Source organism: Camelus ferus, chromosome 6 (genome assembly GCF_009834535.1).
Source record: "Camelus ferus isolate YT-003-E chromosome 6, BCGSAC_Cfer_1.0, whole genome shotgun sequence".
NCBI lineage: Eukaryota > Metazoa > Chordata > Mammalia > Artiodactyla > Camelidae > Camelus > Camelus ferus.
The window spans coordinates 9,118,993-9,242,462 of NC_045701.1; the positions used below are offsets into that span (position 1 = coordinate 9,118,993).

Consider the following 123,470-nt stretch of genomic DNA (forward strand, 5'->3'; position numbering starts at 1 on the left):
GTATGTTATATTTTTGTTTTTATTTACCTTGAGATTATTTTTGAATTTCTTTTATGATTGTTTAAAATTGTGTTGTTTACTTTTAACATGTTTGTGAACTTTACAGTTTTCCTTTTTTTATTGATTACTAGTTTCATTCTATTATCATCAGAAAAGGTAATTTGGTATGATTTCAATCTTCTTAATTTGTTAAGATGTGTTTTGGGACCTAACGTGATCCATCCTGGAGAATGTTCCATGCACACTTGAAAAATGTGTGTTCTGCTGCTATTATGCGAAATTATGTGTATGTTTATTAGATCCATTTAGTCTATAGTACTGTTTAGGTAGGCCCACTTACTTATTTTTGCTTTTGTTTCTTGTACTTTTGGTGTCATATCCAAAAAAACATTGCCACGACTAACATTAAACTTTTTCACTTGTTTTCTTCTAGTAGTCTATGGTTTCAGGGTCTTATGTTTATTACGAGTTTAAGCAATCAAAGTGAGTTACTGAGAAACCAAACAGCAGCTTCAAAGAAGTTGGGGTTAAGAGAATTGATAGGTCACTTCAGAGATGAGCAGAGGCAGTAGTAAGACTTTTCTCTGGCTGGAGATTTAGAACCCTGTGGTTTAGGTAGCGCATTTTTAGAATGTGTAAGGCCTGATTTGAAACACAAATTTGTAGAGTTCAGAAAAATGTGCCTTAGGCTGTGTCTTTCTGACGCTTGAAGGTTTTTACGTTTAGCTTCTGACCATTGGCGCCGACGCCGATATAATTACCGCTTGTTGGGACTTGGCTTTTGTTTACTTGGTAGATGTCGTGCACCCTGAGAGGAAGAAAAATAAGAAACCAAAACCTCCGTTCCCTGTGAAGTTAAGAAGTAGCAAGGGGCGCCCTTTAACAACCTTCACTCTCGCATTTTAGCGCAAAGGACCGCTCTCGGCAGATGTAAAAGCGAGCCTTGCACAGTCGGCAGAGTTGCGCTCCGGTCCGTGGGAGGGGCCCCAGGAAACCCCGCCCCTCAAGCCCAATCCCAGCTCTCCGCCAGCGGACAGGAAGCGGCGGCCGGCCTAGCAGACCGGGAACAGGCCCCCGTGCGCATGCGCGCGCCCCTGGGGCGCCTGGGGGAGGGGGAGGGGCGGGAGGAAGGGGTGCGGTTCTGCCTGCCCGTTGGGTGCCCGGGGGTCACGTGGCGAGGAAGGAGGCGGAGGTCCCGGGCTCGGGGGAGGGAGGTAGAGAAGAGGGAAGGAGCGAGGGAAGGAAAGCGGGCAAGGGAGGAAGGAAACGAACGAGGGGGAGGGAGGTCCCTGTTTTGGAGGTGCTGGGAGCTTTGCCGGCCCCTGAAGTGGGGCGAGAGGGAGGTGCTTAGCCGTTTCTCCTGCCGGGGGAGGTCCCGGCTTCCCGTGGAGGCTCCGGACCAAGCCCCTTCAGCTTCTCCCTCCGGATCGATGTGCTGCTGTTAACCCGTGAAGAGGCGGCGGCAGCGGAAGATGGTGTTGCTGAGAGTGTTAATTCTCCTCTCTTGGGCGGCGGGGCTGGGAGGTGAGGCACGACCCCGAGCACCGGGGGCGCCGTGACCACGGCGGACCGCGCGGCGGCAGCGGCGGCCGGGCCGAGTGGAGCCCAGTCGCGCCGCGCGACAAGCGCATCAGTCAGCCCGGCCGGCCGGCGGCGCCACTCGGGCGCTCCGCGCTCCGCGCTCCCTATTGTCCCCCGCGCCCCGACCGCGTTCCCTTCCGTGGCGGGCAGAGGAGGCTCCGAGCCTCCGGCGAGGCCTTCCCCGCCCTCTGCCCGGCCCTCGAGGGAGGCGGGGAGCGTCCGCCGGAGAAGCACAGTCGGGAGGTCTGGGTCTCCAGGCGAGAGCCGTGGAGCCCAGGCCGGTGGCACCGTCCCTCCAGCCGGCTCGCTGGGCGCCAAGGCAGGCAGTTGCCGTGGGGCCCGCGGTGTTTGCCAGCCTGGTCCCGCGCTAACCCTTTTCACCCTTCCGCCCCTAGCTCCTGCCCGTTTGCAAATTCCGGAGTCCGCTGTGCCGCGGAGAACCGCCGCGCAGGCTCGTGGGAAGTTGGGATGTGTGCAGCCAGGCAGGGCTGTATTGTTCTTTACCGCCCGCGACGATCCATACCGACCCGGTTCTGCAGAAGGGCCGCTGGTAGAGGGGTAATAGTGGTGTCCTGCTTATCTGAGCCAGGCAGCTTCTGCTCTCCATAGTGCCCTGCCTCTGCCCGGTTGTTTGGAGAGAGGGAGCAAGAGGGTGTGTTTATGTTCAGTGAAAACATTCTGTTGCCCAGGGGAAAGGGTTTGGTGGGGAGAAAGATAAGCCGGTTCTAAATGTTGTTTGTTCTGTAGGCTGCGTTATTTTGGGTCTTTTAGAGGTATGGTCCCGGGGTGACCCAACTTGAAGAGTTTTCTTAAACTCAGGTGCTGAGTAGACATTTAGTGTAGTTAGTGGATTGTGAATACAGTGGCAACCCTCCACCCCCCAAATTGGAGTTAAAGTTTGCTAAAAGCATATAATTTCTTGATTACTCGGGTTTTGAAGATGATTTTTATTTCCAGTGTATTCCAGGACCAGCTGCATCATTTGGTTGTTTTGTAAAGTGCTTTATCTTAGGTTAACTTTTTGACTTACCCGTAGTATGCTTAAAGACCTCAAAGTGTGTTTAAAAGCTTTGGATTAAATTTTTTCCTGAATGCTTTGGATGCTTATAGACTAATTTGATAATTTAGAAAGTATCTGACTATTTCATGTCATGGATTGTTTCTTTTCTTTTTTGTCCCTTTGACTTATGACTGCACAACCACGCTTATTTTTGTCCTGTGTTCTATTTAGTCTGGATGATACTTCGTAGGTAGACTTCTACTTTCGACTTTGTAGTGTTCATTTGCTAGAGAAACATTTCAAGTTAGGAGCTTCTAGTAGACGTTTAGTTTAAACTGTTGTATGCTACAGACCCTCTATAAGGTGCTTTTCTTTAACATTTGTATTTATGTTTTAAATATGGCTTCTGACAAATCACTTTTCTGTCCGTTTTCACTTTTTGTTAGACACTGATTTCTATGAGATAGTAAAAAGTAAGACAAACCATGTGAGGCAGTTTAAACTACTGAGAGTAGTAGTATATATAATATCTTTTGTTTTTCAAGCGTGAAACAGTAAGAATAGAAACTAGTGTAGCCTTATGGTTGAAGAAAAAGTAAGTTTACTTTTTATTTTTGTGGCCTAAGATAATCTTTGTGGGCTAAGACCCTTGTTAAACAAAAATTTTCTAAATTCAGAGCTCTGGAGTCATCTACAAAGTATAATTTTGTATTGAACATTGGTTAAAAGGCTACTTACTTTTTGATGTTTGTTTTAAGCAGAACTTTTTCAAAAAGACTAAGAACTCTTTCATTTTAAAATTAGTGGTCAAGATTGTAGCTTTTGGGTACGTGGAGATACTTGTAATCTTATCTAATATATAATACTTTTATCTACGAATCAGCTATTTATGATCTGGTTTGTAAGAAGTTTATACGAGAATGATATGTAGAATAGAATACATTCATATTCTCATATGAGAGAATGAATATGTTTGTGTAGATTAGGAGACACTGTAGTGGATTTTTAGGTACTTAATCCTTTTTCAGTTGTTTCCCCCATCCAATTTGTCAGTCACTATATTGCATTAGTTTTTCTTGCACTTAATGTGAGGGTTGGGAAGCTGGAAAAGAGAAGTAGTGTGTTTGGAGTCATAAAACTTAAACTTTCCTAATGCTCTCCATTTCTAACACATGTTCCAGCCTATATTGTATTTGTAGGACGATACCATAACTTTTCTACAGTTCAGTAAGTGTCTATATAGACATGTACTCAAATATATGTAAGTGCTTTTCCTTGTTATTTGTAACCATATTAGAAATGTACTGAAACTATTGTGATTAGGTATAGCCCAATGAATTTTTATGTATGTGTGAGTATTACTTTAAAAAAAAATATGTTGAGTTATTGTCTTTTCTTTTCTTCCTTAAAACAAAACTAATTGGTGTGTTTTGAGAGGTCAAAAGATGTTTTAACTGTAGCAGTAAATTCAGTTCCATAATGTTCAGTTTAATGAAATCATACTTTAAATGAACTTTAGATTATGACATGTTTTTTATGCTGAAAAATCTGGTATAAATGCTTTGTTCCATGCATTACATAGAAATAAGTTTTCTGGAAGTTTGGCTAAAAGTTTTAAAAATATCAAAGTTTAAGCTATTTCACTTATACCAGCAAGTCTGTGAAATTAATGAGACAGACTTTTTGTCTTTAGCTTTAAGGGACTCTGACTCTTCAGCTTTTTAACTTGAGATTGGTAATCCAGTTAGCTGTATCATTTTAAGAAGGCCCATTTCAAGCCATCCCCTACATTAACAGTATCTTCCTTGTGTATGTACAGGACCTCTGAGTAGCAGAGGTTGAGGGAAATGGGCATGACAAGCATCTCTCAGTTTTCTGATCTTTTTATAACTTGTTTAAGGTCTTTCAGGGTGTTTATTATCTGTTATCTTTTAAGTTATACCTACAGACTTGCAGGGTGGAGAAGTCAGTATAAGGGACATTTCTATAATGTCGGCTCTGTGTCTGATACTATGTTAAAAGTTTCACTTTTCAACATTTATGAGAGAGTGGTGATATTTTGCATTTGAAGAAACAGGCTTGAAGAAATAATTTTTCTATCATCATCCACCTGCTAAGTGGTGAACTAGACATTCAGACCCAAACCAGTTTGATCTCAAAGGCTGAGCTTTTTATTCATTGCCCCCTCATACCTTTTTGAAAGCAGTTTTCATGTATTAGCCTAAAGGTGGCCTCTGGACTGAACCACCTTAGAGATGTGTTTTGTTTGATTTGCAGTGTCTTTGAATTTCAACTAGTAATCAGCATTAAAAAACTGGGAACTTTCTCGATGAGGTTTATGGATTTCTGGATTTTTAGGGATGACTTGAAAATCCAGTCACTGGTAGGCTATATTCCCATCGTTTGAAGCAGAGTGGAAGAGCAGTAGCTGCCCTTTGTAGATCGGGCATGTGCAGTCAGCACTGTTCCCCTCACCCTGACTGGTGATAATGCTTGGCCTGCTGCACTAATTTTTTGTTACCTGCCTCAGTCCTTGTAGGTATATGTTATTTGCGTCTCTGCCTCAGGTTCACCTTGCATGGATGACTCCAACCTTTAAAAAAAAAAGTTTTTTGGACTGTGATCACTTATCCAACTTCTAATATATTGTTTGTAATTCTTAATTTTTTCAAAAGTCCTAAAAATTTGTTAATAAAAACTGTGGCATATATAATACTTTTTATCCAGCATTAGGTTATTAGGTATTTTAAAAATCATTGTTTTTATAATAGTAACAATTTGAAAGTCCTAAAGAATGATGATTATATTTTTTTCGCATCTCTTCATCTCAGTCAGCAAATAGAAAACTACTTCTTTTTTAACTGGGATGAGACTCACACACAAAAAGTTGATTGAAGATCGTATAAATAACTTTTTTTCTTTTAAGAATGGGTTATAGAGATATCACTTCACACTAGTCAGAATGACCATCATTAAAAAGTCCACAAACGATAAACGCTGGAGAGGGTGTGGAGAACAGGGAACCCTCCTACCCTGTTGGTGGGAATGTAGTTTGGTGTAGCCGTTATGAGCAAACAGTATGGAGATTCCTTAAAAAACTAAAAATGTACTTAGCATATGATCCAGCAGTCCCACTCCTGGGCAGATATCCAGAGGGAACTATCCCAATGTTCACAGCAGCACTATTTTCAATAACCAAGACATGGAAACAACCTAAATGTCCATCAACAGATGACTGGATAAAGAAGTTGTAGTATATTTATACAATGGAATACTACTCAGCCATAAAAAGAATAAAGTAATGCCATTTGCAGCAACATGGATGGGCCTAGAGATTGTCATTCTAAGTGAAGTAAGCCAGAAAGAGAAAAATACCATGTGATATCATTTACTTGTTGAATCTAAAAAAAAAAAAAGACAGAAGTGAACTTAATTACAAAACAGAGACAGACACACAGACATAGAAAACAAACTTGTGGTTACTAGGTGGGAAGGAATAAACTGGAGTTCCAGATTTGAAGATACTGAATACTTAACATAGACTAGATAAACAACAAGTCTACCGTACAGCACAGGGAACTATATTCAATATCTTGTGGTAGCCTATAATGGAAAAGAATATAAAAAGGAATGTATGTATGTATATGTATGACTGAGGTATTAATGCTGTACACTAGAAATAGACTCAATATTGTAAACTGACTATACTTCAATTTAAAAAGAGTGGATTATAAATATAAACTCTGCTTTTGAAATTAAGACAATGAAATGGAATAATAAATTCAACAATAAGCATTTTTCTAACATTGTTGGTAGACGACAGGTTTGGCAAAGAGAAGATTGCTGTGTGACAAGTCTCTGGGACCAGACTGTAAAATTTTGGCTGTTTTTGATGGAAGTTTTTCTAAGATGTGTTACATATTTACTGTGTCCCTAAAATGGACAGGGTTTAATATTTTCTTAAATGGTTGAGGTTTAGTATAAAAACAACTCATTGTTTGGGGCTCTCTTGTAGTTTCTGTTTTTAATTTTTCCAGAAACAATTGAAATGGACATTCTGAATTTACTCTAGATGATCGTGTTTCTTATTCTTGTATCTAGTTTTAATAGTATTTCCAACTTTTTGGTTAAATTTCCTGGTTTTCTTGCAGACCTTGAGGATATCACCTTCTCTTTAGTTGTTTCTAATATATTTTCTGTGGGGAAAGTAATCGTACTTGACATTTGCATGTAAAGTGGAATAAATAAGTTCTGAATCTTCTGTGGAGTAAAATATGTGAGCTTTAGTAAGTTTTTTGTCGTTGTTGTTTTGTTTTGTAATGTTTGTTTTGGCTTTGTAGAGTTTAGTGTTGAGATTGCCCTGTTACTTTCGGAACAATTGGGATGATGCAGTTGGGATGATGTATTAGTTAAAGTGAGGCTAAGTAGAATGGAGAGAAGAAACTGATGAGTAACCAGAAAGACACAGCAAATAAAATGCACATTCCTTAGGCTTCAGGTGGATCACTTCTGAAATTTGAATCATGAGTACTCTTGTTCTAAACTAATATACTAGGTTATTGATTTTAAACATACCCTAAAATGTCCGATTATAATATTCTCTCCAGAAATGTAAATTATCAGTGAAGAAAAAATACTTTCTGTATTTAAAGGTAAGAAGTAGATGACAAAGGCTCCTGATACTGTGTTTTATTGTTAGTTTGTAGTAAGTAGCTGTTGTATATTACATTACAGTTTTGGTGACTTGATGATTCATATGAAGTTAAATTTATTGTCCGTCTTTGAATTGTATTACATTCTAATGGTCAGGAAGATTTTGCCAAAGTTGGAGGTATATTTTTAGGGTGGCCTAGCTTCAAATGAAGTCTGTATGGAGTATCAAAAATGGAGTTTGTGTAGAGAGATTTGGGGGCAGGGCAAGGGCAGTCTATAACTGCTGTAACTGCTAACACAAAGTTTGAATGAGAGGCCTACGTGGCCACTAGTTGCAGGAAACAAGTCGCAGATATGAAAGGTTGTGAGCAGATAAAAACACATGGTACCTTCAAATCTGAGCTCCAAATCACAGGGCATACACTCCAGATTGTAGGACTTGATTTGTATTTTGTCTGTTTCACATGGGCAACTCTATGTGACATGCTTGGGTGAAGAGCCCCAGGTTTGTTTGTTTGTTTGTTTGTTTTTTAAAGAAGGAATTGATTTATTTAATGATTATTACTGATTCTTCAAGCAACTCTGAAGTCTACTTGTTCTGAATAAAAATCCAGCATTGTTAGTCCTAACTTAGTTTAGCTATCAATTTTTGTACTAGGGAAAGGAAGCAATGCTAAGGATGAATGGAAAATATGGAGCAGTCCTACCAGTTAGATTCCTATGAGGGTAGTAACATTGCTGTCTAGTAGTGTGAAGGCCTCAGCTTAGTGCTAGCGGGGACAGTCCTGTCCTAGCTGGGCTGCGGGAAACAGCAGTACTGAGAACAGTTCTCAGGGAATGGAGATTCCTTTTGATACTGGGAGAATTCATCCTGAAGCTTCTACAATTCCAGCTAAACAATGTGAGAACATGTACAGTGAGAGCATTGCTGTTTAGTCACCAGAGTTTATTGTATGTCTGTGACTCTAGGAGTCATGATGCCACAGCCTGGAGTGGGAAGAGAAGTAAAAAACACAGTTTGTCAGAGTAGACAGAAATGCCAAGATATAAAAATAGAGTTCTAAATATGTATTGTAGTTGCAGTTGAAATGAGAATTTATTAAGCTGGAAGGACATCAGCCAGTTGGGGAGAGCTTTTTGAGGTAGAAGGGAATGGCATACAGTCTAGTAAGGTGCGTGTAGGTTTACTTGCCTGGAATGGAGAATCCAAGGCAGGAAATAAGGAGAGATGCTAACAGGACGATGATAACTGACACTCTGATTATTCACATAATAGGCCATGATAACCATGAGGTAGAGTATTTGGAATTTTGGTTGGTTGAGCAGTTGGGATATGATACAGTAGGAAATGAATTAGCTGCTTGATGAACTGGGTGATTGAGTCCTGGACTAGGGTAGTGATTGTAAAAATAAATAAGGGTAGAACAAGACATTACGTGGAAGAAAAACTGGTGAAACTTGGCAAATGTTTAATGTGAAAGTATCAAAATTTCTTGAGGGCTCACTCTCTGGGTTGAATTTGGACCTTAGAGGCTGTTGTATTGGAAAGAGTTTGATTTTATAGAACTTTGAGGACCTCAGTCTTTGAAGTTGAAAATGTCTAAAATTCTGAATCTAGATAGGAGGTTATAGGTTAGCATGTGTGTCAAAGTCAGATTTTATCCTCCTTGCAAGCTAGAACTTTTGTTTGGGGTTGGTTAAAGCTTTGCACAGTCCTTCAGTAATCTGTGGCTAGTCATTTGGGAAGCTTTGCTCCAGATAGTTGGGATGTAGAAGTTTGGTGAATTTGGAGCAGAGGGAAGAAATTAGATGTAAAGATACATTATCAACTATATTTTTCCTTTACAAGTATATATTTACTCTCTTTAAGTTGGAATTAGAATCTTCAGTTCAAGAATATGCTTTATACCATTGATTCATATGTGAATTGTAAAATTCCTATTTCAGAGACTAGTTGGGGGAAACTGTGATCTCTGCATTTGAGGCAAATGTACATGTATGATTTGTGGAGCAGAATTACCTTTCCATTTATCTCTTCTTGCATCGATGATGGCAAAGGATTCACACATACACATCTTTGAACTTTGAACTTTGGATTTAGTTTTCAAAAGAATACAGATAGAATCTTATAATTAGGAATTGAGTGGGATAGTAATATACTACTTCTTTTTCTAAGAAGTAGGCTAAGTTTGTAAAAATGCTGAAGAGACTGTAAAGTGCTTTGCAAATACTGTTAAAATTATATTGTTTCCAGACCTAGTTTCTTTTGGAATCTGTTAGTTACAAAATATGGATAAATAAACATATTTTTAGAAGTTGAAACACTGGAACATCATAACCAAACATCATCTAATAGAATTTAAAAATTCTTAATTCCTTCTCAAATACAGTTTTATCACTTTTTAATATTCATCATTCAGTCTTTTAGAATGCCTGTTGTTATGAGTTTACATCATAGTACTTATGCAGTTTTGTATCATTTAAAAAATTAACCTGTATTAAAAATTTATATGCAAAGCAGACCCTGAAGTATCTGTAAGTAGCCTGGAGATAGTTTTGGTTGTCACAGCTGGAGGGATGCTTACTAGCATCTGGTGGGTAGAGGCCAGAGATGCTGTTAAACATCTTACAATGCTTAGGACAGCCCCACAGCAACAAAGAACTGTCTGCCCAAAATTGTGTCGTGTTGAGGTTGAGAATCCCCGCCCTAGCAGAGATTTGTCTGTTGTAGTTGTCTTCTTTGTCTTTTTTGTTGTTGTTGTTATTTCCCACAGCTTGCTGTCTTAATTGATTACTCAAGTTGCATAAGCTTCCCATATTCTTATCCTGTTGAAGCCTTCCTCTTCCAGTGCTTTATGCACTGCAGTTATAAAAAATTTAATTTCCACGGCTGCCCGTTCTTCTCTTCATCTTTGAGTTTGTGTTTGGGAAGAATATCCGATTCTGTTAATTTATAAAAGCGATTGAATGATGGCCCATGAGGATATCTCAAAACCAGACCAAACCAGTTGCTTATTAACCCAGGAGAGTCCTGGATTAGAAGGAATTTAGTTTCTGTGGGGAAAGATACTTTAAGGCACTTAACCAGCAACTTACTCTGCAAGTCTGTCTTCAGAATTAGTTCTACTCAGCTTCAACTTTTCACAATTTATTTTCTTCAAAATTTTCATTCAGAAGTCCTCAGACTTCATATCTTTCTCATAACTCCATCCCTCTCTCCCCTTATTGTCATCTGTAACACCTTTGGCAGAATTGTTTTATTTACACATCTGGATTTCCTGGAGAGAGGCAGAGGCAGATGGTTTGAGGTGTAATATGGGAGAAGGGTTTAGGATATACTGCAGGATGTGGGATAGATAAATATCAACATTGGGGTAGTGACTAGAGCCATTTTGTGTGTGTGTGTGTGTGTGTGTGTGTGTGTGTGTGTTAGATGGGTTGAAAGTTACAGTCCTTTATGTGGGTCACTCCTGTCTGTACTTGTGTCTGTACTTTCTTCAAATGGTGTAAAGGTGTTTCACATCAGCATGGAAGTCTAAACTATGGACATATTTCCACTTTTGGATTTTTAAGTTATATTTTGTAAGTGGTTGAAATTTAATATATTCAGTATTAAATTGATGTTTTATGTCTTTTGTGATTGATTTAGTTTATAATTTATAGTTTATTATTTCACTTTGAGCCAGCTAGCTTTATTATTTTTAAATATTTTTTAAGCAACTTTTTTTTTAAACTTTGTTTTTAATTTTATTTTTTATTGGGGAGGTAATTAGGTTTACTCATTTATTTATTTTTAGAAGAGGTACTGGGGATTGAACCCAGGACCTCATGCATGCTAAGCATGTGCTCTACCACTTGAGCTATACCCTCCCTGCTATTACTTTTAATTCTTAGAGACTAGCTTGTCTGAAAAAGTGGGTGTGTTGGAATATGCATATAATTGTAGACACCCTCCTATCTAGAACTTTCTTTTGTAGCTCTTAGGTGTAGATATTTGTAGAAAATAATTTGACTAGTTTCTAGTGAAGAAATAGATAATGTAGCTAGGTTTGAAGTCACATTGTAGAAGTTGCTTTTCCAAGACTGCAGTAAAGGCACTTAAGTATATTGCTGAAATGTAAGACAAGATTGTTCATCGAAATCTACCTTTGTCATACAAGAGAACAGCTTTGCTCGTGGTATTTAGTGCTTTAAGATCAGAGTGAATACTTAAATGTAAGAAGCATTGGTCAACACAGTATGATGCCTAAGACATGGTTGATGACTCAAGTTCCTTAGGAAGGAAATACACATTTATGTTGGGGAAAATGCTCTTGCTATCTGATTTTAAAATTATACAAGTGAAAAGGCTGTACGAAACACCTTGATTACAAGTAATTTTTCTGAGAAATGGGGAATGTGCCAGCCTTAGCTTATTCTTACACATTCTCTCATTTATTGTAATTGAGTTTTTCTGTCAATAGGGAGATCTGTAATGTCAAAAGATTTTTGCAGATTTTCTTCCTCTATTCATAAGATTGTATGATCAACTTTCATATGAATAGGAAAAAAAATTAAATTTGTTTCTTATACAATATTGCTATCCCACAAAAAGATGATACTGACCCACCATCAGTAAGATGTACTCATTGTCTTTTCTCCTCTGATGTTAATGAAATTTTCATTCTATGTTTTTTGCCCTGTTATATTTAATTTAGATTGGAACAGAAGATTGTAGACTTTAGATTTAGGAGTTAGGAAGGAAGCTTTTGTTTGCAAGCATTCTTGGGAAGTAAGATGCTATCTACCCATGGCATATAGAAAATAACCATAATGGCTAGCATTTAGGGCATACTCATTATATTCCAGGTTTCCAGATTGATTAACCTGGGTTAGGGCATTTGGTGTAATAACTCCAATTTCACAATATCTCTGTAGGGTTCTGTTACTCTCATTTTATAAATGAGGGAATAGGATCAGGGAGGGTAACGTATTCAAGGTCAGAAAAGTCCTTTAGCTATTAATTGGGGGAGCCATGATTTGAATGTATTCAGTCTGGTTCTAGAATTCATGCTCTTAAAAACTTAACTGCCTCTAAGAAACATATGCTTTAAAAAGTATAATGAGGTTGTTAGATTCTGCCTCTGTACGAAGCTTGGATCCTTTTACAATCAGAGCATAATTTAGGCTCTTTGTACTTACAGTATTTGACCCATTTGACTTTTGGTCAGTCAAGTTCTTTGCAAGGATTTTTGTTTTGTTTTTGTTTTTGGTGTTAGGAAGTACTTACAACTAAGAGAGGAGGAGCAGCTTACAGAAACATTTTATGCACAATGCCATTTCAGTTTTGTCTTAGATAAATTTATACATTCATTTTTTTAAAAGCTGAGGACGGGTAATAAATCTCTGGATGGTGAGATATAGGTTATATCTTTTACAAAAGTATTTATTAGAAAAGTAATCGCTTATGTAATTGTGTAATCAAGTAATCACAAAAGACATCGGGGAAAAAAACCCCATTTTTTAATGGCAGATTACCTTTAGTAAATACCAGTATCCTGGTGTCTTTGGAAAAAGTTACAGGAAATAAAATGCTTTCCTCAAATTATAAAATAGAAGAGACTTCCTCCTGAGCTCTCCAGTGGCAAGGAGACCAAGTTCTATTTTTTTCTGTTTAGAGTCTGCTGGCCATTTTTCTATTATTCTTGTATGTACGTATGTAGGTGATTTTTTGGTGTTGCTTTACTTTTCCCCCCAGTTTTTCTTTTTAACTGTGAAAATAACTTACCTGTTTTCTCCGTCTTATAGGTACTATCTAATTATTTTTCTACAGTTTTACACATAGGCATTTGCTTGATATACTATGTTTGTTTTTTCCTAATTTTTTATCTTGAAAACTTTTATATTTTCTAAAAGGTTGGTAGTGTATATAGTCCAGTGAATATCTGTATACTTTTCACCTAAGTTTACTAATGGTTATTGTTTGCCACACTTGTTTTATCTCTCTTAATATATATTCTTTTTTTGTTCTGAGCTCCTAAAGTAAGTTCATACCCTTAAATACTTCAGTTTGCATCTTACTAGGTTAAGGACATTGTCCTTACATAACCAAGAAGATTATTTTTTCTTTTTAAGTGTGGGGATGTTCAAATTTCCCACGGAGCTTGTAGGTACTAGGCACCGTGTGAATTTATTTTGTGCTTTGTAAAGGTCAGATTCCTGGCAACTACAACTAAGGACTGGAAAGTAAAACGCTGTTGGTATGCTTTTCATGTATAGATAAAGTAATAGTAAAGAAAGAGACATTGACAGGGCAACCACACTGCAGGATGGAGCATTTTATATAAGAACTATGGCATAATAACATAATAGCCTAGAGGTTATCACATCATTATGACCTCTTAGGATAAAGATGTTAATAAGGATGAGCCTGGCTGAAGAAGATGCTAAAGTAGAGGAAAAGAAAAACAAACAAACAAGTAAAACCCAGTACTGTTTCAAGTGGAAAGATATTTGGTAAACTTCAGTTATCTAGAATTTTCCTCAGTGGAACCTGTCATTTTCCTTTGATGTCAGATTACTACCATCTTACTGTACTCTAGGTTAAATGTATTTTGTTTTCATCATTGTCAGGAAACAGATCTGTTTTCTCCATTGTTAAGGTCTTTACATGATGAGAACATCTTCAGTGAGTATTTATATTCCTTATTAGAAGGGAGAAAAGGAATTAAAGGTTGCCATCCTTTGAGTCCTTCCTGGTATCTTCCCTGTGATTCATTTTGCCCTGCTTGGATAATATATCAGAGTGATAAAAGAAGTTCCAGGTCTGTATTCAGGGACTACAATACAATATTTGTTTTTTTTTCGTTGTTCATTATTTTATTTTATTTACTCTCGATTCGTAGGCTTTTTTTTAAAATGCCCTGTTAATTAAAAATATTACTTAGGTTGAATGGGTTAGAATTTTCTCTATAAAAACTTCATTGCTTTTTTTCAACTACTATGTGTTCCTATTAAAAAAATATTTTTAAAAACTTAGCAGTTGTCATTCCCTGCAAAAATTAGACTAAAAGGAAATATAGAGTGTCTTCATGATTATCTGATTATGTCCAATAAAAGTTGTAAACTTTACTATGCTATTAACATGAAACTTTATAAAAAGCCCATTTTCATTTTGGGGTAGATTTAGAATCACAGAAGGAAGTTTTGTACTCTTGGTTAGGTTACTTACCCTCTCTGTGCCTCATCTTAAGATTAATTGTACTTGTCATATATGGTTGTTTTGAGGGTTAAGTGAGATAATATATTCATTGATTAATTAAGCCATAATTTAGTGCATTCTTACCTGTTAGATACTGTACACTATTTTAAGCACATTAATTCATTTAATCCATATAACAACATTATTAGGTACAGATACTGCTATTTCACTTATTTTACAGACAGGGAAAATAAGGCAGAAAGAGGTAGGTAACTTGTCCAAGATCACTCAGCTAGTAAGTGGCAGAGCTGGGATTCTAACCCATGAAGTTTAGTTCTACTTATAAATAAAAGCTAATGCTTGCTAAACTGTTGAAATATGAAGTAAGATGTTGACCATGTACTTCCGTGGTTATTGAAGAACTTAGTTGCAACACCAGCATGACAGTTACAACGCTGTCCAGAAAGTCATGCAAATTGGTGCTGAAAGTTGCATGGGTAATTGCAGAGACCAATATCTAAAATGTGCTCATAGCATCAGTGGAAGATTTTTAAAAACCTTATCTAGTGAATAGATCTATAATAAATTTATTTTTAACAAATTGCACTTTGCAAATGCTAGACCTATTAGAAATTCTGATACTTCTTGGATGAGTATCATAGGATCACATTTCCTGATGATTGATGCATGGCTCTCTTATCAGCAATGTATAGCTGCTTTTTTTTCTTTATAAATATAAATGAAAATGGATATTTCCATGGAACATTGAGTGGATTCCTTAATTCTTATGGCAAACATTTATTGAGCACTTATTTTCTTTCTTACTCTGTTCTAGGTAATGAGGGTACATCATTGAACAAATCGAAGTCCGTGTTCTTATGGAACTTATGTTCAAGTGGTGGAGGGATATGTCAATAAATAATAGTGTGAAGAAAGATAAAGCAGGGTTGGAATGAGTATGATAGGGACATAGGCTTTCAGCTAGCATGATCAAAGAAAGCTTTTGAAGAAATTGAGTAGGTATCTGAATGAAGTGTGGCAGCCAGCCCTTCTTTGAGGGAGGATGTTCCAGGCAGAGGGACAGGTGTTGAGGCTCATGTGGCTGCAGAGTAAGGGAAGAGTGACAGAAGATAAGGTGAGACAGATATGGGAGTGGAGTGAGAGAACGCAGCCCCTTATAAGGATCGTGGTCAGCCTTGTAAGCCATGGTTAGGATTTTGAGCAGTTAGGAAACCTTTAGAAGGTTTTGAGCAGAAGACTGACATGATATGACTTTACTTGAACGTTATTACTCTGGCTGCTGTATGAAAAATAAGACTGTAGTGGGGCAAGAGTGGAGGCCAGTAATTTGTTATGATTTTTGACTGTCTAGAACTTTTTGAACCTTGCTTTGTTTGACACATTTTCAGCCTTAAGAATTTCATCTCCCTAATTTAGACTCCTCAGCCTTTCATTTGCAACTAGGACACAGACATGTAAACTAGTCTTCTTAAGTAGGCTCCTCTAATCAGAAGCATCACTGGAGATCTGGATTCTGGATGAGCAGACATGTATGCTTGCTGAAGTTTTGCCAATAGTGTACATCTTTCAGACAGTTATGACAGATTTTCCCCTAGTTGTTTAAAGCTTGTATTTGTGTACTCCTGCTTCTGGAAATACCTGGATAGTCTTGAGGAAGATAAAGGTGGGGAGGGTTCCAATATTATTGTCAAGTGATAGAATAATACTTCAAGTAAAAGAATATTGTATGGGAAGTATGGGAATTGAATGAGATCACAATGGAGAATGCTTTAGTGTTTATGGAAAAATCTGTAGATTCTGGGTCAGGTTTCCTTTGTAGGATTTGCATGTTGATTTGTAAGAAGCACAAAATCTTGTATTCATACTTGTGTCTGGTGTTGCTTTGCTTGATTCATGATTTCTCTTGGTTCATGCTTATTATTATAGAAGCAATGATATTGTTAGTATTAGGGCATATGTTTTCATAGGATGATGGAACCTGGAAGAGTCTAGCAAGTAACAGGGATCAGGAATAGGGTAGCTGATTAGGAATTGGAGTAGACAAGTAGGCAGCTTGGAACTAGGGAATCAGGAGATCTGTAACAAAGGGGAGATAAGATACAAATATGAGTAGATCAGAGGTCAGGGTCTGTTCAGATATGGTTGAGGAGATGGATGAATATTTAACTGCATCATTGAGATTTGGTGTTAGAGCTGCATTCTGTCCCTACTTTTTTGAGCTTTTGACTGGTTGCTAAGGTATAGGAACAAATCTCAGTTGAGTAGGTCCAGACTCTGCATGTGGGAACAGGCAATTTTGTGGTGTCTGACTGAGCTAAGTAGTGCAAAAGTTGGAGGTTGGCATGGGCTCCTACAGAGTAAACTGTGCCAATTTCAATCACTAGCTGTGGAAATCAAGGGTATACATACATACATGCATATATATATATTTGTGTGTGTGTGTGTAAGAAGTACAGTCTTCTGTGCTATTTCATTACATGTTTTTCCACATCTTAGAGGTAGATGTCAGTTTAGGTTTTAAACTGGTTTAAAAGATCCCTGTTATATGCTATATTTAGATAATTTTTTTTCTTTTCAGTTTTTTTTGTAGTCATATCAAAAATGTGAATCAGTAACTTGCCTTGTTTATGATGAGGGTAATAGAATTATTGTAGAAAGTCATGAAGATTGAAACCAAAATTATCTCCTTGGCACTGTCACCTAATTGCTGTGTGACCTTGGACTTGTTTATAGATCTCAATTCTATTTTCTTTATTTTATTTTTTGAGTGTTTTTTTTTTTAATGGGGGTACTGGGGATTGAACCCAGGACCCCATGCATGTTGAGCACACACTCTACAATTGAGCTATACCCCAACCCAGTTTTCTTTAAAATGGGCTAGTAGTTCTTACTTTATAGGTCAGTTGAATGGATTACATGAAAAGCTGTAGCAAGTGCTCAATAAATTTTAGTTATCATTCCATCCAGTAATTTTTTAGTAATTGTTTATATCCAATAACATTTTTTAGTTAAATACTTAAACAAGAAGTTTATCCAGTCAGGCTATTTTTTGCACCTAGTGAGCTATCTGTACATTTAAAGAATTGAATGCATTTTTAAAATAAAGGAGGCATATATAGTTTTGGGTTTTTAATTTTTTCCATTTATAGATGTGAAATGTGAAGCTTTTTTTTTTTTTAAAACACGTTTGTTTTCAACACATTCTTTTAGCCAGATTTTCATGTGAATTTTAAAATACTAGATTTCTAAAGTAGGAATGGGAAAAAAAAACCTAAGTGTAATATTATGAGTAAATTGTATGATGAAAAGTAAAGATGTTTTTATTAAAGTCAGGAACAAAGCAAAAATGCTCTCTCTCACTGTTATTCAGCATGGCTTGATAGCCCTAGTTTAAGTAAATTTACTAAAATTGATAAAATTATAAATAAATGAGTAAAAGATTTAAGTATGAAAAGCAGAATCAAAGTGCCAGCAAAAAAAAAAAAAAAAAATACACACACACACACACATACACATTCTTAGAATTTTTCATGCAAAAATCAAGGGGTTCGTGAATCCCTTATAGAGATGGATCTCAGGTTAGAACTCCTGTTAACAGTGGGAAAAAAAAGTTGGTTATAACCAGTCAACACTAATGAAATTGAGTGCTTGTGTAAACTTTCTGTAGGTTTGTTATCTATTTTGCAATGCTCTGCCTTTTCAACTCTGCCATTGTAGTATGAAAATAGTGATAGAAAATACATAAATGAATGAACGTACCGCTCTGTTGAAAAAACAGATTACCAACTTCAAGTTGGCCTTTGGATTGTAGTTTGCCTACCCCTGTTTTATATTATTTAGGAACTTTTTCTAATCAGTACATTACTTGTGACATCAAGTAAGGTATATCTTGCTTAAATGGTAGCACTGGTGGTAAGTAGCCTTATTAATATACTTAATGTCAAATGCTTAGATTAAAGCAAACATGTAGAAGAAGAAGGATACAGCTGCTGGTGGAAATTAGGGAATTTCTGTATGCAGAACAGTTGCAGAGTTTCTCAAACTTGAATATGTATGCAAATCATGTTGGGAATCAGGTACAGCTGAATAGAGCCTGAGTCATTTTGGGATCAGTAGATGTGGGGAGAGCCCAAGATTCTGTACTGCTAACAATTCTTCAGGAAATACCCATGTGGCTAGTTCCTGAAATGCAGTTTGAATAGCAGGATACCGTGCGTGAGGAAAAGGCAAAATGTTGTACACAGAAAAAAATTTAGTTGGTTAAGGACTGAAACATCCACAAACACAAATTTCCAGTCTCAGTGGTAATAATTAATGAATAAATTTGTTACTTGAACATGCGATGAATAGTAGGCACCCAGATTTTCTTTTAGCTTTTTAGCTTAAATGTTAAGTTGTACCTTCAGTATTGCTAAGAAGTTCTTCAGAATGGTCTAGTTGCTACTTTGTCAGCTGATATTTTACCTTGACGTTTGGTTCCCCCAATGTTCTTTTGGTGCTTGTGATTAGTGGTTGTCATTTAATCTTTTATTTCCCCAATAATTTCCCCATTTAATCTTTTATTTCCCCAGTAGTTATTTATTTATTCCCCAGTAGTTATTTATGAATAATGAGCCATTATAGGATGCTTAATAGTTTCTTGGAGGTGAATATAATGTTGATTTTATTTATTTTCCTGAAGGAGGGTAAGTTGAAATATTTTGAATTGTTTTTGTTTTTGATTCTGGACTGTATTTTTGGAAAAAGTTTATAATTTGGGGAAAAGTAAGAGAAAGGACCAAACACCTATATGCCTATCACCTTGTTTCAACATTTTTCTTTAAAATTTTTAGAAAATAGCTTTATTGAGGTATAACTTCTATACAATAAAATTCAACAATTTTGAGAGATGTATATAGTTGTCTAACCACTACCGTAGTAAAAATAGTATAGGACATTTACATCAGCCTATAAAGTTCCTTGTGCTCTTTGCAGCTAATTCAGACTACTTTCTGATTTCCATTTTCATTAATTTTTTGACCCATGGGCTCCTTAGAAGTGTGTTAAGTTCCTTAAGTTCCTAATGTTTGGGGATTTTTCCAAGTTTCTGCTGCTGATTTAGTTGCACTGTAGGAGGAAAACATGCTTTTATTATTTCAGCCTTTCAAATTTTATAGAAACATGCTTAAAGATCTAGAATTGAGGTCTGTCTTGGTGCATACTGCATGTGCCCATGAAAAGAATATGTATTCTTTTGTTGGGTGGAATATTTTGTAAATGTTAATCGGGTCAAGTTGTTTGATAGTGTTCAATCCTTATTTTTTTTTTTCTTGCTCAGTGAAGACTGTTATGATTTCCAACTATAATTACAGATTTGTCTACTTGCATTTCTGTCAGCTTTTTCTTCATGCACTTTGAAGCTCTGTTATGTGATATGCATTTAGGACTGTTACATCCTTTGGGTGCATTATGAAATGTCTGTCTTTATCCCTCAGATTTTTTTGGGGGGGGTTGTTTGTTTTAAATTTACTTTGATAAAACTGCAGCCACTCCAGGCTATTTTTGGATCAGTGTTTGGATGGTATAACTTTTCCCACCTTTTTTACTTTAACTCATCTTTTTGTATGTGTTTAAAGTGTCTTTTAGACAGCATGTATTTACATTTTCTTTTTTGAAAAATAAGAAAATTACTTTCTGTCTTTTAATTGTTATGTTTAGATTATTTACTTTAAATGTAATTATTTATATGACTGAGTTTAAAACTGCCATCCTACTATTTGTTTTCTGTTAGTTCCTCTGTTCATAGTCTTTTTTTATTCCTCATTTCCTACATTCTTTGAGATTAATTTGCTTTAAAAAGTGATTTCATTTTATCTCTGCTATTGGCTTATGTAATATACCTGTTTATTATATGTTTTTAGATGTTGTGCCTGGGTGTACAGGATACATTTGTGACTTATCAATGTATACTTTCAAATAAAATACCACTTGACTTATAGTATACTTCTGTTTCTCTCCTCCATCATGCTCTGTTGTCGTACATTTTAATTGTATGTGTGTCATAAATGCCACCCTACATAGTGCTTTTTAAGTACAGTCACGTAACTCTGAAAGAGATTTAAAAAATGAGAAAAGAAATTTTAAAATTTTCTCATATATTCTTCATTTCTGGCACTGTTCTTTGTGCCAACACAGATTTCCAGCTGGTATATTCCTTCTGCCTGAAAAACTTTAACATTTCTGCAGTGCAGGGCTACTGGTGATGAATTGTCAGCTTTGATGTCTGCAAAAGGGTTCGTTTTACTTTTTTTTCTTTCATCTTCATTTGTGAAAGATATTTTTGCTGGGTATAGAATCTTAGGTTGAGATTTTTTTTCTTGTACTTTAAGCATGTTGCTGAATTATCTTCTGACTTTTGTAGAGTTAGCTGTCATTTATACCCTTGTTCTCTGTATGTAATGTCTTTTTCTCTAGCTCCATTGGTCCTAACCCACCCACAGCTGATTTTAAGGTTTTTTTGTCCCTAGATTTCAGCCATTTGCCCATGATTTGCCTCTAAGTGGTTTTCTTTTATATTTATGATGCTTAGAATTTGTTGAGTTTCTTGGCTCTATAGACTTAGAATTGTATCTTTCACTTTTTCCCATCATGTTTGTTTTCTTGTATGTTTTTATAATGTTCTTATAATGTGTTTATAATAATTTTTAACTTGTTTGTATACTAATTCCATCATCTCTATTATTTATGTTTCAAATGTCTGATTTTTTTTCCCTCTGGTAATTGGAGAAAAAATATTTTCCTGATTCTTTACATGCATAGAAATTTTTTTTATTGAGTTATAGTCATTTTACAATGTTGTGTCAATTTCCAGTGTAGAGCACAATTTTTTAGTTATACGTGAACATACATATATTCATTGTCACATTTTTTCTCACTGTGAACTACCATAAGATCTTGTATATATTTCCCTGTGTTATACAGTATAATCTTGTTTATCTATTCTGCATATGCCTGTCAGTATCTACAAATTTCAAACTCCTAGTTTGTCCCTTCCCACCCCCTAGTAATTTTTGATTGGATGGATCATCATTGATTTTTACTATTTTTGTGTGTTTGATTTTGTGTCTCCTTTAAACACTCAGATTTGATTTTTTTTTTTTTTTTGGTGTAAAATTAAACTACTTGGAATTAGTTGAATCCCTTGGAAGATGGCCTTTAAACTTTGTTATGGTAGATCCAGAACAACCTTTAGTTTATGGCTAATTTTACCCCATGAATAAGGTGATGGTTTTCTGAAGACTTTACCCAGTGCTCCATGTATTACAGGTGTGTCTTCTCTGGATGGTGGGAATATGAACATTTCCGAGTTCTGTATAAGCTTTGAAGATTCCTCTGCTTACTTTCTTTGTGGTTTATTTTTCTGGCCTGGGACAGTTGATTCTCTCACATGATCAGATTTTTACTCAGCCAAACATGTAAGGGGATCCCTCCTCAGGTCTCTGAGCTTCCTTTCTGTGTAGCTTCCTCTTCTTTGGTACCCTGACCCACAAATTCTAAATGCCTGCCCTCTCTGAACTCAGATATCTGGCTCCTCAATTGAGTGAGACCAGCAGCCTCTGTTTGGGTTCCTTCACCCTGCACATTGACCTAGAAACTCCTTTTAGGTAGTAAGTTGGGCCAGTTGTATGTCTTAACCTCATTTGTTTATCCTACCATGTATTTTTTCTAGTTTTCTAATTATTTATGGTGGTAGGTTAAAGTTAGTCCCTTTTCCTCCATTATAGTCAGAAGTGGAAATTGATAGTAATTTGTGTCCCTTTCATTTTTGACCTGTCATGAATCACTTCAATGAAAATTATGCATGTCACTTTACTGCTAAATACTTCAAAATACATATCCAAAAATTCAGATTCTTTTCCTACTATATAACCATGATGTTGCTATATTGAAGAAAATTAACAGTTTGTCCAGGATTGTTTCCAAGTGTTTTTTGCTTCCTTCTCAGTTGGGTTATCTTGTCTTTTGCTTTGTTGTTGTTGTTGTTGTTGTTGTTTTGCTGTCATATGTTTGGACAATGTCATGTTCATGGTTGTGTGGCTCTTCTCTGTCCTGTTGTTTTTCTGTGATGTAATGTGGGTAACTTCTTTTTTCCTTGTCTCTGAGACCAGTGTGTTTTTTTCCCTTCAAGTCACAGTTTGAGGGGCTGATTATTTTATGTTTTACCTACTTTTCTGGAGTCATGGGATCATGATCATATACAGCCTTTTTGAGAATTCCAGAGTTCTGTTCTCTAGAGGTATTTTTTTTTAAGTGAATTTTATGAGTTCTGAAGGTTAGGGCCAGCATCAGGAGTCCAGTGTGGTATGCTTTTCCACTTTCTCATTAGAATATTCTGTTTATTTCCTTGGCTCCTTGTTTCAAAGATTATGCTACTAAGTTATACCCAGTGTTGTATTAGTACACTGGCTGTCTTGAAAACAAGAAAAAAGTTGTTCTGATTTGTAGCCTTTTCTAATTTCAGTAGTGTAACTACTCCATCCATGGTTGATTTCAAGCTGCCAACATAATGCCATTGAGCATAGCATTGGGAAGAGAATTGGCACTCATGAGCCTAATCAGCCAGCTCTAGGACACAATGGTTATATCTCTACTTACTTGGTTTCAGTTCTTGGGGATTTTTTTTTTTTTTAATGTGGGAGGGTGGACTGCTTTTTGTAGTAGTTGTTGTTTTCCCCCATGGTTCTCCCTTTGTTTCATTAAGTATTGGAGGGAGAAATTATAATACAGTTTCATTCAATACATAATCTTCAATAATTTTTTATATTACCGAGATTGTATTGTAAATACTGATATTTAGGCATAGTTAATACAGAAGCTTTAAGTCTTACGTAGAAGATGATAATGAAGTGGACTTGTTAACTCTATGTCCTTGGGTAGCATTTTTAACTTTCTCAGTTAAGCACCGTAAGTCATGTTTTATCTCAATTATAAAGATTCGGAAAATCATTACTCAGGTCCTTTGCAAATGAAAGTAAACATTATGTTGCTTTATAAAATTCCTCTGTGTATGGGACAGAGGAAAGATGACTTTGTTTAATAACTCTCCCAGAATTGTTCCTGCCATGCAAATAATTGAGCTTTAATCACATGTACTTCAGCAGAACAGTCATAGCTATTGTTTTAAGTTATCCGAACTGGCAAAATACTTTATCTGCTCTGTGACTTAAAAAGTTCACTTTCTGGTGCTGAAGAAGGAGTGGAAGCAGTAACTTTGCAAAGTTAACTTTGTGCTGTGACTGCTTAGTCCACTTAAGAGAGATACAATTCAGTAGTCCTACTTTGGTTTTCAAAATGAAAGAAACTACCCTGAAGTTCTCACACTGCATCTTCCTTATTCTTGATTTTTTTCTTGATTTTTCTTTTGTAGGGGATGTTTTTTTTTTTAAAAATCCAGCTATAAATTTAGAGATATTTTTAAGGAAAGAAAAATACATTAGCATGATTCAATTATTTAGTCTTGATTGAAAGTTTCATACCACTAGGCTTTATTTTCTCTTCTACCCTGGCTTCACTATATTTTCTTTGCTAATTGTAAAGAAAGCTATGCATTCTAGTTTAGGACTTCATTTCTGTCACCTCTCTTTAGAACAGTGCATTTGAAAGCATGGTGAAGTGACTCAGTTGTAGTTTAAATTGAATGGTTTTTGCATGCCAGCCTTTGTGCTAAGCAGTTTATTTTCATTTAAGGTATTCATTGTTGTTTCTATTTTACAGATTAAAAAACCCCTGAGATTTTCAAAAAGTTAAATAATTATCCAGCTCATGTAGTCATAGCTAAGAAATGTCAGAATTCAAACCCAGTTCTGTCTTTATTCCTGAATGTATGGCCTCAATGTGTACATATAGGTCTCAGAGAAGTGTGGGAGAAGGAGGAAAAGGAGGAGGAGGAAAGGGAAGAGATGGTGATGACTATGAATAATTCATTGAGCCTTTACTGTATGGTAGGCACTTAGTTAATTGCCACACATGACTTATATCATTTAATCCTAACAGCCTTAAGAGAGAGGTATTCTCCTATTTTAAGGGTGGGAAACTGAAGCTGAGTTTTCCACTTAATCAGGGAAACAACCCAGTAAATGAAGGTAATGGGATTCAAACCCAGATAATTTTTTTCATTCCAGTAAAAAAAATGCTAATTGTGGAATTTACTATCTTAATCATTTCTTATGTACAATTCAGTAGTGTTAGTAAATATATTTACCTTGCTGTGTAATCTCCAGAACTTAAATCCAGATGATTTAAGAGTTTGTATCCTTAACCATATAGTGACTAGCCACTGACTGCATACATAAAAAATTTAGTGATGAAACACTTAGGGTTTATGCAATATATTAGGCAAATTTATGAATTAAAATAAAAAATTAAATTAAAAATTGAAATTTGGTGTTTGTTTTATAAAAAAGGGCAGTTTTCTGTAGGAAGAAATTATACCTGATTTGTTAAGGAATCACTGTTTCTGACTTCTGCTCATGATGAAGATGGAGAAACCAGGGACCAGATTTATCTTTCTGCCTGAAAAAGAGCAAGAAAACTAGGGGAAAAACCAGAGAAACAATGGGTTTTAAGACACTGGTCGCTAGATAGTGAGGGACATTGATCCCTGAAAGAGGAGAAACAAATGAGTCAAGACCTATGATGGTTCGAGCTTTTGCCTGTAAGAAATTTCCATCTCCAGTGCTATGAGAGGGAACCTCGGTGGAGGGCAGCAGAATTGATGAGATGGAATGGTACCAAAGCAGCTAGAGTTTGCAGACAGAATATCAGAATTAAGAGCACTGCATAGAGAGAGAATGCCTGAGATCTGCAGAGGGTTTCCCCTGGAGCGTTGGGCAGAGTACTAGTCAGTGTGCTCATGTGAGGAAACTATGAGAGACCAGGGAAAGAAACAGTGCCCCATGTCCACTTAGTGCAGGAAATAGTGCCTATTCTCACTGGCCAGACCGAAAAACTCATGATTTGTGGAGCACTGGATAGAGTACTCAGATCTTGACCTCAGTGGTGGAGAATAATTAGCCCTACCCTGAGCATGGCTCCAGACTTAGGTAACAAATTATAAATGCAAGACCCAAAAGGATCAAACCATTTCTAACTACCTTTACTTTGTCCTATAACAAAGCCTAAGAATATTTATAGGAATACAGAAAATGTCCAGCACCCAGCAAGGTGAAGTTTACAGTATCTGCCCTCCATTCCCTGAAAGATTATTCAGAAAAGATTATATCCTGCAGTGAAGCAGGAAAACAATCCATAAAGAGAAAAATAAGCAGTCAATTGGAACCAGCCCATAACTGACCTGGGTATTAGAATTAGCAGACAAGAACATTAAAAGACTTATTATACCTATATTTCATATGTTTTAAAAGTTAAGTAGAGACATAAAGGATATAAAGCAGACAAATCTAACTTCTAGAGATAAAAACTACAGTGTTTTCAATGGGAAGCACACTGGATGGCATTAACAACAGGATTAGATGTTACAGAATATTATTGAACTAGAAGACATAGCAATAGAAACTACTGAAAATGAAACTAGGAGAAAAGAAGTTTTAAAAAATATGAGAACACCATGAGTGGGCTTTGGAAAGGTTTGCATGACCCAGTATACTTGGAATGCTTGGGTAGGGGTGGAGCGGGGAGAATGAAAAAAAAAATTGAAGAATTAATAGTTGAAAATTATGAACCCACAGTTCCAAGAAGTTTACTGAAACTTAAGATCAATAAATATAAAGGAACTAAAGTACTTTGTAATCAAATTGCTCAAAACCAGCATTAAAGAGGAAAATCTTAAAAGCACTAGGGAGGGAAAAGACATTATATTCAGAGGAATAATGGTAAGGATGACAGATTTCCTGTCAGAAGGAATTCAGATGAAAAGGTAGTGGAGCAATATTTTAAACATTTTTTTTTTTTTTAAAAAGCAAGCCTGTCAGCCTGGAATTCTATGCCCAGTGAAAATATCTTTCAAAAATGAAGATGAAATAAAGACTCTGAGACATAAAACAGCTGGAAGAGCTCTTCACCAGCAGAGGAAATGTTAGCGGATTTTATCCAGGTAGAAGGGAAAAGATACCAGATAGAAATATGGATCCACACAAAGGAATGAAGAACCCTGGAAATGAGAAATATATTTTTTCCTGTTATTTAAATCTATTTAGAAGATAACTGTTTGTTTAAATCAAAACAATAACAATGTATTGTGGAGTTTATAAGATTTAAGTAAATAAAGTATATGGTGACTATAGTCTAAAGACCAGGAAGAGAGAAATGAAAGTACAGTAATGTCAGGTTCTTATACCTGAAGTGTTACAATGTCACCTGAAGGTAGTCTAAGTTAAAGATGTATCCTGTAAGCCCTAAAGCAACCACTAAAATAACCAAAGGGTTTTGCTAATAAGCCAGTGAAGAGATAAAACAGAATTTAAAAATAGTCTCAAAGAAGGAGAAGGGAGCAAATAATAGATGAAACTAATAGAAATCAATAGCAACATGATGGATTTAAGCCTAACCTTATTAGTAACTACTTTAAATGTTTATTAAACACCCCAATTAAAGGGCAGAGATGATCAGATTGGATAAAAAAAAAAAAAAGACCCAACGTTATGCTACCTACAGTGAACTCACTTTAAGTATATAGGCACAGATAAGTTTAAAGTGAAAAGATGGAAAAAGAGATACCATGCTAGTCAAAAAAAAAAATAAAAAGATGGACTGGCTATATTAAAGTCAAACAAAGTAGATTTTAGAACATAGAATATTACAAAGAGTAAAGAAGATCATTTGATAATGATAAAAGGTAAATTAATCCAAAGGCATAATAATCATTAACATTTATGTAATAATAGAACTTCAAAAATCAATTAAGGAAAGGATTGCAAGGAGAAATAGAAAAAGTCACAATCTTAGAGATTTTAATACCCCATTCTCAATTATTGAACAGGTAGATAGAAAATCATTAAGGATAGGAAGCTTAAACAACACTGTCAACCAACTTGAGCTGGTTGACGTTTATAAAACACTATGCTCAGTAAGAGCAGACAGTGACATTTCTATAACACGTGTCCATTATCAGCAGAATACACATTCTTTTCAAGTGTGCATGAAACATTTGCAAAGAGAGACCATATTCTTGATCATAAAATGTCTCAAATATATGTAAAAGGATTGATGTCATACAAAGTGTGTTCTCTGGCTACCGTGGAATTAAATTAGAAGTCAATAAAAGAAAAATAACTGAAAAATGCTCCATTTAGAGTTTAAATAATGGAGTTCTAAATAGCACATGAATCATAGAAGAAATTAAAAGGGAAATTAGAAAGTATGTTGAACAAATGAAAATGATAACATAACAGAATTGGTAGGATGCTGCTAAAGCAGTATTAAGGGGACATTTATAGCACTAAGCACATGGATTAGAAAAGATGTCTTAAATCAATGGCCTTTGCTGAAGAAAGAAGGGCAATTAAAGTCACAATAAGCAGTAAGAAAGATCAAAGTGAAAATGGAAAGATAGAAAATAGAAAAATAATGAAGGAAAATCAAGGAAATAAAAGTTGGTTCTTTGAGAAGATCGGTAAAATCCATAAATCTCTAGCTGTCCTGATCAGGAATGCAAGAGAGATGATGTAGATTACCAGTATCAGTAATGTGGAAGGTAACATCATTGCAGATTCAGAAGATATAAAAAACATAATAAAGTATTATGAACAACTTTATCTCCATAACTTCAGCAACTTATGTGAAATGGACAAAATCTTACCACAGCTCACTCCAGAAGTAGATAACTAGAATAGCTGTCATATATGAAATTGGAATTGTTATTAATAACCTTTCAAAAAGAAAACCCCAGGCCAAGATGGCTTCACTGGTGAATTTTATCAAACATTTAAGGACGAAATATCAGTTCTATATAAATTCATCCAGAAAATTGAAGAAGAGTTAATAATTTTCCAACTTTTTTTTACATTGATACCAAAACTTGACAAAGTACAAGAAAACTACAGACCAGTGTTTCTCATGAACATCAATAGAAATTCTAAATAAAAGTATAGCAGATTGACTCCAACTGTATTGTAAAAGATGATGTATGATGACAGATTTATTTCAGTAGGGCAGGGTTGGTTTAACATTAGAAAATAAGTCAATTTAATTTGCCTTATTGATAAATTAAAAACAAAAAATTATATAATCTTCTTAAGAGATACAGAAGGAGTGGGTGACAAAAGTCAACATCTGTTCCTGATAGTTTTTATCAGCAGATTATTAATACAAGAGAACTTCCTTAATCTGATAAAGTACATCCTAGACAAACCCATGGCTAACCTCAAAACTTTTGTGTGTGGTTAAAATTCCCATTACAATAAGCTTTTTAAAACTGTGAAAATGAAATACTAGGATTAGTGAAGCTGTTGTTTCTTACATCTTTTTAGGTATTTGAATAATCATGGAATATTAGAACTCAAATGGGCCTTCAATATGATACTAATTCTGTTTACTTTTTATAGGTCAGTATGGAAATCCTTTAAATAAATTCATTAGACATTATGAAGGATTATCTTATGATGTGGATTCATTACACCAAAAACACCAGCGTGCCAAAAGAGCAGTCTCACATGAGGACCAGTTTTTACGTCTAGATTTCCACGCTCATGGAAGGTGAGTAAATTTGTTGCTGTGTCTGAAGTTCCCATATATTCACTCTAAGTTTAGAGAAGCAATTTATACCCTTAATTTTCCTTCTCTAATGGAAAGGTCCCCATTTGGAAATTCAGCCTACACTGGAATTTGATGTCCACTTTAAGCATTTTTTTCTTTTCATATGGATTGTCCTTTTTATATTGTTAAGGAAACAGTCACATTTAAATGTTTTAAGTTTATGAATCAGATCCTCTATTGTATTATTAGAGAATATGTCTTTAAAGAAGAGTCTGTGTTTGTAGTTTCCCTATTTCTTAATGTGTTTTAAGGTCTGTATATTTCTTTTCTGGTGCCAGCAGTGAAGGTAGCTAGTTGTATGCCATTGAATAAGTCATTTAATTTCTCATTAACTCAGTTTTATTACCTCTAAAATGACAACTTGTAGATAGATTACTTACTATACTGCTCAATTCTCAGAATTCTTAAGGAATAAAGAATAGGGAGGCAAGGGAGAGAGGTAAAAATCATATTTATTTAGTGTTGTGATGTTCTAGGTACGTAGATGATTTATGTGCATTTTCTTATTAATCTTCTCAACACCCAAACAAGGTAAATTATCTTTTTATATTTGAGGAAACTGAGACTCAGAGAAGTTAAATAACTTCTTCCAAGTTACATAGCACAGATTATTTGACCCACACCTGGCTGACTCAAAACCGCATAGTTTTTCCTTTGTTAGGGGTACTTAGATACAAAATCTTTGAGAATTCTTTGTCAGACTCTCTGTGTTGCCTGCTGTAATTAATAAATTATTCCTTTTGTACTTTTTCTGTTGCTGTAACCCTGATTTATTATTCAACTCTTAATGGGTTTCCCAGCTTCCACTCCATTTATCATTAAAGCTCACCTTCGTACTACTACATGATGACTCTTCCTTAAATGCTTCCTTTTACATGTCAGCTTACTGCTTTAAGTCTTAAATTAATGATTGTTAGCCATTTCTTAACTTGGCTTTCAAGATTCTTTGTAAGGCAATTCAAGTCTATTATTCTAAACTTACTGTACTCCATTTCCCAATATTAAGTGTCTCTTTCACTCAGAATGGTCTTCTGATTGCTGAATATACCATGTACAGTTTGTTCTGTGTATCATTTAACTTAAATACATTCCGATCATCTTTTAATACACAATTCAAGTTCTACTTTTTGAAACTTTTCTTACACCTTCCCCTGAACCTTTAACTTACTTATATGTACTGTTGGCATTTGATTTGATCTCTTTTTCTTTTCATGTGTGTATTTCTTGTTTATTTTTCTATAACTGTGTTGTTTGTTCCTCACAGGCTGGCTGCTAATATTTAGTGTGTCTGCTCTTTGCCCTTGTAGTACTGATGCTCAGGAAAGATTTTAATGGATGAAAAACAACAGATAATTAGATATGCTTTGAAACTTGAAGTGTTTTGCACATGGAAATACATGCATTACTTAAGTGAAATTAATTTCCGTATTACAAAGTAATGATCATTGTAGAAAAACTGCTTTCAAGTTATAAAATCTACTTTGATTTGAAGGGGGAAAAACATTCATTTCAGGGTCTGTTTGCTCTTCTAGATAAAAATTTTAGTGACAGCAATTGATGTAAATTTTTTTATTACCCTTAACTTCAGATATTTTTGAATTATCCATTCTTTATTGGTACCATGAAATAATAAGCAATCATTAAGCCTTCCTAAGTTTTTAGTGACTATCTCAAAATGAATTTAATGCTATGTTGCAAATATAGGGACTGCCAAAAGAAAAAGATTCTACCTGCCTTTGTTTGGATACCACATTTCTTTTATATCATTAGATTTTTACTAGCTCCATCACCTAATTCATACTAAACATGTGGCAAAAGCAAATCCCTAGCCCCTCTTGTTTTTCTGTATGTGTGAGAGTGAGAGAGCGTGTTATGAGTTCTCACTGTTATTTAGTCATTGTAATAGGAGCAGCAAGATAGACGTAAGTCATTGTATAAGAAGAAAATGTGATATGGTGCTTTAGAGATAAAATGCTATAAATATTCAAAGGAAGGAGAACTTACTTCTGGCTAAGGCTCTCAGCAAAGGACCTGGAGTCAGAAAATCTCATGCTGTATATAAGTGGTTATCTTAGGTACTTTTAATAGAAATCTGTTTAATTAACTATATACATATATCACATTTGTCAGAGTAGATCTGAATTCAGGTGTTTTATTTTATTGTCTCAATTACTATACTTATATATTTAAACTGTCTCAGAATTTGTGCCCTAAAACATGGTCATTTCACTACCTTCTAACATACCTCAGTTAAAAACATTATGATCTGATAGTTTTAGTTCTCCCTTTCCTTGAAACAGGCTTGCAAAATGACCTCGGTAAGTATGATTATAGATTTCCCGCTTAATCTGTCCTCCTCCCCTGTCATATACAAAATGTTAGTTTTGGGTACTAGCACAGACTCTATGGGGTATGACTCTGTGTGTGTGTGTGTGTGTGTGTGTGTGTGTGTATGTGTATGTATTAAAGTTATTCTTTGTCTTGTGTGTGTGTGTGTGTGTGTGTGTGTCAGTATTAAAGTTATTCTTTGCCCTGTATGCCTAAGCACATAAAACTTCTTTTAACCTGGATTCCAAGTTTGCAAATAAGAGCGTATCACATCCCAAGTTTACACATGTTAATTTTAAACGAAGAAATGTCAAGATTCTTTAAGCCTAATGTCCATTTTTGAGAATTCCGTGAAAAACTGTCACTCTTTTTTCTCTTCCAGTCTTGAGATGTAATTATATAGCACTATATAAGTTTGAAGTGTACAGCATAATAATTTGATGCATATACATCATAAAATTATGTTTTTTTCTTATGTGTATTTAAACCCTTTCCTTTTTATTTTGTTTTTCATGATGTACTTTGGGTAGTCATCTTTGTTTTCTGGTCTTCTCACCACTTTGCTGACTTTACTTCCTCTGAAACATTTACATTTGTGTGGGAAGCTACTTAGTAAAGAAGCTCATGATTTTATAGGAAGTGTATGTATTCAAACAGCCATAACTGGTTAGAGAAAGGAATACAGTGATAGTTTGGAGACTGAATGAATAACTTGACATGAGTTATCAAGAGATTTCTTTTGAGCTTCAGGTTCCTCATTAGTAAGACCTTGAGCTTTGGATGAGATAATAATGTCTAAGGCTTCCTCCTACTTTAAAATTCTGCAAAATATGTTAGTAACACCCAAGTAACTAAATTTTAAAAAATCAAAACACTACCTAGTCAGTGGTAAACTATTTTTTTCTGCTTTTGTGTTTGATTATTTAGGTACATAATCAGTAAATCAAAAATTGTTTCTATCTACTAGTGTGATTTGTATGTAGTACAGAAGATACCAGAATTTTATCTTAAGTATAATGTTTTGGAGAACTTAAAAGTTCCTTTTTTTTTTATTTTTACAAGATAATTCTTCCTATAGCCTTAATTGTACATTTACAAACTGTTCAAAGTAAATGGTCAGATATTTGATTGGAAGTTTTCTGTGCAGTTTGAGACTGAAGTTCTCCCTACTTCTGAAACATGAGGATGTCAAGAATGTGTACCCAAAAAAACTGTGAAAGGGATAAATATTCTCTTTGGATCCTGGCTGGGGTTGAATGAATTAGTCTGGAAATGTCTTATACTTTATCTTTGGCATATCATGAGTAGGGTAGCAGAAACCCAGGATACTTTTAACTCTGTATAACTTTTTCGGATTGACCTTTTTTTTTTCAACTTTTTTTTATTGAGTTATAGTCATTTTACAATGTTGTGTCAAATTCCAGTGTAGAGCACAATTTTTGAGTTATACACAAACATACATATATTCATTGTCACATTTTTTTTCGCTGTGAGCTGCCACAAGATCCTGTATATATTTCCCTGTGCTACACAGTACAGTCTTGTTTATTTATTCTACATTTTGAAATCCCAGTCTGTCCCTTCCTACCCCTGCCCCCTTGACAACCACAAGTTTGTATTCTATGTCTATGAGTCTGTTTCTGTTTTGTATTTATGTTTTGTTTTGTTTTTAGATTCCACATATGAGCGATCTCATATGGTATTTTTCTTTCTCTTTCTGGCTTACTTCACTTAGAATGACATTCTCCAGGAACATCCAAGTTGCTGCAAATGGTGTTATGTTGTCGGTTTTTATGGCTGAATAGTATTCCATTGTATAAATATACCACATCTTCTTTATCCAGTCATCTGTTGATGGACATTTAGGCTATTTCCATGTCTTGGCTATTATAAATAGTGCTGCTATGAGTATTGGGGTGCAGGTGTCATTTTGAAGTAGGATACTTTCTGGATATATGCCCAGGTGGATTGACATATATTTTTGATACTTGTATATAGGAATAAAACCAAGTTATTAACTTGTGTGCATCTTTGAGACCTTAAATTATAATCACTTTGAACTAGTTAGGTTCCAGAGCAGTTTGTTTTGGGAGAATAATGCTGAACCAACAAATCAAACGTAAACATGAAGTCTAGCATATCAAGAATCTCAGATGTGATACATTCTGTCACATCTGAGACAAATCTGGGACAAGTGGTTGTGTCGCAGTATTCATTGTCATTGTCTTTTAAAGAAATTATAGACCACAAATTCAGTTAAATGGAATTTTTATCCCTGAATTGAATGAAAAAATGTATCATGCATTTCCTTTTGTTTAAGTTTATTTGAGCTACAAGAGATGTTTCGTAAGTCTACTTGTTTATTTTGACCCTTTAATCGTTTTATATATTTATTAAGCATCCAATGTATTTCCGGTACTTTTGGTAGTCAGTAGGAATGGAATAGCTGAACAAGAGAGGTCTTTGCTATCGTGGAGTTTATGGACTCATGAGAAACAGGTATTTGATTAGGAAAGCCAGGTGTGATAAGTGTTAACAAAGGAATGTTTAAAAGATTGCTATGGGAGCATAGGGGGATGCCATCTTATCTGAAGGTCAGGGAAGGCCACTCTCAGAAAATGGCTTTTAAATGGATCCTGGACGGATGACTAAAGAAGAAGATAGGCAAAGAAGGGGAGGAAATGTGTTCTAGACAGAGGAAACAGCATGTGCAAAGATACTGAGATGAGAAGTGGCATGTTCTTGGAAGTGAAGGAATTTCAGTATGAGTGGTGCTTAAGATGGGAGGGAGAATGGTTTCAAGTTAGGTTATAGATGTAAGCAGGAGCCAGATCTTTGAGAGTTTATGTAAGTCGTGGTGATATTTTTTTACTTAGCCATGGACGATTTTTAATGGTAAGTAACTTACTGAGGTTTAAAAAGTCTAGTCTGTGAATGAAGAGTAGTTTGGAAGGGAGTAAGGTAAAATGCATTGAGACTAGTTAGGAAGGAGAGTGAATAGATGTAAGAGCTAATTTGAAGGTAGAATTTATTGGTCCTGGTTAATATGTAGTGAGGTATAAAGAGGAGTCATTTTAAGTTGTAGGTGGAGGAGGGGGTACAAAGGCTGCTGAGTGAAAAGTAGAAAACCTGAGAGCGTGATACTAGATGCCAAGGGAGAAAGTGTTTCAAGGAGAGAAGTGGTCAATTTGCTGCTTTTTTGTTTTTGTCATGCTCAGCATTACCAGTGTTCTAGTCCATGTTACTTCTCCTTCCTTGAGTTTCTCTTGTTTTGTTTGATCTTGGTGATCTAATTACACAGAGTAATCCAGATGTACATACATCACAGTCTGGTTTAAGGGTAAAGAAATAACATTTTTGTTTGAATTTCTAATGATTCATGGTAATAACCAATATATCTTTGGACATTTTGGTTACAAGAGCATAGTGGGCCAATATCTTTGTGGAACCATCCCTGCTAATTCTGTGGTGATTAATTGCAAGGACCCAGTTATCTTTTGAGTATAGCTTGGCTAATTTTTTCCTAAATATATGAAGTACAAACACATTTAATTTGTCCATTGTAAGAATCTTCTGACTAAATACATGACTCCAATTTTTATGTTTCAGTTTCAGCAGTGGCTTACTTGCACTTGTCAAACTGAGTGAGCCTTTCACATTCTTTATCTTGAGAGACTTCAAGGGTCATTTTGTCCAACTTAATGTTGGGTGACATTTTGGAGAAATGGTCATTCGACTTCACCTATATGTATTTAAAATCTCCAAATAGAAGATTTTACCTGTGTTTTCTGTGAGTGTTAAATAATCTGTTTTATTGAAACCTTTGCTGTCTTATGCTGTTTTCTCTCTTCTTGTTTTTAACAAACTACATGATAATAGGATGATGGTGTTACTTTCTTCCTAACTTCTTGTCACTTCATCAACCAGTTATTCATAATTTATCAGCATTAACTCTAGAGTAGAAGTTCTCATCATTGTGTTCTTTTTCTTTTAGAAGATGATATTATCAGCAAGACAAATAAAAAAGCTATCAAACACTTTGCTGTAGCAAACAGCAATACCTCTGCTTCATCAGAAATTTAAATGGGAGGAAGACTCGGGATAAGAAGTGATCCTCAGTCCTCTCTCTATGTGGAAAAGTAACAGGGGCAGGAAAATGTGGATGCAAGTGGAATCCTTGAGGAGCACAGGGAAAAGATGATACATTTTATCTTTTAAAAGGAGAGATTTGAGATGATGAGTTTATGGCAGAAGGGCAAGTCCCCTTCCTTCCCCTCACTCCCCAAAAAGGGAACAAGGAATGTTGTAGTTTGAAGGAATATATTCATGGAGATATTTTGGAGGGCATTTGTCACATAGAGACTTGCTGCTCCGACAAGTCTTCATTAATTCAGTGAAGGTTTTGGAGTCTCTTGTGTGCTAGGTTCTATTCTCTTACCTCATCTCTTGTTCTCTCCCTTCTTTATACCGCTGTAGCCCCAGTGGTTTTTCTCCAACACACGCTTGCCTTTGCACTTGTAGTTCCTCTGCCTGAAACCCTTCTGCATCTCTGCTCCATAACAACACAGCTCTTGCTCCTCCACTTCATTCAAGTCCCTGCTTAAATGTCGTCTGTCAGAGAAACCTTTTCTACCACTCTTTTGTGAAATAGCATCTTCTTTCCCTCTCCCACTCTGGCCATTTATCCTGCTTTGTTTTTCATCATAGCACTTATCACTACGAGACCAACTTCCTTCTTTCCCCCCTTTTCTTTCCCTTTCTCTCTGCGCACTAACCGTGTAGGAGCTAGAATGTGGATTGTGGATTGCGTTGTGCATGCCTACGTCCCCAGGCTTAGCGCTGTGCTGGCCCTACTAAGTGCTCAGTAAGTGTTTATGGAGTGAAGGAATAGCATACAGTTACGTTCATGGTTTGGATCACTTTCTTTGGATGTACACTGCCAATTTTATCTTTGAACTCTTTTTTTTTTTCAGCTTTCCTTTTATGGACACATTCTTCTTTTTAACAATACCATTGATTATGCTTCTTAAGTCAGTCTTTTATTTTTGATTTTAGGGAGATGTCCTGTATTTTGCCATCCTGGAGCTCCCTTACTGTATCCTAAGCAGGGGACTGTAGCGTGGTGTGTTGGAAAGGTCATTGGTTGGCTAACTGAGGACTTTGGGTTCAGATTTGAGCTCTGGTTTTATTTGTGTGATCTTGGTCTTCAGCCTTCTCTGGTGTGTGAAATAAGTAAATTTAGGTGATCTTTATGATTTTATACTTTTGATTTACATTAAATATCTGAGTAATTGAAGTCTCACTCAACTCTTAAATATTACTGTTTCAGTGTTTTATATACCGTAATTTTGCTTGCTAATTGTTTAGTTACATAGTTGTATAAGGTGAGAAGGTATTTACGGAAACTTTTTTTCTCTCCAATAGGTAAATTTACTTATTCTGTAATCATGTGTAAGACATGTAGGCATGTGTTCTGTAATCGTGGGCTATGGCAGATTCTTCTCCTGGCTCTCCTCTGTGTGGCAAAGGCGCACTGATGATCTGCTCCTCCTCTTATAAATTTTCTTATTTTGGCTTGAGTTTTAGTTTCACCTTTGTCTTCCTTGGGAACTTGTGAGGAATCTTGTTTATGTATTTTTGCTAATTTGAGAATATCTACCTCAGAGCCATCAGTAAAGCCTGAAACTATGTTTTGCAAACAGTAGAGCCCCCAAAATTTCTGTGGGAGGATGCCTCAGGTGCTGCCCAGCAGGGTGCATGAGGGCTAACTCTGCCCTTTCCTATTCTACCTACCTGTTCTATTTTATCTTTTTTTTTGGATAGTGGCTTCTTTAAGATAATTTTAAAGACGACTTTTTTGTTTCAAAAAGTATACTGGTGGAAGTAAACTAGATATTTGACTCATAGTAATATTTGATAGTAATATTGGCAGCTTGTCTTATAAAAATAATTTGGATGGAGAATCTCTCAAGCATCTTTATTAAAAAGAAGGTGCATGTTAAGAGGAAAGAATACCTAGAGATGTCAGGGATGGCCTTTTAAGTCCAGTTTTATTTCTAGGAATCACTATCCTGGCCTACCATAGACTGGTTCCGTTTAGACACGATAGACCTCATTGGGACGCTGGATTACACTGACATACTTGGCAGCAAGGTTTTTGCTCTCAGGCTTCTTCCCTGTGTTAATGAGGTATTTCATTAGTTGGGGCTTTTTGTCCTAATAAGTCAGTTCAAGATACATACCCTTATCTATTGCTGTTTTCTTCTGAGAATCAGAGCCATGCTGTCTTTAGCCCAAATAGCAATAATATGGGGAAAGGCTCTATATTCTTGTCCTTCTAACTGTTCAAATCTGTAGAATGGTACCTCGTTAGCGTAAAAGGTATATGGCCTTCCAGAAACATATGGAATCATATCTTACCATAATGTATTTTGTTGTTCTGTAGCAGAGGTGGTTCTAGTACCTCTATTATTTGTTTAATTTAGATGTAGAGTGCTTTTCTAAAGCCTGAGAGGGAAAACCAGCTATTATTACCACATAGTACACAATTGCATTTTCATAGCACTGAGGCTGGAGATTTGGAATCTGTTTTGTGTATTTTTTCAGATTATTGTTATTTGTTAACTGATTTTGCCCTTCTATAATTTCACTCTGTTCTTTATAACTTTACTGTTTGCTGCTGATGAAAGCCAAAAAAAAAAAAATTGTAATAGAATTACTATAATCAGGATGAGAGGCAAAATACTACTGATCTATAGGAACAACATAATGGTTAAATCTAACGCTAGGAAAACATTCCCAGTGCAAATCATGTTCTTTATACAGAGCGTTTTCCTCCTCAAAGGAAATCTAAATTTATCTTTGATGATGGTGTACTATATAATAATAATAATAATAATAATAATAATAATAATAATAATAATAATAATAATAATAATAATAAAAGGAGAACTAAACTTACTGGAAGAAATATAGTAGAAGGGGACAGAGTTTAGCCTTAGTCTTAAAAGTGGCTCAAGCATTAACAACAAGAATTTCTTACAGTGGTGGTATAAAGTAGACTTTTCAGTGAAAGTCAAATAAGGTTATATTTCCATTTCTATGTCTTATTTGCATTTATTCAGATTTTAAAAGGTGACTTGGCCAGCTGATAATATTATATTCAGACTGCTACAACACTCAGCATATATTATTAGCTTGACTGCTTCCATCACGTGCATGAGATCCATTAGTGGCATAGTGGAAAGCAAGATGCAGCAGCCAAATACTAGAGCTTTAGTCCTAATTCTAGACCTGTTACCTAAGTCATACCCTTCAATAAAAATATTCATCACGCCTCCTTTGCAATGTTACTGTGAGGGTGAGATGCAGTAATATGTGTAAAAGTGCTCTGAAACGATAAACCTATATACAGTTAAGAAAAATGGTATAATCTCATCTCATTATCATCACAGTACCACTAGCTCAACCAATTCTCTAGGAGCTTTTACTCCACTAGGAAGGGTATCTCTGGCCACACAATTAGAAGTTTTTTTTTTTTAATTTTTAAACATTTTTGTATTGAGTTATAGTCATTTTACAATGTTGTGTCAAATTCCAGTGTAGAGCACAGTTATTCAATTACACATGAACATACATGTATTTCATTGTCACATTTTTTTCACTGTGAGCTACCACAAGATCTTGTATATATTTCCCTGTGCTATACAGTATAATCTTGTTTATCTATTCTACATTTTGAAATCCCAGTCTGTCCCTTCCCACCCCCTACCCCTTGGCAACCACAAGTTTGTATTCTATGTCTATGAGTCTGTTTCTGTTTTGTATTTATGTGTTTTTTTTTTTTTTTTGATTCCACATATGAGCGATCTCATATGGTATTTTTCTTTCTCTTTCTGGCTTACTTCACTTAGAATGACATTCTCCAGGAGCATCCATGTTGCTGCAAATGGCGTTATGTTGTCAGTTTTTATGGCTGAATAGTATTCCATCACACAATTTTATTTTTTACCCTTGCTTTGGGAATACGATGATATTTTTAAATTTATTTTTATTATGGTAAAATAACATATAACTTACCATTTTAACCATTGTTAAGTTTAAATGTACAATTGAGTGACATTAGATATATTCACAGTGTTGTGCAACTGTTTCCACTATTCATTTCCAGAGCTTTTTATATCAAACAGAAACTATGTACTCATTAAAAAGTAACTCCCCATTCTGCCCTCCTACCAGCCCTTGGTGACCTCTGTTCTGCCTTCTATCTCTAGGAATTTGCCTATTGTCTGTACCTCATAAGTGGAGTCCTATGATAGGTAGCCTTTTGATCTGGCTTTTTTCACTTAGCTTCGTGTTTTCAAGGTTCATCCATGTTATAGTGTGTATCAGAATTTCATTCCTTTTTAAGGCTGAATAATCCATTTTATGTGTATACCACTCATATATACATTTTAAAATCCATATGTTGATAGGCATTAGGATTATTTCTACCTTTTGGGCTATTAGGGTAATGTTGCTTTAAAAATGTGTACAAGTATCTGAGTCCATGATTTCCATTTCTTTGAGTATATACCTACAAATAGAATTGGCGCATCATATGGTAATTCTATGTTTAACTTTTTGAGGAACCATCAAACTGTTATCCCAGAATACAGTGATTTTTTTAAATTGAAGTATAGTTGATTTACAATGTTGTGCTAGTTTCAGGTGTACAGCATAGTGATTGAGTTTTATATGTGTGTGTGTATATGTGTATTTTTTTTCATATTTTTTCATTGTAGGTAATTACAAGATATTGAATATAGTTCCCCGTGCTATATAGTAGGACCTTGTTGTTTATCTATTTTATATATAGTAGTTTGTATCTGCTAATCCCAAACTCCTAATTTATCCCTCCCCCACCCCCTTTCCCCTTTGGTAATCATAAGTTTGTTTTCTATGTCTGCTGGTCTATTTCAGTTTTGTCAGTAAGTTCATTTGTATCATTTTTTAGATTCCATGTATAAGTGATACATATTTGTTTTTCTCCTTCTGACCTATTTCTCTTAGTATGATAATCTCTAGGTCCATTCATGTTGTGGCAAATGGCATTATTTCTTTTTTTAATGACTGAGTAGTATTCCAGTGTGTGTGTGTGTGTGTGTGTGTGTGTGTGTGTGTTACATCATCTTTATCCAGTCATCTGTTGATGGACGTTTAGGTTGCTTTCATGTCTTGGCTATTGTAAATAATGTTGCTGTGAACATAGGGGTGCATGTGTCTTTTCAAATTAGATATATGCCCAGGAGTGGGATTGCTGGATCACATGATGACTCTAGTTTTAGGTTTTTAAGAAATCTCCATATTATTTTCCATAGTGGTTGCACCAAATTACATCCCATCAACAGTGTAGGAGGGTTCCCTTTTCTTCACATTCTCTAGCGTTTATTGTTTGTGGACTTTTGAATGATGGCTATTCTGACTTGTGTGAGGTGATACCTCATTGTAGTTTTGATTTGTACTTCTCTGATAAATAGTGATATTAAGCATCTTTTCATGTACTTTTTGGCCATCTGTATGTCTTCTTTGCAGAAATGCCTGTTTAGGTCTTCTGCCCATTTTTGATTGGGTGGTTTTTTGTTGTTGTTGTTGTTGTTGTTATTGAGTTATAAGAGTTGTTTGTATATTTTGGAAATTAAGCCCTTGTCAGTTGCATCATTTGCAAATATTTTCTCCCAATCCATAGGTTGTCTTTTAGGTTTGTTGATTGTTTCCTTTGTTGTGCAAAAGGCTTTAAGTTTAGCTAGGTCCCATTTGTTTATTTTGCTTTTTATTTCTTTTGCCTTGGGAGACTGACCTAGGAAAACATTGCTATAATTTATGTCAAAGAAGGTTTTGCCTATGTTCTCTTCTAAGAGGTTTATGGTGTTCTGTCTTATGTTTAAGTCTTTGATCCATTTTGAGTTTATTTATGTATATGGTGTGAGGGAGTGTTCTAACTTCATTGATTTACATGGGGCTATCTGGTTTTCCCAACGACACTTGCTGAAGAGACGGTCTTTTCTCCATTGTATATTCTTGCCTCTTTTGTCAAAGATTAGTTGACTGCAGGTGTGTGGATTATTTTGGGGCTGTCTATTCTGTTCCATTGATCCCTACATCTGTTTTTGTGCCAATACCACAAAACTGTTCTGATTACTGTAGCTTTTTAGTATTGTCTGAAGTCTGGGAGGGTTATGCCTCCAGTTTTGTTCTTTTTCCTCAGTGTTGCTTTGGCAATTCTGGGTCTTTTATGGTTCCCTATAAATTTTAGGATTATTTGTCCTCATTCCAGAATACAGTGATTTTTATAAGGCAGTGTTCACTGTAGTTTTTCTGGCCTGTGGGCCAAAATTTTAAACAATTAAAGAATCAGGTTATGTTTTCATATTGTTTTTTATTCAAGGCTTGTTGAGAAGCTGGGAAGGTAGAAGGTGTTTCTTAACTAATTATTATTATTATTTTATAATGTGTTATCTGACAGGAATATTACAAAGAATTTATAATTCATATAAACATTGTAATATTTATATAATTACATTTAATAAATAAATATTATAACTATATAAATGTTAAAATAACATAAAGATACGAACTATCAAACAGATGGTATGGACTTAAAATTAGGGAACTGGAATCTAATGTCTTAGTTAATGGAATAAATTATGTCCATTTTCTGAGTATTCATTTGTAGTTTATCTGTTTCATAGATTGTGACAGACTTTAATTCAGTCTGTCTTCTTCTTCCATTTATCTGCCTTCCAGGCTCACTGTTGTTCCATTCCCTCTTTGTTGATAAGTGTTTTAGATGCAAATTAGTTTTGATATTAATAAGAGTAGTGCATTTTGAGGATATGCTCTAAATTTGATTTTTTGTTTTATTATCTATACAGCTTCTTGACTTTGTACATGGATAATTGAAAACTGATTTTATATATGGTTTCAATCCAATTTAAATCAATACTGAAAGTAATATTTTGTATATATGAGGTGGTTTACCTGTTAAGTCAGTATCAGGGTTGGAAGGAGCCTGCTCAAGTGTTGTTAAATTCTTTCTGTTGTAACATCCCTCTAGGGTTGCTATCTGCTTGCATATAAAACTAACTTTTCTGGTTGGGGATATAGCATAGATTGTTCTTATATTGAACTTAACTGTCTTTCTGAAGCTCTTACTCCCCATGCCTCCATGTTTTTTTGCCACATAGAGTACTAATGCCCTTGCTTATAGTGGTTTTATGGTACAACAGTTTTGCTGAAAAATAAATCCTGAGTGATACATACTCAGTCCTTGGACATTTTTACTGTTTAGTCTGTTTAACAAAGATATTCTTTTAGAGGTAGTATTTATTATAGTAACTTATAAGTATATATAATGATAAATTAATGATTTTTCAAAATAATTGTGATCTCTTAAAAATAATTTATGTATTTATACTTACACATGTGATCAAGAATTTCCTGTCTATTGGTAAAAACAATTTTGTGAGAAGACAGGATGTGCAACAAGAATTCAGGCAGCATTCCTGTTTGTTTAGGATAGTCTGTCATTAACTTTGTCTTTGGAGTTCCCATCTGGAAGATGTGTTTGGCTTTGTTGATTACTTGCTGCAGTAGATTGGAACCTTGAGACTCTAAGGATGCCTTTTCTAGCCTATGGTCCTTGTCACAGCACCTGGGAAGCCCTAGGAGTTTTTTGATGAGAGTTTTAAGCAAGTAGAAAATGAGTGCTGCCTCAGAATAAAAGGTTACCAAGATTGATAGGAAATTAAGGAAAAAAGGATAAAATAGACAATGTTCAAAAAGGCTTATACTTTCTGAAGCTAATGAGTATACCCTGTTGTCTCCTATTCACTTGAAAATGAGTTGATTTTTTTCTTTAGGAACAACTTTATTGAATTATAATTTGCAATAAGTAAAATATAGTTACTTCAAGTGTATAGTTTGAGTTCAGTTTTGACAGATGTATATACTTGTATACCTACCATTCCAGTCAAGGTGTAGAACGTTTTCCATCATAGCAAACAAACATTTCTTCCTTCTCTTTTGCTCTTTGTCTTTCTTCTCTCCAAGCAATCACTGATCTGCTTTCTGTCACTACAGATAGATTTTGCTTATTCTGCAATTACATACGTATGAAATTATACTATGTGGATTCTTTTGTGTCTCATAAAAGTACCTATTTGTAGTAGTTTGATAAGTTTATTAGTGAATAGTTTGCCATTGTTTGAATAAGCCACAGCCCTCTTCTGTCTTTACTTGCTGGTAGACATTTAGGGTATTTGCAGTTTTGGCTGTTAATGAGTAAAGCTGCTTTGGACATTTGTGTCCAGTTCGTGTGGACATGTGTTTTATGTTTTCATTTCTCTTGGAGTAGAATTGTGTGCCATAGAGTTTTTATATGTTTAACTTTATAAAAAACTGCCAATTTTCCAAAGTGACTGCACAGTTTTGTACTTACACCAGCAGTGTGTGAGAGTTCCAATGATTCCGTATCCTACTAACATTGGAGGTTGGCCAGTTGAAGACTTTGGTTCAGATTTATTGAGCAGAAATTGTGCTATATGCAGACTTTTATGGCAATTAGAAAAGAGACTTGATACAGTGTTTAGTAATGATAGCCAATTTATTGGTCTTTCCCTTTCCTTTCTAAAGGACAGTTAGAATGAGTGTGATTTCATTAATATCACGGTCCTTTGAGTTTGGATCTCCAAATTTAACTGAGAAAGGTCTAAAAATAATTAGAAGAATTAGATGCCACAGGGAAAAATTAAGGAATTGAAAAGTTGTGTGTATGTGTGTGCACCTGTCTCTATGTGTGTCTGTCCGTGTGTCTGTATGTGTGTAAGAGAAGCATGCATACTTGCTTCTCTGAGAAGAGATGTTAAGTATCTGAATAGATTCCAGTTTCCTATATATTATCTCATTTGGGTTGTGAAAAGTAGGGGAAATGGCGGAGCTGTGAAATTACTAAGGAGGGAAGACAGGTAGTGGTGAGTAACAGCAACTGGATCAAGAAGCTTGTTTTTATCTCCAAACAACTTAGTTGCTGTTGGAATGATCTTGTTATGTAGGAATCAGCCTGTAAGCATTTATTTTTTAGTATCTCTTTGGTGGTTACTATTTAATTGTATGTAATTAAAAGTTGTATCACAGCTGTTAGGTTGAATTTTAGAGCAGAATTTTTATAAGAAAATCTTGGTCAGTATATTTCCCAAATAGACAAATTACGTAAACAATTCACATTTTGCATATTTTTTTATTTAAAAAATAATTGTTTAAATTTGGATCCTTTTAATTTCATTTTTTCCCCTCTCCCACTCTTTTTGTAGACATTTCAACCTACGAATGAAGAGGGACACTTCCCTTTTCAGTGATGAATTTAAGGTGGAAACATCAAATAATGTACTTGATTATGATACCTCTCATATTTACACTGGACATATTTATGGTAAGTTGGACCTTAAAAGAACTCTTTTCTCTAACTTTTTTTCCTACACAAGGAAATATATATATTTTGAAGTGTAGGCAAATATTTCAGAAAGATGGGACAAATCCTGAGGAGAAACAAGTATATCATGAAGAGTGAGGGTCTTTGAAGAATGAAGTAATTCTTGGGTCTTCCTTTACATATCTGTTTAATATGGAACTGTGCAGTGTCTGGGCTTCTGAAAGGTGTGCAGTTTTGACTCTCATTCCCTCCAAGCTGTTAGATTTTTAAAAATTTTTTAATGATTTATATAATTTTCTAATCTTTCAAGCAAGATGACTTAACTGTACTTTATAAGGAAAGAAGAAAACTCTAAAAGAAAATTGTAAAGATTATCCTGACTGCCAAAGATACTGTGTAAAAGTCATTCATAGGAAAATCGTCCCAGGGCCTTCCTGCCTCAGAATCTATTTGCTTTTTGTTCACAATTCTAACACGTTTCTCTTACTTCAACAGATAAAAAGGTATCAGGGCAGTCAAGAGGCACACCTAACCCAGTAGAAAGTTACATTTGACAGCTTAGGTAGTGTGGAAAGAACAGAACAATTCGTGGAACTCATAAAAAAGCTAAAAAATCGAAGTGTTCTGGAGATATTATGGGCAAAATATCATTGTGTTATAACTCTGCATTGATAAATATTCCAGATGATCCTGATTAATTAAGACAAAGTTAACTGAAAGTTAAATTTTATTTCTACATATTACAGATATTTCTTCTCAGAATCCTAACATGAAAAATTAAGTGCTTCAGGAAATGTTATTTTTTAATTATGCTCGATAAATTAGGCATTTCTATACTTAAAATTACTTGTTTGCAGAGTAAGCCTCGTTAATAAATTAAAAGTTTGTTTGTGTTCTTATAATTCTGTAATGGAAAAGGAAAGTGTTTTTCCATAGGTCTAGATTTCTAATGTCAGACTATAGTTTTCTATTATTTTCTTACTCATTTATCTTGCTGGGAAGTAATTTAATAGCCTCTGCCCCTCCTGCTCCTCTCTTTTTTTTGCTCGATGGTAGTCAAGAAGAGTACAAGACTCAGTGAATTTGCAGATAAAAATTATACCATTTAAAATACAAATGTCTTGGGCTCTTTGCTTCAGCCTATGACTAATTTAAAGTCAACTAATACTAATTTATAAATTAGAAATTACAGAAAACCTGAGTTTTGTTTTAATGAGAAGATTTTAAAAGATAAATTAAACTTTTAAAGCCCCTTCTACTTCCCACCTCTTCATATCATTTGATATTAGGTGCTCAGATTTTCTTTGCGACTATATTAAAAACCAATCTACCTTTTTCCTTGTTATTTTCTTTCCTTAAAGAAATATAATTGATAGGACAATATTATGACTCTTTTCCCAGTATCTTAAAAAGGATTGTTCAAATTGCTTCTGAAATATTTGTACTCTTACTTAAAAATGTGTTTATAAAATCTAGAGGTGGTAAAGAAGCCAAAAGTCTCCTGCAGAATATATTAAGTGGGGAAAGGCACTTTCTTATGGCAGTTAGAGCAAAAATTCAAAAAATACTTCAGTGTCTTTATTTTGGAAGTGTGTATTTTATCAGTGGATCTCCTTACTTTTTTCCAAGTTTAAGTTAATTTAATAGTCGTTTATTGAATGACTACTGCATACATGCCAGGCAGTGTATTAGGTGCTAGGAACGTGATTGTCAACAAAACAGATGTTTCATTTTTCATTGTTGTTACTAGTAATTGCATATATTTTAAGTAAGTACTAGTTGTTGTTCACATCTCAAATTAAAGTTGATATATTTCATGTGAAAATTAATTTCCCCAGTAAATTTGTGTTTAGGTTTTTTTCAGAGTATAAGCATGGTTTTTTTAAAGGAGAATGAATTTAACATTCATGTGAAAGTTAAACTTTTAAGAGTTTGTTGCTTTTCCTAATAGGTGAAGAAGGAAGTTTTAGCCATGGGTCTGTTACTGATGGAAGATTTGAAGGATTCATCCAGACTCGTGGTGGCACATTTTATGTTGAGCCAGCAGAGAGATATATTAAAGACCGAACTCTGCCATTTCACTCTGTCATTTATCATGAAGATGATATTAGTAAGTACTTAAGTTTTATGATGTAGCCCTTTGCAAAAAGGCATATAAATAGATAAAACTATGTGGAGACAAATGAAACCTGAGCTATTTTCTTTCCTAAGCTGTTAATCAGGCTAGAAAACAGTTTCACAAGCAAAATCTCAATTGAGTGAATAATAGATCTGTATAATGAGCCAATATCACTGTCACTCTATGCCAGTACTACTTTGTTAATAGGATGTAATCAATTCTACTTGAACTATGAGACAACCAATTCTGATGGAATGGGAAATTCTACATTCTGATATCATCCGATTATTTAATGTTGTAATGTCTTTGTGTGTGTGGCCTACTGAGGTATCATCTTCTTATGTAAATTTCAGTGTAGATATTTGCATAGTATTTATGGAATATTTTAGGTAATTTTGTAATTTCTAAACCCTTTGAGTATTTCTTTTCGGAATCTTGAAATGACTTGACTTCAGCTTGACAATACTCCAGATTTATCATTATAGATTTTGTTCTTTATATGATGGTATTTTTGGGAGAATTCTTTTCCTGTGTTTTAAGAGTGAAAAAAGCTATTTAGATTTCACCTTTTAATTCTACCATTTCTATTTACCCATAGTCATCTAAACATGAGACTGCTTTAGTGAAATGACCCAGAAATACGTATGTCTAATTTATATGCCTCTCAAATACTCATGTTTTAATTTGACTGTAAGAAGACTAATCTCTCAGTTTTTGCCTATTTTCCTTATTTGACAGCTTCCAGGCTTCATTTTCCTTTCTATAGTTAGAAATTTGTTGTCAGTGATTTCATTCTCAGTCCTAGTAATGTACTGGAAAGTCGTAACTTTTGACTTTTTGCTCCATCAGTTCTGACAGTTTCTGTAAGTAAGTCTGTCCAACTGCTTGTCATCTCTGATGCTGTTACTATAGAAAAATAGCATAATTTTTCTAGGTAGGATTTGTTTATGATTTTAGCCACTTGCTAAATCATAAATTCATTAATGCTCCTTGCCCACATTTCCACTCACACATCTTTGCTTCCTTCTCCAGTTTCCTCTCCTGGTGTTTCAGACTCTCTTCAAGCTGAGTCCTCCTTCACAAGTTAGAGTATGAATTCCTGTGTCTTCCTTTCTTTCTGCCAACAGAGTTATCATCTACTTGATTTGTATGTTACTTTGTAATTCTCTTAGTAATTTAATTTAATCTTTTTGCAGGCTTACCTCTCCCCTATCAGGGTGTGTAAGTTCTCCAACTGTAGTTTCTGTTTCTTTTGCTCCTTTAACATTCCAGATACCACTTATCTCTGGAACGGTTTCTTCATTGATACCTAGTAAAGTCTTGAAACATTTTCCTTATAATGTTTTCTCAAAATCAAATAAGACCTCTGGGAAAGGAAGAACAGAAAGGGAGTGATTGACAGATTTTCGACTCATGTTTTCCTTCCCATCAAATTGTAATCAGGCATTTTCTTTTGCTTTATGCTTCCCATTAGTATCCTCTACGTGTTCTGCCTTTTATGATTTCTATTATTGTGTCTTCTCTCTCTTGTTTCATTTCTTCTCTCATCTCCTAGTATGGAGTTTAAGCATATTCTGCTCTTCTTTTCGTACTTTATTTCTTCCTTGTCATGATTGCATTTTCCCACTTTACATCTTATGGTAACTTTCAAATATCTCTCTTTATTTCAACCTTTCTTTTTCCCCGAAGTTGATGAGTTTGCTTGGAGGATGAATGACATTGGCTGCAACTTGGTTTTCTGTTCCTCTTGGCATTTAACTTTACCATTGATTTTAGCTCTTAACTTTCCTTGTCTAAGTATGTGTTCATGGTAAGGAGACCTTTTCATGTTCTATTTATTATGTGCCAGTTGTGGTATTAGAGCTTAAAAATAGTAATGTTCAGAGTGATTTTTATTTGTAACTTTCTACAGTTAAATGGAAATATAATGATATGAGGATGAGAAGGAAGGAATTACCTTAAACAGAGGTTTTAATGCCTATAATTACCAGACAATAACTAGACAACTACTTATGAAAAACGATCTGAAAATCGTCAGGTTAACCGTGGTTTATGAAGATAACCACGTGTTAACCTTTTATTTCTGAGTAGTTGCTATATTCTAGATTCTAGACCAAGAGTTGGCATATTTTTTCTGTAAAGGGCCAGGTAATGAATATTTTGGTTTTGTGGGCCATATTAACTACTACAACTAAATTTGGCCATTATATTGCAAAAACAGCCTTGGAAAATGGATGAATGAATGAGTATGGCTATGTTCCAGTAACACTTTAGTTATTGTCACTTCAGTTTCATATAAAATTTCATATAATATTTACATGACACAAAATATTATTTTAATTTTTTTCAACCATTTGAAAATATAGAAACCATCTTTAGCTTTCATACCTAACAAAAGGACTCATTTATCTGCAGGCTGTTGTTTGCCTACCCTGCTTCTAGAGAGTGGATAGATAAGTTTACGTTTTTGAAAAAAATTGAAATATAATTGATATACAGTATTATATTAGCTTCAGGTGTGTAATGTTAATTTAATGTTAAATACATTATGAAATCATTATCACCACTAAGTCTAGTAACACCTGTCACCATTTAAAGTTATTACTGTATTTATTATGGACTATATTCCTTATGCTTTGTATTACCTCCTCATGACTTACTTATTTTACAGCTGGAAATTTGTCCCTCTTAATCTTAAACTTTCATCCAATCCCTTACTCCCTTCCCTCTGGCAACCACCAGTTTGTTCTCTGTATCTGAGTCTGTTTCTGTTTTGTTTGTTCATTAGTTTTGTTTTTTGAGATTTTACATGTAAGTGAAATCACATGCTGTTTTTCTAGGTTAAATTTACTTTTAATTGGCCCTTTAACCTCTCCGTATGTAATACTTGAGGTTCTAATAGCAGTAGTAGTAGTGGTGGTGGTGGTGGTGGTGAAAGTAATTATTGCTATTTAATGTATACCTGGCACTATATAAAGTTCTTTGCTTGCATTATTTTGCTTAATCTTCATAGTAACCCTTTGAGGTATATAGGTGCAAATGTCATCCCCACTTTGTAGATGAGGAAACTAGCAGAAGACTTAACATCATTTGATTGTGGATCTCATGTACTTAACCTTGTGCTTTTCTGCTTCATACCTGGAAGAAAGCTGTAAATTCTCACTGTCATTATTCCAAGAATTTCTGGTTCTTTTCTGGAATTTGTAAGCCTACCTAAAATCACACATTTGCATCTATTGCTTTTTGAGTCAAATTTTTCCTTAACATATTATCAATGGATGTTTTATTTCACAACTAATTAAAAGGAGAGGATGTTCCCTTAATATATATTATTATTTTCATATAATTTGCTTAAATGCCAGTAATTTATTTTTACAATTGAAATACTGCTTGATTGTTTATATCAATTGTGTATATACTTGAGTGAATTTGGTGTCCGTATATGTGTTATTTTCAGCAGAAGCAAATGACAGGGGAGGCACACCAGCTCGGCTAGCAGTTCTGATAAGAATCTGGCTGCCTTCTTACTAATACGTTTTTGCAGCTCTAGGTGTGAATATATGAAACCACCGTGGAAAGTGATACTACTATTCTGGAGGACCTTAGGGAGTGGCTTCTGAGACTGTACCAGAACACAGAGACAGTTTTAAATATTTAATAACTATATGCTTTGATACCCAGTTAGATGTGAAGGTGATAACTACATGTAGTTATTAGCTTAAAATTCACACTTGTTCAATTCTGTACTTAGGTGGTAAAAAGCACCGTCTCCTAGGACAGAGAAGTGTGAACAGTTATGACAGGGTAAGAATGCTATTTAGTCCTCTGCCCCTTAGTCCAGTTTATTTTAAAGAAACTGGGAAAAAAAAATTGTCCCATAAATTATACTGTTAATCTTACTAATGTGAACAGCTTTTAGGAATGACTGTATGATTGCTTGGAATTGTTAGTTGTAAATAGTGTACTGTTGTACCGTTTTGTGTCCTGCCTTTGAGAGGCACAGTTCTAAGTAGTTTTTCCATGCTGTACTTATAAGGAAATACTTCATCTCTGAATTAAAAGATATTTTAAGTAAATCTATGAAACTGCAGAGTATGAGTGTTTAGGTTTATTTTTTCACCTCATATTTATTTTCCTTTGTGTGGTGTAGGAAGGCCCCAAGAGCTTGACCTTGCCCGTGTCTCCCAGTAGTAGGACACTCCTGCCTCCAGCCTGTGCGCTAGCTGTAACCATACTTAACCACTTTTTTCTCATGCTTCAGGGGGAAGACTCCTTACTTCTTGTTGTAAAAATTGAGACTATTAAACTTTACTTAACTATTTCAAGGTGAAGCCCTCATTTATGTGGAGGCCTCTTCATTTGTGAAACTTCAGGATATTGCTTTTAATAAACCTTGAAAGAATCAATTAGTTTGATACTGTGTTTTTGAAGTTGTGGACATAATGTGTTTTGTTACAGTCACTAAGACTTCTCACTCTTTTTGTGTCACTATTAGTGGGAAGGAGGGACAAAGGACAGAAGGAAAAGAGGGAAGGAAGAATTGAATTGAAAAGTGTTAACAATGACTAGCATTGTTCAAATCCGATTGATAATATTCTTCCAGAAGTAACAGGAAGTTCTGAGGACGGTCTCAAAAAGTTTCTGGCCATGCTTAAGATACAGTCTGGAGCTTGGAAATATGCTTATGCATATCAAGTTGCGATATACTGTGGTGGACACTTGGAAAGATTGAGGAATGGAGTGTTCTGATTTATAATTCAATAGCAGGATTATCTACCTGATTTAACACTGTGACTGGAAGTGCCCATGACTTTAGAATTCCCACAGTATCCACAAGTTTATTGGTTAATCTCTTTACTATATATTTTAATTCACATGCTTTACTAAGTATTGATGTTAAATACTTAATTTTCTTAAATGTAGTGACAATATTTGAAAAAAATATGAAAACTTAGAGGCATTGTTAATTGTTTTTGCTTTTTCTCCCTTGATCAGTCTCTAGGGAAATATAAATTAATTTCTCCAAACAATTCACAGGCACAAAGGAAGAAGAGTTGAGAAGTCCATGAGAAATGGTAGATATTTAAAAAATAATATTTAATTAGAAATGTTAAATATTGGAAACATTTAAAAAAAAAAACAGGTAAAAAGAGACAGTGAGGGGTTTAAGTGTTTTGCAGAATTTGCAGAAAATGTGCCCAGCCCTTTCATACTTTGTCAGAATTTATTTTATTTTATTCACGTAAATAAGACTCGAGTTGAGAACATTTAATTAATTAATTTATTCTGTATATGTATATATTTTTTATTGAAGTACAGTCCACAGTGTTGTGTCAGTTTTGAGAACAATTTAGATCAAGACCTTTTTGATTTGTCACCATATATATAAATTTGCATATATATTTATTTTAAAACATAAATAGAAAATATTTTACCTGCATAAATGATCATTTCAGAAACATAAGATTATTTGAAAATTACAAAACTCTTATATTGTAGAACAGCTTTAAAACTCATCCTAGGAAATAAAATTATATTTGAAAATTTTATTTTTTTTTCTGAAAATTATCACCTCATGATTTTGTTTTGCAGTGTTTGAAGTTTGTTTTTCCAAAGAATTGAAGGAATTCAACTTATTGTACAAACTGAACATTGCATTTAAAGATGCAGTTTTGAATATAGTTCTCAATAAACTGTCAAGTCAAATGTTTGAGAATTTGGAAAAAAGTTTGTAGACATTTGATTTGGTAGTAAGGAATTAATTTGAAAGTTTTAAATTAAGACTTCATAATCATGTGCATTTTAAAAATACAGGTTTTTCCTTTTGGGGGCATTGTTTCTTCATTATGCCTTATCAACAAACTGTTATGGGAAATAGAGCTGTCTGGAGTGGACTAGAAGATTGATGAGTATTGAATTTAATAGAATTCTGTAACTTTACTACTCTTGTAAAAGGCAGTAAAGTTATTTCAAAATCCTAAGTTTAAAAGATGATGGAAACTGAAGCCTAAAGGGTCTTAAACAACTTAAGCTGACCAGATATAGTCATGACAAGGATCCATGTCTCCTGGCTTCTACTCCAGTACTTTATTAGTTAGAAAGTTAGGAGAGACTAGTTTAAAGGTGGTTAAAGTCAATGGATGTAGTAACAGTAAAGACAGTTATTGTAAGGATTAAAAAAAAAAACAAAAAACACCCACTAGGAGAAAGCTAAGGCTTTGTCTTTGGTATCATTATTGATTTGCAGAAGTGTAGCTGTGTTTGCTACTGAAAAATAGAGTAAATTTACATTTTAGGTTCAACTTTTATGAGTGATGAGTTGTAGAAAAACTAGTAGAAATGCCATTTAAGAGTATATGTATGTGTATGTTCTAGGGATAAATGGAGCTAATAAGACTCTGGTTTTTCACATCTCTTATAGTACAATTCAGTGCATGGTGTTTATGCCAGTGACCATGTGAGTGTGCCTGAGGACACTGGTCCGGGACTTGGACCCCCCAAAAGAGCTCTTTCTAAAGAAGCATTGTGATATCTGATTTATTATAAAAATGTTAAATTCTGCTCATGGTTTATAAATTTGGAGATTAAGAGATTAAATAATCTCTATAAGCAACCTTGTTATATTTATATTCAAACATTAGACTAGGAAGTCATTGATGTGGATTTTATTGGTTTCAGCAACTATAGGAAGGAAAAAATTTCCCTCTGTCCTTTTTTGGTTCTTCTAGCTAGTCTAAGAGTTAAATTGACATGAGATAGATGGAGCAAATCAGATTTAACTATGTATGTGTGGGGTCTTCATCAGAAGAATAAGACCTCAGAACAAGTTAGGCAATTGAGGTTTATATGGCATTTGAGAAGAGACGGGGCTGGGGTTTGGTATTTCAAAGGGGAGGAAAAAATGTATGGGAAAATGGAAAAGAAAATTTTCGATAAACAAATGTTTGCTATGCCATGCAGACACAGTGGGACCCAGAGAGGATTTTGGTCTCTAGTCGCTGCCTAGTTCCTCCTACCACACCTAGCCTGTATTCTTTGTAGGTATCCCTAGTGATAGTGCTCCTCGTAGACCAGGCCCTTTATTTAAATTCTTCTAGGCAGTTAAAGGAGAGGTAAAAAGAAAGATAACCTGAGGCTTCTGTTTCTTAAAAATAATCAGCCTAAAGTAATCTTCATGCCAAAGAGACAAATTTTCAGGTGGCAGATTTTGCTTGCCTACAGAATCATAGGTCACCTTTAGGTACCTTGTAGATAAACTGCTTAAAACTGTTTCAGAGTTTAATTCATTCACTCAAGTTAGTGGCAGACATGGTGGGGAGAAAGTACAAGAGGTAATGTGTCAGAACTGAGGCATGGCATGTGTATGAGAAAGTATTTCTCAGGGAAGTCAGAATGATGTATTAGAATAGCTTTGTGACCTTATGCAAGTAACTTACTCTTTCTGGGTCTCATTTTCTTCATGTTATAAAATAAGGCATTAATTAGATCATTAATAGTCCTTATTTCTTCTAAAATTTGATGTTTCCAAACTACTTTTCCTCTAAAGCTGGAAGTATTTTTGGTTTTGTTGATTATCAAATGACTCTTTAAAGTATACATTTTTGCATGTTAAGTAGAAGGCGAAGTGTGTCTACCACCATTAGAATTTTGGTGAATAGCCTTTTAGAGCTTACTTACTTAACCATTTTAAATCTCATTTGCAGTGTATCTTAAATTTGTTTCTATGCCAATACAGACAGCCCTGCCTTTTTCTTTTTAATAGATGTATAATATTTCAATGTTTCATTGATGAATGTATTATTTATGTGCTCATGAACATGGGCATTTAGATTGTTTGCCCTTTTGTATTGTTAAAAAAAAAAGTAGTGTACATTACCCCCCTAACATTTGTATGATTATTTGCTTAGATTAATTCCTGGAAGTAGTATTGTCAGGTATTTAACTTTTGATACATATTTCCAGATGACTCTGAAGGTTATATGAATCTATACTCTTCTATCTAGAAATTTAACATTTATTAAATAATGGGTTAATACATAGTCTGTAGGCATATTTCTCTAATTACTCCCCTAAAATGAAGTCGTAAAAAAAAGTACAGGATTCAGTCAAGGTTTACACATTATATTTTGTTGACACATCTCTCTAGTTGGTATTACTTTTTAAAATAGCTTTATTGAGGAAGAATTGACATACAGTTGACATTGTCGTACGTTAAGTATATAGTTTGGTAATTTTTAACAGATGTCTACATCTGTGAAACCGTCACTGTAGTTAAGATAGTGTATGTGTTGTTGACGTCCAGAAGTTTTCCTACTCAGTGTAATCCTTATTTTCTCCCCAGCCCTTCTTTTCCCAAGCACTACCTAATCTGCAGGTTAGTTTGCATTTTCTAGAGTTTTATGTAAGTGCAATTATATATATTAAATATACATATTAAAACTGGCTTTTTAAACTTAGCTCTAGAGATGGAGTATTTTGGAAATTTGAGACAAGCCTGTAGAAACAAGAGAGTGGAAGAAATGCTCCAGTTATACATAGATTCTCTCTCCCCCAAACCACACTTATCCTCCAAGATACAATTCAGATATAATCTCCTAGAAGCCTTTTCTGTCACCTTAGTTCTGAATATCCTCTACTGCTGATTATGTGTTAGCGAGTCCTCCTTATGTTTTGAACCCAGTGTTTCCACGTTCTTGGTCATTTGATGACCTTTAAGAAGAGGCATGGAAGGAAAATAGCTGTTGGCTGAATGAGTAAATTAAATTCAACCAGTATTTAATAAACTGTGGATGACTGCAGGGAGACGTAAATCTTGGCAAATAAATACTTAAATGGAATATTTGTTTACATGTCTGACACTCCAGCTAGACTGTAAGCTCTTTGATGGTGTATATTCTTGTGTCATTTATAGCTGCATCGCTTGTGTTTGGGAAATAATAGTTTTCCCCTCCCATTACTAGTTTTATGAATATATTAATACAATTAAGAGTAATAGGAAATTTATGTGTATACAGGCCCTAATTTTGAATGTGTTCTATTTTATAGTCAATCTGTAAAGTAGTTAGGGTCTTAGAACACACTTTTCCTGTAGGAACAGTTTTAAATGGTAGACAGTGCCTAGTTAACTGCAGGCAGAATGTTAAAAGGTTACTGGAGTCAACAATTTGGTTAATGGTCTTTGGTTAATGGATGACCTTTGAAAAGAGGTGTGGAAATCAGCTGCTGACTGAAAAATTAAATTTAACAAGTGTTTATTGATTTGTGGGTGAAGGATTTGTACAGGGAGGATTTTTAAACCTTCAGGGGAATTCTCAGTCAATAATTGAGAATCAAAGTGTTATAAATGTGAAATGTCATCAAAGCAATGGCACACACTGCTGGGGGAGCCATTGAGGTATGTAGGAAGACGTCCCAGGAGAGGTGGCATTTGATTTGAACCTTGAAGATAGGGATAGATTTTTGACTGCTACAGATAAGAATCTGTGATGACTGGGAAAGGTAACTATTACTCTGTCTGCAACGATATTTCTTTTTATCTGTCACAGCTCAGGAACTTCAGGAAAGAAAAGATACTGGCATCTTCTTTGGCCTGGCATCACCTGTTTTCTGTGTATAGGTGTACAGTCCCAAATTGGATAAAGGGAAATAACAGTCACTTTAAATCAATGTGATACAAGTTTTCATGACAAGTTTCAGTTTTAAATTTTACAGATTTAATGATAAATTAGTTAATATTATTTGAATGCCTAATCTGTGCAAGACACTTTCAGATACATTGGATACAGTGATGAACAGGGCAAAGGTTCTGTCCTAATGCACTTTAGAGTCCAGTGATGTTATTTATAATTGATCAGAATAATAGAGCAACATCTCTGCTATTGACCTGACGCTCATGTGATCCCTTTGGCCTCCAACACTAACCCTTCTTAAAAATCCATGGATGGGGAGGAAGATGCCTCACTAGCTCCGTATTTCTGCCTCCTGGGAGATTTTTGTTGTGAGTGTGTGTGGGAAAGGGGACCATCTTTAGCTTTTCCTCCCCAGGGACCTTCCCCTTCTTCTGCTCTTCTCAGCCTCCTCAGAGACTGAACGTGGGGGATGGGGAATGGGGTACTAGGGAGAAAGGGACCTCTGTCCACTGGAATTAGGAGGAGGAAGGACATTTGGAGGCTCCCAGACCCATTCTTCCATTCCTCCAAACTCATCCCCTCCTCCCCACAAAAGCCTACTCTTCTTTTTGCTATGTCTCAGTGAATCCTTGTTGATTTTTGGCAACTTTGGGAATAAATTGCATTTTCATGGGCAAGGACCCCACCATCTACTCTCCAGATATTAACAAAGCAACATTTTGTACATTACCTTTTGAGGGAGTCACTCTTTTCAAAATTCAATTAATGTAATTAAAAGTTGGGTTATTTGATTCAAATTTAGTGATTCATAGCATGTCATTGGAGGGATTGTATCAAGTTTTGGTGTTTAGAGAGTCATCTATAGCAAAGGCTTTGGTCTCTGCAGTCAAATTCCTAACCCGGCGGTCATGTGGAGGGAGGGTGCCTTGCTGGGAGTAGTGAGATGGCAAAGTCTACTCTAGTTAGTGAGTAGTGAGAAGTGGGTGTTTTATGCATGGCTCTGTTGCACAAAGGTCTGCGCAAAGGTCTGTAAATATTCCCCCTTCCTGGAGTGGCTGATTTAGAGTTAACTAGAGCTATTTCCTGTTTGGGGTAGTATCACAATATATGTATTATTTATATTTGTGCCTCATACAACAAAACAGAAGCAAGAGGTTGGCATGCAGAGGAGCTGGAAGAAAGGCCATAGATTTAAAGCTGATCTTTGTTTTAAATAGGCTGAATATTCTACACCAATGACTCATTCTTTGTGAAAGAATATGCTGTTTGGCCTTTTCAGGGGAACTACAGTGCATCCTATGATTTAGCATCTCAATGAGGGCTTATTCATTAGTTGAACAAAAGCTTTTTCTAGAAATGGGGATTATATTGTCAGTAATTTTAGAGGGAAAATGTCATTGTCCATTTTCATAGTTAATGTGATGACTGGGAAAAACAGGCTCTTTTTGAAGTTTTGAAAGTATGTGGGAAACATTTTATACTTGATTCCTTTTTTTCTTTTGGGAGAGATTTGTGCTGACAGATTTGAAGCATAAATAAATACTGTTTGTTGTTTTGGAAATATTTTTTTCTTAACCCTAAATATCAATCTTTCAAAAAGAATGTATGATACATAAATTTATGATATATAAAATAAACTACAAATAAACTAAACGCTCTAGCTCCTTTATTCTAGTTCTTGATGTTTCTAATGTTTAAATTATACTGTGCTAAATAAGTAATAGTTTTATTACTTTTCATTCCCCTATACATTTGTAAACAATAAGAGAGTTTTAGTATTTTGACAAAAAGTTGTGAAGGTCATGGAATAGTTGTAATTTTCCCCCTTGATTATTCAGGTCACTTGGCATAGTTTGAGCTTGCATGGTCAGTTTTAGTGCTTGTACTAATGTGGCAATGCAAGGACTGCCTGTAGTTAAATAGTGAAATAGGACTGAGAAGGGACTCCGGAAATGCAGTATCATTGCCAGATGGCATAAAGGAACTGCTTGAGGTTACAGATTATGATTTTTGAGTGAGAATATAGTCACCAGTTTCTCCTCCAGCTGCATTCAGCTGGAGGGGTACAGGTAGAGGGTTGAACTTAAACAGGTTTTGGTTAGAGTTGGGTGGGGATGGCAAGGGACTTTAAGGCAAATGCAGTGGAGTAATTATAATAAAAATTAACTACGGGGTTTAAGCTGAATAAGGAGAAAGAGAATGTCCAGTAGTGAACTGGATGGTAGCATTGGTGGATTGAAGGGGTTTTGTGATGTTTTGTTGGAGTCTAAAGAGAGTGCTCTGAAAAGATGAGTGGTGGAAAGAGAGTAAGATGTGGAAGTTGAGATTTATCAGTAATGACAGGTTCAAGAGTGTGAGCATGTGAGTGAGACTGTTGAGGGTAGGAGAAGACCAGTGGAGAAAAGGTAGTATGACTGTATTGGAAGGATCATCAACGCTAGTGTCAGAGTAACTAAGAATTACGATGGGGTGGTGTCAGAGAGCATGACAGGGAGTTAGGAGCAAAACATAAGGTAATAGAGGGAAGTAGTGACTTGGAGGTAGCAAATACCTATAGTAGGTTGGAGTAGTTGAGGGTATAGTCTCCTGGCTGTGAAAGCCGGGCCCTAATGAGAATAGTCCTGATGGTCCCCAGGCAAAACATGGTAAACAGCTGTGAGTGTTTAGTGAAGTGAGGGGCAGGGGAATGTCTTCCCAAGAACAGGGAGAACTCTGGGCCCTTGATTCCTGCTGGTGTCCTCCTGATGGAGGCGAGAAATGCTGCAGAATGAATGATTCTCTTGACCCCTGCCAGATGATGGACCAGAAGAGGTGATTTTGTGAAACGTAAGTACTCTGTTGATTCCAACCAAATGCTGCCCATTGTGGGTGGGATAGTGGCAGGGCAATCTTACTATCGAATCCAGGCCACCTTTTTACCCTGGGGAGTGATAGCCTGCTAGATGGTTGTTCTTTTCATTATTATCTGCTGGCTTCCTTTCAGCTACTGCTGATATTAGCCAAATGGCAGTATGGTATTACGTTGGTACTTGCTGGGCTTCTGACTGTGTGGAGGAGTGGTAGGAAAGAAATTCACTCGAATATCAGCTATCTCTACAGTGTCACAAATACATATATGTATGTATATACGTGTATGTTTATGTATATAAATCAACTTTACATATTTTATCAAATAGATGAGGTACCCATTAGATAGTAGTTGTTTGATTACCTTAATCTTAATGTTCAAATGCCCAGCATCGGTGCCAATGTATCAATGACAGAGAGTGCCAATGTGCTTAGTATTATTAATATCTGGAAAGTATATTTTATTGGAATACTATATAATAGGGAATGCTGATTATCTATAAATCAGATATGTATATTCTTCATTGGTTTCCCTTACCATTATGTTAAAGAAAATGATGCTACAGTTAAGATAGTGATTATTTTCTGTTCCTAAATTTTGTAAGATGTTTAGTTAAATGCTCTGTACATGTAGTTGTTCAGTGTTTGGAAGCTATAAAATTGTCTCTTCCAGAAATACTTTGTAGCAGCTCTTTTGTGCCTGTGTAGGAGCAGATTCAAAATGTATTTTATCATATGCCTTGAATGAAGGGTAAACCTAGTTTCTATAATGATTATATTATGATAATTGGTATATCTCACATTTGAATAAATTCAGGCATATCAACTGACTTCACCATATCTTGAAGTATATTAATTGAACTGAATTATATATGAAAACAAAAATGTTGTTTTGACATATGGTGGACTGACAAGCTAGATTGTTAATGGACCTCACAGCTTTTTGCTCTAAAACTGAAAATCTTGCATTCAGTAAATTCTCTTGAAAAGCTGTTTGAAAAATGATAATAGCACTTATTTCTCTAAGCATGCAAAATATTTAATCTGGGTGTTGCAGAGCCTCCCGGCTTCTATCTTTAGTTAAAAGATGGAATTACTACTATTGTGTGAATATCAGTCTTCAACTTAACTATATGACTGATTTTTTTTGGCAAAAGTTGTGTCTTGGAATGAGTGAAAACTAGTTAAAAAGGAAAGTGTTTAGAAAACAACAATGAAAACTAACACTGTTAAACAGTTTCTGAAATGCTGGGCCAGAATTATTTTGGCCTGTCTAGGACAGGAAAAACTTGCCAAATGCCAGTGGAGATCAGATATATAATGAGTTCTATTCTACTTAACAAAAAAAGTTTTTGCCATGTCTTAAAGGTAGTGCTATCTATAGTACTAAAAGCCCCCAAAAGAAGTGACAAAAGGCACTGAAAGCTCATTTCTCAGTATGTCAGGGTTTAATGTGAGTATCCTAATCAGGCAGCTTTTCTTTATGAAATGAGTCAGGAATCTCGGCTGCTTTACTTTGTGCCCATATTACTCTGCCATTCCCAACTTGCCTCCTACTAGCCATTCAGAAGGGGGAAAGAACATGAGAGGATCCTGGCTAGTACACTTAACTACTGCTCCCATTCCTTCAGCTAGAACTCGGTTATTTGTCACACCTAGCTTGGAAGGGAGGCTGAGAAATTTAGTCTCGCTTTGTACATAATGTACATGATGAGGAACCACAGTTTGGTCAATGACTGCCAAACTGTGCCAAGAGTAAAATGGTTTTTTCAAATAAAATATTTGAACATTTAAAAACTTTTTATTGGTTCAGTGATTGATAGGTGATATAAAGGGTTTTCAGAAGGTTGGGTATTTTGCTAAACACATTATTCCCTAATCCCTCCTGCCCCATACACTTAAAAAAAAAATTGGGGGTGTGTGTGGGGGAGGGTGTAGCTCAGTGGTAGACTGCGAGTCTAGCATGCACGAGATTCAATCCCTGGTACCTCCACCAAAAGTAATAAACAAATAGATAAACCTAAATACCTTCCCTAGATACAAACCAAACCAAACCAAAACAGATTCTTTAAAAATTTGGTGATGGTGAAATGTGAGGGATGGAGAGACTAGCTATGGTAGATGTTCAGGGAGAGTTCACCTGAAAACCAGGATGTAATGATTTAATCAATGGCTGCTTCTTTCGAAAGTATCAGTTAAATAGATTTTTATTTGGGAGTGGGGTCATCGATGTACACGCACCAGTGTCTGTGTTCATATCTGTGCCAGAGAGAGCAGTTTGAGTAATGAAGTTATTATGATGGTTTTAAGAAACTTCATGATAATTTTGAGCTATAGTTTTTAAAAAGCTCGTGTGTGTGTGTGTGTGTGTGTGTGTGTGTGTGTTGTGAGATATCTAATTCAGCTCTTTATAAAATTTCATAAAATATTGCAGATATGTTTATTTCATTGAATTTAAAATAACCTAAGGTAAATGGCAAAGTAGATTCTGATTAACTTAAGCATTGACTTAATAAACAAATCTAAATCAAGGCACCACAAATTGACCCATAAAGGAAGAATAAGAACAGAACGTACTAATTGAATCATAAGTTAGTTGCTTATCACTTTGGAACAGAAATTGAAATAAGCTTTTGAAAATGTATACAGTAGTCTCTTTCATTTTTCTGTGGTAAAATATTTTGTGTATCAGTACTCTATAAGCATTTTTTAACTTATTTGCTCCTGGGTCAGCAGACCCATTGCTCCTGGTTCACATTGTTATCTTGTAAGAAATAGATAAGTCCGTGATTTAAAAGAAAGTTAGCGGGGAAGGTATAGCTCGGTGGTAGAGTGCATGCCTAGCATGCACAAAGTCCTGGGTTCAATTCCCAGTACCTCTGTTCAAAAAACAAAACAAAACAAATAAACCTAAAATTACCCTTCCCCCCCATTAAAATTTTTTTTTTAAAGGAAAGTTAGTGAATGAATCAGGCCACATTTTTACTTGTTGGAGACTGGACTATCCCAGTATTGGGGTAAAATAACACCAAATGGTGGATGTATAAATAATGTCAAACTATGGACTTGGCTTCATATAACAATTAAAGCAAGTAGCAAAATTCCAAGGGATCTAAAGTCTATTAACTGAATAAGGAACTTAAGTGTGTGTGTACACTTGTCTATAAATGTGTCTGTCCTTTTTTTCTTTGCTTATTGAAATGAGTTTTCTTGGCATGGAGAAACTTCTTCAGCTGGTGGTTCAGACAAGCTAGATTCCATTAAGAATCTGGACAAGGGTCACTGGGACATTTCCATGTTAAAATTATAGTAGCAGAGGAATGCATTGTGATAATACTGCAAATCTACTAAAAGGTGAGATTGAATATCTTGGCATATTACACTGGAAAACTTTCCAGCCTTTGCGGTAGATTCTTATTAGATATATGTTGGATGGGATTGTATTTTCACTTTCCCAAAACCAACCTTTGAAACATTCAAATAATAAATATTAGATTTTTTTCTCATTCAACACTTCAGTTGTGTTAGTTTTCCACTTTGAAATCATTTGAACTTGTTCCACCAATACTGCAACTGTTTAGTCCTAGTTTTATTTAGAACATTTCAAACTTAAAAAAAGTTAAAAGAATTATGCAATGAACACATATATCCTTCTCCCAGGTTTGCCATTTAAAAAAAAAAACATTTTGCACTGCACGCCCCACTACCTACCACCCCGCATTGCCATACACTTTTTTTTGGGAAATCATTTGAAAGCAGATTGCAGACATCGAGAAACTTCACTGCTAAGTACTTCAGCACTCAGTCTCCTGAGAATATGTACGTTTCCTAAATAGCTAAAATTGTGTTTCACCCCTAAACCTTAGCATTAATTCAGTAATATTATTTACTATACAGTGTATGATAAAATTTCTCCAGTTATCTTAAAATACTTTTTTTTGCCTTTGTTTATTATGTCGCTTTTAGTGTCTTAATTACTGAGCCCCTTTACACATCCCCCTCCCCAGTTCTTAACTTTTCTGTTTTTTAATAACAGAAAATTGTCATTTTTTTTCACGTGTCTAGGTCAGTGACTAATAGAATGTCCTACATTCTCAGTGTGTCTCGTTGTTTATTCATGATTAGATTCAGTTGCCATATTTTGCCAACAATACTGCGTAGGTGAAGCTGCATTTCTTACTGCATCACAAGAGGCACATAACATTGTTCTATTCTGGTAATGCTTAGTTTTATCACTGGGTAAATGAATAATAATTCCTGTTTCTCTTTGATGTGAAGGTGCCTTTCCCCTTATAATTAATAACTGATCTGTAGGGTGATACCTTCAAAGACTTTAAATATCCTACATATCAGACGTCTTTCCCCCAACAGGTGTGGCAACCATTGATGATCCTTTCCTAAATCAGTTTTTACGTGTAGGGTGGTAAAATGGTAAATTTTTAAGTCTGTCGTTTCTTTCACACTTACTAATTGAGATTTTATAGCTGTTAAGGTCTTGACCTCTGATAAAAATGAATTTAAAGTTTAAATCGGAGCCGTTATATGTAGCTGTTGTATGTATGTTATATGTATATGTGTCGGTTGTCCATAATTCCTACCCTCTACCTGCCAGTTTAGATTTGTATTGTAGTATTTAACTAGTATTTCAGTGAAAAATAGGTCACTAGTGTCCGCTTTAGATTCTAGATTTACTTAAACAGTGTTTCTAACTGTAATTCTGTGTATTATATCTGTATGCTACTTAAGGATGTTTCAGTGCTTCCCCTCTCACCTAAGTCTTGGTATTTTATTTTGACAGTTCTCTTAATTATGATTACTAGATTGAATTATAAAATTTATTCATAAACTAAGGAGAACCTTAATAAGGGGGAAGTATGTGAACTTTGGGAGAGTGGAATAGACTTTTAAATAACTACACTAAATTGGACAGCTCTTTGAAAATAGAACCAATTCAGTTAAGACTAAAGTAATCACTGTTTAATTATAAAAGGAAAACAAATGATAATAAAATAGTTATTGCTTTGTAAAGCATTCACTTGAATTATACATTGAAGAAATCTAAACTCATGTCTGCTTTTACTGTGCAATGGAGCATGTTTCTAGTTTACTTTTCCTTAAGGCCAGTTGGTATTCATTGAAGGAATTCAAGCCAAATATAATATTATATCAGCCCTAACGGTAGTTCAGATTAAGATGACTTTGTACATTTGCAGAATAAGAAATTTAATGTGTTTGGAGGGAAGGTTAAAAAATAATGAAGTATTATGGTAGCTCACATAGAAAAAGATGTGACAATGAATATAAATATGTTCATATATGACTGAAAAATTGTGTTCTACACTGGAGTTTGACACAACATTGTAAAATGATTATAAATCAATAAAAATTTTTTAAAAAATGAAGTAACTTGCAGTATTAAGATGCTCTAAATATCGAGAGTGAGTAAGGTTGGGAAAGTTAAACCTAGAATAAAGAGTGGTTATTGTTCTCTTTTAGAATCACAAATCATTTGTATGACAAAAATCTAGAGGCCAATGATGTTTTATTGAAGGAGAACTTTAGAACCTGCCAGCTTTTAAAATGAGAATGACTAGCACAATACCTTTCCCAGTGGTTCTCAATAGCTTTTGTGGCTTTCATTAATTATGACAGTTAAATTTTCATTTATAAGATAATTGGTAATATCTAAACATGTGACAGTAATGACATTTCTTCTTTGTGTTTTAGGCTATCCCCATAAATATGGTCCCCAGGGGGGCTGTGCAGATCATTCAGTATTTGAAAGGATGAAGAAGTACCAGATGACTGGTGCAGAAGTAACACAGGTAAGGATTTTAATACCAGCTTTTGTTTAAGAGATAAAAATGAGCTTGGGCATATGTTCCTACATTAAAAATGTATGGTCTAGGATATATAAAAGACTTACACTGCTGTGGGGGAAACATTTATATATTTTAATGCTCAGAGACGCCAGGTAACTTTATATTAAAAACTTGATACTGAGATTTCAGTACAGATCTGCATGACTCAAAAACAAATTACATGTCCAAAATATACTCCTACATGTTTTATAATAAAGTTAAAAAAAATCCAGCCTGAACATGTATTTTGTATAAATGTGTTTGTATTCATATGAAAATTAAAGTGACCTACTTCCTCTGGTTTGCCAGGGACTTCTCCACTTTAGCATTGATTTGTGTGTCTCTGAGCAAACCAAGATGGTTCCCCTAAAAAATGACAGTACTTCTGGTATTTTAATTGTAAGTTTTTCTGCCATTGACTATTGATCTTTAATTCTTTTTTTTGACCTCTTTTATTTTCGTCATAGTTGGTAGGTTTATAATTACTAAAAACACAAATTTAAAATGAAAAAATTATTTTTTTTATAATAAAACATTTACCATGTATTTTGGACATCCTTTCTAAAAGTAGTTTCTTGAGTCACAAATGTGATTTGTCTGTTTCTTGATCTGCAAAATGACATAAATTTCAAAAGGATCTTTCAAATATAAGTGAGATTTTATTCCTGCATTTGTTGAACAATTTTCTATTGATATGTTAGAAGATCTTGATAGGTTCTGGGAATATGTGGAAATTAAGATGAAGGCTGCCCTCAAAACATTTATAATTTAATTGGAGACACAGAAAAATTAAAGGTAGTAAGAAATAGAAAGAATTAAGCAAAGAGTAGTATTCTACACAGAAGAAGACTAGTTAACCTAGCCTTGGAAATATTTGAGGACAATAATCAAAAACTAAAAGAATAAGCAGAAGTTAAGTTGACTATGAAGAGGTAGAAAGATAGGAGGAGCAGTATATACAGAGGTCAGAAAGATAGCAAGACCAGTAAAGAATTCTTAGCTCCAGGGTGGAGTGCAAGGCTAGAGACTGGGAGACTAATTAGAAGTTGTTGCAGTTATTCAGTTGAGAAGTGATAATGGCTCATATAAGGGAGCAATGTGGATATAGAAGATGCAACTACAGATCGCTAGATATAATAGAGTTTACAGTGGCTAGATATAACGTTAATACACAAAAGTAGGTTGCGTTTTTTTATATCAACAGTAGAACACCAGAAATAAAATGTAAAGGAGGCTATCATTAATAATAGTATCAAGAATATCATGTATTGAAGAATAAATGAGCAAAGAATTATAGGACTTAAAAGGAAAATTATAGAACTATGTAAGAAATGTTACAATTGTTTTTATTATGGAGAGATATACTATATTAGTGGAACATACTACCTAATATAAAAATATTACTTTTCCTTATATTGATTTATAGATTCAGTGCAATTCCATGCATATTACAGTGCAGTTGTTCATAGCGCTTGATGGGTCTAAAATATCATAAAGAAAAGTAAAGGCCAAAAAGAAATAAGGCCCATCTGAAGGTGGTCAGTAGGAACGAGGAATCTACCCTAGAAGATACTAAGACTTATTGTAGTAATTGTGGGTGTGATAGTATCGTGAGAATGAACAAATTGACCAAAGGAATAGAACTGAGTCCTCGTGAAACTTTGTTATGTGATAGAGGTGAAATTTCAAATCAGTGAGGAAAAGTAGAGAGATCATTGAATAACTGGAGTCAGAAAAAATGTTTTATCCATTGGGGAAAAGATGGAGTTGGCTCTTCATCTCCCATTATATTTAAAACCAAACAAAATTCTAGATACAGTATTACACATCTAAAACCAATACTTTGAAACTCTTCGTAGGACAAGTGGAGATTTCCCCTTCCAGTTCTGATGGAGTAACTGGTATCCAAGTAGCCATCCTGCAAAACAAAGCAAACAAACAACAAACAAACAAAACAACTAGAAAACTAGGGGGAACAAAGAGAGAGGGAGAGAGGGGAACAATTGTTCTCAAATACTGGCCAATAGGCAGTGCAGGAGTGAGATCTGTGAGAGAGGAGAATTAAATATCTCCGCGATTCCCTTGACTTTTTGACTGGTGGCAAACTTTCTGGAATGGCACAATGAAGAGCATCTCAAGAAGAGTAAGAAGTACACTGCACACTTGCAGAATTGAAGAGACAGGTTAAAGTTCAGGAAGGCGGAGGTATCTGGATTTATGGACAGAGTATCTGAGAGGAGAGAGCTATACTGAAAAAAAGCTCCAGATACCTGCATGGGGGTCACCTTGAGTCTTAGCCGGATTCTAAGCTGTGCTTGCATAGGGTGATATTCTGTGAGAAGACTATTGGAGAACAAAAAACTGCTGAGGAATCTGTGAACTGAAGAAGTATCAGAAATTATACCTGGTAGAGATTTCAAGCCATACTAGGAGCAGGCTAACCTCATGCTAAACTAAAGGCTACTCCAGACCTGCCCTAACTAAGTGGAAAAACCAAGCTCCAGAAAAATCAAGGTGATTTTCATGTAAATTAACTGCCTGTCAGAACATAGCTCAATAATACTTGTTAAAGGAGGACACTGAATGCAGATACTCAGCAATGTAACATTTACACTGTTTAGCATTCAAAAATCATTGCTAGATGACAAGAAGTTCAAGAAGTTGAAAAATGTGATCCACAGGCAGCACAAAAAGCTACCCAGATAGAAACAGACTAGACATGATAGCATTAGCACACAAGGAAGTTAAAACAACCATTATTATGTCCAAAGAATTACAAAAAGCTATGAAAACAAAGAAGAACAGAAATTATGATAAAAGAACCAAATATAATCCCCCAGTGGTGATTTATATAGTAATTAATTGACAAACAGATTCTAAATGTTACACAGAAATGTAAAGGACCTAGAATAGCCAAAACAGTTTTCCAAAAGGAGCAAAGCGAGAGGATTTATACCAGTTGGTTTTAAGACTTACTATAAAGCCATGGTAATCAAGATGGTGTCCCCTAAATTCAGGATAGACATATAGATTGTGGAACGGAATAGAGAGTGTGGTCAGCTGATTTTCGTAGAAGTCCCAAGGTAATTTAGAGGAGGAAAGAAGGGGTGAGAAGGGATAAATTGGGAGTTCGAAATTTGCCCCTCTCGGGGAGTGATGGAATTGTTAGCTATCTTGATTGTGGTGGTGGTTTCATTGGACTATACATCTATCAGAATTTATCAAGTTGTACATCTGAAATATATGTAGTTTAAGGAATCATACCACAATAAAGGTGTTAAAATATAAAGGAGGAAAGAGTGGTCTCACAAACAGTACTGCAACAATCGGGTATCAATATTTCTAAAAAATGAACCTGGGGAGGAGGGTGTAAGCTCAGCAAAGAGCGCGTGCCTAGCATGCACAAGGTCCAGGGTTCAATCCCCAGTACCTCCATCAAAAATAAATAAATAAAACTAAATTACCTCCCCCTCCAAAAAATAAAAAATTAAAATTAAAGAAAATGAACCTGAACCGACAGTGTTTTACCTTATACAAAATTAACTCAAAATGGTTAGTAAATCTACATGCTTAAAGCTGAAGCTACTTGATAAAAGCATAGGGGATATTTTTGTGACTTTGGAATAGGCAACAATTTCTTACAGCACAAAAATACTTAACCTGTCAAAAAAATTTTATAAACTCGACTTTGTCAAAATTAAAAACTTCTTAAAAGACACAGTTAAGAAAATGTAAAAAAAAAAAAAAGCCACAAACTGTGAGAATGTCAACAACACACACATCTGACAAAAGGCTTCTCTAGAATATGCAAAGAACTCATATGACTCTAAATTTTTTTTAAAAATGCACAATCCCTAATTAAAAAATGGGCAAAAGGATTTGAAAAGACATTTGACAAAAGATGTTAAAAAAATATTTTGTATTTTGAGATAGAGAAACACTTTGAGTAAGGCATGAAATCTTTGACTATTAAAAAATTAATTTTTCACTGTATGAAAATTAAGAGTAAAAGATACCTTAAAGTGAAGACACTTACAGGTTTTAGACAGTATTCACAGTACATAAAATTGACAATTTTTCAAGAAATAAATAGTCCTCTATTCAGAACAACTAATAAAAATCAACCTTACCTCAGAATATAAATATTAAAAAAATATATGTCTATGTTTATATTTGTGTCTGCATTTGTGTATTTGTTTGGAGGCATTAGACAGAAAAGATGGCTGTGAAGAAATACTAGGCCAAATCTTAGGGAAAAAAGAGGACACTGACATTTGGGGCTACCTTTTCTCTAGTTGTATCTTCTAGTTCCTAAGGAGGTAGCTAAGAGATTGAAAAACTGAATAGATGTCTCCAGATTATTGAGGCTAAAGATTAAAATACTATATAGGGCCTTCTAAGTAGGGCTTTAGGTTGGGATCTTGAATGAAGTGTTGCTCCCTAGAAGTAGGGGTAAATCAGAAGCGGTTCTTCCTCCCCTTTACCAAGATTAAAGTTTCACATCACATCTTCTTAATCTCTGATTGGATTAAGATAATCCAGGATTACTAGTGCATCAAACCTCATTGCTTGCCAGAAGTAAAAATAAATCTTCTCAAGAAAGATATCATAATCTGAAGCCTCAAATTATATCTATGGTTTTCTGTATACATTATCTGGCACTGAGTTCCAAATTATCAGGATATGAACAAATAAGACAGTATGATGGAAGAATGAGAGGGAAAAAATTATTTACTAAAATCAGCCATTCAAGAATAAATGACACAGTATACACCCTCAAAGAGCTTACGGTCTAGCTAGAGTGTCAGACATGTGAACAACCTAAAAGTATTTGAATAATGAAATGATTAGATACAGATACAGACTTTATGATGTGTTCAAGTAGATAAAGATGAAATAAGAAATTTCAGCAGAAAATTGAAAATGAACATAAGAACCTAATGGAAATTCTAGAATTGAAGAATAAAACAACAGGAATTAAGAATTTGATGGATTTAGATCTGGATGATATGTCATAAGAAAATAGAGTAAATGGCTTAGAAAGAAAAGGATAGAAAATACAGAAAAGAGCTTAAGAGATAGAGGTGATATGTTAAGGAGGTCTAAAATACGTGTAATTGATATCTCAGAAGGAAGAAAATGAGAGTGAAATAGGGACAGATAGTGGCTGAGAATTTTCCAGATACGACAGATGATAGCAAACAACATATTCATTAAGCCCTGTAATTATCACAGGAAAAATCTTTTACAAAGAAATTAATACTTTAGCACAATATTAGAAAAGTATAAACACCAAGAGATAGACTCTTAAAAGCAACCAATAAAAAAGTCCAGTCATCTTCATAGAAGCAACAGTAAAAATGACAGCTCATTTCTCATTGGAAACAGTTGAAACCGGAAGACAATGGAATGTGCTGAAACAGTAACTGCCATCCTAGGATGATGTACTGAGTGAAAATAGATAAAAGTAAAATGAAGACAGTAACTAAGAGAACAGTCAAACATGGAGTTCAAGGGAGAAGGAAATTATAAAATGTGAGTGTAAATTTGGAATTGTGGCTTAAAATTTAATTTAATTTGAATTCTCTATTACTGTGTCATCAGATTTCACTTAAAATGGTCCTTATAGATGTCAGCAGATGTTTAAGTGCTTGGGTTCAATAGCAGAATTAATTCTTTAAACAAATACTTATTGAGTGTCTACTGTTTGCCTGCCAAATATGTTAGCTGATAGCAGTATAGAGAGAAGCAAACACAGAGATAGTTTCTTCTTTCTAAAACTCGTATTCTAGAGGTTAAAGTAATGGTGGTGGGCTGGAGACAGAAAATAAACCGATAACCACATGATAAGCTGTGAAGTTGTACTATGTAAGGGACATGGGTGCATGGGTCTGTGAGGTGGTAAAATGGATGAATTGACCTTTGCTGAGTATGAAGAAAGAAATTAACTAGATCAGGAGAGGCAGCATCACCATGTGCAAAAGACTGTGGCAGGAGAGAGACTGTGTTTTGGAGGATTGGAAAGGAGGCCTGTGTAGCTGTGGCACAGAGAGTTAGAGCTGGGTAAGTCAGTGGGGTCTCTCTGTGAAGTAGCATGGAATGGAACAAAGCTGGACAGGCAAGTAGAGTCTGCGGTGCTGATTGGGTGCATTTAAAAGGTTTAGGGCTTTTTCCTTAGAGCAGCAGGAAGTGTTTGAAATGCGTTATGCAGATGGATAATATTTTGGATTTTGGCATTTTGAGAAGATTGTGGTATGAAGATTAGGTTGAAGGCCACTAGTGGATATAGATAGATAGACTCCATCCCTCTTATTGCAGTACTCTAGGTAATAAGTGATGGTGGCTTGGGCTAATGCAGTAGAGCCGGAGGTGATGGGCAGATGCCCTAAGTATTTAGGAGCTAAATTTGACAGGGCTGGGTGAAATTAGAGGTGGTGTTAGGTATTAGAGGTGAGGCAGCGTAAGATAGGTAAACTACCGTAAGACTTGCTTTATATTTACATGATTACACATTAAAAGATATTTTTTAAATCAACTAAAGTCCATAGTTTATTCAGGTTATTAAAGGGTATGTTTTGAAAGTGTTTCAGAGTGAAAGAATTGCTTGAATAAATAAATCATCTACACAGTAGAATGTTACCAGACTGAAAGTGATATTTATGAAGAAATTTTAACAGCATGAAGAAGTACCTATGGTCTCACATAATAAAGCAGAAAATGAAATTGCTTATAATGTGTCATCTTAACTATATAAAATTATAATAAGTGAAGCATGCTAATGATCAGAAATGACTTTCTTTGACATATAGACACCTCATGAAGATCATACTGTTAATGGCCCAGAACTCCTGAGGAAAAAACGTACGACTTCAGCTGAAAAAAATACTTGTCAGCTTTATATTCAGACTGATCATCTATTCTTTAAATATTACGGAACACGAGAAGCTGTGATTGCCCAGGTATTTATAATTTTGCTACTGTTTTGTTTCACATACTGTCATATTATTTCTTTATAGCTATATTTTCCTCTAAAAATTAAAGTTACTGTATATCACATTTTGGAAAAATAAGGAGATGTATTTCCAATTGTGATATGATAAAATATGTAACATAAGAACACAGATTACTGAAAGACTAGTTAGGATATTTTAGTGTCATTCAAGAGAGAAATGTAAGAAAATGATCTCATGGAGATGATGATATTGGAGCTTAGCTTTGAAAAGAGGGTCATATTTTCATTTGTGGTCTTAAAGGAGGGAAAGTTAGAGGAATCCTTCCAATAAGAATATTTAATTTCTGTTCTGTATTTTCATTGTGTTTAGCACTTTCTGAGTTACGTTATTATCTGCACTTATGTCTTTTCAACCCTTATTAAAATATAAATTTTCTTGAGATACTCTTCAAAGTAGCCTTTGTTGATGGTATCCATTGAGGGTTTGATGAATGCGTTTTGAGTCCAAGGATTTGAGACTGGGAGGATGGAGGCACCAGTAGTATAAGTGGTGAACTAATTTTGACAGTAGTGATGAACTTATTTTTAGACATGTTCAGAAGCCCATGTGCATGGGAGAGGTTAGCCTTGAGCTTTCTGCATGTAATTTAAGGATATGAAAGAGATAGTTAAGGAGAGAGAATGAAAGGGAGAGAATGAAATCAGAAGGAAAAGAACTGGGAGATACAGTCCTTCTGTTGAGTAGGATGAGGAGGAGAAGCTATGAGGTAAAATATAATAGTTGAAAAGGTAGGAGGTTAAATAAGATCAGCCAAGGAACAAGCAAAGTTTCAAGACAAAATGCATAGCTAATAGTGTCGTATCACAGAGATATCAAAGAAAATGACCACAGTGTATTAACTAGATGGTAGGGATCCTTTCACAGTGTATATGTATATTGAATCATCATGGTGTACATTTTAAATATCTTACATTTTGTTTGTCATTTATGCCTCAACAATGCCAAAAAAGAGAATGATTATAAAAGTTAGTTGATTTTCAGTTATTAGAAGATTACTGATGGGCTTTAAGCACACTCTCAATAAAGTTGTGATGGTGGAAACATTGCAGACCATAAGGAATGTGCTGGCAGGAGCAGTTAGGGTTTTAAGAGATGTGAAAAACTGAAAAGAAAAAAAAAAAATGGTGGCTTAGAAATAATATGAAATGTTTGAGTGAAAGGGGAATTCTTGAGAAGTTGGTAAAAAGAAGAAAATGACCCAGTAGAGAAGCAGTATAAGATGTAAGAAAAATAAAAATTGATGGGAAACAACATTCCTTAAGGTCCAGCAAGGGTTAGGATCAGGAATATGGAAAAATTACACTTTAAGGAAGAGTTACCATTTGAGGAAGACAGCAATGGATTAAAAATAGAAAAATTTGAAAGTTAAGAGAGGGAAGTCAAGATAAACTTTCAGTAAAGTAAGACATAAGATCATCTGTGGAGAAATGTTTGAACGGCCCCCGTTGGGGTTTAGTAGACACAGTGAGAATTGGATAAGGATTGGTAGGCAAAGCTGAGGTTAGATGGAGTGAATTTATGATGGACCCTATCTGCACTGTTATGGTGTTCTTTATCAATGTTTGCCAACCTGGCTACTTTTGAAATTATTATTGTTAATGATTCTATTTGAATATCTTATGTTTATACAATTTCTTTGAAAATAGTTTTGAAAGTATATATACATATTTTCACGTAAGTGGTAGCAAGAGTGCTTTTTGTAACTGAAGATAGGAAGGTTGCTATAGAATGGTTTAGAAACCAGAGAGTTTAGCTGGGAGTCAGCTAGGTAAACAGGGGTTCTTTTTGTGTTCTGTCACCCTGTTTATCTCTTTGTACAATTTAGCAAAATCTGAATGTATGTTATTTATATTTGTATTACTTTTTTCTCTTCTTCCCCCTCTAGAATAAATCTCTAAATTTATAGGGATCTTCTCAATTTTGTTCACCACTATGCCCCCAGCACCTAAAACAGTGCCTAGTATACAGTAAGTGGTGAACAAAACTTAGAGAATGTGCACTAGTGCAGTAATGGAAAGACTAAATTCAGAATGACCGAGTGTCCTGATACTGTCAGGGAAGTATTCCCAGAAGATATTTGAGCTGAGTCTAAGGGATGAATACCATAGGCATAAGGAGCAGCATGTGAAAGGCATGGAGGTATGACGTTTTGGGATGGATCGAGGAAACAAAGTTTTATATAGCTGAGGCAAGAGTACATGTTTGTTTTGACCAGAGAAAAGTGGAGAAGTCACAGAATTTCCCTCTCAGCTGCAGTTCATTGATATTTTTCAGCCTTTCGTACAGTATATGATATAGACACTTTAAAATTTGAATTTGGTGGAATATGAATAATTCTTGATTTGGGAAATGGAAATTCACATCTTTTTTACATTTCAACATTGCCTCTAAAAAATTCTTCTTTTTTTTTTTTTCTAAATCAATAGATATCCAGTCATGTTAAAGCGATTGATACAATTTACCAGACCACAGACTTCTCCGGAATCCGTAACATCAGTTTCATGGTGAAACGTATAAGAGTAAGGAATTTCAATAGATAAGAATATTGAAAAAGAGAAACAATAACGACAATGTTTACAAAAAGAAAAATGCTTGCTTTTTACTTCATCTTTGTGCATTAAATAGTTCAAATTAAATTGTATTTACTCATACAGTAGATCTTTACTCTTTGATTTTACACACACACACACAGGGGACACTTGGGTTTATGATTTAAGAATGAAGTCTATAGGGCTTTACTCTGGACTGCAAAAGAAGTATGATAGAAAGTACTGTTTTCTATCTATCTGATTAACATACCAGTTAGAAAGCCTTCTCAATAACGACAGATAGAGTACTTGACATTTTTTCCCTTGGTGTTATTCCCCAGTTTCTTCAGATTTGGCTTGCAGTGTATTTCAGAGTGTGTCTCATTTGATGTTCCAGTGGAGGGAAGGATAGATACAGTCGTTAAATAAAATTGGAAGCTGGAAAAACATTTAATACTATTTCTTCTTCTTGAAATTTAATAGTACACACTGATGTATTCCAAATTTTGAGAAATCCTTTGAGAAAGAAACTCATACTTTTCTAAACTAATTTAATCTTTTTTTTGTATTAACGTCAACTGAGACTTCAAAGAACTGCAGAACACACTTTGAGAAATGCTGGTCCAGAGTCACTGATTTTTAGTTTTAATGTTATTAATTTTTAATAAGTAAATACTTAACTTAACAAAATTGAGCTGTTTCAAAAATTTTCTAAATATGTAGTCTTTCAACGCACTTTAAATGTTTTTAAGAAATTATGAATTAGATAACCTGAGTTTTAAAAATCATCATTTTGCAAAAGTACTTGCCACAGGGTTTCTTTGTATTTATGCTTCTTACATGGTTGGCTAGGTTATAACTTTAGTACATTCATGCAGTATGTTTAATAAAATAGCTGAAAGTGGTCCTTACTTCTAAAAGTGGCATGATTAAATATTACATTGGATTGTTTTAAGGTGAAAGACAGTTTGTAGGTATACAATATAAGAACTATTTGTGATCAATTGCTTTCATGTATTTTGAGAGCAATATAAACTTTTAAATGAGCAAGCGACCATGATAAGTGGTGTAAGTACTGCTGTTTAGTAGACAGAGTAATAAAATGCAGAGTACGAAAAGTAGAGAACATCTGAAAAAATTTTAGTGAAGCACGTTTTTTTTGAGTAAAATAATGTGCTTTATGAAGAAATGCATGTATATAAAAGGGTAATGTGGCATTTGGTTGTTTTCAAGCCTTTAACTAAGATTAAAATTTTATATCTCATCAGTTGAAGTTTGTGACTCATTAAATAATTTGAAATTTATATTATATAAGCAAATATTTAAGTATTGGTCATCTCATTTTTAATATAGATAACTAAAATTTCGATGCAATTTTTATTTGTAGCCAATATTACAGAAGCATCAGAGAGTCTTATTTATATGTTTAGTGGGAAAAAGCCATATGTCACATGTCTGTAAGCGTGGGCTACTTGAAATATATAGTGTTCTTGTTTCTGGATTCTTTCTGTGTTAGATGAGCATAACTGATTGCTGTGGGCTAATTGTTAATGAATGAACCAGATGTTCTCAAATCTGTTCTTAGACAGTTGCCCTCAGTGGTGTTTCTGTCATCCTGTGTCTAATTTAAGCTCCTTGGTTTTACTGAGGGATGTGGATCCTAAAAAGACCGATAGCTTCATTTTTATGAACTGTAATAGCCTCCCCTTAATACTCATATTTTCAGTAGACTGAGATTTGCCTTCTAAACAATGTTTACTTTCAATATATTCCTTTTTATTCTTTATCCACAGTCCTGTATATAATTCTTTGACTTACTTAGGGAAAGCCAAATTGTTCTAGGACTTCAGGGCATATGGCAGGGCTTTCTGAAAGGAAGCAGAGACTAATAAATGAAAGCTATTGTTTAGTAGAAGTTTGGTATCAGAACTGATTATTCTTCAGATTGTGAAGGAGAAGCCTGCAGCAGGAGTATAGTAGCTAAGTGTCAGAGGAAACATTCTGGAGGAACTCAGCTTGAAATAGTAAGAGAAACAAATTAGCAAAGAAAAAAAATTCTTATCCATGTTCAGGGAAAAACATTGAACTTGAAGTTAGTTTGGCTTGCTTGACTGAGGACTTTCCAGGCAAGGAGAACCAAGAATATGATTTGTCTGCTGAATTGACAGTCTTAGGTTCAGTATCTATTTTATGTTCTAATAATTAGCTGAAATAGAGGGTTTTATGTCTTTTTACTTGTCACCATATGTAGAAGATGAGCATTAAAAGAGACTGATCAGATGATTACATTTGGGAAAGTATACTTCCTTATCAGAAATTTTGAAAGCAGAACTTGTTTTTCCATCCTAATTAGTCAGTGTTCAGGAATCTGGTGAATACTTGCTCAGAAATTGAATGTATTCAATTTTATTTTTTCATTGTTTTTCTTTTCCCTGTTTTTTTTATTTATTTTTCTTTTACTGAACGGATTCAATTTTAATTTCCTGACCCTGCCTTTCTTTTTCCCTTCTTTCTTTTTGGCTTCTGTGATTAGCTCAGGGATGGAGGCAGTGGGAATCACTGTAGAAGCCGTAATTCAGGCCTGATTCCCTTGGTACCCAAGCATATTGTGCAGGCAGATGCTACTTACACTAAGACTCTGCTAACATTAATTGCTTGTTAAAAACCATTGTTTTGGGTTTTAGATCAACACAACTGCTGATGAAAAGGACCCTACAAATCCCTTCCGTTTTCCAAATATTGGTGTGGAGAAGTTTCTGGAACTGAATTCTGAGCAGAATCATGATGACTACTGTTTGGCCTATGTCTTCACAGACCGAGATTTTGATGATGGTGTCCTTGGTCTGGCTTGGGTTGGAGCACCTTCAGGTAGTTTATTTAACTATGTTTTTTGTCTTACTACTTGAAACGAAAAGCAATTCTCAGGGCTGATTGAATTTTATAAAGTATAGGAGAAAGTGACGCTTATATAATATCTTAATTTAACCAGTTTGAGGTAGGCACGATTCATAAGCATATTGTAAATGGAAAAATAGATTAAGCAGCTTTTTGTTTGGGAATGAGTAAATGAGTACTAACAGGGAGATATCCTGACATTTGGTGTGTTCAGAGGCTGAAATAAAAAATTTTATGGGAAAAAGTGGTACTTATTTCTGAAACCAAAAAGCAAAGTATCAATTCTTTTCACAAAAGTTAGTATCATTAATTCATTAGTTAATTAATTATTTTGAGGGTTGGGGGGATGGGGAGAGGTTCTTAGAGTCAAAAGGGGAAACTTGCTTCTATTCTACAGTGAGATGGAGAGAGACCCTGATCAGGAATAGCAGGTAGAAAGAAAAGCAAAGACTGCCTTTATTATTTTATTTCTAGCCTTTATTTTAACAAAAAAGAAGTATTGCCTGGAAGGAGATATGAACAGGAGGTCCCAGTAACCCTATCTCCATTTGCCTTACCGCATGGCCCCACACTCTGCTGGGGGCTCTGCCTTAGCCATGAGCTACTGCCATTGAGAAAGCTGGAACAGGATAGTTCCCTTCCCATTGCAGTGAGGTGGGGGTCTGTGATTTATATTATAATAAATTCAGTAGCCTAGTTTAGAGAAATACAAGTTTATTAACTGAGAGATGAGTAGAAAGAATCCCAGACTCCTGGAATATAAATTTTGCCATACAGAGTTTGATCAGTAATCTGTCGTCTTCTGAGCTATATATAGCAATTTCTCCTCCTTCTGACCCACCATTTCTATCTTTTTAAAAGAATTAACTTCTGCTTTATCCCACGTAAGACCTGGATAGGATAGAATAGGAATAGGTATTCCTAGTCTTAGTTTATTCTTTGATTTGTTATGCATATTTTAACTACTTAGGACTGTATTTCTGCTTTTATATTTCTTACTCTCTGGGTTTTTTTTTTTTATTTTTAAGCCAGCAATGAATATCCTCTTTACAATTTCCAGAGCTTTTGTTCTTCTGCTCCACTTTAAAGTGTACTCAATTTTGTGATGTCATTAAAGTAAAATTTTATGTCACAGACTGCATATATCATACTGCAATATGTTTGGATATTTGTCCTTTATGATAATCTTTGCTGGTTTTGTGTTACCTGCATTGTCAGCAGATTGTGCAACTCACTCTTTCCTATGATAATTTGCATGTTTTATAACTTTTATATTCTGAAATTTCTTTTCCCCTCCTTGGTTAGTTGGATAATTTTATCACAGTGTTTATAATCCCTTCTCTTTATGCATCAGTAAGTACTGTAAAGACAGAAATTCATTTGATTTTTCTTTGTATAGAACCATTACTGTAGTGGTTCTTTAAGTGTGCTCCGTGGACTAGCAGCATCAGCATTGCCTGGGAACTTGTTAGAAATGTGAATTCATGGGCCCCATTCAGGTGTACTGAATCAGAAACTCTAGGTGTGGAGCCCATCAACCTTTGTTTGAAGAAACCCTCCACTCGATTCTGATGCAAACCAAAGTTTGAAAACCACCATATTGATATTTTTTGCTCTCAAAAGGTCTATTGGGCAAATGATTGGATGATTTTAAACTAAAAAGTCTGCTATTTTTCATTTTCACCTCCAGACTGTTATTCATTAAGAATGTAATGCTCCTGAAGAAGCTTGGTCAAAATTTCCTAAATCTTTAGGTATTTATCCATCAATGCAGCCACTTTTTTTTTTTAAAGTAGACTATATTTTTAGAAAAGTTTTAGATCTATAGAAAAACTGAGCAGATAGCAGAGCTGTCTCCCCCACTTTCCTATATTATTAACAGCTTACAGTAGTATGGTACCTTTGTTACAGTTAATGAACCAATATTGGTACATTATTGTTAACCAAAGTCAGTCCATAGTTCATTCAGATTTCTTTAGTTTTTACCTAAGGTCCTTTTTCTATTCCAGGTTCTCATCCAGGATACTGCAATACGATACATTTGGTTCTTGTGTCTTTAGCCTCTCCTTGTCTGATAGTTTATCAGGCATTTCTGGTTTTTCATAACCTTGATGATTTTGAGGAGTATTGGTCAGGTGTACTGTAGGATGCCCCTCTGTTTCAGCCTGTTGGGTGTTTTTCTTATGATTCGACTGGGGTTGTGGGGTTTGGAGACAGTTAGTTATTTTGTCTAGTTGTTTATAATAGCTGGACCACTTATTTTATGAAATGCTGCTTATTTTACTGAAACAGCAGTAGGCAGCATTCTGGATTGAAAATGATGAGACACATTACCTGTATTTTTGTTATTGGGTTCTGACGCCTTCTTCCTTTACTCTATGTTAACTCCTCAACTCCAGCTCTCAGAAGCCTTTTTCCAAGAGCTTCTGGGGAGGGGCTAGGAGGGGACAGAAGAATGGGGGCATGAGTTGGAAACAGAAGGAATTTTGTTCTTTGACATTCTGCTCATCTCTTATCCATCTTAATGTTATTACTTAACCCAATGAACATATTCTCAGTTTGGCCAGGTCAGTGACCAAGTCTAGCTCTCGAATTCATCTCCAGAGGTACTCCTGAACTATTCAGTATTCCTTTGACCATTTGTGAAAAACTTTTTTTTTTTTTTGAGACATTTATTTTGGTAGAAGTTGTCTCTTCTGTTTTTCTTGGTTTAGAAATTTTAGTTTGGTTTTACGTATTAGAATTTGACTGCATGCAGAACTCAGCATGAGGTTCTCAGGATAACCAGCAGCCTATTGAATTCTTAACCTGTTGTTTGAAAGTCTATAATTAAAAGGCCAGGAGAATTACACCATTAGAATATTACATTAGTAGACTACAGAGCACTTAATGTTGGCATTTTGTGCAGGTCTGGATTGTCCCTTACAGAATATTTAACATCTCTGGTACTACCCGTTATGTGTGAGTACGATTCCCTAGACATGAAAGACAGGGAAATGCCGTGAGACATTTCCTAATAACCTGTCTGGGAGTGGTATTAATGTCTGGTTCAGTACTACTGCTCAGATTAATACTGTATGGTCAACATGCTACTATTAAGTTTTAGATGTTTAGGCCTGCTCCTGTCAAAACTACATTTATGGACTCTGGTATTATATTACCCTTGTAGGTTTTATAATTTTTTTCTTTTGGTGGTGGGGGATCTGTTTTAAGTTTAGTACTGATACTCTGTGACTAGCTCTCAGACTGTCCTGTAGCTAGAAAAATGTCGTTATATTCCTTTGTTGGTTATTGAGTTATCATCCATCAGTAATTGTTTTTGACTCAAATTCTGTCCTCATTTTTATACATTTTTGTGTTTTTAAGTGTTTACTATGTGTGTAAACTCTTCGGTTTACACGGTTAACCAATTACTGAACGTGATTTATGGCTTAGCTATAGGTATTTATATTATCAATTGAGTTTCTAGCATGTCAAAAGTAGTTGCAGTATTTAAAAATTAAGTCATAACTTATAAAATTAGATTTAGTATTTTATTTCTCCCTGTATGATTTAGTTATTCCAATGTATGTGATTAGTCTATAACAAACAATAAACTTTCCTGTATAAGCAGTAGTCATTAAAAATCAAAAGCAATTGTTTAAGACATTAAACAAGGTATGAATTACAAAGACTATATTTCGGAAGAGTACACTCAAATTTATGTATTATTTTCCCCTAAACTAGCTAGATCTTAAAAATACAGAAAAGTATATTATCAGAGTTTTTAATATATGCCATTTACTTTTTTTTAACTGATAAAGATTTGCAGTGTGGAGTCTTCTATGCTTAATTCAACTTTGACAGTACTGCATTGGACCACTTTGCATATGACACATCTTCAATAAGGCAGGATATTAATTTACTATTTATGTAAAATTATAATAGGAAGACTGTAATTATTATATCCAGAGTGCTTATTCATATCTTTTCTAGTTTCTAGAAATAGTGATATAGTCCTTGGGACTCATCTCCAAAAGTAGAGGTAGTTTAAGAAAATATATTAAATATTCATAAATCATTTGCTGTTTTCTTTCTAGTCAGTTTTCTGTGTAGAAAAGGTAGTAAGTTTTAAATGTCATAAAGCTTCTCAATCCTTTGCTGGTTAAAATCTGCATATGGCTTAGTCTTTCGATTATCTTTTCTGTGACGCACATTCTCATTTCAGCTTCCTGTGTTGTGTCATAACAGTAATTCAAATTTATGATTTATTGCCATATACTTTCTAATATTAAAAGGAACAAGGCAGCAATTGTAGTGTCATGCCATTCTTTCAGATCTGTTTTGAATTGCTTTCTATTATATGCTTTATCAGATTATAAATGTGACGTTTTTTAAAGTAGATTAATAACGTGGTTGTAACTTTGTATTACAGTGTGTGTAGAAAGCTGATTTGAAATAATTTGATCAGTTATCAGAATATCCTAACCCATTTGATTATGTTTTAATTAAAAATCAAATAAAGAAACCTTTTAAGTGTGAATGTAAACCAAAGAACTTCTCACTGGAAGTCTTTAACAGAGTTATTTTAAAGACTATGGTCGTCTCAGTGCAGAGCACATAAAGACATGGATTGGCCAGCTAGTTTCTGATTTGCTGTTTTTTTTTTTTCTAATTTCTTAAATTAACTGCCTTTAGATGTGAAAGCACTTTCATTTCAGTATTAAGCTCTCAGATTTGAAAACTATTAATAGGTGAATTACAAAATGATTTGATATGTATCATATAAGTAAAAATGCAGGTTTTCCTTTAGAATTTAGAAGTATTCTCAAGACACATTGAAAAACCGTAGTTCAATTTTTTGAACTTACTTTGAAAAAAAATTCAAACCTGCCAAAAAATTGCAAGAATAGTGCCGTTTACTCCTGGTGGATTCATCAGTTAACATTTTGCCTCATTTCCTCTCTCTCCCTTCCTACCTAGTCTCCTTCCTTACCTCCATTTTTTTTTTTATCCATTTGACATAATTCTTTTCTTTTTTTAGCTTTATTGAGATATAATTGACAAATAAAATCATAAGATACGGAAGTGTACAGCATGATAATTTGATATTCTTATGCATTGTGAAAGGATTCCCCCACCAGGTTAAGTAATACATCTATCACCTTACACATTTCCCTTATTCCCTTTTTTTGTGAGAATGTTTAAGTTTTATTCTCTTAGCAAATTTCATTTATGTAATACAGTGTTATCAACTAATCATCATGTGTTACACATTAGATCCTCAGACTTTATTCATCTTAAAACTGAAAGCTCGTACCTCTGTCAGCCTTTCTCTATCTCCCCCTCCCACCAGGCCCTGCAAACCACTAATTCTTTTCTTCATTAAAAATATATCATGTGTTGCCTCTCAGGATAGTGAATCACATACTCCTGTGTTTCACTGCTGTTATTTGTAGAGGTGACTTTCTCAGAATCTCCTTGAGAATATTTTGCTCAGCTTTCATTTAACTTAAATATAAGTTTCATTTTGAAAGATGAAAAGATACAGACTTTGAACCTAGTGTAAATACTGAAATATTTAAATTTAACAGAAACTATAAGTATTTCTTTTGCTGAATTAATGGGAGCAAAAATTGGAGGATATTTTGATTATGAGGTTGAACATTTTATAAGGGCTTTGTACTCAATCCTGGGAGTTTGTGTTCCATTAAACTTTTATTTGAAATGACTTCCTAATCTTGGACCAAAGAAACTTTTTAGTATTTGATATATGCGTGTACCAATTTTATTTTGGATTCAAAATACATAGGAAATGTTTCAAGTTAATATAGCATATATTCGAAAATTATTTTGGGGGGGAAATAGATGCTAATTTTAGCCACCTTTGTTCTGAATTAGGAAGCTCTGGAGGAATATGTGAAAAAAGTAAGCTCTATTCAGATGGTAAGAAGAAGTCCTTAAACACTGGAATTATTACTGTTCAGAACTATGGGTCTCATGTACCCCCCAAAGTCTCTCACATTACATTTGCTCATGAAGTTGGACATAACTTTGGATCTCCGGTAAGTGTTGCCTAATTTGTTAGATTTTTAAAAAGTTACTAATCTAATTTTATACGGTGTAGTTTTTGTTGTTGTTGCTTACAGTGAGAACAAGTACACATGAATGTTAAGTTCTTAAGTTAGAACACAGTAATGTACTTGGCCACAGTACTGGAAGAGAGAAAGATAGAATACTTGTGATTAAAGTAAGAAAATAAGCACAACAGTGCCAGGATTCTATGAAGGCAAGGAATTTTGTCATTCATTCTCTTCCATGTCTCCTGCCCCTAGAACAGTGCCTGATACATGATTCATTCATATATTTATTGAACGAGAATCACTTTCCATTATGTAAAGTACATTTTGAATGTTAGCAAATTGTGCAGTGGTTTTTTTGCTTGGTTTCTGTAAAAGCATTATTGGGGCTTACTAGATTTGTCTTTGTCTACTATGGAATGAAACTTTTAAAAAAGTCTTTCAGTATTATAGGCAAAACATTCTCTGACATAAATCTTAGCAATGTTCTCCTAGGGCAGTCTACCCAGGCAATAGAAATACGAGTGAAAATAAACAACAGGACCCAATTAAACATATAAACTTTTACACAGCAAATGAAACCACCACTCAGAATGGCCATCATTCAAAAGTCCACAAACAATAAATGCTGAAGAAAGTGTAGCGACAAGGGAACCCTTCTACACTGTTGGTGGGAACTTAGTTTGGTGCAGCTATTTTGGAAAACAGTATGGAGATTCCTTAAAAAACTAAAAATAGACTTACCATATGATCCCAGAATCTCACTCCTGGGCATATATCCAGAAGGAACTCTAATTCAAAAAGATACATGCATTCCAATGTTCACAGCAGCACTATACACAATAGCCAAGATATGGAAGCAGCCTAAATGTCCATTGACAGACGACTGGATAAAGAAGTTGGGATATATTTATACAATGGAGTACTACTCAGCCATAAAAAAGAATAAAACAATGCCATTTGTAGCAACATGGATGGACCTGGAGAATGTTACTCCAAGTGAAGTAAGCCAGAAAGAGAAAGAAAAATACCATATGATTATCACTCATATATGGAATCTAAGAAAAGAAAAAAGAAGACACTAATGAACTCATCTACAAAACAGAAACAGACTTGAAGACATAGTAAACAATCTCATGATTACTGGGGAAGGATGGGAAGGGATAAATTTAGGAGTTCGAGATTTGCAAATGTTAACTTCTATGTATAAAAACACATACCAAACAAATTTCTTCTGTATAGCATAGGGAACTATATTCAATATCTTGTCATAACCTTTAATGAAAAAGAATATGAAAATGAATATATATGTGTGTGTGTGTGTGTGTGTGTGTGTATGTGTATGTGTGTATATATATATGACTGGGATATTATGCTGTATACCAGAAATTGACACATTGTAACTGACTATACTTCAATTAAAAAAATTACAAAGAAGACTGAAAAAAATAATAAAATCTTTTGCCGTTTATATAAAAAAAAACTTTCAGTATGAAAAATTTATTATATACACAGAAGCAGAGAAAACTATTACAACAAACTCTGATGCTCATCATCCGGGACTGGGATCAGCAAACTTTTCCTGTAAAGGGCCTACTAGTAAACATTCTACGTTTTGTTGGGGATAACAATTGGTCCCTGTTGTGTATTTTTCTTTGTTGTTTGTTTTACAATCTTTTAAACTTGGAAAAATCATTCTTAGCTTAGGCCATGTAAAAATAAGGTGCAGGCTACGATTTGCCAACCTCTGATCCATAGTCAGCGATCACCAAGATTTTGTTACGTCCCCTTTCTGCTTTTCTTTCTTATTCTTTGTAAGATATTAGAAACAAATGCATTCATCCTTACATATTTCAGTATGCATCTCTTAAAAAATTAGACATTTCTTCCATAACCACCACATGGTTATGATACCTGACAAAATTAGCAATTGTTTGATATCATTTATTTTATTTTTTATCTATCTATCTATCTATCTATCTATCTATCTATCTATCTATCTATCTATCTATCTATTTATTTATAATGGATTGAACCCAGGACCTTGTGCATGCTAAGTATGTGTTCTACCACTGAGCTAGACCCACTATGCCCTGTACACCCTGTTTGGTATCATTTAATACCCAGTCCATTGTATTGATTTTCAAGGGACCTAAAGTTAATACACAGAGAAGTACAAAATACTGAAAGATATTCTGTCTTTATGATTTTGGTAGGGCTCATTAAAATAAGTTCGGGAAATTTGTATTTCAAAACTGTATATAAATTTATTTTACTTGTACCTTATCACATCATGTAAAAATGGAAATTTTTATGACTTTAGAAAAAATTGTATACTTATAGCTTAAAATTCTGAAACGCACTTACCTAATTTCCCCTCCACTTTGTAAAATGTAAGTAAGGTACTCTCTAAGTTGGAAGTCTTTTTTCTAAGCCCCAGTCAAAAATTGATAGATTATTATCAGTACTCTTGGATAAAGTATTTAAAATGTGCTTAATCTCCCTACTTTTTGACTGCTTTTGTGATCTGTTCTTAAAAGAGTAATTGAAATTTTAGAGATGGAATTTTTGGAGAACTGTTGTTCATGGTTAATTTGCATTTTCAAGGGCAGTTAAATGTCCCCTCTACTCTCCCGGTCCCCCTGATCCAGTCCTTACCAGGGGAAATTTAGGACCCTTCTAACTATTCTTCTTTCCTTTAGTCTAGGGCCTCTCAAATTTTAATGTGCTTACAAATTCCTGAGGATCTTAAAATACAGATTCCATTTCGGTGGCCCTTAGTCTAGGGTCCAAGATTCTGCATTTCTGAGACTTTCAGGTGATACTGGAGCTGCTGGTCTGTGGACCACACTTGGAGTAGAATATCTAGTCTATTCTTTTTTCACCTCCCATCTAATCTATCCTCTACCAGGTTGCCAGAGAGGTGATTTTAATACATTAAAGTTATATTACTTTTTGCTTATTGTTTAATGGATAAATTGGTTCACATTTTTTGCCTACCTTGCTATCTTTTCCTATCATACTACTTTTAATGATTCTCCCATGCTCGCTTACTCCCCATTCTTTTGTGTATGTTGTTCATGCTACTGTACATAAAGACAGTAGGTGCTTAGTAAATATTTATTAAGTAATATAATAGTGAGATCAGCCAGACCATGAATTCCTGAGCCTGTCTCCTTTGACATCTTTACTAAAATCTGTCTTTATCCCTTATGTTTATTTATCCTATCCCAAATGTTTATTGCAGACTTCTGTTAACTACTTTATAAGCTTTTTCTGGGAAGTTGTAATAAATGAGACAAGTTCCTCCCTCTCAGTATGAAGGTTTTAATATTTGTTTACTCTTACCAGATTAATCTTTGTCTAGATAAAGTTCTAATCGTTCTGTGCATGTCACATATTTCTGCAGCCTTACTTCCAATACCTGCTGGTATTGCTGATACAGTTTCTTTATCCTAGCATTTAGGGTTTTCCATAATTTGAGTTTAAGTGTATTTCCAGTGTTATCTCCCCTTCCCTGTCAAATTAAATAATTTATAGTCCTTTAAAACTTTACTTCTGTTGGGAAGCCAATTCCTTCCCATACCTGCCTATTGAAATCTTAATCCATGTTGTTACATAACATAAATTAATATGGTCCTTTTGTCAGACAGTTTGGCAATTTATATCAAGACCTTTAAATGTTTGACTTTTTAACTCAGTGTACTCTACCTCTGGGAATCCAACTAAAAGAAATAATTGGAGTAAATTTTTAAAAAATCAAAATAAAAAAGTATCCCTTGCAGTTAGACCTTCACTGATTTTTCCTTCCCTTCTAAGACCGTGGTCCCTAAAAGAGCAAGTTATCTTCCGCCTGACAGTCTAAAACAATTGTAAAATCTGTTCTAAAGTAGGACCTTCATTGTTCTTCCGATGAGAAAATTACATTTAATCAGATGACCTAAAAACCTTTTTTTACTTCCTGTTTATGTAACTCTATATTCTGTTTGACAGCATGATTCTGGAACAGAGTGCACTCCAGGAGAATCTAAGAATTTAGGACAAAAAGAAAATGGCAATTACATCATGTATGCAAGAGCGACATCTGGGGACAAACTTAACAACAATAAATTCTCACTCTGTAGTATTAGAAATATAAGCCAGGTTCTTGAGAAGAAGAGAAACAACTGTTTTGTTGGTATGTATATTTTCCCTACATTTAGTATGAATATTTTTAAACATTCAGAAAACTTGAGTTGTATAGTTAATACCTTTGTACCTGCCACCTATATTTTACAGTTGTTAATACCTTAATGGATTTGCTTTATGACATATGAATCAGTCTGTCCATCCTTCAGTCCATTTTTTTCTTTTGAGGTGGGGGTTGCAATTTAAAGTGGATTGTGGATATCAGTATACTCCTAAACACTTTACGCTACATAAGTAGAGTTCAAGATTATTTATTGTTCTTTTTAAAAATTTTTTCATAAGTGAAATGTACAAATCTTAAGTTCACCATTTGATGAGATTTGACAAATGCATTTACTTTTGTAACCCAAGCACATATCAAGATACATAACAGTTCTATCATCCCAGAAGGTTCTTTGATTTCCCTTCCCCATCAATCTCTGCCCCACCCCACCCCAGGCAACCACTATTCTATTAAACCATAGATAAATTTTGCTTGTTTTATTTCATATAAATGGAATCATTCAGTTTGTACCCTTATTTGGAAGGCTGCTTTCACTCCGCATAATATTTTGAGATTCATTATTAGTATTTGTACCATTTTATTGCTGAGTAGAAGTACATTATCATGAATACATCATAGTTTGCTCATCCACTCTCCCATTGGTAAACACCTGGGCTTTTCAGGTTTGGGCCAATATGAACAAAGTTGCTATGAACTTTTTATTTGTGGCAAAATATATATAACATAAAATATATATTTAAACTAATTTCAAGTGTACAATTCAGTGGTATTAAGTACATTCACAATGTGTGCAACTATCACTGCTTTCCATTTTCAGACTTTTTAAATCACTCCAAAAAGAAATTCCGTAACCATTAAGCAGTAACTCCTATTCCCCTCTCTCCCCAGCCCCTGGTAACCTCTAATCTGTCTTGTGTCTCTGTGAATTTGGCTCTTCTAGGTACCTCATATAAATGGGATAATACAATATTTGTCCCTTTGTTTCTGGTTCACTTCACTTAGCATAATATTTTTAAGATTCATACACGTAGTAGCATGTATCCAAATGCCATTCTTTAGAAATAATGTTCCAGTATATGGATATACCACATTTTGTTGATCTATTCATCTGTTTTGCCTCTCTTGTGGCATTTAATATGTTCTGAATATTCTATTTCATACTATATTATTTTTAGGGGGGTCCTTATCCTGTTTCACAAGATTATAAATTACTTGAGGGCAAACACTCAGGCCTGCTCACCTTGCACATAAACAACACTCTCAAAGATGAGTTAAACATTAACGATAGCAAAGGATAAAGAATTGAGGAAGACTTCCAGATAAGCATGGCCTTTTGATTTTTTTAGCTGCATTTTTTTTTTGAGGTATAATTGACAATACTATGGCCTTTTGTTTTTAATTGAAATTTATATAGAGATAATTTAGATTCACATAAGTTACAAGAAATGATAGAGATTGCATGTACCCTTCACCCAGTTCCCCCCAATGGTAACATCTTGCAGAACTGTATAGTACAATATTACAAGGAGAATTTTGACATTGATACAATCCACAGATCTTATTCACATTTCACTTTTCTGTGTGTGTTTAGTTCTTTGCAATTTTATCACGTGTAGGTTTATATACCAATAACTACAGTCATGATAAAGAACAGTTCCATCACCACAAGAAACTCTCCATGTTGCCTTTTCATAATCACATCCACTTCACTCCTGCTGTTCCCTCACCTGCCCAACTAAATTGTTCTCCGTTTCTAAAATGTTGTCACTTCAAAAATGTTATATATATATATATATATATATATATATATATATATATATATATATATGGAATTGTACAAGCTGTAACCTTTGGGAGTGGCTTTTTTCACGCAGCATGATTCCTTCAAAATTAATCCAAATTGTTGCCTGTGTCGCTAGTTTGTTCCTGTTTATTGCAGGTGTTATGTATGTTCCACAGTTTGTTTAACCATTCATTTATTAAAGGGTATCTGGGCTGTTTTCAATTTTTGGTTGTTAGGAATAAAGCAGCTATAGACAGGGTTTTCATGGGAATATAAGTTTTCGTTTTTCTGGGGTAAATTCCCCCAAATCCAACAGGCCCATCATTTGGTAATTGTTTTTATTTATATGAGACTACTGACCTGTTTTCCAGACTGGCTCTACTGTTTTACATTCCTACCAGCAGTGTATGAGTGATCTAATTTCTCTGTCTCCTTGTTAGCTTTTGGTTTTTTAATTATTTTTATTTTATCCATTGTGATAGGGTATCTCATTATAGTTTTAATTTGTATTTTTCTGATGACTAATAATATTGAATATCTTTTCATGTGCTTATTTGCCATTTGTATATCTTTTTTGGTGAGACATCCATGTTTCTTGGCCATTGAGGTTTTGGGTTGTTTTTTTTTTTCTGTTGGGTTTTGAAAGTTCTTTATAGTCTAGATGCTAGTCATTTGTCAGATATTGGACTGCATATATTCTCTTTCTGTCTGTAGCTTATCTTTTCACTCTCTTCACAGAGCAAAAGTTAAATTTTGATGAGGTTCAAATGATCAGTTTTTACTTTTATTGATTGCCTTTTTCTTTTAAAGCCTTTTTCTTTTAAAGGGGCAGATTAAATTACATTGATGTTACCATTTTTATTGTTTTTATCAGTGGTAGTTTTTCTAAATCTTCTTAATGTAGAAGTGTTACATAGATTTTTCACTTGTAAACTGGGTTTTTACAATAAACTTTCTGAAAATGACTTTTAAAATGAGCATATTGCTTTGTAGGTATTATGGGAATACCTCTGTGTTTAAATTGTTAGCAAATAGCTGATTTCAAGTAATATTTCTATATGAGATGAAAATGAACATGTAGTAAATATTGCATGAAAGATTTTCTGACTTTTATCATTTTTCCCTTTCTCCTAAATTACATGTCACATGAATTATAAAATGATTATTACTAGACTTGAGAAAGCCCATCATTATTTACTTAGTGTATATGTGCATGTGCATGTTTCTAGTTTTAGAGAACAAAGGAGATGGTTTGGAACAAAAGAGGGATGAAGCTTCAGTTACCACTAAAATCTGCTTTAATATTTGATAAGATTGAACTTTATTAATATAAAGCTAGCTGTTCTAGAATATTTTTCATTCAGGTGTGCCTGGTTTGGGCTTCCTGCTTTGAGATAGGTTCTCTTCTGCTTACTCAGTTCTCAGTTTGAAGCCTGTGCTACAGCTGTTTTGCACATTGATTTGGTGTAGCAGAAAGAAAAGATACACCAGATTTTAGATCTAGAGGGCCTGGGTTTGTGTTTTGCTCATACTAGGTAGGGCATATGGTTTCCAGCAAGTCGCAAAATCTCTGAAAGTTAGTTTTCTTTTCTATAAAATGAAGACATCTGATTCTTATCATTGCCCTGCAGATGCTAGCATTTGTGATTTTATGTTCTTACTAAGAGCATAAAATTCCTGTTCCAATTTTAAACTTCACTGACAAAATCAAAGAACTCAAAAAAAAAAGAGCCTAAAAATCTTTATGAAATTATTCACTATGCTTATTAGTCCAGACAGTCTAACCTTAATGAGCTAAGATTTGACCTGATATTGTTAGACTGCAGAAATACAAAACGTATGAATAATACATGGTTCTTCCCTTAAGGAGCTTGGTCTAGCTGAGGAGCAAAACTAAAATATATTAAAAAAAAATTACTTATTGACTGGGATACAGTCAGCCAAATAGAATGTGGGAAATTCCGTAGGACGAAATGACCCAATTTCTTTAGCAAATAAGTAGTGTAAAAATTAAAAGAGAGGAGGGAATCTGTTATATATTAAAAGAATTTAAGATACATGTCAGCAAAAAGCAACCATGGGAAGAGAGGTTGGGGGAAGCTTGTGCGGAACTTGGTTCAAATAAACCAATTGTAAGGAAAGCAATGAGGAAAATTGAAAATGGATTGGCTATTAGATACTATTTTGCATATTATTAATTTTTTGAATGTAGTAATGGTATTATGGTTATATTTAAAAAGAACTCCTTATCTCTTAGATTCATCCTGAAATATTTGTAAGAACACATGAATATAGTAGATGAAGTTGTTTACAGCACATTGTTGATAATTGTTAAAGCTAAGTGATTGGTACTTGGGAGCTCACTGTACTTACTCTTTTATTACTTCTATATATATTTGGAATTTTCTAACAGAAGAGGTTTAATTTTTTTCTGCCTGCTGAAGCACTAACTTACTTTGTATTTATGTACTATAAATAGTGCAGTCATTGTTCAATAAAGCGCAGTGTGGCATGGCCTAAATAGAATGCTGCCACCTCTAGAAGGGATCTTAGCAAGGACCATCAGGTCAAATTTCCTCACTGTACAGATTAAGAAACTAAGGCCCCCCCAAAAAGGAAAGTGACTTTCCTAAGGCCACATTGCTTGTTAGTGACCGAGCCACTGTTAGATCTCCAGTTTCCAGATTCCAAGTTTGTTCTGCTTTTCTTAGATTCTTCAAAGTTTTCCTTTCTCCTTTTGTTTGAAGCACTAAAGAGTTTATGAATTTTAAATAAAATTAATGTTGCGTACAGTGCTTACTTTGTCTTGTTTATTTTCTTCAGAATCTGGCCAACCCATTTGTGGAAATGGAATGGTAGAGCAAGGTGAGGAATGTGATTGTGGCTACAGTGACCAGTGTAAAGATGAGTGCTGCTATGATGCAAACCAACCTGAGGGGAAGAAATGCAAGCTGAGACCTGGAAAGCAGTGCAGGTACCTTGCTAATCCCAGCGATGTTACTGTTCTTTCCATCTGAAGGCAGTTATGACAAACTTAAAACTGAGATTAAGAGATGCATATGGTTTTGGAACTTTGTGTTTGTTTGTTGTTGTTATTTTTCTGGAGGAGCATGATTTAGTGCACTGATATTGGCAGATTGAAGTACTTGTAATTGTGCATTGGGTATTAAAAAAGGACATGCAAAGGACACTGAATAAAATACATGTTATTTAATTCCTAACTTAAAAAAATGTGACTTTAGTTCATATTTTTAGAACCTTAAGTTTAAATATTTAGGTAAGGTGGATTCTATACACTCTTGTAACTTAGTGTCATATAATTATTTCACTTGTCAAATTATTTTGGTAGTGATAGATAAAAGCACTAGAATATTGTTTGTCCAGTACTTTTAAAATACGTGTTCTGTGTATCCGAGTTTGATTTTAGCATATAAATATGAGAAATTGATAAATTGACCAATGTATGGTGTATCTATGAAAAACAGTGATAACTTGCCTCATATTTAATCCATTTTCCATTATAGCCTTTTACTAAAGGCAAATAGAATAAGAATACTGAGTATAGTATGCCTTTATTATTAAAACAAGATACTTAATCACTTTCTGCACTTATTAGGACGTTGAAATTTAGTAGCCTCTTATTCCAGTATTTGAAGTTGTATAATTGTAGCATACTTACCATTTAAAAGATGAGATTTATGATATAAAAATTAGGACTGTATCTATATATATAGGAAATATCCCAGCAGTTTTCCTTAATCACCTAAATGTTTTTCTAGTCCAAGTCAAGGTCCCTGTTGTACAGCACAGTGTGCATTCAAGTCAAAAACTGAGAAGTGTCGGGATGATTCAGACTGTGCAAAAGAAGGAATGTGTAATGGCAATACAGCTCTCTGCCCAGCGTCTGATCCTAAACCAAACTTTACGGACTGTAATAGACATACACAAGTGTGCATTAATGGGGTAAGCATTTAATTTCATATGTTTTTAAATTAGTTTTATGAAACCTGCTTTTTCAGAATCATAATTGTTGACACTTAAAACTACATGGTAAAAGTAATTAATCTTGGTTCCTGTTTCAGTGATATCCCTGTCTGTTTCCTCACAAAGCCGTGAATGCACCTCATGGCTGAAGTGCCTGGTGGCATTCCGTTAGTTGTTGACTTGTCTTTCATCTTTCTACTGCTTGTGTTTGGTGTTCTCTGGAGAAATACAGTTCTATAACTAGGCATGTGACTTCATACTGCTTTTAAGTTTTATAAGTTAATATTTAACAGCCTAAATAGAAGAACATTCCCTCTGAATGTGAAGTCTTTAAGACTTTCTTGGCTAAATAATCACTTTCTTCTACATGAGGAAAATTTCATTTTTCGCTTCTTAGAAAGAAGCCATAATAACCAGCATACATAAAGTTGATGCTCATCTAATCTCTTCCTCCATTTTTGTTTTGTTTAGATTTTTAAGTTACCATTTCTTTGAAGACTTACTATCTTATTTGCGCTTACTTTTTCAGGTGTATTTATATGGTCCATTTCTGATACTAATCTATGCTTTTTTCCCCCAACATGTGTTTCTACTTAATTATTTTAGCGTTGGAGGCTTATATCTGTCTATTACTGTGAACAAGAGGTGGGATGTATACGGATTAAGTAATTTGTCCTTTGTTTTTCTCCCAGCAATGTGCAGGTTCTATCTGTGAGAAATACGGCTTGGAGGAGTGCACCTGTGCCAGTTCTGATGGCAAGGATGATAAGGAGCTATGCCATGTCTGCTGCATGAAGAAGAGTAAGACTTTTAAAACACAAGAGTATAAAATCTGTTTCAAAAACCTTATTTTCTCTTAAAGTTTAAGTGTTAATCTTTGGTAAACAGTTGGGACAGATCATTTCCAGCAAAACTGTTCCTCTTGAGAAATTTTTAAATGTAGCATTGTATTGTGTTTCTAGTATTATGGTCCCTACAGTGTTTTTAAAATGATAAACTAGACAAAAACCTGCCAGTGTTGTGGCAATAATTAATATAAACCCTGTTAAAAGGTGTTAAAGCCATTGTAGGCACTACATCAGGAGTTGCTGTTGTTTGTTTATATTGTAATGTTCAAGGTGAATTACCAGTGGTGTTACCCAGCCTAACTAATCGAAGTCTATATAAACATCACGGTGATGATTTTAGGCATAACCCCCAACGCCCTTTTCTTCCCAACTACCCCGATGAGAAATCTGGTCTTCAGCTTATGTTTGGCACTTCTTTTCCAGTGGAGCCATCAACTTGTGCCAGTACAGGGTCTGTGCAGTGGAACATGTACTTCCTTGGTCGAACCATCACCCTGCAACCTGGATCCCCATGCAACGATTTTAGAGGCTACTGTGATGTTTTCATGCGGTGCAGATTAGTAGATGCCGATGGTCCTCTAGCTAGGCTTAAAAAAGCAATTTTCAGTCCAGAGCTCTATGAAAACATTGCTGAATGGATTGTGGTAAGTGTAATTTTTATTTATAAAGAAACTTGATCTTAAAATGATTTGATCATCATTTTACTTGGTCAGAGGTCACCAATGTTGTGAGGAAGTCACTTCTTTCCTGTTTATACTGAAAGTAGTTAACCCTTGAACAATGTGAGTTTGAACTGCATGGGTCCACTGATACACAGATATTTTTCAGTAGTAAATTCTAGTGTAGTACACAGTCCGTGGTTGTTCAGATCTGCAGATGCAGAGGAACTGTGGATATCGAGGGCCAACTATGAGTTATATGTGGATTAACTGCCCCCCATGTTGTTCAAGGGTAAAGTGTGTTTTATCTGAAGAATGATTTTTAAAGTCAAATATCCCTGGGTATTGTTTTCTTCTGAAGTGATCAGGATCTCCACATGTGTGTCATTCATAAATTTGGTTGGTAGGTGATGGAAGTCATTCCATTTCACTCTGCTCCCTGGTAATGTCCTGGATGGGTTACTTCCTCCTTTGGTCCATATGATTAGAGCATTGCCAGGAGACTTTTTCCTGAGGTTGTTTTGGAAAGCCTTGCTTGCTTTTTATATTTCCCCCTTGTCTCAGTATGACGGATACCCTGCTGTGGGTTCTACTTTGCCGAACAGAAGAGGTAAAAGAGAAATGGATGATTTTCTGAAGGTTTTTTCTGATGTTTCAGTATAATTTCTGGGTCTTCATCTTGTCCGTGATAGGAAACGTTGAACAGGGTGATATCAGATACAGAGTCTTTTGCAGATTTATTAATGATTATGGATGTTCATCGAACATAAATCTATTGAACTATATAACTTTTCAGCCCACATTTTCCCCAGTTGTACAGATGTTGAATTACCTGAAATTTTTGAAGAAGATTGCTGAGAGTTAATTGTCTTAAGTCATTTAAATATTTATAAGTATTTAAATATTTATTTAATATAAAATTTAAATCATGAAAAATATCAGTAGGAAATGTGCAAGTGATGTGTTTGAGAAGGTGCTGTACGTGAACTGAGTAAGTTTGCTTTGGAAATTGACTTAGAACTCAGCTCCTCCTCCTCCCCTGCTCCCAAATTATTTTTCACATATTTTGTATGTGTTCAGGACTGAGGATACCTTGAAAGCACACACAAAAATAGTCATCTGTGTGGGTTGGCAGCCCTTTTTGGTACTGTTGTAGTAAAAATTTACCGTAAAACTTCTGGAATTATCTCTAGCATTAAAACGGTGTTTATTACACATAAAGAAGAATAATACTTTGTATATTAAAATGTGATTTTTAGATATGTAATGACTGTGTAGTGGGAGAATTATTGAAGTTGGATTTAGGAGACCTAGGTTTTAAACCAAATAATTGGACAAAAATGTGGTACGTTACTCATTTTTGTACTCCTATGCTTGGTGTATGATGTATTATAAAAAAAATACCTGTTAAGCTAAAGGTGCCTCTGGCACTATGGTAAAGTAGAAGGAATACAGGCTTGGAATCACATAAGGATTCAGATCATCCTTCTGACATTGACAGTTCTCTGACTTCAAGCAGTTTATGTTTTTCGGTCCCTTTACTTCCCTGTTTCAGCTCAGATCCAGTTCTTATTTTCTTTTTTCTGGTTATCTCTAATAAGAAGAAGTTGAAAACTGATATACTTATCTAGTGTGAAAGACAGTGTGTTCAAAGAAAAAAAGTCTGATAGTGGGGATCTCAGACTTATGTTCTGCTGAATGTATGTTGTGCCAGATAGCTTAAGTTTTCTATCTAGTAAATCGTACCATCTAAAAATTATATTTTTTCACTTTCCTTCTTTATCTCTAATTTTGACTCATTTTATTTAGAGTTTCAAAAGCTTATTTATTCCTATCTTCAAAATATTTAATAGAAATGATCTTTTTTAAAGTATTTTTAAACTATTTTTTGTATTTTAGATTTGAGGATTTAATGAAATGCTTCTTAACAGTGAATTTGAGCAATATGAAGTCTTTTTGTATGCTCTGAAACGTTTAGGTTTGTGCAAGTTTGCCTTAAGTGAGTGTAGAATGGTGTAGAATGCTGTTACTTTATATCAGTGTTGACATTCATGTGCCACTCTTCCTAATAGCATGGTCTCTAATGCCTGAACACTACCGCTAGTCTGTGGCTGCATTTGTGGGTATTAACCAGGTCAAAGAGTAAGATAACCAGCATCTAATTCCTTATAAATCATTTGTCTCATTTGTGTTACTTGCAAGGTTTGCTTGCATAGCAGAGTTAATTTTGTTACATTATATTTGTTACATTAAATTTGTTATGTTACGTTTGTCCTAGTTAGTAATGTAGGTTATTAGTATGCTCTGATGTGGGAAGCTCTGAAAGGGACAAGAGGTTAGTTTCACTGACTTCCCTTTCCAGTGGTACCCGGTAGCTTTTTTGTCTCCTTTTGGTAGTGCACTATGGCATCTTTTTTCCTCATGGAGCGTAGAGTGGGGAAACCTCAACAGTTTAATACTTCAGGGCCTGAGTTACTGACTGCTTCTGATACTGTGAAAGTGACATGATAAAAAGATTTTTCCTTTTTTTTTTTTTCCCTGGGGAAAAGTTGTTTTTGACAATAATGTTTGATGTAGGCTGAGTGCCTCCTTTGTGTCTGGCCAGGAGATAATGATAGACATCCTTTGCATTTATCAAGGAGTCACCTAGTTCTTGAAAAGTTTGAAAGCGTTCACCAGTAAATCTGTTTAGACTATCATTTTCTGTCACCTTTTCTTTAAATGAGTGTCAGGACATTAGTAATTCTTTTTCATTTTTCATAGTTATTGATGTGTTCACATTTTCTGCATCTTTTATTTAGGTTTGACATAGAAAACCGTCTTTGACCTTGATTTTTTTCAAATTTATCATTGTATTTCCCCCACACTTTAAAATAATTGCCTGTTTATTGCTTTTTTTCTTTTTTGTTCAGATTTAGCAGGAGTTTATATGAAATTCAAATTCTGTTACCCATAATAATTTATGAAACATGACCACACCCATTCAGTTACATATTGTCTGTGTCTGCTTTTACCCTTTGAGCAGGTGCAACAGAGACTGTATGGCCCCACAAAGCCTGAAATATTTGTCTGGCTTTTGAAAGGAAATGTTTGCCAGCCCCTAATCCAGAGCAGTGGACCCCAGAGTGTGGTTCCCTGACCAGCAGCATCAGCATCACCTGGGAACTTGATAAAAATGCAAATTATCAGACCCCATCTAGACCCACTGAGTCAGTAGGTGACGGTGCATGTTAAAGTTTGGGAACCGTTTTTGTAGTCTCTGCAATGTACTGGCTCCTTCTCAAAAGACTTGTAACAGAAATTTTCTACTTTGTCATCCTGCTATGTTGAAAACGGAAGGTGGTTGTGGATCTCTAGGGTCCTTTGTTGCCTCATAGAAGAGGCCACATAGCTATCACTAATGAGCCTTTAACAAGGATGCAGTATTGTCACAGGGCTTGGCATATGGTAAGGAGTCAGTGTGCATTTGCTAGATGAATGGAAGCAGATTTCTTACATGTCATAATTTATAAAAATCATACATATTACCCTAACTTTGAAGTTGTAATGTTTTCAGGTTTCTCTCAATGGTATTTTATTCTGTTTGCCCAGGCTGAGTTTAAAGGAACAAGATTAGTAGCCAGTTGCTTGCTGCTTGGCAGATTGGTATGAGGGGTGGCATGTGGGGTGCTGAAGGACAGAACATTTAGTCAAAGTCCGGACAGTGGTATCTTCTGAAGGATAGGAGGAGGCTTTCTGCCCTTGCAGGATGGCATAATCGGTATCACGACAAGGAACTGTGGGCCTCACGTGGTCTTGTGACCCATAAGAAGCCTAGAGTGTGTTTGCTCAGAGAGTTGCTAATACTGGAACATTCACTGAAAGGATTATATGGTTGACTTTTTTCTGGAGATCTTAAAAACAGTAAAGATTACCTTACGTCTGAAGAGACTTGAGTGAATTTCTTGCCCCTTCCCCCAACAGTTTTTTGGTTGATACCTGGTTTATTGTTTCATTATCCAGTAGATCCTTTTTGTTTATTTAGATTATTAAATTAAAAAGAAAACTATTATAATAGTACATACTAAATTAGACTGGTAGATTTTGACCTTTTAGTTTGTTATTTTTGCTCCTTTTTTCTCCTTTATGTTCTTTTGGCCTTATAAGTGGATATATTGAACATCATCTGTCTCTTCTTTATGTAGAATTATTTCCTCAGACTTGATTCAGTGCTTGTTAGCTTCTAGGCTTTTTCTTGAACTTTTGGATGTCTTCTCTTTGTTTCTTAAGTTTCACTTAACACCCTTGTACCTATGAAAGACAAGAGCTTGGTGCATAATTTACACTCATTAAATGTTTGTTGAATGAATGACAGCTCTCGCTTTCTTCAGAGTCTAACCAATGGACAAATTGTGATCTTTTGAGATGAAACACATATTTTTTATTTATTAGCCTGGTTGGTAATCTTTTACCGGATTTTATAGTATGTGTAAAAGAGAAAACATGTGATTTAGCATTAACCACTCTCTGATAATTCTCTTTTAAAGGGAGCATTAGAAAAATCCTTTGTACCAAAGGTGGTACACTCTCAAATGTACTATTGTTTTATTTAGTTTTTTCTTGCTGTCCTCGGTCCGCTGTGATATTCTTCTGAAAAACTACTATCATTGTCATTAAAATATCTCAAACTTTGGGCTTTTGAGATATGTAGTTACCTGGAAAATTCTGGAGGAAAGCCAGGAACTCTGCTAAAAGGGACTGGAAATTCTCAAGGTGCTGGGTGCCACATTTTGGTAAATGTCTGTTGATCTAAACTGGGACTTGATCCTTCTGACCTTTGTTTTCTACAAGTTTATAACCATTATTAAATCCAGGCTTCCTCTCTCCAGTCTGTGTCTTCTATGCTAGACTAGTTGCATCTCTATTTAAGACTGAATAGGTACTGAAAAACCAGTATTAGAAGAGGTATCAGAACTACTGTGTTTTATGTTCTCTGTTGTAAGAGCCTTTTTGCGCTATTTGTATGTGTGGGCAGTCTAGACATAATAAATAAACTGGTAGAAGTGTTTTGAAAAGTCAGTATTTGAAGTAACAACTCACAAATAATAACTAACCCAGCAGGTTCTTTTCTGTAGGGTAGGTACTGAGTTTGTAGAATATAACTTCAAAAAGCTTGCATCCAGTTTGGGATGGAGTGGAGAAGCGCACAGAAACCTATTTTCAGTTCTGCATGGTGATTTCACAGAAAATAGGTGGACCTGTTTGGGGAAGGCCTCATTAAGGAGGCGATGCCAAAGTCAGTTCTTAAGTACTAATAGAAGTAGAGAGTACAGGTGGGTGTTTTATAAAGAGGGAGCACCTGAAAAAATCACTGAAGTATGAATTACTTTAAATAAAAATTTTTGTTCTTTTTCCCTTTTGAAAGGGTGATTATCTTTTTTTTTTAATTGACAAAGTAAACCTTCATTTTACTCTGGAGCCCAGTCTTCTCAAGATGAGCTTCTTGAATATTCTTTAGAAACTGTATTTTTATAAAAAAAATAATACTTTCTAAAAAGTAGTGGAATCATATATACACTGTGCTGCAGCCCGTTGTGTGCTCAGGTTTTGTTTTTTTTCCTCCCACTTAGTGATTTATCTTGGAGATCTTTGGTGGAAAGCTTTTGAAGAAGGGTTATACATAGAAGAGTGACATAGTTTCATATTTTAAGTACCTGTTAAACTGATGGCTGTGTGGATGATTTTGAGCAGGGAAGACTGGAAGGAAGGGTGTCAGAATACAATGACATCAGGGACAGAAGTGCATCTCCTGTAACTGAACTAGCCCATCTGCCTGAAGGTAATAGGAGGACCCTTCTCCCTTTGTGCTGATGGATCGGATCACCTTAGAAGTGACACCGCCTCTCCAGAGGGTATTTGGAAATATACAGTAGCTGTCAGAGTAACTGAGGGGCTCTGCTGGCGTTTGATGGATGCGGGCTGTGTATGCCAAACTTCCTGCATTGCTCACATGGTCCTGTGCCACAGTGCCAGCATGTCCTCACTGAGTAAGAAGTCCTCATCTGCACCCTAGTCACGGGCACGCTTGTTTAAAGTGCAGTTGCCTGGGCCCTCCACCAGAACAACTGAATTGGAATTTCTGGGATTGGGCCTGAGAATGTCTGTTTTAATAAGCATACCAGATCATTCTTAGATGTACTCAGAGACGGGAACCATTCCTTTGCCATGTGAGGGCTGATTATTTGAGCAGCTCTTCCTAGTCACAGGACTCTCTCTCCACAACCAGCCAGATGTTTACAGCTTCCCCCTAAACTCTCAGTAGGATAAAGAGGTAGAACTAAAGAGCTAGTGTTGAGTGGTATCCATTTAGGTACAGTTTCCCAAACTGATATGCTGTATGTGGGTATAAAATGGGGGTTGACAGACTATGGCTTGTGGCTCAGATCCGTTCTGCTCCCTGTTTTTGTAAGTTATATTTACTGGAACACAGCCACACTTTATTGTGTATTATCTTTGACTGCTTTTGTACTGCAGCGGCAGGAATGAGTAGTTATGACAGGGACCGTATGGTCCACAAAACCTAAAGTATTTACTGTTTTGGTTCTTCATAGAAGAAGTTTGCTGATCTTTGGTGGAGACCAGTAGCTCTTAGTCTTGGATGCATAATGGAATCATCTGGGTAGCTTGAACCAAGTTGTGGATGTCAGGATCTCACTTCTGCTCAGTTGCGGTCTGGGATTTAGTCCAGGTGTCTGAGTTGTAAAAGCTTACCAGGTGATTCTAATGTGCAGCCAAGGTTGAGAACCGCTGGTATAGGGCAGGAAGAGTGCTTGTAGCAGTACAAGCTGGTGATATTGGTCCTTAATGTATTTTACTATGTCAGAGTGTTAGAGATCCAGACAGGAAAGGTAGAGGAAGGCCAGACTTCATTAAATGTCACATTTAAAAGGCCTCTGGATGCTTAGACTAGGACCAAAGCTGTGCATATAGTTCTGCATGTGACGGTAGGCAGAAATGAAAGGAGAAATCAACTGACGCTCTAGTTGACAGACTGAGGGCAGGACTTACACCCTGCCTTTTGATGAATAGTGGGGCCAATATCTGAGGATGAATAAAACAGAAGAAACAATAGGAGCTTGTGGAAAATTTATATAACAAGGGAATATTATTCTAAAAACTCACAGGGAGGGGCAGTGCTCTGAATATTATTTTCTACAGAAACCAAAAGAAAATTTTAGAAAACTATCTGGCAGTCTCAGCAGGATACAAGAAATGGCTTCTGAAAAGTAGATTGTAAAGTTGTGGTATGCAAGCCAGATTTGGCTCTGCAAACATGTCTTGTATGGTCTGCCTATTGGTTTTAGAAATTTTGAATGCGTTGCTAGCATTTAAAAACTGATTTCACATAAAAATTCAGATTTGTAGCTTCTCCTTTTAAAAGATCAAATCTTTCCGCCGTAAGGCTAAATGAATCACATTACCCCTTACCTTCTCCTTTCTTGAACAATTCGCTCCTAAAGGCATTAGGTGGGGCAAGGCAAGGCACCCATGCCCAGTGAGGGGAGCTGTGCTGGCACAGGGAAGGGTGCCCTGTGTTCCCTGTGGAGGGGTGACTAGCTTGGGATGTCAGAGTACAAGTATTGTGAGGGCTGTGTCTACATAGGAGGGGCAGTTCTACAAGGAACCAGGGCTCCTTTGAGAAATGGCTGATTCCGAGGCTGGGGCAGGGGTGGAACAAGATGAACCTGGAACTTCTTGTGTCTGAAAGAAAGTGCTCAAAGAATGGTGGGCACATGCCCCAAGGACACAGTACTGATAGTGATGGATTATAACCCACTGAGGAACATCGGAAACCATGAAGGAATAAATAAATGAATAAATTGAAATTTAGAGGAAGACCTGGATATTTACATAGTTTTTGATTATGTTCCTATAGAATACACATTGACTACAAATGAGAAGAGTATCTTTCTGGTAAAGTTTCACAGATAACACCTTGATCAAGTGATCAAGTTAACATCATCAGTAATGAGATCAAAGTCACGTGTCATCTGGTAGGATGCAATAAGAACACAGCATCACTTCTGAGATATTCTTACCCAAGATGTATGACCTGAATGTAATAATAAAGACACATCTGAGAAACCCAAACTAAGGGACATTCCAATGTAAAATAACTAACCTATAATCTTTCAAAGTGTCAAGGTTTTTATAAGCTAAAGAAACACTGTGCAACATTTCCAGATTGCAGGAGACTAAGGAAACATGGCTGCTAAATGGAACACACAATTCTGAATTGGGGGTATTGGGACAAATGGCAAAACTTGAATGAGGTCTGCGATTAAATGGTAGTAATGTATTGGTGCTAATTTCCTGATTATGATAATAGTGCTGTGATTATCTAGGAAAACACCTGTCGGTTGTAGGAACTATATGCCTGAAATGTTTGGGTGTAAACAGGACATCATGCTAGTAACTTACTCTAAGATGGTTCCAGATTTTAAAAACCTTCTTTGTACCGTACTTGAACTTTTTTTATAAGTCTAAGATTCTTTCAGAATTAAACAAATGAAAGAAACATATGTATATTACATATATATGAAAGGCTTTATGCACACATGGAAAAAGTGGCTTGGGGTATTCTGCCACAGTGTTCACTTTTATTTTAGTTTATATTTCTTTACACTGTTACTGCTTTATTAAAAAAAACAGTACAGAAGTAGTATGCTGTTTGTTTTAAAGCCTCAGATCATAGAACATCTTAAATGGGAGTTTAATTGCCAGTAATAGCAATAATTGTGTGTGTATTACAACAGTCTGTGTAGGCCAATATGAAGGTTCATAGTTTTCAACTTGTTACTGTTTTGTATGATGTTATACATGCTATCCTAAAACAAAATTTGAATGTTTTGAATAATAAAACAAGCTTAGAATTTATTATGAATGAAAACAGTAATTTTTCTGTAAATAAGATTATGACAATAATTTTTGAGGTTTTTTTGTTTAGCTAATTGATTTATTTAATATGATTTAAGTTGGAAGTGAAATTTTTAGTACCTTCTTAGAGGTAAACTTTGCCTGCTTCTAGAATGTGTATATCCTTCCAGTTTTCATATTAAAAAAGACAGTTAACTTTTAAATAAGTGAATATATAATAGATATTTTATATATAAATATAATAAAAACTAAGACATGTAAAAATCATTTAATAACAGTAGTCTGGGTCTAAAATTCCAAATGAGATAGAGAAACAGGAAGAGGGAACCTAAAAAAGATAGAATTCAATGTCAACTTTAAGAATTAGAAAAAAATATAGATTTAAAGAATATTTTAAAAATCTATCTAGTAGTAGAATTTAAATCAAGTTATATACCTTCTTAGTCACTGGAGAATATAAAAAGCAAACAAATTCTGTAAGAGTAATAGACAAAAGAAAAGAAGGAAATATTTAAATCAAAAAATATGTAATAACATGGGAAAATACAATATAAACTATATGCAGAACGACCATAGTTTTGCACTTGTGTTTATCTGTATATATAACAAACACAGTTATATAGAAAAGAGACTGAAATGAAAATAAGAGTTAGTGGTTTCCTCTAGGAAGTGAAATTACGGGTAATTTTTGTTTTCTCCTTTGTTCTTTTTTTAATATTTAAAGAAATTAATATATATGTACTTTTATCTCTGTGCAAGTCCCAACCAACAAATGTTCTTTAAAAATTAAAATGTAATATATTATATTGTATATTTTATATTATTTAAAATATTTTACAGTTTTTTCAGTGGAAAATCTGTTTATTTCTAGGCTTATTGGTGGGCAGTATTACTGATGGGAATCGCCCTGATCATGTTAATGGCTGGTTTTATTAAGATATGCAGTGTTCATACTCCAAGTAGTAATCCAAAGTTGCCTCCTCCTAAACCTCTTCCAGGTAAGACCACTTGAGCGAGGTACGTGGTTTTGTATCTCAGGACCATTCAGCAAGTAGAGCTGAATTATAAATGAGTCTTCACTAACTGATTTATAGTACTTTCTCCTTGAGAATGGGGTTACTGGATGAATTATTTGGTTGATTTTTAAGTGTGTTTTTAAAATCAACGCCATCTAGCTAATAGCTGCCAATTTAATGCTAATATATATATATATATATATATATATATATTTTAATATCCTACAATCTTCCCTGTTTGCTTTTATTATGATAGGCTACTTTTAAATGATTGGTCTTTCTGTTCTAGTAGTTATGCTTCTGGCTTCTGTTACTGTTGTTAATGTTCATGCTTTTGAAATATTTTCTGGCACATAAGCTCCTTTTCCCTAGGGATGATGCTTTTGGGGAAATTTTAGGATAGAGGCTTCAGTCACCAAACAGTAGTTACTCTCCATCTCTGAAAACCACTCCTCAGGTTTTGTCTCCACCCTTTACCTGTCAGGAGACGGGCTAGGAGGAGACCCTCTTTAGTTGAGCTCCAGGGATTTAGAGAAGGGTAAGGAAGTGACTGCTCCGGATTATTTAGGCCCTACCTATTTCTCCCTCCCCCTCCCCACTGTGTGGCTTCCACCCTGCCCTCAGGACACCTGGACTGGAGGTGTGTAGGTGTGTTCACTGTAGGTGTGGGGCAGACACTGTCCCAAGGCCATGGCGGAGGAGAGCCTGAGCTGCACAGCAGCAGTTCCCTCTTGCACACACGCAGTGCTCACCGAAGGCTCTTGCTTCAGGCTAAGTCCACCACCCCACACAGAAGAGTTTAAAACTAGGGGTTCCTTATACTTCTCTCCATTCTCCCTCAGGGCTTCCCTTGCATCTACCTGTCTTGAGGCAAGAGAGCTCAGTAGTCATGCTGGGACTGCACCTTGGTGGGAATCAGAGGAAATTTGATTTTGATGTTACTGCTTTCCATAAATTTACGTTGGCACTCTGGTACTTATGTCAGTTTCTTAGGAATTTCCAGGGGCCGCTTGACACTTTTTAGATATATATAATGGTCTCATTCAGTGAAGCAGTTCTTTTAATTTCACTTTAAGTAAATTCTACCTGTTAAAATTAAAAAGCTATTAACTGTTGTTTATTGAACCTTCACAAAAAGTGTTGATCACTTTTGCATGAATTATCATATAATCCTCACAGCACACTATATGAGTTAGTTATATCCCTCTTTTACAGGCTAGTCACCTCAGTTTCAGAGAGGTTGAGTCATTTGCTCAAAGACACTCAGCAATTTCTTCATCATGGATTCTGTCTACACAATCCATATTAATCTAACAGTTGTAGCTGTTAAGCACCTGAAATGTGGCTAGTCTCAACTGAGAAGTTTTGTAAACATGAAATACATACCAGACTCTAAAGACTAAGTATTAAAAAATGAAATATTTCATTAAAAATTCTTTATATTGATTGTATCTTGAAATGATTAATTTTTGACTACATTGGGTTAAATGAAATAAAAAATTATTAACATTATTTTACCTGTTTTTCTTTCACTTTTTCCACTGTGGCTACCAGAAAATAGAAAATGACAATATAGGGCTCATACTGTATTTTTTTGGATAGTGCTGATCTGGAACCTTTTTAAAAAAAAAAATTGAAATGGCAGCTTTGTTTTTAAAAATTAAAAAACTCATGGTAACTGTCTTTCGTTTCTGTTCATGACTCCCAGGCACTTTAAAGAGGAGGAGACCTCCCCAGCCCATTCAGCAACCCCAGCGCCAGAGGCCCCGGGAGAGTTATCAGATGGGACACATGAGACGTTAACTCAGCTTTTGCCTTGGTTCTTCCTAGTGCCTACAATGGGAAAACTTCACTCCAAAGAGAAACCTATTAAATCATCATCCCCAAACTAAACCCTCACAAATAACAGTCGAAGAAAAAAATGGCAAGAGATCATATCCTCAGATCAGGTGGAATTACTTAAATTTTAAAGCCTGAAAATTCCAATTTGGGGGTGGGGTGTGAAAAAGGAACCCAATTTTCTTATGGACAGATATTTTTAACCTGATGGCACAAAGTCTTAGAATATTATTATGTGCCCCGTGTTCCCTGTTCTTCGTTGCTGCATTTTCTTCACTTGCAGGCAAACTTGGCTCTCGATAAACTTTTATCACAAATTGAAATATATATATATTTTTTTCAACTGCCAATCAAGGCTGGGAGGCTCGACCACCTCAACATTGGAGACATCACTTGCCAATGTACATACCTTGTTATGTGCAGACATGTATTTCTTACGTACACTGTACTTCTGTGTGCAATTGTAAACAGAAATTGCAATATGGATGTTTCTTTGTATTATAAAATTTTTCCGCTCTTAATGAAAAATTACTGTTTAATTGACATACTCAGGATAACAGAATGGTGGTATTCAGTGGTCCAGGATTCTGTCATGCTTTACACAGGCAGTTTTGAAACGAGAATCAGTTTACCTTTTCCTTATGACGGAGTTGGTTTTGAAATTCATTTTGTTTTATCAGTGGCTGCTAAGAGCACAGGAGTGACTACGCTGAAGAACACAGTTAAATGTTGTGCAAACTGGACATACGCAGCATACTACTACTTCAAACTTAGTTCTTTACATAAGCGTCTGATTTCTGCTTACTTTTTTTAAACTTTCTAATTCAATTCCATATTTTGAATTGCTAGGTGAAATTTTATTCATGGTTTGGTAGAAATTATGTCAGCAAAATGATTCTTTTTATATGTAGGCTCTTTCTGTGTCTTCCATATATCTGAAGTGTGCTAATTATGGTTTTGATTTTGTTTGATATGGAAAAGAAAAGCTGTGTCTCTATTTTATGAAAATATTTGAACAGTTTTTTTCAGCATATCATCACTGATCATTGGTAACCACTAAAGAGTGATTTGCTCAACTAGTAGTTAAAATTGTAGATAGGCCTTCCAACATTTTTTTTCCCTAAAATATTTTAACAATGAAGGTGAAACAGCACAATGTCCCATTCCAAATTTATTTTTTAAATAGATGTAAATAATTGGCTTTTTAAAGAAAGAAGGCAACAGCATTTAATGTATTAACAGGCTTATTATTGCTATGCAGGAATGGAAGGGGGCATTACAAACAAATTTTAAGCTTGTGACATATTTATTGCTTCTGTTTTCCAACTACATTACCTAAGTTAGAAGTAAACAGCTATGATTTTCCTGGCTTCACATAGGAGGCAAATTTAGGGAAAGTTGAAAAGATTTGTGTTTGGCTTTTTTTTTTTTTTTTTTCCTTTTTTTCTTAAGAGTATAAGGTTTACACAATCATTCTCATAATGTGACGCAAGCCAGCAAGGCCAAAAATGCTAGAGAAAATATTGGGATCTCCTCCTTGTAAACTTGTACAGTATGTGGTGACTTTTTTCAAAATACAGCTTTTTGTACATGATTTAGAGACAAATTTTGTACATGAAACCCCAGATAGACTATAAATAATTCTAAACAAACAAGTAGGTAGATATGTATGTAATTGCTTTTAAATCATTTAAATGCCTTTGTTTTTGGACTGTGCAAAGGTTGGAAGTGGGTTTGCATTTCTAAAATGGTGACTTTTATTCTGCAAGAGTTCTTAGTAACTTCTTGAGTGTGGTAAACTTTGGAACATGTACATTTTTTGCTTGTAATGTTATCCTGTGGTAGGGTTTTGGCAGGCACACACTGCCCTATTTTATTTTGAGTCTAAGTTAAATGTTTTCTGAAAAGAGATACGTGCACTGAACTCTTTCCACTGCAAATCAAGATGTGGTAAAACAAAAGGATCAAGACAAATGAGATCTAATACTACTGTCAGTTTAATGTCCACTGTGTTTTATACAGTATCTTTTTGTTCACTTTGGAAATTTTTACTAAAAGTTGCAAAAAATAAAGTATTGTGCAAAGATGTAAGGTTTTTTGAAACTTGAAATGCATTAATAAATAGACTTGATGAAATCAACTTGAAGGTTTCATACTCTTTGAACTCTGAGAACTATCAAAAGAAGTTTCCCGCAAGGCAGCTTTTCCTTACTAAATGAAAGAGATTGTTAAGCAAAAAGAGTATTCTCTCTGTCCACATGAGTATAGATACCTTTATTCCTGGTTAGAAGTTCATGTAAAAAAATTTGAGTAGCTATCTCTGTATCCATACACTGAACATTTGGAAAACACTTAATCTCAGCTGCTTTACATTAATTCTAACCAATTTTCAAAGTGTTTAAAAGTGTCTTGGTGGAAGAACTGAGTCATTTTGGAAACTGTGGCCTTATATATTTTTTGCGAAGTTTTGAATGCTGAATTGAACCTCATTTATTTTAAAAGTCTAGTTTGATGATACATATATTTTAAAAATTTGAGTCACATTTTCCTGCTTTGTCAAATTTATAGCAAATAAGGAGAGACTTGACATTACAGTCTTATCTAGAAAAAGAACTGTAAGCCCAGAATGGTGACCTGCACAGAATAATCTGCCCCAAATTCTTTTTTTGTTTTTAAACTGAGGCCAACTTGAGTAAGTAGTATTTGTTAAATAAGTAAAAATATATAATACTTTTTAGTTACCTTAATTTAGAAACATCAAAATGTATATTATGTTTAATTGTGTTTGTTTATGAAAACATCAATATTAGATGATTACAAATGTATTAATTTTACTTACAACTGAATGCTTAAATTTTGTTTCTATTGAATCAGCAATAGAATAAAGTTTTGCCATTTCTGGACTAGCTCCCCACAGTGTCAGGAAATACAGAGTTTTGGGAAGGGTTTCTTTAAGGGAAAGATCACTGTACCTCATCAGGCATGTTCTCTGAGGTGTCTTCAGCACCTTGTGCTTTGGGTACTTCATTTTTATCATATTCACCGACTAGTTAAAACTGAAGATTTCTCCAAACTGTGCAAACTGCTCTCAAGTCCTTACTTCTGTCTCTGTACATTTAAGTCTTAACGATTTTCATTTCTCTGAAGATGGGATGAATGTCCTGGCAGCTGTGCATTTGTCGGTGCTTGTGTTTGAGAAGGCTTTTAATTTCTTAGGTATTTCTCATTGAAAGTTTACAGAGGGTCAGCATAGTGAGTCCATTACAGAACCGGACAGCCCGTCTTCAGGGGTATAAGACGTGGTGTTCCTTACCCAAATTTAAAGAGTCAAGGTCTCCCAAAGCTAGAGAGCAAGTTGGATATAGTTTTAAAGCAGCTGCCAAGGACAGTTCATCTTTAGAGAAGTCACTAAAGTTGCAAAAAAATTGTAATTTCCTGAAAAGCACTTTTGATTTCTAAATAACTAAAAGTGTAATCAGCCTGCCCCCCCAGAGCTCATCTTCAGTTTCAGCATTTCTGGTTTTATGTTCTTGATTATAAACAACTTCCACTTGAGTCTCCTTTTCCATTTATTATCAGTTTAGTTTTTCCACTGTCATTTCTGTATCCCTGGCTTTATATTATTAAGATACAAGTGAGCCCTTGCATTTTATATTGCTATATTGTTTGTGTGTCTTAGATACATACATGTATACATTATTTCCAGTAGAAATTCAGATATATTTAAATGGATAAGGTCTTCAGAGTATCTGTTCTCTCCTGTGAAAAGCAACAGGATGTTAGGTAAAAAGACAGGAAGGTTGAGCAAAATAATTTATTAGCCTCTGCTCTTTCCTAAAATCTCTGCTAAATCACAGTGATTGGGGAAAGAAAAGAGCAGAATCCAATAAGGATAAGGAATATTGAAGAGAAGATAACATTTTTGACACTGGAACACAGAGGGAGAAATAGTATCTGACCTGGCAGACCCTGGAAAGCCAAATCCTAAACCAGCAGAGAAGACATTAGAACAGCCCTGTTTGCATTAAGATTTTGGGATATAGCCTTTAAGACTTTTTCTATGCATGTGGCCAAAGACATAATATGCACACTTTGGTAATGCGCCTTTCTTACTTTAACAATACATTGATACTGTATCTGTGTCATTTTAATGAATGTAAATATTTTGTTCTATGGATGTACTGTACATTTAAAAAATTAAGCAGTTCCCTATTGTTTGGACATTTAGGTTTTCAGGTTGTTCATTGTTTTAAACAATCCTTTAAGGAAGATCCTAAGCCTCATACTAAAAGAAGCTCCTAAAAGTGGAATTGTTGGGTTAAAGGTTTTTTAAAGGTCATTGATTAAAAATTATGATTTGTCTTCTAGAGAGATATACCAAGTTATATACTACAATTAACATATAAGAAGATTTCCACCTTTAGCATATTTATATACTGATTTTTAAAAAAAATCTGAGAGCCCTGTGGTTAAAAATTCACATGTATGCAGCCATGTGAATTTATTAGAAACAATAGTAGAAGACAGTCCTGCTTAATTGATTTATTAGCTTTGAATATAACTCAAATGAAAGTCAAAAGTAGTGCCCTGTTTGTGGTCTTTAAATACCATTTTCTTCAAAGAAACCACCCTTCCTTGAATAACTGGCTAATTCCAGGTCTAGAGAAAGAAATGTGTAAGTAGAGCCTAAAAAAACATTGTTGTACCAGAAAGCAAAGAAGCGATTATAGAGGTCTGTCAAAAAAGATTGGAATCACCTTAAAGTTTTCACTGGCAAAAGCGGTTTTACTTTATGAGTTAATAATGATAGTTTACAAAGTCATACTCACCTTTGGACCATGCTCTTAAAGAAATACTCCAGCTAATAACGTTAAAGAGGAGTGATACAATGTCACCATTTTACCCTATAAAGATTAATGGATCTAGACAGTGATCATCAGTGACTGCTAACCTCGCGGAGAGAGTGGTCAAATACTTGATGCCTCTTGATGGAAACAGACATACCACTTACGGAGCAGTCCTGCCAGAAGTCGAACCTGATCCTGATCAAGCCTCTGCATCAAACCACCTCTTTACTAGAAACACAGGAAACAAAAGAGCTCGTCAAACAATACCACAAGGGATTCATTCACCAAAATGCAGGCTGGAAAACTACAGGACAAATGACACTGTTTCTTCAACTAAATTGCAAGGAAAAAAGAAAAAAAAAAGATGGATTAAGAGAGACTTGAGATGGACTTATATGATCCTGATGTAAATAAACAGTGAAACATGAGACCATTGGGGAAATAGGAAAACTAACTGGATATTGGAAGGTTTTTAGGATTTTTGCAATTATTTATAGGTGTGATAATGGTATCATGTTTACTTTTTAAATAGAAGCCCGTTTAAAGATGCAAATTGAATAATTAAAAGTGAAAAATGATAGTGTTCAGATTTGCTTAAAAATAATTTTGAGCTGCAGTTGCGTAGTGCGTGAGTATAGTTGAAAACAAGACTGTGAGTTGACAATCATTGAAGCTGGGTGATGGGTACTTGGGGATTCATTATACCATTTTCTCTACCTGTGTTTATATTCAACCTTTTCCATAAAAAGTCTTTTAAAATGTGAATTAAATTCATGTAGAAGCTCAATTCATTACTGTTTTTATTTTAGCAACAGTTCATGATAATGGCCTATATTCATTATGATTTTTATAATGATTTTAGTGGAATTAAACTTGAACCAGTCAAGCTAACATAATTAATTATATTCTGCTCCAGTTGCAATGAATGATTAATTGATTTCAACTGCTGGGGTGAATGCTTGAAGCTATCAGTCATTCTGCAGTCATAGCAAGCAGGCCATTAGATCCCTCCCTGCTCACTAGTTTCTGTGGAGCTTACTAGCTATTTAACAGAAAATAAATATTTTCTTTTAAAACATGTCAGGGAGTGTGATCAGATTATCTACATTTAACCTGTGTGTCCCACATTAGAATAAATCTTAAGTAGCTCAGTACAGTAAACTAAATTGTACTCTTTCTTGTTAAAATGATAATGATCCCTGGAGGTGGAAATGTATCTTAAAAAAGACACTTGGAATTGTTTGTTCTTAGTGTAAAGACATTAGAATAATTTGATCTAGTGTAGGTTGTCTTATATAAAATGTGTTTCCATTGCATACATTTTAGACATCAGTTTGAAAAGTGAAGCCTGTTTGGTAATTAAGCAATTTTATTCTTCTAAATGTATATTTTATTATTCTTTCTTTCCTTGCCTTTTGGACAGTTAGCCTTTGTATTTCTAAACCCAAAAGGACAGTTTTGATAAAATAAGATGTCAATATGTTATGATTAATTTTTCATCATTTTAGTTTTGTGATTGCATTTAGTTCTTATTTTTCATCAGTCCCTGTTACTTACCTCTCTCATAAACTGTATTGACCTGTTAACCATTTTTTTCCTGTTCTCCCTTCAAATCTTAGATTTCATGTTTGGAACTCTTTGGCTTGTATGATATGCATGTGCTGATTTTCAGGGACTGGCTACCTCAGCTATTCATTGGCCACATCTGCCTTAAGCATCTGGTTGCACCAGCACCCCTCCCAGATGGTAGGTATACAGTGGTGAACTTCCAGGGTCCCTGCCCTCCTGAAGCTTACAGTCTAGTAGGTGAGACAGATACAAATCGAAGAATCATGTGAACACATGTCGGTAACAACCATGGTAAGTACTGTGAGGGGGAGGCTTTGGGGGTCCAAGAACTGATCATGCAGGGATGGGACTGAGGAAGGAGGTAGGACCTAGTTAGGAAGGTCAGGGAATGCTTCCCCAAGAAAGTGATGCTTGGCCCCAAATCTGAAGGATGAAGAGAGGTTAAATAGGTCAAATGGGGTTTAAAATAATATTGAATGGTTTATATATTGGGCGCTGATAGCTAGTTTTTCTTTGGGGAAAGGTAATATTTTTTGCTCTTAATTTTATTATACGTGAACCCAGCCGTTGAAGTTTCTTTGTGTATTTTTTTAAAGTGCTTTTTCATTTTTGCTTAACATTGTATTCATTTACTGAAGAGTTGGCTTGTACTTTGCAGATGTCATACTTGGTTATTGTTCTTAAGGATGCTGGCAACAGTTTCGGAGTTGTGAAAAGCCCTTGGATTTTCAGACCTTGACCTCTGTTTCATGACTCCCATAAACTCAGAATCAGGACATCGAACCTCCTACCAGGCTGAGTGAGGTGTCCCTCTGATTTACTGCTCTCCGGCGTAGTATGCATTCCTGTCGTAGCATGCATTCCTGTCGTAGCACATACTACATTGCATCGTAATCCTGCCTCATCCACGCCAAGCGCTTGAAAGAATTATCTGTACTCAGTGGCTACTTCAATTCTCATTTATTTATGAACCTACTGCATTTTCTCCTCACAGCCCCCCAGGGACTGCAATCCAAGCTGTCAGGGAACTCATAGTCTAGTGGAAAGAAAAAAATCCAACAATCATAATGCAGAGGGATTTGTGCTGTAAACTATATAAATGCCGGTAGCTACAAGCTCAGAGGAGATGCATATGTGAGCCAAGACAAAGTTGAGCCGAGTTTTGGAATTTCGATAAAAATTTGCTCTTACTTGTTCAAACTTACTGTCACTTTTAGAAATTGTGTAATTGCAGGGCAGTTTCGTGCGCTGTCGTACTTCCACGCCGTGCGCTTTTCCCTCTGCCTGGATTGCTCCTTCCCTCTTGGTTCTTCTACAGGACTGAATTTTAGAACTTGGCTATAGTAAGTGTTCAGTAAGCGTTTGTATTTTAATACAGGGTATGTGCTTTGCAAAATAGGCAATGATTTCACAAGATAATGAACAAAAGTCTGCCTCATCATAACATATACCAACACCCATACTTCTAACTTTTAACGTCTCTGATTCTAAATTCCCTAGCGTCACAGCCTCCTCCTCTCACCCCTAGAGAGAATTTTTCTCTCAAAATCTAATATGCATTTGTATTTATAGAATATAAAATGTACCCACCACGTTTTGCACAAATGGAGAAAGCACAGCTTAGCTTTGGAGCGTATAAGCAACAAATTATAACTCTTGGCAGAAGAAGAAATGGATTCACAAAGCTCAAATTAGAAATTAAATGGGGAGGCCCTAGCTTCTTTGTGTGTGTGGACAAGTGTTTTCTTTAGCTAAATCATCTACGGTATTTTCTATTTGACTCTTTCATAATAAAAGGTAGAAGTTAAAACATTTTGTAAATGTTTGTGCTGTAAATGTAAGTGCTTTCCTGCAGCAGATGTCCAGAGCCACATTTTTTTCCTACAAAGTTCTCCCACAAAATTCTAGTTCCATAGGTTTTTAAACAAATACTCAGAAAAAATAAAAAGTTGAGAGGGGATATGGATTCCAGGGTCAAATGAAAATGCTGAGTAAAATTCAAACAGGTTTTTGATTATTGATTGATTTTTTAAAATGAGGTACTTAAGAGCATCAAATAAACTAACACTAATTGTGATCTCTGACGAACAGGGTCTTTTTATAGTACACAGTGCTCCGAAACCCAGAAACGCTCCCACCTTCCCCTCACCTGAGAGTCTGGGTTCTGTAAAAACACTGTGCATTGCTGCTTAGATGGTGGGTACCTTTGCAGGATGCCCAGCAGGGATAGGTTCTCCTTACCAAAGGAGTTCTCCCTGGGCTTAGAGTTTCCCGTCTGTTAAAACACATGGCACTGAGGGACCACTGGTTGCAGAGATTCAGAGGTCAGGCCCTTAGCCTGCTCTTTCAGACTTCCAGGCACCGCTGCCTTCTGTGGCACTCATTAAAACAGCTGCTTGGGAACATGGTTTCCAACTCTGTTGATCTTGTACCCCATACTTAGAAATCTTGAGTACACATTCCTAATATGGAAATACTTATAAATAATGCAAATATTATTACATTATTACTGTTTTAAAATATGCAAAAATTTAAAAGCATGCATTAAAACTTAATGGACGCTACAGTATTTCTTTCCACATTCCAGTGGGTCATTTTGCACACACCTTGGTGTGTACACAACCCACTTTGTAAACCTCTGGCTTTGGAGATGGGATTTGCCTATCTTCCAGATCAACTAGCTTTCACCCTTCCCATGTTCCTGGGTGAAGTTTGCTTTCCAGGGGAACACTGAAGCTGTTGAAGAATGCAGGCCACTCCTAGGTGTCTACTTCTGAAGACCTCCAACATACAGTAAGTGGAAAAAGCAAGTAATAATAAATATGTATGGTCTGATTCCTTGTGTGCAAAATTTTCAAAGTTTGTAAAAATATGTAATTTATGTATAGAAAATGTCTAGATTAATACATTAAAAACTGTTAAATTATTTCTTAGCACTGGAATGAAGGGTCTTAGGAGAGGAAGAGGATTTTTAATTTTTGCTTTTTATCCTTCCATAGTGTTTGAATTTTTTATGATCTCAGATTCTTTTTATAGTAATTTCAAAAATTACTGCAGATAGTGTGATGTCAACTATGTTACAACACATTGTCCTTGTTGATTGTTGGAGTTGGGTAATGGGAACATTGGGCTTTTACAATATTTTTATTTTTGTGTGTATTTGAATATTACCATAGTAAAAAATTAAAATTAAAGAAAAATAAATGCATCGCGGAAAGAGTCTATAGAAATACACCCATAGTAACAGTGATTATCTTGCAGGTGGGAGGAGAGCTGGGGAGTAGAACTGGAGGTGTCTTTCCCCTGCTAGGTTCTTTTGTTGTTATTGTTGTTGAACAGTTATTTTATTTATTTATTTTTAAAATTTTTTTATTGATTTATAATCATTTTACAATGTTGTGTGCCCTGATAGGTTCTTATGTTCTGTGAGTGCCCATTGCTTTTATAATGGGAAAACACTTAATTGGACACACACACGTACACAGCCAAGCCCTGAGTACAGAGAGTTACATGTGTAGACAGGGGTGTGAAATACTTGCTTGACTTCCCAGATGCTTGTTAGTTTCTAAGGGAACATACAAAATGAATGCACAAGCCACGAGTGTTTAATGTGTAGAGCTCAGGCTATCATAATAAGATCTTGAGGCTTGTTTTATAAGAGGATTCCTGAGCTTGTTGCATAATAAAACAAAGGTGAAACTCCAAGGCATAGCCAAACATCCCTGCACAGTCCCAGCTGCGACAGAGAGAGGACAGCTGGTGGTCCGCCATGGATGGTTTTGCACCATGAACTGGTTACCAGGCTCCATAGTATGAAGGACAGTGTCTGAAAGCAGAGTATCTAATTATAGCTCTCACGTGGGGTCCAAGGGAATTACTATGTAAAGGACGTTTTCTGTCGCTGACTGCAATGCTAGGCTGCATTCATAGACATATAGAATCTATAAGGAGGGAAACGATGGCTCATTAATTGTGTGACCTTGTTAAAGTTAGTTAAGCTCTAGGTCCCTCATCTGTGAAACAAGGATAAGAATATTAACCACCTCAGGGGACTGTGATGAGGATTAAATGAGCATGTTTGTAAGGCACCTTGCATATGGCGAGCACTCAAATGCCAACTAGTCTTGTTTTCATGTGAAAAACTGCTTATTGAGCTGAGAACATTTAGCTCGGAGCAGGTGTTCCTTGATTTAATCATCTTCTCCTCAAACAGCCCTGTGGTTAGGGATGACTGGTTTTTGGTGTAATCCCGTCACCCTCACCAAATTTAGGAGTGGGCATGTAACCCAATCTGGCCAGTAAGATATGAGGGCGTTTCCACTTTTCTTTCTCTGAATGTTGTCATGTCTTAGTGTGTTGCCTGAAATTGCAACATCCAACTTGCTGTCAGCCTGAGGATGAAGCCAACATCAAGGATGGCAGAGCAGAGGGAAAAAGAATAACCACAAAATCAAAAAGCCGTTTATCCTACTGAGTGCTGAATCAACCTTCCCTGAAGCCCACCTTACCTGGGGACTTGCTTTTTTGTGAGATTTTTAAAATATTTTTTTATTTAAGCCAGTTTGAGTTAGCTTCCAAAAGCATCATAATGTCTGGAAGCTGCACCAGAGAATATTTGTGGTAGGGGTGATGGCATTTATTGTTATTTATTGAACGCTTTGGAATGTGAAAGTAAGAAGTGAGGAAGCTCTGAGACGCGCGGAACAAGGAATAATAAGAGGTTCCAGAAAGATTCTCAGCTCAAACACATTGTGCCTCTTTTCTACTTGCAGTTTAACCCACCTGCCTCTCCGGAAAAAAGCAGCTGCTGGGGCCTCCAGGCGGCAGACGGTGCCTGGGATGTTGGCGAGGCTTCAGAACCCTGACAGAGGGAGGACCAGGGGGACAGTCCTCGTGAGTGTACCTAGTGCCCCTGGTTCCCGAGGAGCTGGACAGATTGGGTGAGCTGCCTCCATCCCTGGGAGAGGTGAGACGACTAGGAAGGGCTTCCTCCTCGTGCCTCAGCAGAGAACTGGCAAACCCTCTGCTGCTGAGCTTGGGCCAGGGGAGGCTGAGACTACCGTTCCTTCCACTGCTTCGGGAATGCTCCACTTAAGACACTCCAATACCTGGGGACAGAGCCCCCGTGAGCAAACGAAGGAAAAGAAGCTTCCTCACACAGCCCAGCAGCCAGGGAGAAGAGTTACAAGCAGAACCTTCAGTACAGAAATAGCTGCTGGCATAGATAACTTGAACCAGAAGAATAAGAAAACTTAAAGAGATTTAATTGCAGCACGCGCGTGCGTAAACACACACACACACACACACACAAACTGATTTTCTGAGACCAAAAAAGATTTTGATGTAAGAATTTCGGGAGATGAACTGAAGGAGAAAGTGGTCACTGTTGATGTCTACATTAGTATCCTGGAAGCTAAGAGAGAGAGACGCCTCAAAGCACAGTGCAAAAATACAAAGAGAGAGAAATCAGGAGATGGATAAAAATGGAGAAGGGGGTGGGGGATACAATAGAAGAGGCACTCAGTATTATAAGGAAAGTTTCTTAGCTGAAGAGAGATTCACATGTCCCAGAGTTCCAGGAAGGACTGATGATACAAAAAACAAAACAAAACTCCTAGTCATATTGTTTCTCTGAGCTACGAGAATAGAGGAAAATCTTACAAGTTTCCACAAAGCAGAAGTTACTCCTAAAGGAGAGAGGATCACCCTAGCACTGGACTGCTTATCTACAACACTGAACACTACAGTGTAGCAACCTGCTGACCAACAGGAGAAAGGGACTCTGGAAATTGACATAGGCAGACCTCCTATACCTTTAGTTCTCCCAATCTTGCAAAAATAACCCAAGAATATGTTATTAGCTTCTTTCACTTAGTGACCAAATAAACTCAAAGAATCCAGAAGAGTGGAGAAGGGCCAGGAGAACATAACGTCTTAGGAGAATGGTAAGAGGAATCATAACCCGAATCAGGGTGTATTACCAGCAACCGGATGGATACTCAAAGCTCAGATACTCAGCTTTCTGACTGTGGAGTGTGGCTGGGCTTCCACTCCATAAAAGTCTGTTCTTTTCCTGAGTTGATCACATCACCATCTGCCTTGACAACTCTTCTAAAAACAACCTGGAACTAAAACTAATAAGTGAATCTCAGCAAATCCAGGCATCAGGGGTGGGTGGAAAGAATTGTTCCAAAGGTCTCATCTGGGGAGTGGCTGTGGAACTGATGGGGGGCGGGGTGTGAAACTATTATAAAATTTGGAGTGGAAGCAGTGGAGGAAGAGAGTATTTTGGTGGGAGAAATTTATGTCTGGTTTTCAGACAATGGTAAAGGAATAGTTATCTGATTATGAGCAACAGGAAAGGAAAAGTAGCAGGAAATAGAACGAAAATCCACAAGAAAAATGATGTTAACAAGATGGAAAGGGAAATAATATCAATGTGATCAATCTGCAAAAATAAATACAATTAAAACTAGGAAATAAGTAAAGTAAGCCAATAACTAAGTAAAATAAGATAGGAGGAGGAATCCAATCATTATGCTAAATGTGAAGGGACTGGGTTTTCCCCACTAAAAGACAGAGATCCTTAGACTGAGCTGGAAATATAAATCAGCCACCATACAACATATAGAAGAAAAATATCTAAAACAAAAATGTAAAGAAACAAAGTGTAAAGAAAAGTTGAAAGTAAAGGGATGGACAAAGATGCCAAGCAAATATAATAAAAAAGAAAATAGAAATAGCAAAGTTAATAGACAAGGAGGAATTTAAAGTAAAAGCTTTATAAGAGGGATATTATGTAACAATGTAAAGCACATGTGCAGAATTAGCATTAGCAATCCTATATATGCCATACAAGGTAAATGTAAAGACAACTTGATAAAAGTTTTGTAGATTTCAAAACATTTTTAATAATCAAATCTAACACACAAAAAAAGATATAGAAAAATTGAATAATACATTCAACATACTCAATTTAATAGATAAATGGACAATCTAACATCCCTCAAGTGAAAAAAAATAGAATTGTTGATACATCCATTAGAATATAATAAAGATTGATTATGTGCTTGATCCCAGAGTCTTACCAAATTTAAAAGTGAGAGATTTTTTTTTTGTAGCTGCATCTAATAAGATTAGAAATAATTTAGAAGTGTCTAGAATAGCCTATTTATAAATAAAGGAACAGTTCCTGGAATTTTGGAGCAAAGAGGAAAATAGAGCTAAAACTGAAAACTGTATAAAGCATTAAAAGGGGTGTGCTTCCCATCAAAATCTGTACTCAGAGGAAAATTTATAAACATATATATGATTATCATCAAAGAACATCTAAAAATAAAAAAAAAAACTTGTTTTCCATGCAACAAATTATTTGAAAAGAACAAAATTAAGCGAAAGAAAATAAGAGGAAGGATTCAACATAAAGTTGGGACTACGGAGAGGCAAGTGAGGTGCCCAGGACAAGAAGACAAGATCATGCAAGTGCCCGCCCGCCCGGGCAGCCTGGGCGCCCCGCTTGCTCGTAAGGCAGCGCTCACTCTCAGGGTCACACTAGCGAGGGCTGGCGCTTGCACTGTCTTGTCTCCTTGGGTTTTGTGTTGGAGGTGGCTTGCTTGCCTCACTCTAGTCCTGGCCTTGACTATGGAAGTGAAAGCTTCCTTCTTAGGGAGAAAAAAAAACCATTGTCCTTCATTTCTTTCTTTTTGTTTTTAAAATTAACGAAACTCATAAAAAGCCAGATGTAATTTATGCTTGTTATTGTGGTTGTTTAATTTTACTAATTTTACTCCAGACTGGAAGACAGTAGAGTCAGAAAAGATCTCACAGAAATAACTTACAGCCCGTTAAGTATTTCCTTTTAAGAATTTTTTTTTTTTTAAGTGCATTCGATTCCTTACCTTACTTTGTATTCCTAAATAGACGGATCTATTTTATGGGCCTACACACATCACATGTTGTTGTATTTCATTGCTGGATAAATACAAAAAGAGCAGTAAGACTCAGTGTACCTCTTATTCCATTTACAATTTCAGAATATAGGGTAGGACACAAACACAAAGAGCATCACCCACGCAATGAATGAACTCACCGGTTCCCCAGGAATGGTAAGAACTTAGGGTTACTCCAAATGTACTTCCTAAAAATACAGTATTGAAATATACTCTTAGGAAGAGTATCTCTAGGAATTGGGAGAAATATACCATTCTCCAACATAGTTTCTTTCGACAGTAAACTAAACTTTTTAACTTTATCGTCTGCTGGTTTCTCTTTCCCCCTCAGCTTTGGTGAACTGTATCTAAATTTAATGTTGGACAGAGCCCTACATACCATTCCTGTGGCTTAATCTTATTTTCCATGGAAGATGTGCGCATTTGCTCAGTTACCTCAAGCAGAATTATTAGAATTTCAGAGTTTAGTTTGGGATTTTTCTTGCGCTTTAATGTTACGCCTTCATTTACTCATTATTGTGAGTAACTTTGTACCTCTTTTGCTTGAAGGTATTTCACAAAAGTAATTTTAATAAATGTTATATGCAACAAACAAGTAAAAGCTGAAGACCTAAGCATACTATATGCAAAAGCACAAGGACCAGATGGTTTCACAGCTGAGTGTTTCTCTAATTAAAAAAATACAAAGATCATTACAATATTATATAAACTATTCAAGGCCATAGATAAAAGCGGTGGAATATCAAAGGGTAAAAATATTAGAGCCCAAAAAGGTGTGGATCGGTTTCTCTTATGAAAATAAAGGCAAACTTATAAATAACATTTTAGCAAGTAAAATCCAACAATGTTATGAAAAAATATGTTGTAACCAAGGAGGGTTTATTCCAAGAATGCAGGTGTGAATCAGTATCAGGAAATTTGTCAACATAATTAATTTTATGAATAAACTAAAGAAGAAAACCAGGTATTACTTAGGCATTCCCTGAATTTCAGCAACCACTTTTATCCATATAGAAGAAAATAAACTTGACAGTCTGTCTCAAACCATATACAAAAATAAATTTCAGATTGACGAAAGCCTTAAGGTAGAAAAACAAATTCAAATCTCAGAAGAAAATCTTCATTTTGTGCAATCTGCAATTCAGTGATGAGAGAGACTGTCACCAAGTCAGGAAATCCATATGTTATGAAAGAAATGTTAGGCTTTTTTGACCTAAAAAAATTATATACTACTGTATAGCAAATAATAGTATAATTAAAATCAATGGAGGCACAGTTCTGGAAAAAATATTTGTGAAAAAGCCGAAAGATAAAGCGTTAATAAAGTTTCATAAAATGTGTAGTTCTTATAAACTGACAATGGAAAATGGGACTTGAAAAATCAGTTCACAGAAAAGCAAATTCAGTAAAACTATGGTAAGATTCTGAGACTCAGTAGTAGGTAGGGAAATGTAAGTAGTCACAATGAGGTTATCACTTACATTCATCAGACTAGCAAACACTAAAGCAAGCAATAAGTATTTCTTCCTGGAAGGAAGTGGAGAGAGGAGACTAGTTACTCATAGATTAAGGTGGATCTGCAAATTGTTGTAATGTTTCAGGAAAGCCATATGGCAACATCCATTATGTTGAAAAAAAGAAATCATTTGACCTGGCACTTCCAGTGCTAGAAATATTTCCCACAAATGAGTGTGAGTGTGTGTGTGTGTGTGTGTGTGTATCTATACACACATTATATATATATATATACACACACACATTAAATGCAGCCTTTTTCAGAGGGCCAAAAAGTTGGAAGCAAAGTAAAGGTACATCACTATGAGACTAATTGAATATTTCAAGACACCTCTACAATGTAGAATATTATGCAGTCATAAAAAATATTGAGAGCTATACTAATTGACCTGGAAAGATTTCAGGAGGTACCATTGAGTA

At 35.2% G+C, this 123,470-nt stretch overlaps 1 protein-coding gene across 1 annotated transcript; it reads left to right on the top strand.

Moving 5' to 3' along the window:
• The first annotated feature begins 1,210 nt into the window (after positions 1–1,210).
• ADAM10 (ADAM metallopeptidase domain 10) lies at positions 1,211–109,324 on the top strand. The gene is made up of 16 exons (XM_032481088.1): positions 1,211–1,524; positions 28,976–29,126; positions 44,864–44,982; positions 46,934–47,092; positions 65,305–65,402; positions 72,248–72,397; positions 74,878–74,970; positions 77,664–77,847; positions 83,755–83,918; positions 87,927–88,110; positions 92,732–92,882; positions 93,688–93,871; positions 94,585–94,693; positions 95,164–95,384; positions 105,187–105,313; positions 107,040–109,324. Exons 1-16 carry the CDS (start codon positions 1,473–1,475, stop codon positions 107,132–107,134), a joined length of 2,241 nt encoding a protein of 746 aa, XP_032336979.1. The 5' UTR covers positions 1,211–1,472; the 3' UTR covers positions 107,135–109,324.
• Positions 109,325–123,470: the final 14,146 nt, after the last annotated feature.

What these genes read in the sequence shown, in the direction of transcription:
- ADAM10 (XM_032481088.1), top strand. Translation starts at nt 1,473, where the DNA reads ATGGTGTTGCTGAGAGTGTTAATTCTCCTCTCTTGGGCGGCGGGGCTG. An exon ending in GAGAAGCTGTGATTGCCCAG is followed by an intron (nt 72,398 to 74,877) that starts GTATTTATAATT and finishes CTAAATCAATAG; the next exon opens with ATATCCAGTCATGTTAAAGC. An exon ending in TCATGGTGAAACGTATAAGA is followed by an intron (nt 74,971 to 77,663) that starts GTAAGGAATTTC and finishes TTTGGGTTTTAG; the next exon opens with ATCAACACAACTGCTGATGA.